Source organism: Zea mays, chromosome 2, assembly GCF_902167145.1.
Source record: "Zea mays cultivar B73 chromosome 2, Zm-B73-REFERENCE-NAM-5.0, whole genome shotgun sequence".
Classification (NCBI taxonomy): Eukaryota; Viridiplantae; Streptophyta; class Magnoliopsida; order Poales; family Poaceae; genus Zea; species Zea mays.
The window spans coordinates 240,414,842-240,559,020 of NC_050097.1; the positions used below are offsets into that span (position 1 = coordinate 240,414,842).

General features: G+C 46.3%; 5 protein-coding genes, 1 non-coding gene and 1 pseudogene across 40 annotated transcripts; 4 read left to right on the top strand and 3 right to left on the bottom strand.

Moving 5' to 3' along the window:
* The first annotated feature begins 15,612 nt into the window (after positions 1–15,612).
* On the top strand, positions 15,613–21,905 carry LOC103648263 (calcium-dependent protein kinase 17). Of its 2 annotated transcripts, XM_008672751.3 has the most exons (9): positions 15,627–16,595; positions 18,327–18,374; positions 18,890–19,033; positions 19,139–19,291; positions 20,120–20,235; positions 20,325–20,492; positions 20,815–21,039; positions 21,120–21,242; positions 21,407–21,905. In XM_008672751.3, the coding sequence occupies exons 1-8, from the start codon at positions 15,776–15,778 to the stop codon at positions 21,237–21,239; spliced, it is 1,794 nt and encodes a 597-aa protein (XP_008670973.1). In that variant the 5' UTR covers positions 15,627–15,775; the 3' UTR covers positions 21,240–21,242; positions 21,407–21,905. The 2 variants fall into 2 exon arrangements, with proteins under 2 accessions (XP_008670974.1, XP_008670973.1); XM_008672752.4 differs by lacking the exon at positions 18,327–18,374 and having other exon boundaries at positions 15,613–16,595.
* A 2,769-nt stretch (positions 21,906–24,674) lies between these two features.
* TRNAC-GCA (transfer RNA cysteine (anticodon GCA)) lies at positions 24,675–24,746 on the bottom strand. Its single transcript has one exon. It is a non-coding gene; the product is annotated as a tRNA-Cys (tRNA).
* Positions 24,747–26,072: 1,326 nt separating this feature from the next.
* On the bottom strand, positions 26,073–37,483 carry LOC100383355 (uncharacterized). Of its 34 annotated transcripts, XM_035964944.1 has the most exons (19): positions 36,820–37,483; positions 35,512–35,982; positions 34,785–35,304; positions 34,593–34,682; positions 34,401–34,499; positions 34,118–34,263; positions 33,233–34,013; positions 32,995–33,078; positions 32,792–32,905; positions 31,395–31,617; positions 31,072–31,314; positions 30,929–30,967; positions 30,490–30,634; positions 30,033–30,158; positions 28,864–29,052; positions 27,788–27,924; positions 27,448–27,660; positions 26,594–26,714; positions 26,073–26,519 (listed from the first exon to the last, which is right to left on the bottom strand). In XM_035964944.1, exons 3-7 carry the CDS (start codon positions 35,199–35,201, stop codon positions 33,926–33,928), a joined length of 840 nt encoding a protein of 279 aa, XP_035820837.1. In that variant the 5' UTR covers positions 35,202–35,304; positions 35,512–35,982; positions 36,820–37,483; the 3' UTR covers positions 26,073–26,519; positions 26,594–26,714; positions 27,448–27,660; positions 27,788–27,924; positions 28,864–29,052; positions 30,033–30,158; positions 30,490–30,634; positions 30,929–30,967; positions 31,072–31,314; positions 31,395–31,617; positions 32,792–32,905; positions 32,995–33,078; positions 33,233–33,925. The 34 variants fall into 34 exon arrangements, with proteins under 34 accessions (XP_035820837.1, XP_020403496.1, XP_035820828.1 ...); XM_020547907.3 differs by lacking the exon at positions 30,929–30,967; XM_035964935.1 differs by having other exon boundaries at positions 30,033–30,634.
* Positions 37,484–37,947: 464 nt separating this feature from the next.
* Positions 37,948–40,355, top strand: LOC100191926 (uncharacterized). The gene is made up of 7 exons (NM_001359564.1): positions 37,948–38,285; positions 38,394–38,440; positions 38,661–38,723; positions 38,821–38,923; positions 39,101–39,453; positions 39,563–39,673; positions 39,811–40,355. Exons 1-7 carry the CDS (start codon positions 38,115–38,117, stop codon positions 40,154–40,156), a joined length of 1,194 nt encoding a protein of 397 aa, NP_001346493.1. The 5' UTR covers positions 37,948–38,114; the 3' UTR covers positions 40,157–40,355.
* A 2,516-nt stretch (positions 40,356–42,871) lies between these two features.
* On the bottom strand, positions 42,872–59,718 carry LOC103649490 (homeobox-leucine zipper protein HOX10-like; annotated as a pseudogene).
* Positions 59,719–67,641: 7,923 nt separating this feature from the next.
* CYP92C6 (Trimethyltridecatetraene synthase) lies at positions 67,642–69,583 on the top strand. The gene has a single exon (NM_001152916.2). It carries the CDS (start codon positions 67,659–67,661, stop codon positions 69,321–69,323), a length of 1,665 nt encoding a protein of 554 aa, NP_001146388.2. The 5' UTR covers positions 67,642–67,658; the 3' UTR covers positions 69,324–69,583.
* A 3,976-nt stretch (positions 69,584–73,559) lies between these two features.
* LOC107161152 (uncharacterized) lies at positions 73,560–75,860 on the top strand. The gene has a single exon (NM_001319219.1). The coding sequence runs from the start codon at positions 73,804–73,806 to the stop codon at positions 75,853–75,855; it is 2,052 nt and encodes a 683-aa protein (NP_001306148.1). The 5' UTR covers positions 73,560–73,803; the 3' UTR covers positions 75,856–75,860.
* Positions 75,861–144,179: the final 68,319 nt, after the last annotated feature.

The window sequence follows — 144,179 nt, forward strand, 5'->3', positions numbered from 1 at the left end:
GGTACAGGATCTCGAAGGCGAAGGGTTCCGGAGACCTGCTCTCCCGATCGCAGATGCACGTCGGCGGTCGAGATGAAGGGAACTGAAGGCGGCTCAGTTGTGAAAAGAGGCGGCTCAGTTTAAAGGAACTGAAGGGAGATGGATGCTGGCTGCCAGGCGCCTTTTATAGGGTCGAGTCCGCGAATAGATAGATATCTGCCCACGAAAATCTCGCGTTCAGTTTAGATTTTATAGCGATCGGTTAGGATTCTGGTCTTAACAGCCAAGCAATCAAAAAATTAAAACGGCAAAAGGGAGCCACGCCCCTGCAAGGCGAGGGGCCGGATTTCGGCGGACTATTCACGCGTATGTCGTGCGCCCGCACGCCCTTCGCCCCACCAGGCCAGGCCAGCAAGCGCGTGCGTGGCTCTCCACACTCTCTCCTCTCATCCATGACTTGGTAAGTGAGTGTGGCCTCCATATTTAAACTAGTTTCACCCCACTTGGACTAGCAATATGGTACTATTGATTCCACCATTTTCTAGCCATACACATATATGGGTTTTTGAGATTTTCGTAGAATTTAATTGAATTTCTCAATTGGACCTAGCCCATAAATCCTAACAGAACAGAATCTTAGGTAGGTTGTACCGTGAGTGTCGGCTTGAAGACCATCGAATTCAACATGAGCATCGTCTTGAAGACCATTAGGGCCAGGTATCCTCGCTCGTCCATGGCAGTGAGGAGTGCCATCAAGCCGCCACTAGAGCATCGAATTCACCTCAGCTAGCGAATCTTTCAAGTCAAATTGTATTTCCAAAAAAACACATTCTTTGGCCACTGCAACCACTGACTACAGCAAGTACGTACTAACTGTATTTCCCTGCTTCTCTTCACCGTGTGAAGTCCAAGTTTGGTAATTTTACTCAAACCGATCGTATATTTAAATTTACTACTACTAATTAAGCAGGTAATCATCGGGCGATAGATATCCTTGGAACCAACGACGAGACTATGTAAGTTCAAATTTACTACTACTATACGTATTATTTGTCGCCAATAAAAGAACGAATGAAAGGTATAGTTGTGCGTTTGTGAACACAGTCTCTTGGCACAGCTTGCTCTCGTCTCGATTCCAGTAGCTAGCTAGCTAGAGAGCAAAGCGCTCTGAGCTAGCTGATGAGCTCCTGTATGACCTGCAAGGTGGCGGGCGAGAAGAGGCGGAAGCTTCCCGGGGAGGGAAGGAAACCGGTGGCGCTCGGCGGTGAAGGCGGCGCCGGCTGCGTGTGGTGGTGGTGATCACGAAGCGGCACCGCCGGGCCCTGCCCCTGCTGCTGGCGCCCGAGCGTGAGCACCAGGGGGTCGCCACCGCTGCCACCCGTCCGCTGCAATGACGGCGCCTGACCGCCGCCGCCCGCCCGGCGGCCGGTGAGCCTCTGCACGAGGGCCTTGAACTCGTCCGGGCGCGCGTGGATGACCTTGGGCGTGTGCTCGTACACGACCACTGGCGGCCCCGCGGTGGCCCGCGGTCCACCGCCGTCGACGACGGCGACGCAGCGTCTCTTGCCCGGCCTGCAGGGCGGCGGCGTGGTGGCCGGCACCGGCAGCGGCCTCGGACCCTGCAGGCTGACGACGACCCCTCCTCTCTTGGCCTTCGCCGCCGCTGCTGACGACATGGTGTGGTGCCGTGTTGCTTGCTGATGGGACTGGGAGCCCTCGATGATATATATTGGGCCGCCATGGCCCATGGCTACACTACACACACCAACCCGTCAAGAAAAGCACGCGCGTTGAATACGCTTTGCCGTCACGAAAAGGTCAGAGACAGAGAGGCGTCCCGATAAAATACCGCCCGTCTGCCCCGGCAAGACGCGACGCCGAAGCTACGTGCTGCTGCCGCCTTCAGTTCAGATGAAGTGAAAGCCGTACGTTGCTGCTGCGTGATGACGAGGGCGCATGGCATGGCACGCCTATGGCTGCTAGCTGCTCCTTCGTCAGATTCGATCGATCCGAAAACAAACGGGATTAATAGTACTATTTGACCCGAGGAGCGAGCGAGGAAGGTCAGCGCCTGTCCGGCCTGTGGATCTCCATCGCCGCCCGCCTGGCCTGGCCTACCGAGGAATGGAGGTCACCGCGGCCGCCCCGACAATTAATGGCGGCGAAGGCACTAAAACATGAATATCAGAATCAACCAACCATGAATATCAGAATTCGTTCTTTCAGCTAGATAGAACACACGCAGAAGAAGCTTAGTTTTCACTTGGTTGTATTTGCTCCAGTAGGTAGTAGGTAGCCAAAATTTGCAAAACTTTCTCTAAGGTTGTCTTCAGTTGACCGTGTAAAATAAGAAATTTACACCGTAGATGATACGATGACACTGTTTTACAGAGTGAAGTTTGAAATAAGGATGAGATAAGGAGTTGCTGGGGTAGCCTAACTAGAGATCGACATCATACATATATATAATAGTGATGAAGTTTTCATGCACCAAAATCAGTGAGGAAGATTTCCCTAACTAGAGACACCATACATGTGTCTATGTCGCTAACCAATTTATCTTCTTTGTGATGTGTTTCAATAGTTCGGTCATGCATGAACGTTGTAGAGTTAATAGTTAGCTGATAGATCTAACTAAAGACATCCAAACAGGATAGCTAATAGTTCAGCTGCACCCTCAACTACCCATTAGTTATTAGTTGATTCAACACAACTAAAGTTAGCTTATAGTTGGCTAACTAATTTCACTAGCAATTTTTAGTCGACTAACTATTAGCTTTAATGCATTCAGACATGACTTAAATCGTTGTTAACTAGTGTGTGCACATTTTATTTTTTTGCTCTAGCATTATGCCATTGACCTTGGAAGCAAAAATCATGTACTGCATCTGCATGGTTGTTCAATGACCTGTTCAAATGTTGAATCAAGTGAAAGGAAAATGTGTCTTTGGGCCATTTCTTAAGTGTTTTGGTGATTAACTACAACACACTTTGAACTAACCATCCTTGTACGAGCATGAGCACATGTTCTAATCAAGCAAGTTGAAGATGCAAAGTCCAAATGAGTTGGATGAGAAGTCCAAAAAGTGCAACCTTGGGTAAATTACAAAAAAACATGAGGTTTAAGTATTTGAATAAGTTGTGTTTACATTATACCATGTTTCTTGCATCTTTGTTTGGCTATTAACTTCTTTGTGCAAGTAAAGTGACTTTGAACTTGAGCATATTGCAGACTATTATGGAATGAAATGATAAAGGTATGATTCTAGCACTTATTCAATTTTTTTGTATGCTAATCATGTTCGTATAAGTGCTAGGTGAAAGGGAATTAGGCTTTCACCTAGTTCCCAAATAATTTTGGTGGTTGAATTGCCCAACGCAAATCTTTGGACTAACTAGTTTGCCCAAGTGTATAGATTATACAGGTGTTAAAAGTTCACATTCAGTCAATAAAAAGACCATGTGTTGGATTCAACAAAGGAGCAATGAGGCAACCGAGGGCACCTCTGGCTGGAGGCACCGGACTGTCCGGTGTGCACCGGACAGTGTCCGGTGCGCCCAGAGGACACCAACTCGTACTCCTCGCCCTCGGGATTTCTTGGAAGCCGGCGCGCTATAATTCACCGGACTGTCCGGTGCTCCAAGGAGGCGCGGTCTTCGGAACTCGTCAGCCTCGGGTTCGCGCGGCAGCCGCTCCGCTAAAATTCACCGGACTGTCCGGTGTGCACCGGACTGTCCGGTGTGACAGTGGAGCAACGGCTCCCTGCGGCGCCAACGGCTCCCTGCGGTGCATTTAATGCGCGCGCAGCGCGCACAGACGTCAGGCACGCCCATACCGGTGCACCGGACATCAAACAGTACCTGTCCGGTGTGCACCGGACACCCAGGCGGGCCCACAAGTCAGAAGCTCCAACGGTCAGAATCCAACGGCAGTGATGACGTGGCAGGGGGCACCGGACTGTCCGGTGTGCACCGGACTGTCCGGTGCGCCATCGAGCAGACAGCCTCCCAACGGCCACATTTGGTGGTTGGGGCTATAAATACCCCAACCACCCCACCATTCATTGTATCCAAGTTTTCCACTTCTCAACTACTACAAGAGCTCTAGCATTCAATTCTAGACACACTAAAGAGATCAAATCCTCTCCAATTCCACACAAAGCCCTAGTGACTAGTGAGAGTGATTTGCCGTGTTCATTTGAGCTCTTGCGCTTGGATTGCTTCTTTTCTTTCTCACTTGTTCTTGTGATCAAAACTCCATTGTAATCAAGGCAAGAGGCACCAATTGTGTGGTGGCCCTTGCGGGGAAGTTTTGTTCCCGGCTTTGATTTGAGAAGAGAAGCTCACTCGGTCCGAGGGACCGTTTGAGAGAGGGAAGGGTTGAAAGAGACCCGGCCTTTGTGGCCTCCTCAACGGGGAGTAGGTTTGAGAGATCCGAACCTCGGTAAAACAAATCCGTGTGTCACACTTCATTATTTGCTCGCGATTTGTTTTGCGCCCTCTCTCGCGGACTCGTTTATATTTCTAACGCTAACCCGGCTTGTAGTTGTGTTTATATTTGTAAATTTCAGTTTCGCCCTATTCACCCCCCCTCTAGGCGACTATCAATTGGTATCAGAGCCCGGTGCTTCATTAGAGCCTAACCGCTCGAAGTGATGTCGGGAGATCACGCCAAGAAGGAGATGGAGACCGGCGAAAAGCCCACTACAAGCCACGGGAGCACTTCATCGGAAGAGTCCCGCACCAAGAGGAAGGAGAAGAAGAAGGACTCCTCCAAACGGAAGGAGAAAAAGGCTTCCTCTTCTCACCACCAAGAGAAGAAGGAAAAATCTTCTTCCCACAAGCCGCATCGGAAAGGCGACAAGCATAAGAGGATGAGGAAGGTGGTCTACTACGAGACCGACACTTCATCAACATCGACCTCCGACTCCGATGCGCCCTCCGTCACTTCTAAGCGCCAAGAGCGCAAGAAGTATAGTAAGATCCCCCTACGCTACCCTCGCATTTCCAAACATACACCTTTACTTTCCGTCCCATTAGGCAAACCACCAACCTTTGATGGTGAAGATTACGCTAGGTGGAGCGATTTAATGTGATTTCATCTAACCTCGCTCCACAAAGGTATATGGGATGTTGTTGAGTTTGGTGTACAGGTACCGTCGATAGGGGATGAAAATTATGATGAGGATGAGGTGGCCCAAATCGAGCACTTCAACTCTCAAGCTACAACAATACTCCTCGCCTCTCTAAGTAAAGAGGAGTATAACAAAGTACAAGGGTTGAAGAGCGCCAAGGAGATTTGGGATTTACTCAAGACCGCGCATGAAGGTGATGAGCTCACCAAGATCACCAAGCGGGAAACGATTGAGGGGGAGCTCGGTCGGTTCCGGCTTCGCAAAGGGGAGGAGCCACAACATATGTACAATCGGCTCAAGACCTTGGTGAACCAAGCGCGCAACCTCGGGAGCGTAAAGTGGGATGACCACGAGGTGGTTAAGGTTATTCTAAGATCACTTATTTTCCTTAACCCTACTCAAGTTCAATTAATCCGTGGTAATCCTAGATATACTAAAATGACCCCCGAGGAAGTTATCGGGAATTTTGTAAGTTTTGAGTGCATGATCGAAGGCTCGAGGAAGATCAACGAGCTTGATGATGCCACCACATCCGAAGCTCAACCCGTTGCATTCAAGGCAACGGAGGAAAAGAAGGAGGAGGCTACACCAAGTCGACAACCAATCGACGCCTCCAAGCTCGACAATGAGGAAATGGCGCTCGTCATCAAGAGCTTCCGCCAAATCCTCAAACAAAGGAGGGGGAAAGACTACAAGTCCCGCTCCAAGAAGGTTTGCTACAAGTGTGGTAAGCCCGGTCATTTTATTGCTAAATGTCCTATATCTAGTGACAGTGACCGAGGTGACGACAAGAAGGGGAGGCGAAAGGAGAAGAAGAGGTATTACAAGAAGAAGGGCGGCAATGCCCATGTTTGTCGCGAGTGGGACTCCGACGAGAGCTCAAGCGACTCCTCCGACGACGAGGACGCCGCCAACATTGCCGTCACCAAGGGACTCCTCTTCCCCAACGTCGGCCACAAGTGTCTCATGGCAAAGGACGGCAAAAAGAAGGTTAAATCTAAATCTTCCACTAAATATGAATCCTCTAGTGATGACAATGCTAGTGATGAGGAAGATAATTTGCGTTCCCTTTTTGCCAACCTTAACATAGCTCAAAAAGAAAAATTAAATGAATTGGTTAGTGCTATTCATGAAAAGGATGACCTTTTGGATTCCCAAGAGGATTGTCTAATTAAAGAAAACAAAAAACATGTTAAGGTTAAAAAGGCTTATGCTCTTGAAATTGAAAAATGTGAAAAGTTATCTAGTGAGCTAAGCACTTGCCGTGAGATGATTGACAACCTTAGGAATGAAAATGCTAGTTTAAATGCTAAGGTTGATTCACATGTTTGTAATGTTTCAATTCTCAATCCTAGAGATAATAATGACGATTTGCTTGCTAGGATTGAAGAATTAAACATTTCTCTTGCTAGCCTTAGATTAGAGAATGAAAATTTGATTGCTAAGGCTAAAGATTTTGATGTTTGCAAAGTTACAATTGCCGATCTTAGAGATAAGAATGATATACTTCGTGCTAAGATTGTGGAACTTAATTCTTGCAAACCATCTACATCTACCATTGAGCATGTCACTATTTGTACTAGATGTAGAGATGTTGATATTAATGCTATTCATGATCATATGACTTTAATTAAACAACAAAATGATCATATAGCAAAACTAGATGCTAAAATTGCCGAGCACAACTTAGAAAATGAGAAATTTAAATTTGCTCGTAGCATGCTTTACAATGGGAGACGCCCGGGCATTAAGGATGGCATTGGCTTCCAAAGGGGAGACAATGTCAAAATTAGTGCCCCTCCTAAGAGATTGTCCAACTTTGTTAAGGGCAAAGCTCCCATGCCTCAGGATAACGAGGGTTACATTTTATACCCGGCCGGCTATCCTGAGAGCAAAATTAGGAAGATTCATTCTAGGAAGTCTCACTCTGGCCCTAATCATGCTTTTATGTATAAGGGTGAGACATCTAGTTCTAGGCAACCAACCCATGCTAAGTTGCCTAAGAAGAAAATTCCTAATGCATCAAATGATCATGCCATTTCATTTAAAACTTTTGATGCATCTTATGTGCTTACTAGCAAATCCGGCAAGGTAGTTGCCAAATTTGTTGGGGGCAAACACAAGGGCTCCAAGACTTGTGTTTGGGTACCCAAAGTTCTTGTTTCTAATGCCAAAGGACCCAAAACAGTTTGGGTACCTAAAGTCAAGAACTAAATTTGTTTTGTAGGTTTATGCATCCGGGGGCTCAAGTTGGATACTCGACAGCGGGTGCACAAACCACATGACCGGGGAGAAAAGGATGTTCTCCTCATATGAGAAAAACAAAGATCCCCAACGAGCCATCACATTCGGGGATGGAAATCAAGGTTTGGTCAAAGGACTTGGTAAAATTGCTATATCTCCTGACCATTCTATTTCCAATGTTTTTCTTGTAGATTCTTTAGATTACAACTTGCTTTCTGTTTCCCAATTATGTCAAATGGGCTACAACTGTCTTTTTACTGATGTAGGTGTCACTGTCTTTAGAAGAAGTGATGATTCAATAGCATTTAAGGGTGTGTTAGAGGGTCAGCTATACCTGGTAGATTTTGATAGAGCTGAACTCGACACTTGCTTAATTGCTAAGACTAACATGGGTTGGCTCTGGCACCGCCGACTAGCCCATGTTGGGATGAAGAATCTTCACAAGCTTCTAAAGGGAGAGCACATTTTAGGATTAACAAATGTTCATTTTGAGAAAGACAGGGTTTGTAGCGCATGCCAGGCGGGAAAGCAAGTTGGAACCCATCATCCACACAAGAACATCATGACGACCGACAGGCCACTGGAGCTACTCCACATGGATCTATTCGGCCCGATTGCTTACATAAGCATCGGCGGGAGTAAGTATTGTCTTGTAATAGTGGATGATTATTCTCGCTTCACTTGGGTATTCTTTTTACAGGAAAAATCTCAAACCCAAGAGACCTTAAAGGGATTCTTGAGACGGGCTCAAAATGAGTTCGGCTTAAGGATCAAGAAGATAAGAAGCGACAACGGGACGGAGTTCAAAAACTCACAAATTGAAGGCTTCCTTGAGGAGGAGGGCATCAAGCATGAGTTCTCTTCTCCCTACACACCTCAACAAAATGGTGTAGTGGAGAGGAAGAATCGAACTCTATTGGACATGGCAAGAACCATGCTTGATGAGTACAAGACACCGGACCGGTTTTGGGCCGAAGCGGTCAACACCGCCTGCTACGCCATCAACCGGTTATATCTTCACCGAATCCTCAAGAAGACATCATATGAACTCCTAACCGGTAAAAAGCCCAACATTTCATACTTTAGAGTTTTTGGTAGCAAATGCTTTATTCTTGTTAAAAGAGGTAGAAAATCTAAATTTGCTCCTAAAACTGTAGAAGGCTTTTTACTAGGATATGACTCAAACACAAGGGCATATAGAGTCTTTAACAAGTCCACTGGACTAGTTGAAGTCTCATGTGACGTTGTGTTTGATGAAACTAACGGCTCTCAAGTAGAGCAAGTTGATCTTGATGAGATAGGTGAAGAACAGGCTCCATGCATAGCGCTAAGGAACATGTCCATTGGGGATGTGTGTCCTAAGGAATCCGAAGAGCCTCCACAGACACAAGATCAACCGTCCTCCTCCACGCTAGCATCTCCACCGACTCAAAATGAGGATGAAGCTCAAGTTGATGAAGTAGAAGATCAAGCAAATGAGCCACCTCAAGATGACGGCAATGATCAAGGGGGAGATGCAATTGATCAAGACAAGGAGGATGAAGAGCAAAGGCCGCCACACCCAAGAGTCCACCAAGCAATACAACGAGATCACCCCGTCGACACCATCCTCGGCGATATTCATAAGGGGGTAACCACTAGATCTTGTGTTGCTCATTTTTGTGAACATTACTCTTTTGTTTCCTCTATTGAGCCACACAGGGTAGAGGAAGCACTTCAAGATTCGGATTGGGTGGTGGCGATGCAAGAGGAGCTCAACAACTTCACTAGAAATGAGGTATGGCATTTAGTTCCACGTCCTAACCAAAATGTTGTAGGAACCAAATGGGTCTTCCGCAACAAGCAAGACGAGCATGGTGTGGTGACAAGGAACAAAGCTCGACTTGTGGCCAAAGGATATTCACAAGTCGAAGGTTTGGATTTCGGTGAAACCTATGCACCCGTAGCTAGGCTTGAGTCAATTCGTATATTATTAGCCTATGCTACTTACCATGGCTTTAAGCTTTATCAAATGGACGTGAAGAGTGCCTTCCTCAATGGACCGATCAAGGAAGAGGTCTATGTTGAGCAACCTCCCGGCTTTGAAGACAGTGAGTATCCCAATCATGTCTATAGGCTCTCTAAGGCGCTTTATGGGCTCAAGCAAGCCCCAAGAGCATGGTATGAATGCCTTAGAGATTTCCTTATTGCTAATGGCTTCAAAGTTGGCAAGGCCGATCCTACACTCTTTACTAAAACTCTTGAAAATGACTTGTTTGTATGCCAAATTTATGTTGATGATATTATATTTGGGTCTACTAACGAGTCTACATGTGAAGAGTTTAGTAGGATCATGACACAGAAATTCGAGATGTCTATGATGGGGGAGTTGAAGTATTTTCTAGGATTTCAAGTGAAGCAACTCCAAGAGGGCACCTTCATCAGCCAAACAAAGTACACTCAAGACATCCTAAGCAAGTTTGGAATGAAGGATGCCAAGCCCATCAAAACACCCATGGGAACAAATGGGCATCTCGACCTCGACACGGGAGGTAAGTCCGTGGATCAAAAGGTATACCGGTCGATGATTGGTTCATTGCTTTATTTATGTGCATCTCGACCGGACATTATGCTTTCCGTTTGCATGTGTGCAAGATTCCAATCCGACCCTAAGGAATCCCACCTTACGGCCGTAAAACGAATCTTGAGATATTTGGCTTACACACCTAAGTTTGGGCTTTGGTACCCTCGGGGATCCACATTTGATTTGATTGGTTATTCGGATGCCGATTGGGCGGGGTGTAAAATTAATAGGAAGAGCACATCGGGGACTTGCCAGTTCTTGGGAAGATCCTTGGTGTCTTGGGCTTCAAAGAAGCAAAATTCGGTCGCTCTTTCCACCGCCGAAGCCGAGTATATTGCCGCAGGACATTGTTGCGCACAATTGCTTTGGATGAGGCAAACCCTGCGGGACTACGGTTACAAATTAACCAAAGTCCCTTTGCTATGTGATAATGAGAGTGCAATCAAAATGGCCGACAATCCCGTCGAGCATAGCCGCACTAAGCACATAGCCATTCGGTATCATTTTCTTAGGGATCACCAACAAAAGGAGGATATCGAGATTTCTTACATTAATACTAAAGATCAATTAGCCGATATCTTTACCAAGCCACTTGATGAACAATCTTTTACCAGACTTAGGCATGAGCTCAATATTCTTGATTCTAGAAATTTCTTTTGCTAGCTTGCACACATAGCTCATTTGAATACCTTTGATCATATCTCTTTTATATGCTATGACTAATGTGTTTTCAAGTCTATTTCAAACCAAGTCATAGGTATATTGAAAGGGAATTGGAGTCTTCGGCGAAGACAAAGGCTTCCACTCCGTAACTCATCCTTCGCCATCACTCCAAGCATCTCTCTATTCTTTGGGGAGAAATGAGAATTCAAAGCAAAAGGACTTCGTCTTTGGTATAATCTTAACTCATTTACTTATGACCAAAGGGGAAGAAATTACTTCGAAGGGCTCTAATGATTCCGTTTTTGGCGATTCATGCCAAAAAGGGGGAGAAATGAGCCCAAAGCAAAAGGACCGCACCACCACCAATTTCAAAAACTTAGTGCTTTCCAAAAAGTATTTATCAATGGGTATCCTATTGTGTTCAAAAGGGGGAGAAAGTAGTATTTCAAAAATGGTATATCAAAACCCTCTTGAACACTAAGAGGTGGATCTCTTTTAGGGGGAGTTTTGTTTAGTCAAAGGAAAAGCATTTGAAACAGGAGGAGAAAAATTTCAAATCTTGAAAATGCTTTGCAAACTTTTATTCATTTACCTTTGACTACTTGCAAAAGATCTTTGAAATGAATTTACAAAATGTTGCAAAAACAAAACATGTGGTGCAAACGTGGTCCAAAATACTAAATAGAAAGAAACATTCCATGCATATCTTTTAAGTAGTTATATTGGCTCAATTCCAAGCAACCTTTACACTTACATTATGCAAACTAGTTCAATTATGCACTTCTATATTTGCTTTGGTTTGTGTTGGCATCAATCACCAAAAAGGGGGAGATTGAAAGGGAATTAGGCTTTCACCTAGTTCCCAAATAATTTTGGTGGTTGAATTGCCCAACGCAAATCTTTGGACTAACTAGTTTGCCCAAGTGTATAGATTATACAGGTGTTAAAAGTTCACATTCAGTCAATAAAAAGACCATGTGTTGGATTCAACAAAAGAGCAATGAGGCAACCGAGGGCACCTCTGGCTGGAGGCACCGGACTGTCCGGTGTGCACCGGACAGTGTCCGGTGCGCCCAGAGGACACCAACTCGTACTCCTCGCCCTCGGGATTTCTTGGAAGCCGGCGCGCTATAATTCACCGGACTGTCCGGTGTGCACCGGACATGTCCGGTGCTCCAAGGAGGCGTGGTCTTCGGAACTCGTCAGCCTCGGGTTCGCGCGGCAGCCGCTCCGCTAAAATTCACCGGACTGTCCGGTGTGCACCGGACTGTCCGGTGTGACAGCGGAGCAACGGCTTCCTGCGGCGCCAACGGCTCCCTGCGGTGCATTTAATGCGCGCGCAGCGCGCGCAGACGTCAGGCACGCCCATACCGGTGCACCGGACATCAAACAGTACCTGTCCGGTGTGCACCGGACACCCAGGCGGGCCCACAAGTCAGAAGCTCCAACGGTCAGAATCCAACGGCAGTGATGACGTGGCAGGGGGCACCGGACTGTCCGGTGTGCACCGGACTGTCCGGTGCGCCATCGAGCAGACAGCCTCCCAACGGCCACATTTGGTGGTTGGGGCTATAAATACCCCAACCACCCCACCATTCATTGTATCCAAGTTTTCCACTTCTCAACTACTACAAGAGCTCTAGCATTCAATTCTAGACACACTAAAGAGATCAAATCCTCTCCAATTCCACACAAAGCCCTAGTGACTAGTGAGAGTGATTTGCCGTGTTCATTTGAGCTCTTGTGCTTGGATTGCTTCTTTTCTTTCTCACTTGTTCTTGTGATCAAAACTCCATTGTAATCAAGGCAAGAGGCACCAATTGTGTGGTGGCCCTTGCGGGGAAGTTTTGTTCCCGGCTTTGATTTGAGAAGAGAAGCTCACTCGGTCCGAGGGACCGTTTGAGAGAGGGAAGGGTTGAAAGAGACCCGGCCTTTGTGGCCTCCTCAACGGGGAGTAGGTTTGAGAGAACCGAACCTCGGTAAAACAAATCCGTGTGTCACACTTCATTATTTGCTCGCGATTTGTTTTGCGCCCTCTCTCGCGGACTCGTTTATATTTCTAACGCTAACCCGGCTTGTAGTTGTGTTTATATTTGTAAATTTCAGTTTCGCCCTATTCACCCCCCTCTAGGCGACTATCACTAGGGAACCTATAAAGTTGAGCCAAAAGAAGACAAAGGATTTTGGCACAAAAGGGAAGAAGGTGGACTGGTCTCGGCAGCACCGGATAGTCAGGTATGCACCGGACAGTCCGACGGTGGTACGACCGAACTGCTCAGCATCGGCCTTGGTTGAGTGTCGTCAGCTAAAATTCACCAGACAGTCCAGGCTGAGCGCCGGACAGTCCGGTGTAATGGGCGACCAACGGCTAGATGGGTCACCGGACAGTCCGGTGCCCACCTGGGATGGAAAGCGGTCAATCAGTGATCTTGTGGCTATTGCACAGGAGCTGTCCGGTGTGCCACCGGATAGTTTGGTGCACCCACGGACAGAGGAAGGCCAGGAGCTTTCAAATGAAGCTTCAACTGCTTCTAGGCCCCTTGGAGCTATAAAAGGGCCCCCTAGGCGCCATGGAGCAACACACCAAGCATTGCTCGAGCACACTACAACTCCGAGACTCCACGACCATGTCGTTTGAAGTGTTTGAGAGATTTGAGAGTGTTTCTGAACTAAAACTCTGTCGTACTTGTTCTTGCGCTCTTTTCTTCGCTTGTGTGCGTGTTATTGCTGCGATTGTGCTCTTGTGTGTGTACTCTACTCCCTCCTCACTCTAAGTTTGATTGTGATCTTTTTGTGTAAGGTTGTGAGAGACTCCAAACTTGCGGAGAATACTAACAAATGGGTTTGATATAAGGAAGATATATGTGGCAAGTTTGATTTTTTGATCACTTGAGAGGGGTTGAGTACAACCCTTGACCAAAGGAGGTCGCCACAGCGTGGAATAGGCATTGGCCGAACCACAGTTTATATCGTCGTGTTTCTTATCTCTTTTCTTTATTGCAATTATTGTCTTCTTGAGTTCTCACATTCACTTGGAATATTGCTCCTAGTTTAAAACTCATCTCAAGAGAGCAATCAAGTGAAGAGTTCTCATCTCCTCTTTATCTCTACTCTCAAACTTGGGTTTATTTACTCTAACCCATATTATAGACCAAGTTTGTGTTGTTTTGAGCAATATTTGTAGGATCGCCTATTCACCTCCTCTAGGTGCTCTCATTGAGTCAGGTCAAGGTTTGGTCATAGATCGTTTAGCACGACATGAGTTGTACCGACACATGTCTAGTGTTGGGTCGGGTTGTCCCGTGCTTTCCTGCTGGGTATGTTGGGTCAGGTTGGATCGAGTTTCTTTGGCTTTGAGTCATGGTTTTTGGGTTGGGTCGGGTGTTGGGTCAAAAATCATGGTATGTGTTCGACATATGGATTGTTGTGGCTCAAAACTTATGATTTGTACCTGCCCGCTCATGTATTGGTCGGGTTGGGTCATACCGGGTTTTAGTATTTTTACTCTTTGTTTCGACATATATGGATCAGAGGTGTAGTCCTAATTCTGATATGTCCACAGACTTGCTCAACGAACAATCTCTATAACATCTCGAGGCCCTTGCTAGTGTAGGGTAGGTCTTATTTTGACGGCCTTTCTTCTGTCCATCATCATCGAGAGGATGTTCTTGCCCATCCCACTCCATGGCTCCACAACATTTATTTCCTTATCCATATCCTCCCCATATCCATATCGATCAAGTATTGATGCTCCTTCTTTGATGATCCTCCTTCTACCACTAAATACCCTTCCAATGATAGTCCTGCTTCATAACCTTTTGTTTATCCATATCCTCCTCCATATCCTCATATGATATCCATATAATCCTCTTTATGAGCCATATGGTGCTCCTCATATGTTCCTTCTCTAGTATGGTGCTTCTCCCATATATTGTGGTTGTGCTCCTTTTTGTCCTACCCTAGTCACAACAACGGCCTAAATCAGTCACAACAATGCAACCTCCAATCAATCCACGTACTCTAGTGGATCGTGGATCCAATGACGACAGGACTAGATTAAGATCGAGGACGAAAGATTTATGAGTCCACATATACTTGTATGTGTTGGACACAATTTTTAATTTGAGCATATTTTTTGAGTTATAGGTGCATGTGTGACTACTACACTATTGATAGGCCGAGGGCAAACAACAACAAGTGATCGACCTTTTCGAGTCAAATAGCGTTTATGTACAACTCCACAACCTCCTCACCACCATACCGCAAAACAACTGAAGGATATGTGGTCCATGAGCAACCGCAAGATCACCCTCTTCAACGACATCTGCAACCGTTTGTTCGTGGCCTGGTCAAGCAGACCAGATGATGCTATGCTACTCAAGCGGCAAATAAGAGCTTCCATGACAGATCCGGTGAAACAGACACATGTGGCATGCTCTTCGTCATTAGGCTAAGTGGTATGCGCGACAGGTGACAACGACTCCACCGATACCTGCAAACAATCTTGTCTCAACATAAAAGGCGAATATAGCTCCACGTCGCCAGATAGTGTCAGACCAACACGCTCTACTGTGATAGGACAAAAGCGCAACACAAAGGTAAGTGACTAGCAATGGATCTGCTATCATAGTGAAGAGAGTGGTGAGCAATCTTACAAGGACGATGAGAAGATAAGTCAATAAAATTTATACAAGCACTTCATAAATTATAAAGTTGCTGGATTGGACCACCACTAATATGGACGATGATATGAAAAGAATCCATAGTTGATAAAAAAAATTGATCAAGAAATTGAAACGAGATGAAGAAAAATACTAAAGAGGTGAAGACAAAAATGACATATCGTTTTTTACTAATTATGTAATTTTAATTTTCTTTATGTTGCATTTTTTTTTTACTTTTTTGAGTTAGGATACATTTTTTTTCTTAATTATATGTTTGATGATTTTTAAAACAATTTGATAGATAAAGACTAACAACTTTTAGTCAGTAGTTGGCGTCACAGCAGGATATACGGGAATCTCGAGTAGAGCACTATCGTTGCAGACAGCTACAGCCGTATGTCCGTGTGACATTCTGCTCAGTCGGCCAATCCTCACCAAATTCTCCATCAAATCCAACCAACCCCTCACCGCCTATGCCGCCGCGGGCCGCCTAGGGTTCCGGCGGCCGCCGCTCCCTCGCCGGCGCGATGGGGAACACCTGCATCGGTCCCAGCGCCCCCTCGGACCGCCACAGCTTCTTCAACACCGTCTCCCTGGCCGTGCTCTGGCGACCCCCGGCCGCCGCTGACCGCGCCGAGCCTTCCCCGACCGCTGAACCCAGCTCATCCACTCCCTGCTCTCCCCCCTCCAGGGCCCCTAACCCTGTCACCATCTCCGACTCCGAGCACCCGCCACACTCCACCTCCACCGCCTTAGGCCCCGCCGCGCCGCCCAATCCTAACGGCAAGCCCAAGCCCAAGCCCAAGGTGAAGCGCGTGCAGAGCGCCGGCCTCCTCGCCGGCTCCGTGCTGAAGCGCGACTCCGAGCGGCTCAAGGACGTCTACACCCTGGGCAAGAAGCTCGGGCAGGGGCAGTTCGGCACCACCTACCAGTGCGTCGAGAAGGCAACCGGGAAGCACTTCGCCTGCAAGTCAATCGCCAAGCGGAAGCTCGTCACCGATGAGGACGTCGAGGACGTGCGCCGCGAGATCCAGATCATGCACCACCTGGCCGGCCACCCCAACGTCGTATCCATCGTGGGAGCCTACGAGGACGCTGTAGCCGTGCACCTCGTCATGGAGCTGTGCGCTGGAGGGGAGCTGTTCGATAGGATCATACAGCGGGGGCACTACTCTGAGAAAGCCGCCGCACAGTTGGCCCGGGTGATCATCGGGGTTGTCGAAGCATGCCATTCACTTGGGGTGATGCACAGAGACCTCAAGCCTGAGAATTTCTTGTTTGTGAACCAAAAGGAGGATGCACCCTTAAAGGCTATTGATTTCGGGCTCTCCATCTTCTTCAAACCAGGTAAAGCCTCCATTTTCATTGTTGTGTTGTAGTGCCTAGTTTGACGGCTAGTTTGCTGTGGTGGTGGTCCCGTGGACTAGTAGCTCATTTGTGCATTCACAGCTTTGAGTTGACACTGCTAGTTCGCTTTGCTAGTATCCTAGTAGTGCACTTGTTCATTGGCAGCTTTGAATTGACACTGCTAGTTTGCTGTTGAATATGTGATACTAGAAAAACTTGTTCAATATGATCGTGGAAGGATTTTCATGCCTTGTAGTAGAATAATCTAATTTCAGGACACAAAACCCTTATGTCACAACAAGTCAACAATTGCGTGTAGCAGGGGTACATATGCATCTTATGATATTGAATAAATCTGGGAGGGAACCTTGTGAGGGATAAGAGCAAAACGAGCTCCATCCCTGTATCAACTTGAAAACGTGATCAAGTTCTTGCAGTTGGAAGCTACAAAGGAATATACAACAAAAGAAAGAAAAGACACACATAGATCGGCATCATGGTCATTTAATCTCTACCTTGCAATCTCCTCAATGGAACTCTCTGCATGTCCAGTGTTTGTTTTCTTAGCTTATGAATCGTTGTCTCCCAGTTGAGTTGAAGTTTGCATTCATTTTCTGCACAACAGGAGCACGGTTATTTTTTATGTTTGATAACTGAACATTTTCTCTTAGTTTGCTTCAAAATGTGCGAATTTGTTCTGTAGAGACCCATGTGAGCGAACTGCAAAGCGTTCCTTACACATTTCTGCTTAATATTGAGTTATTAACTCATGGTATAGCAATCATGTTAAGTTTCAAGAGTTCTATTGTATGTTGAGGTGATTACGTTTGTAGGACTACAAAAACTAGGGTATACAGTTGTAATAAGTGATGATGCCAAGACATGCATTTTCCACCAATGTGTTCCTGAACCTATGAACCTTCAGAGTTCAGATGCGTACACTCAATTCAAACTAGGTGGTGATACTAGGCCTGATCATACCGGTTGAGTCAAACTATTGACTCAGCAACACTAAGCAATTGGAGCTGAGGAAGAAAGCAAGCAGAACTTGCAAGTTAACGGTTAACCAATTCTGAGCAGTGAACAGTTTGGGTTTGCCCCAAACCTTACACACTGTCATTTAACACTATATATAGGTGATACCATGGTTATCGCGGCGCCCTGGCGAGGCGAGTCGCCTCCAGGGCGACTGGACGCCTAGGCGACAGTTAGACGCCCAATCGTTCAGATATGAAGGTCAACTAGTTAGACAACCAACTAGCCATAGAGGAGAGGAGCAGAGCGCGGAGGTGTGGAGTGCAGCGGCGTGGGTGGAGCAGCGTGGTGCGGCTGGACGTCGCCTAGGTGACGTCGTGATAACCATGGGTGATACTGTTTTAAATCTATTGTGTCAATGAATCTGCAACCTAAAAATGATGTTCCAGATCCTGGGTTTCACATTTTGACTGTTAATAAAGGCCTTAAGGCATGTTTGTAACAGATCCTAGCTAGGAATTAGTTTATGCACATTCTCATTCGTTTTAATTTGACGAGATTGAGCACAGTTGGGGACATGCATGTTCTGAGATTCATTCTTAGAGCATCTCGAGTGCTGTTAAAGCAAAGCTGTGGACTGCATAAACTGAACAGTGCACATTGCAGCAGTCTGATAGTGATTTTAGCACTGAAAATCAAACCTTGAAGTTTAAGCTTAGTTCAAATACAAGTTGGTAAAATAATATTTTTTGGCAGCCTTGATCTGTTTTGCTGGGAGAGGCGAAGATCTCCTGGGTCAATCATGTAAGGTCCTGGACAGGCTATTTTGGCTTTTCTCCTCTCTCAACGCAGTGACATGCAAATCTCCTGCTTGTTGGAGAGAAAAAAGAGTAAGAGGATGAGGATAATGGGAGAATTTTTCTTTTTTTCTACCCCCTCCGGCCCTGGTAAACAGTCAGCTTTGGAGGCATCAAGTGAACTACATGACTCCATGTTACTCATTTTTCTCCTCAAAATTGAACACACATTTGTGATGCTCTTAGGGAAGTTGTTTATTCTATGTTTTTGACACCTAGAAGGGTATAATATTGGACTTCATATAAGGAGAAACCATGTGAAATATCAATAAGAGCATATGGCCACTAATCCAAAGGTAGTCTACTAATATTGGACTTCATATAAGGAGAAACCATGTGAAATATCAATATGAGCATATGTCCACTAAATCTCTGTTTTTTTATTGTTTATAGCAACATCTTATAGTCATGTATGTGCCACTGTCTATTCGTGTGGATTCTGTTGACTTGACATGCTTACAGGTGAAATATTTTCTGATGTCGTTGGAAGTCCTTACTATGTTGCCCCTGAGGTTCTGAAAAAACGCTATGGCTGTGAGGTTGATGTGTGGAGTGCCGGTGTAATAATTTATATCTTATTGAGTGGGGTTCCTCCGTTTTGGGCTGGTGAGGATACATTTACCCCTTTGCTCTACTTTTTACCTTGCCTTTTTGCTTCTGACAGTGCTGCACTGTTCTGTTTTCTTCTGGACGATGGTCTGCCTTTTGCAGAATCTGAACAAGGGATATTTAAACAAGTTCTAAAAGGTGGTCTTGATTTTTCATCCGATCCCTGGCCCAGCATTTCGGAGAGTGCAAAGGATTTGGTTAGGAAGATGCTAAATCGTGATCCCAGAAAGAGATTGACTGCACATGATGCTCTATGTAAGTACACATGATTTCGGAAGCACAACTACCACCTATATAAAACATATTGTTGACCATCTAACTCCATGAAGTATCCCACTTTATTAAAAAAACATTCTGTATGTTGGTCACTTGTTTTCAATTGCTGTATGGAATAAAAAACAAGACAACACAAACTTAAAAAGTAGGAACCTTCGTCTTTGAGGTGTTATCTCAAAGACGAAGGTGGAGTGTAATCGGATGAAATACACAAAACATGACGAGGTAAGATATGAGAACTCATCTCATGTGCCTTAGCATGTTATTTCCCTTCTCATATAAGACAAGTTTACAATCATACCTTCGGCTTCTTGATGCAAGATAGCACGAAGGTATTCGGAGGCTGAGCTATACGAAGCTGTAGCACCTGGCTCAAAGGTACTTTATGCGGGGTACTGTTCATCTATTTATCGAGGAGACGAACCGACCTAATACAGGATTACAATTGTGCTCTTCACTGTTTACAAACACCATTAGGGCAGTAGCGTATTTTCTTCATCTTCGGCTGCGCGGGTTCAGACCTTCGTCGCCTTCTCCTTTGGCTTACACCCGAAGCCTCTCTGCTGTCGCCGAAGCTATTGACTCTGGCTTGCGCCTTTCACTTGTGCGTATCTGCGAAGCTTCTTTTGCACACCTTCTAGGCCGAAGATTCGCTTCGTCCATCAGTAGAGATTCCTGAAATATAGTAGTTTGTGCCGAAGTAAATGGTTAAACGAGTGATCTTCGGCATATAAGGCCCCCAACACTGTAGTCCATCTAACTTCATTGTCACAAGTCTTCTCAAATGACACATCTTCATTTTGGCAGGTCATCCTTGGGTTTGTGTAGATGGAGTTGCTCCTGACAAACCTCTGGATTCTGCTGTCTTAACCAGATTGAAACAGTTTTCTGCAATGAATAAACTAAAGAAGATGGCCCTTAGGGTGAGTACTGGAATATGTTATTGCTTGGTTTTATAGAGAGCATATTTACTGTGTTCAGTATTGATGTTCTCATCACTGGGTGTCTGCAGGTCATTGCTGAAAATTTGTCTGAAGATGAAATTGCAGGATTGAAAGAGATGTTCAAAATGCTGGACACTGACAATAGTGGGCAGATCACGTTGGAGGAACTAAAAATTGGTTTGAAGAGAGTTGGTGCTAACTTAAAGGACTCAGAAATTACAACACTAATGGAAGCGGTAATTATTTTAACATGTTTTTGCCCTCCTGTTTTCAGGTTTCTCTAAGATCCTTATGCCCCTTGACCTAAAGGAAACTCTTTCCTGAATTTGAGTTATTGAAATATCGAACTCATATGTAGATGTTTTGAGGTGTGTTAGTGTCATCCACTTTTAGTCTGTAAATATTTTTAAATTTGGACTTGTTTTTATCTAAAATTGTGATAATTGCCCTTCTATGTTCTTGCAAAGTACTCCTTGCTAGGAGATTTTACTGTGCCACTATACATATGTAATAGTTTCAGGCCTTGCTTGAATGAAGATTATGCTCTGCAACTTTCAGGCAGATATTGATAACAGTGGTTCCATCGACTATGGAGAGTTCCTAGCTGCAACTTTACATCTGAACAAAGTCGAGCGAGAAGACAACCTCTTCGCAGCATTCTCATACTTTGATAAAGACGGCAGCGGTTATATTACTCATGATGAGCTACAAAAAGCATGTGAGGAATTCGGTATAGAAGATGCACACCTAGAAGATATCATCCATGACGTTGATCAGGACAATGTAAGTAGATTTGCATCTCATCATGCTGTGTGTTTAAATCTAAAGGCCAAGAGTTGCATCTTACTTGGTTATCAATCCAGGATGGTCGGATCGACTACAACGAGTTTGTAACAATGATGCAGAAGGGAAATAACCCACTAGGGAAAAAGGGGCACTGCCAGATGAGCTTTGGTCTTAGAGAAGCATTGAAGCTTGGCTAAGTGGTAACTGGTGTTTTCCCTTTGCACTTCTTTCCTTTTTGTTCGCTTAGCAATCCAGTATCCACATGAATTCTTGTGTTTCTGGTTCCTGTTCCATGGATTATGCTCTATGGCACGTGCTCAATCCAATATACGCTATATGCTTACTGTTTGGTTGCTTTTCGCAGGCATGATCAATCCTGTGTGAAGTGCCATTCGGCTTCATATGCCAACTTTAGCTGATGAAACTAAGTCCGTGAATTTGGGACGCCGGTACCAAAGGTGGAGCAAGTGCGCGATACGATTAGCTTTGGGATACCAACTAAGCAGTGAGCATGCAGGAACACATTGGTGATCTTTCGTCGTTAACCCCCCATGTACATGGCTTTTTTGAGGTGGGATAGGAATGGCGGTTGTGTTTCCCATGGCCATTCTTTGCACGTTATGAAGCTCAGCTGCAGGATGCTCTTATATAGAGAGAAATGTTAGTCACATCACATCGCGTGTCCATACTGTATAGCGAAACTTAACATGTTGTAATATCGGTCGGACAATGTGTGCGTGTTGTATGTTATCTTTCTTAGATAGAGGCACAGGCTTAGCGTTGTCATATATGTATTGCAAGAATATGCAGGCTGTATATTAACCAAATGATTTTTTTGTGTACATTTCAGTGCATCTAGACCAGCTTAAAGTATTTTATTTCTGTATGATAAATGAAGTGTCTTTAAAAAATAGACAATGTTCACCTGACCACCTAAAGTATTTTTTTAGTTCATTTTACCCCACTAGATAAGTTGGTTCAGTTTACCCTTAACAAAATTTGCCATTTTTTATTTCTTTATGTACATAATAAGTTTTTGGTTCAAATTTTATTGGTTAATAGTTAATAGCATAATTTAGCTTAAACATATTATGGTTTTTATAATTATCTGAATAGGTTAGGGATCAGACAAGTTAATAATTTTAATAATAAAAAACAAATATGAAACAATGATAAAAAATTCTTAATGTTTATAATCACCTCAAAAAAATATAAATTTGTATACGAAGAAAGAAAAAAACAAATCTAAGACACATTGTATGATTGTATCCTCTTCAGTTTATACATAAAGAAATAAAAAATAAATTATGTTAAGGATAAATAGAACCAAGCCGCAAGAAAAGGGTAAAATAAACTAAAAAATACTTTAAATGCTATGTGAAAATTATCCGGGGAGGTGGGGAGTAACTAAAAAGACACACCATCAAGTTGGCTATGACCGACAATTCTTATCGACATACTGCCTGGTAGGGGTGGAAACGAGCTGAGCTCGGCTCGGCTCGGCTCGGCTCGGCTCGCTGCGGCTCGCTCATGTAACGAGCCGAGCTCGGCTCGGCTCGCCCATCTCACGAGCTCGAAAAAGCGGCTCGGCTCGGCTCGCTCCTGGCTCGCGAGCCGGCTCGCCGAGCCAACGAGCCTAGGCATAAAATTAAATCTGCTCTCTAAATTATAATATAAAATCTTAAAAATATTTTAAATAACATATTTTAAATTAGTAAAATAGATATATCACTAATATAATATATAAAATAGATTATTTTTGTATAGTAATCTCAAATAACATAAATTAATTGTCTACTCGGTATTAATATTATATGCTAATTAAGATTTTATGTAACAAATTGTTGTTGGGTCGAGCCACGAGCCAGCTCGCGAGCTGCACCGAGCCGAGCCGAGCTGGCTCGCTCTTTTCACGAGCCAGAAAAACAGGCTCGGCTCGGGCTCGTTCGAAGCGTCGAGCCGGTCCGAGCCGAGCCGAGCTGCTGCGAGCCCGAGCCAGCTCGTCGAGCTCGAGCTTTTTTTCCAGCCCTACTGCCTGGTCACTTGCTACTGACATTTTTCAAAGTCTTCACTGTGAAGCTGATATGTATTCAAGAGACTAGACACAGTGTGAGAAATTTCTCTTCTAAAAATCTAAAGAACTATTTTTTAAAAAAAAAACACATGTTTCATCCTTATGAACTCTTTTTCTCCTTTCTTGTGTCACCTCCTCCGACGAGCGATCTAAAAGATAGGATGTGGAGGATTCAAACCCTACTCATTTGGTATAAAGCGCGCTAGGTTTCTAGCACTATAAATGTATATCTCTACTACCTATTAAGACGGTAAGGGGTAGGCTGCCCCATTCCGTGTTCTGCCATTCTCATTCCGTCCTCACTGCAAAGCTAATTCTACCACGTGTCTTTCTCATTCCCCCTCCCACAAAGCCTATTCTCATTCCCACGTGCATCCCACGTCTAGCTAAAATTAAATTAAAAAAAACAGGCTCCAAGAGGATTCGAACTCGCGACCTCTCAAATAAATGTGTTTGTAGCTACCACTACACCACATGTGTGTTTATGTCTACATCTATTATAGTAAAAATATATAATACATTTCTCCCGAAGCCCACCTACTACCCTTGCACAATGTGTAGTAGTAGATAAGTATCACTGAGATTATTAAATTATATTTTTGGATTGAGGGAGTAGTATTTAAAGAAGAGCCTTGCATGCAATTTCTTTTGTTTGAATAATGTTTTCAACTTAAATACTTTTTTTTGTATGTGTAACATTTATTCTCCGTAATATTTTTCCATGGATCTAACTTATAAATCATTTTTATAAACCAATGCCAAAGATGAATCCATGTTTCTTACTTGGAAACCCCGAACAAACATCACTAGCACGAGGCGCTCGCGTTGGCGTCGCTCACCGACGACGAGAAGAAACTTGGCGACTGCCAGTTCGACCTCTGGAAGCAGTCCTACATCGCGTTGGCGTTGCTACTGACATTTTTCAAAGTCTTCGCTGTGAAGCTGATCTGTATTCAAGAGACTAGACACAGCATGAGAAATTTCTCTTCTAAAAATCTAAAGAACTAATTTTTTCTAAAAAATCACATGTTTAATCCTTATTTAATGCTTATGAACTCCTTTTCTCCTTTCGTGTGTCACCTCCTCCGACGAGCGATCTAAAAATTAGGATGTGGAGGATTCAAATCCTTCTCATTTGGTATAAAGCGCGCTAGGTTTCTAGCACTATAGATAATGTCTTTTTTGTGTTATATGATGAAGAGATATTATAGATGAATATATACTAATAATTTAAAAATAAAAATATAATTTAAACAAGTATATGCAATGTACAGGTTGTACTAACGAGAAGGTGCCAATTATTTATTTTTCCATATTAAAGGTATTGCAAGTGAAAAATATGTTTTTTTAAATAGGGCCCACTATAGATAATGTCTTTTTTGTGTTATATGCTGAAGAGATAATATAGAGGATTATATACTAATATTTAAAATTTAAAAAATAAAAATATAATTTAAACAAGTATATGCAATGTAGGTTGTACTAACGAGAAGGTGCCAATTATTTATTTTCCATATTAAAAAGGTATTAGAAGTCAAAAATATGTTTTTTAAAAAATAGGGCCCAACCGGGTTCGAACCGGTGACCTATTGATCTGCAGTCAATTGCTCTACCACTGAGCTATGGACCCTGAGTTGTACAATTCTGTATTTGAAGTTATGTCAACGGAATTTGTGCACTACAAAAAGTGCTGAAAGCCGTTATGGAAGTGGAACAGTACCACGCAAAAAAGAAACACAATAGATCTAAAGGAAGAATATTGACTTATTGAGTTGATCGGAAGATAAGAAAAGTGAAGCACCAGAAAAGGTGTGGTCAAAAGTAAGCGAAGCTGTCTCGACTCTGGAACAATTGGCCTGTTGAAGAGTGGTTAGCAACGATTTTATTGCTGCCTGGAATATTTATGCCACATATACTGTGTAGATGAGGACTAGCGGAAATGATAATGTTTCCGATCTAAAGTTTACTATTAAAATAAGTTAGATTATATAATCTGATCAGATTATAATTCTAAACAAATATATTATAATCTCAAACCTTTGAGTTAAGAGATGTTTGATTTCTAAGGATTAATTTTTAGTCTCTTCATTTTGTTGTATTTTTTGTCTCTAAATTGGTAAATGCGGAAACTAAAACTATATTTTAGTTTACGTATTTAGCAATTGAGAGACTAAATTTATTAAAATGGAGAGAATAAAAATTAATCCCTAAAAATCAAACACCTACTTAATCTAGTTTAAAGGGATTTTTTAAAGATAATTTATTTAGTCTACAGGAAAGGCAAGAACTAAATGATCCGTACAAGTTACCTCGACCATGATTTTAATCTAGACGCCACGATTTTCTACAGTATACATGTTACCTCGGCCATGTGTTTTTTTTATGTTTCACACCGAGAAATGTGCTAATTGCAACCTTCTTTTTCATGTCTAAAAGCTCGAGTACACATTTTTTTGTATACAGTTCCGTCTACTCCAATTTTGTTTACAGTATATTTGAATTTGTACTATTTATTCCAAGGATTGAGATGCCGTTGCTCAAGCCTAAGTTGAAATGTAGTTGATATGTGTCTTCTAGTGCTATAGAGTAGAAGGATAAAATTGAGAAAAAACATGATTAAGGGTAAAAAAAGAATACCAATAAAACTGAGAGCACCAGCTTAAAAAATCCATAATAATATTAATTTAATTAGTTTTAAAAATATTTTTAAACTAAATAAGAAACAAAATGACTTATATAAATACTAGGTTAGTGCCCGTGCGATGCAACGGGAACATATAATATCATGATAACTTATATATAAATATGTTATATTGTTATGAGAAAAGATTCTGTAATCCATTGGTGATCCTGGCTATACATATAAATTTTGTTATTTTAATCTACTCGTTTCACCACTACATTGCAACCATCAATATCATACAGATATATCGACTCACAAATTATCTGTTAGGTATCTGTGCGTTGCGACGACTCACAAATTATTAATAAAACGCGAGTGCACAACAATTACATGAAAACAAACAATATATCGACAATCGTACACTAATCTATTCTTTTATAGAGATATTGACAATCGTACACTAAGAACCCTAGATTTCACAAATAGAGAGAAGTACCTAAGCACAACTATGGAAGGGGCTAGAAGGGGGCGCCGCCGATAGAAGTGGATCGCCGACGATGGAAAGGGACAAAGAGGATGGAAGGGCAGCAGGGCAGCTCTGGATCCTCATCGGATGCGCATGGATTTTGAGCGAGGATTCGTTCCAACACGAATGGGCCTTCCTTCAAGCACGAATGGGGGCGCTGAGATGGAAGGGCGAGGATGGCGCGGCAGACATGGATCGCGGATGGGGTTCGGACGTCGTTGAAGGCGGGATCAGCTTCATAGCATTCACAAGATCTATCATGAAACAAAATGTTGAGTAATCCATCATCATGAAGTTACAGGTGATAATAAGCTGAGAAGAGTGTTACCAGCATTGGCCCCATGCTTCAACTCGACTTTGAATCTCAAGCTACCATTAGCGCCACTGCACTTGGGCCACTCGATAATGTTCTTGTCATAGGTACCAGCATCATGCCAACCTAATTGAACCTGAACGAAAATATAATATCTAAGCAACCCCGAGGCTGAACCAGATCAAATACTAAGCTACACTAAACCCCTAATGGTTAAAAGATTGATAGAAAATAACAGAAATGAGGAATAAAATTGGAAAAATCTATTAATTACTATCTGATAAGAGTAATAAATATAGGTTACTAAGGCCACAAACGCCAAAAACAATTGAGAACAAATAGCCAAACTACAACTCAGATATTTAGTAGAACAACACTATGTCATCATGCTAAAAAACAACTGAGAACAAATAGCCAAACACTGTCATCAATTGTCATCATGCTTAGTCCATCCTCACCGTTGGGTTCAGCAGTTGTAGTCAGGATATCGATAATAAATGACCAGATTTCTATTTATGTATCTAGGGATCTAGGGAACAAAATTCGCGGGTATTGTCACACCATTTAATTAACAAAACACATGCATATCTGGACAGAAAGGTTGCTAATCTGGAATTATGTATTCTCTCACTGCTCTAGTTAACCTATTGCACAGGTGGCCACACCATTTAATCAACAAAGTACATGCATATCTTGATAGAAAGGTTGCTAATCTAGAATTATGTATTCTCTTCCTGCTCTAGTTCACCTGTTGGTTGTTGTAGCACTGTGGCCTTTCTAGGGACACCTAAACATTCATATTATCAGCTCCAGCAGTCTCATGCCAACACTATGAGCAAAAAATCACAAAGAAAAAATGCATGGTTTACCTCCTGTGTGTCCCTGCTATTTGTGACAGGTTTATTGTCATTGTTCTCAAGAATGATGTGCCGCAGAAGATTGTTCGGTACATCCTTAATTATGTGCCACTTCACAGGGAACTGGCCACTCCACTTATCCTGCTGCCAGTAATCAACACTTCTGTCGAAATCGACAGGTCCAATCATCTCAGCCACGCCACAGAATTGGCCACTTCCATTAACCTATAAAAGATACAATTATTTATAAAAGAATTTAACACAACACAACACGCACGCCCTGTAGCGGATCCAGGATTTACTAAAGCCCAGGGCCGAATTTAATGTGACAAAAGTAAACTCATTACCGTACCTAATACGCCCTGAACGACCTCGCGTGACAAAACATACGAAAGATGCAGAATATAGCAGTTGCCACCTGCATACGAACCTGCCACCTGCATGAGTTGAATGCACCCCATCCTGCATTCCTACTTGAATTTATATAGCCTGTGCCAACGCCATAAAAATACAACACAAAGATGAGTTCTGTTCTATGTATTCAAGGAAATCATAGTTATTTGGGGGACACATGAAACCAAAACCAAATAGAAACAGGTGACTTGAGCCTATTTAGAAAGGCACGAGACATCAGTTAGAAAGACATCTCATAGATGTAGAATTACTACACATGGCATGCAACTCAACTATGATTCATCACGCTGCGGATAATTAGTATGCTTGGAAGCCTCCCCACCTCTGTCCTACGGACGACCGGCAAATGGAAGAAATGGGTTAAAAACAAAACATTGTAATTTTTGTAATAGGTAAGGAAATCACAGTGGGTGGGACGACGGGGCGGCACGATGTGCGGGAGCATGGCGAGCAGAGGGGAAGAGGGTGGGGGATCCGCGGCGCGAACTTGGCAGAACCGTGCACCAAAATCATTTTGGATGCCTACGGTAGGGTCTTAAGGAGTAGTAAAGATGTTGAACATACTTACTACTTCGACCACATATTTCACCTGTGAGATTCAAAAACCAGCCACACTCAACCATGAAAACTTGACTCGTCATAAGGAACTCCTCCCAAGTAAATAACCAATGATGTTTACTTGGCCACCTCATGTAACCTTTTGTTATTCAATTTATATTTCTTCTGTAATTTCCATCCTATACAATCTAGAATGTGAACCATAAAATAAATATATTGGTAATTATATTTATTGCATGCATGCTCGGTGTTTAACCACAGAAAATTCACACAAAAAGAAATTTCAAGGATTTATGAAACAGTGTCGACTGGGTATAATGTATATGGAAATGGAGATATGGAACGGAAATATGAAACAGTGCTAACTGATACTATCTTCAGAGCTGGTGGAAGAAAACTTTTTTCCCTGAGTGTAATTAATTGGCGAGAGAAACTAAGCGTCCTGTTTTGTTTCACCTTCTTGTAGTTGTAGGGCTTGGCAGGAACACTGGGGCACCTTGAACAGATCCTCGTCGTCGTCCTTCTCTGCCGGCGGCACAACGATGAAGAAGTCCCTGCTTGCAAGTATTGGGTGACGGGCATGTCGTCCCGCAGGTTCCAGTCGCCGAACGTCGGGATCCGGCGCCACTTGCAGTCATCTTGCGCCTGTCAGAAAAAAAAAACAAAACAGATCTTACTCCTCTGGTGAAAGCTTGGAAGCCAGTCTTGGAAGCAAGACAGTATGTGCATGTATGACACATACATGCTTGTTTCAAAAGAAAATGAACCTGTTAAGAGCATAGTATGTCTCTCAGATTCACAGTAGATAACTACTCCTATATAAGACGATCATATCATTTCCAACTGTCATGGCTTGTTTCTCTGTTAGCAAGGACATGCTCAAGGCCGGACCTAGGCATGTGCGAGCTGTGCGCTCGCACAGGAGCTCCAAAAATTGAGGGTCCCAAAACTTAGCAGATCTATTCTAGTTTTATGATTTTTTACAACACATATTAATATGTAGCACATATTTTTCTCCCTACCATGCTGCTGCGCTGAAGTGGAACTATTGAGCGCTGCACCAAAAATGAACCTTTATAGGATCTTAACATGTTTGTCCGCGTGAACGAAGTTCTCTAAATTAAAGCTACTAAATTTATATTTGCGTTTTACTATGACACAAAAATGTATTATTTAGACACAATAACACTCGAGAGTGAAGCGTTGGATAAGATCGAATATAAGCATATCGTACAAGATTTTCTTTAAAACCCACCTAAAGAACGATGTTATTCAAATAAAATGGATATGTTTCTTTAGATATTATGTTACAATATAAATTATTGTAACTTGTAGATTGTTATTACTGTTTTTTATTTAATAAAAAATATAGATTACACTGTTTTAGATTTGGCACAGGGCCTCAAATTTCTCAGGCCCGGCCCTGGACATGCTGCATAGTTTAAGTTTTTTGTGCAAAAGGATGCAGATGCCCAGGCCATATATCATGACGAGGCTAACATTCATCTGGAAAAAAGAGAGATAGAAAAAAGATATGTAGAAGCATGTATGTGTATTGCAAAAAGTAACTGTACTGGAATTATAAGAGGAATATATCAGTTGCAAAAAAAGTAAGGTAGGCTTACCTGCTCATCCCCATGCTCCTGTCCCGCTGTGGCATTCCAGCAGGCTGCATGATAACGACGGTGATGGAGAAGCAGAAGATCGACATCTTCCTGGAGTCTGTCTACGCGTAGGCCAAGAGACCCTGGCTGTAAGAACAGGAAGTATATCAGTAATAGCATGTAAGCTTGTTATTTGCTTCATAATACGAAGGGGTGATTTTTATTGATGTGGATCATTTTACACATGTAAATAAGGGACATCATGAAATGGTAGAATGCATCTTACAGATTTGGTAAATGAATGCAATGCAGAAACACATATAAGATTAGTGCATAATCAAAGAATGATTACCTTCAGACAAGTGAAAGCTTTGACAAAGGAAGTATTCAGAATCTGTTATGAGATTCTGAAGCACTAACTGTTTTGAAATTAATTGAACAAACAGATTAAACAAGACAGAAAAATAAATATCAATACCCCAAGCCGCTTGTTATCTGCTCAGCTCAAGTAAAAATTGTGGCAAGATCGATGGCAACTATCTTAATCTTAGAGCTGCTTAATCTTGTCTTGCAAACCCTGGACACATCGAGTTATTTTAAATATTGAACTTTGTTGGCTTTACCTGCAGAGGCAACAATCAGAGTCAAATAATAACTTGTACTACTGTATCATCTACGTTATCAAGCAAGATGATCAAGGCCTATCAATATAACAAATAGAAATGCATAATTGTGCTTCTCAGTATTATTCGTCGTGGACTGTGCACCTTACATTTCTTTGTCTCATATGGTTTATTTTGAGTTTATTTACATAATAGAATGAATAATGTTTATGTTAGCTCATCATAGTTTTGTTACCTCTAAAAATAATTGCAATAGTCTAAAAGGCAAGGCACTAACAAAAACTGCTAACTCACAATTTTAAAGGTTAATATTGGACCATCTACTCCCACCACCTAAGCAAAACAAACATGACATAGCAGAGAATAAGCTTTCAAAACCAGAGGAGACAAGGATATGTAGACACTGGCAAAATTTTCAAATAGTTTGGTTGTAATACCTTTTTGCGAACACTGTAGAACCCACTATACTGAACTGTTGCGCTCAAGAAGGAATCGATCAAACTTCTACATAGGGCGGCAGCTGTGCCAAGGGTATAGCTAGCAGCTGGTTCCAGAATACATCAGGAGCACATTGAGTGGTGAAAAATCTTATCAGCACAAATGCAAGCCCAATCAAGAATCCAGCTGCTGCTACAAGAAGCCCATCTATGGTTACACCACCAATGGTAGCCTTCCGCACTCTGAACAAATCAAAAGGAAATAGTGAAAAATTATATGTTTGCTAATGATTTGTGCAATCATAAAAAAGACTTAACAACACCTTGAATGTTGTGATAATTTGTGGCTTAGCTTTACAAAGAATGTCGAGCTCAGATGACCATGTATCTCCATTATAGCAAGCATAATGTCAGATAACACCATCAATAAGAGCAGTAACAAGAGTTGACTCTTTTGAATCTAAACACCTATCTATCCCTCTGATGACTAATGCTATCAACACAACCGAGATACTTGCAATACCGCTATTTGACAAAACTTGCTTCCTGCCAATAAGAGTGGATTGCACCTGCATTAGAAAGATTCGAAAGGAAACTTTCTGAAATCCAAAATATCTAGCTAAGCAATAATGTCAATATTTTAAGAATTAGAAAGCTCATAAAAACAGGCACAATGGTTGCAACTTATTTACATCCACTGTCATGTGGGAGTGGGACCAAGTCTACCAGCAATGGCTCACGGCATGGCGTCGCGCCTATGAATAAGGCTTGGTATAGGAAAAGTGAATTTAGGTTTAACTTCTTGATTGGTAATCAATTGCAAGTAACATATATTTAATTTCCCTCTTTCTATCTCCATCGTCACCGGTAGACTTGCTCCACAATCAACATGACATCCAGACCAAGAGCTTTTATTTTCAGAAAAATGACTCTAAATCTAAGAAGAATGGGTAAATATGGGTGGAGGATAATCTTACATCAAAACAGAAACTGTTTGTTGTTTATTATTTTCTGTATTCTAGCAACCTATGAATAAAAGTGAGCATAATGTAACAATCAATGGCATAGCTCCTGAACTAAAGAAAGTAGGCATGCTGGCAAAAATATTAACTACATCACTGTATAGAAAGGCATACAAAACATATTTTATTAGACAGTGGGCATGATATCTCCTTAACACAAGAAAGACAGTTGAATTCAAATTGAGGGTCATCATCCTTCCACTTATAAAAAGTTAGCTCATCTAGTAATTTTATGGCTGCACAATGCATATGAAGCCCTTGGTATCTCCTCTGACAAAAAAATATAAAATCACTACTCGATATAGAAAATAATCAAACAAAACTCCCACCAGATACTCTGAGCTCACAAAAAAATTTACTCAAAGATAAATTCTATCCCACCAAATCAACTCATTATTCTACTAAATAACTGGAACTGAAGTCTCTACATAGCTAAAAGTTGTAAGCAATAAAAACTATAGAGAGCTAACAATGTAGACAATAAGTACAAAATTTCAAAAATTCTTCAGTTTGCAGAACCTCCTCATTCATCAACCTATAAAAAATCAAGGAACTTCAGACATAGTTTCCATGTGTTAGAAAATTACCATACCTTCATACCCCAAACTGAAAACAAGTATTCCATATCACTCTTTATAAATTAGGTCTAGTCGTCTAGGCATAGAGATAAAAGCAACAGAAGCAGCGATCTCGCTTACCAATTATGTTGCCCGCCCTCTTTAAACTCGGGATCAAGAGCACGCTTCCTCGCCTCGCCAACCCTCGTCACGCGCAACGACGTGAAGGAGAACACCAGTTGCAGCCCAGCGAACCTGCACGTCCAAAACTCGATATGTCGTCACAATTTTAGGGGCGAGCCCTTCCATCAGAAAGGGAGAATTGAAAAGAGGCTGAAGAAGACCTGCTGCCTATCCCTTGCAGTCAAAGAAGAACTGTTGAAATGCACATTAGTGTCAATGAACCAGAGACCTTTGGTTTTAAATAGCTACAAGAATTCATGTACAATAGTGTTAAATTACTTAAACTGAATTACAGTACAATTCACATGATCCCAAAGCATGAGTTGTGACAAATAGGTCTTATTGCCACATTATCTTTCCATCAAACTGAATGATATGACAACACCAAACACTACTTACCTATAAGCCCTCCCGATGCACTCAGTGCACTGCCCTCCCTTTGCGGGCATTTGAATAAATACCCTATATGCCTCATGAAGAAAAGAACCAGCTAGCACGATGTGACGGAGGCACACGATATATATATATCTGGGCGGCTCATCGTGATAGCATACTCCTTGGCCTATTTCTCATTTTTATATATCAAAGATACTTCCTGCTATACCAAACAAGCAAACAGTGGCTGGGAAAGTGTGCGTGTAAATCAAAGAAAAGAAAGAAACTGATATCTATTGAGGGCTATAAAAGAGCATCGGTTCTCTACTTCTCATACACTACACCCTATTTCTGATATCTATCAAGGGCAACAACACATGGTAGCAAGATGAAATGGATCCTAGTACACAGCTAAAATTGAAATGTTTCATGGGTTGGGTTGGGCCGGGCCTCCTTTCCCCAGTTCAATTAAGTTACAGAAAAATAATCAAATTCTGAATCATTCTACAGAAGAAGAAAAAATCTGGTCGGTGGCGGTACATTAACAAAGCAGAGGGGTTCCACCACACGACTCGCAGAAAGAAATGATCAGTGTACATAAATCCACCTAATCCGGAAAACGAATTCGACGCAGTAATAAATACAGAACTCGTCGCTGGAGCAGACAACAAAAACCGTTGTCGGCAGTTTCTCATTTCCTCCTTGATCTGCCCGAGCTCAAGCAGCTGGTGTTTGGATCCTCGACAGCTTCACCGTAGCCGCCTTCCTCTTCTTCCCAGTCCGGGAAGAAGGTGCCATAAGGTCACTGTACAAACGGAAAGCGAAATGCTGTCAGGTCTGCATGCCATCGATAGAACGTAATGTTAGCCGCCGTTTGGATTCAGCATTTCAGCAAGGAGTCCTGCGAACCTTGCTGTTTTGGCTCTTCGTGTTGATGATGCAACCCTAGAAACCCTCTCCGGTTTCACAGCTCTGCATTGGATGCTGTTGACGGCCGGCCTGGAGCTGGACTCATCGAGCTGCTGAGCCGTTACAATCTGGGTGCTTCGTTTCTTCTGAACATATATGGTATAAGCACAGATCAGCATGAGAACTCCTACTTTGTTTGAATTCGAGTTGGAAATATTCGGCAGCATCAATGAACGGCTGTTGAAACTTGAAAATGCTGGGCAGAGGAAGCTGATGAGCTTACCGTCACTCCTCTGTTTGCATCCTTGAGTACTGCCGTGGAATTATTCTCAGTGAACGGCTGCCTTTTCTCTGGTTTTGCTTCTTTAAGCACTCCTCTTTCCTATAAAGAACGAGCCAGTGAGAGACAAAGCTTTTTTTTTTACTAATAACTAATCCTGCAGCACAATGAGAGTTGGAGGGTGCAGAAACTCACATCAGTCCTTAGCCTGAATGGCCTAGGGTTGGTAGTTTTCTTGAGCTTTCCTGGTTGCTCTTGATGCACTTTGCTCTGCAGTTTAGCCACCTGCATTTGATCCACAACAGCATGTCAGGTTCTTCACATCCTAACTGCAGGTAAAAAGCTCCCCTTCTTTTTTCAGTACCATCAGTTCACCGTCACAGTTACCTTCAGAGCAACATTCTCGTTCAGAGGAACGTTCTCATTGTTCTCCAACTGTCTGTTTTCATTTTCAGAATGTGAATTGTTCAATGCTTCTTCATCACTCGGAGCACTCGACAGATTCTCCTTGTTGTCATTGGAATTGTCAGCTCGTGATGTATCCACCTCGATTCTCAATTCCTGCAGCACCACCTTCCTCTCCTGATCGGAGGCAGCAGTTTCTGCAAGTGAGTTCTCGTCTGCATCAGTGCTGCTGCAACCGTTTCGGTTCTCCCCATCAGGTTCGGCATGGGCACACTTCCGTGAGCGTCCTAAGATTTTCTTCTTGGCATTCGTCTTAGATTCTTGCCCCCGCTTCTCGCTCTTGGCCACCGTGGTCTCCTCGCCTTTCTTGGCAGTCTTCGGATTCTTCAGCTGAGACATGTACCTGCTCGGCACCTTCCGGCACGCCAGCTTCCATCAGAAAGGGAGAATTGAAAAGAGGCTGAAGAAGACCTGCTGCCTATCCCTTGCAGTCAAAGAAGAACTGTTGAAATGCACATTAGTGTCAATGAACCAGAGACCTTTGGTTTTAAATAGCTACAAGAATTCATGTACAATAGTGTTAAATTACTTAAACTGAATTACAGTACAATTCACATGATCCCAAAGCATGAGTTGTGACAAATAGGTCTTATTGCCACATTATCTTTCCATCAAACTGAATGATATGACAACACCAAACACTACTTACCTATGAGCCCTCCCGATGCACTCAGTGCACTGCCCTCCCTTTGCGGGCATTTGAATAAATACCCTATATGCCTCATGAAGAAAAGAACCAGCTAGCACGATGTGACGGAGGCACACGATATATATATCTGGGCGGCTCATCGTGATAGCATACTCCTTGGCCTATTTCTCATTTTTATATATCAAAGATACTTCCTGCTATACCAAACAAGCAAACAGTAGCTGGGAAAGTGTGCGTGTAAATCAAAGAAAAGAAAGAAACTGATATCTATTGAGGGCTATAAAAGAGCATTGGTTCTCTACTTCTCATACACTACACCTTATTTCTGCAATTGTAGCACAGCACCTGCGGTTTGCAAGGCACCAACAAAGCAAGACACGCTGCGCTGCTCTGAAAGTTAGTTGGAATGATGCGTCCTTTTGTTGGCTTCGGAACCCCGACAGTAATAAGAAAGTTGCTTGTGTTGTGGGCCTGCGGCAAATGAAAAACCACAGTGATAAGAATAACATGAATTCGAATTTGGTTGCACGTGCAATGGGAATGAATGCCCATTCAATCATGGGGCTGCCCGTACGTGTTTAGCGCGTTCCAAGGAGTGACGGTGGGAAGGGGAGGGAAAACAGGGAAGCCCATGGACATGGTGTTCGAATCTGCCATGAAGTCCCCGTCGGGCAGTCGGGGGGCATGGCTAAAGAAGCTGACCCCGATGATTATTACCGCTAGATTTCTCTGGTCTACTTTCAGAGATTCTGTGGTGGTTACAGATAACCTAGTCAATAATCACTGATCACTAAAGCTGTGATATTTATTTTAGAAAAGCAGCACCTCCGAGAAACAAAGACACAAAGAGTATTTTATAAGCAGAAGAACTTCTTCTTAAGGAAATACACGTTCTCGGGCATGTTATTAGCGTACCCTAACGGAAGTTGACTCTACAATTTATAATTCCTTTACTGATTTGCAGAATTCAGTACATAATGTGCTCAGAAGCGCACTTAACCACAACACGGCAAGGTTAAACTTCAAATATAATCATGCGTGCGTGTAACTTAATGATTGTTAGACGCAAAATCTATGTTAGATAGTACAAAATAAAAAAACAAAAGGAGATACAGTCAAGCTCCAGAATCCAGATCGGGGCCAATGCTTACGCTGGTCAAACCCAGAAATGACGACCAAATCTGAATAAATAGCCACAGCGCAGACGTGAATGAATCTTACAAAACGAAAACAGATCGAGCAAAGAGAGATCTACTACCTTCCACGCGGAAAGAAATCCATAAGCGAGGAAGAACAGGACGTAGGTACCTGTGACTGCGACCGAGAGCGAGCGAGGAAGAGGAAGCGCACGTCAAATCGAGGGAAGGAGGCAGTCGCCCGCCCCAGGATTGGATTGGTGTGGAGTTGGCCTGGGCTAGAAGTAGAACCCTAATAAATCCCAGCGGCGGCGCAGACGAGATGTAGATATTTCCCTGGTTCGCGCGACAGGCGGGACCCGTTGTCGCCGTCACTCTCCGCTCTCTCCGTGCCCGCTGCCTCCCCGACGGGCGCCTCGCCGCGACGCTGCGCAGGACTCCCATGATCTCCACGTCGCCACGCTCTCGTCGCTCTAGCGTGCTGCCTCGGATCGCAACGCCCGTATCTCCACCATCTCCTCCTCTGGCGGTGTCGACGTGAGAGGTGGGTTCCCTGTCGGTGATGGGGGTTGGGGCGACGTTGGAGATGGGATGGAGAGGAGCTCCTTTGTGGCACAGAGGGCGGGTCTATCGTCGTGAGCCCGTGAGATTTGGGGGGCTGGTGGGTGAAGGGGGAGAGCGGCGTGGGGATCGCAGTTGGAGCAGGGGTTGGCTGTGGGGGCGGCACGAGGTCCATGGACGGGGACGATCCATGGACGGCCGAACGGACGGTCGAGATCACTGGACGGCAGAACGGCAGGCTACCTTTGGAGCCTTAATATGTAGTAAAGATTTTCTAAATGTTTAGAAATCTAGCTTCATGACTTTATAGAGATCGTAATGATATATTCTAACAACTCTACCAAATTTTCTGAAGCTAGATTTGTTCCAAACATTTATCAAGTGTCAAAAGAAATCATAAGCGGACCGAACCGTTCTTTGACCACCGGCTCTTGACGGCTGAGGGCTGACAGTGTCGCCGTTCTCGAGGCCTCCCAGTCCCCTCCTGTCTGGCTGTCTTGGCACCAGCGGGCTAGATGTACCCACCATGTCAGCGTCACGGACCGCGTAAAATACCAGCGGGCCCACCCGTCAGCCGCGGACGGACGAGGCGGGGCCGTTTCCTCGCCTTTTCCCTTGCCGTGGACGCGTGCCGCGGTCGTCGCCGGCCGCGGGAGGAGATCGATTCCACGCGGCGGACTTGGTCTACAGTCTACTAATCTATTCTCTATCTCTAGCAGTGGTACCATTTGGCGGCGATCGCCGTGCTATTGCTTGGGCCTTGGACTGAGTAGGTTTGGAGGTAGCGATACGAGACACTCGCCCCCGATTCCCCTCCCGTTGCCGAAGCCTGTGTTGCAGGGATCGTTCGCGGAAGCGGTTTTTGATCGGAGAGAGAGAAAGAGAGAGCGAGGGAGGGAGGTGGGGATGGACGCGGCGGCAGCGGCGGCGGCGCAGATGGAGAGGCACTCGTCGGCGGCGGCGCAGATGGAGAGGCACTCGTCGGCGGCGGCCTTCGTGGAGGGCGGCGTTCAGGACGGCTGCGATGACACCTGCAGCATCTGCCTCGAGACCTTCTCCGACAGTGACCCCTCCGCGGTACGTGCTCCCGTGATGAGATGAGATGAGATGAGATGAGATGAACCACCACCTCCTTGCGCGTGCGGCTTCTTGAACCTCTTCTTCTTCTTCTTGTTCCATCACCAGGTGACCAGCTGCAAGCACGAGTTCCACCTCCAGTGCATCCTCGAGTGGTGAGGACTCGCTCTGTCTGTCTGACTGTTATTGCTTCCTGCTGTTCCTGTTTCTCCGTGTTTGTTTTCGTTTCCGCGCAGTTGTTCTATCGATCCGTGCTGAATGCGATGCGCGGCAGCTAGTCTGAATCCCTCGCAAGATCTGCTCTGAATCACCCGTTTGCTTGGCTTGATACTACCTCTGACTCTCTGAGCATCGTGATTGTATTGGATCCTACAGGTGCCAGAGGAGCTCCCAGTGCCCCATGTGTTGGCAGGCAATCAGCATGAAGGACCCTACGAGGTACAAGTTCTGTTCTGCCACACCACCGACGACGACGCATGCGTCCGTCGTCCGCTAATATAATAAATCGCATTCCTCACCTTCCTACGTACTGCAGCCAAGAGCTCCTTGAGGCCGTCGAGGAAGAGCGGAACGACGTGCAGGAAAACCACGCGCGCACAACCACCGTTTTCCGTCACCCGCTGCTCGGAGATTTCGAGGTGCTCTGCTGACATAGATCTGATGTTCACATTCAGAGTGGAAGCTTGCTTCCAGTGATGGCATTGGCGTGCCAGTTGCCCAGTTGCCATGCCAGCTGTTTCTATGCATGATCGTGTGCTCGATCAGTTTCTGCACAGATATGATGCCTGATGCCAACACCGTTTCTTCGATTCCAGGTACCGGTGGATGCAGACGACGCCGAGATCGAGGAGCGGATCATGCAGCACCTGGCCGCCGCCGCAGCCATTCGCCGGTCGCACCGCCACGCCAGAAGAGAAGGCCGCCGCAGCAGCAGGGCGGCGGCAGCTCATGGCCATGGCCACCCACAACCACAAACACAAGTCCTGTTCTTTCCGTCTGCTGGCGAGGCCACTCCTGGTGGTTCTGGTTCCCCGTCTCCGCATCCGCGGCAAGAACATGCTGCTTCTTCTGTGGTTTCTCCTCCGCCATTGCCCGCCGTTGCCTCCGCAGAAGGAACGGATGCAGACAGTACTGCCTCGGTTGGTGGCGCTGTCGGGCCAGATGACAGGTATTTCCTGCAGGCGGAAAGAGTATGAGTCTATGTTTTACCTGTTTGCTTGTCATTTACCTGAGATTCATGACTGACTAACACTTTGCTACGCGGTGATCTGGATCAGTGTTTCCAGGAGCCAGTCTTCGCCTGTCAACCACGATGAAGCTGGACCATCTGCTGACGCGCAGTCATTCTCAGACACGATCAAATCTAGGCTGCAGTCAGTCTCTACAAAGTATATATCACTCCCAGTCTCCTACATTTCCACTCCTCCTAAGAACACCAGATGCATGCCCCTGTCTAATTCTAAACCGTCGCTTGACTTACATAGCCATACATTCATTGTTCTCAAATCTCAACGATGGATGGCAGGTACAAGGACTCCATAACGAAGAGCACGCGCGGGTGGAAGGAGAGGTGGTTCGCGCAGAGCAGCGCCATGTCGAATCTTGGCTCGGAGATGAGGAGGGAGGTCGGTGCTGGGATCGCCGCCGTTTCCCGCATGATCGAGAAGCAGCTGGAGACACGGCCGGATGGGAGTGGGACAGCGCCGTCGCCTGCTACCGCTTCGTCTCCAGCTCACGCCCACCCTGGTTCGGATGCAAGTAGTCAGGGTCAGGGAGCTGCTGTTCCCGCTACACCTGCAGCCGCTCTGAATAACGCTACGCCTGCAGCTGCTGCTGCTCTGAATGACGCCTCGTCGTCTTCGACAGCTTGAACGCGCGCCAGGATCATGTTCAGTGAGTTTGCACTAGGTGTGGTTTTCAAGTGCTTTAGATGCTTGCAATGCAATGCGTCGCGTGTATAGTCAGTTTGTCAATTAGCCTCATTGGTAGCCAGTGAAACAGATAGTGGATGCCAAGCTACTGTTCGATCAGTGAATGTTTCAGAATAAAGTTGGATACTTGGATGCGCACAAGAACACCCGAGAGACCACATATGACTGACTTACCTGTAGGTATAAATAGCTAAATGAGCCGTGCTAAATAGATCGGCACTAAGCACGATATAAGCACGATATGACCAGTAGTACTTTGGCACGGCATAAGAACGATTCATATAGGGTCAGTGTCAGCACGACACGGGTCTAGTACTGTACTTGGTTCGCCACCTAACACGATGGGTTGACATGAGTACGACACGATTAAATGATCGACCGTCGAGCCTCGTACGATATAGTCAACTATCATGTTAAGACCGTCTGCAGCAATCTATTCACATTTTACCCAAAAGTTGTTCCCGCTACACCTGCATCATAGTCAGGGAGCTGCTCCCGCTACACCTGCAACTGCTTGACGCCTCGTCTTTCACAGCTTGAACGCTACACCTGCAACACCGTTCGATCAGATCACCATGTGTTTGGTTGCATGTATTTGCTGGTGCTTGCATCGCGGGATGCAATGAGCTGGTGTTTGGTTGTTGTTAACCAGGCTCTACACATGCGATGTGTGTGTTTGGTTACCTGCGTGTACACGTGGAGTCAGGCTCGCACGATACTTAAAGCACCCTGATCCAGGCTCTACAGACGCGAGTAAATTGGTCGTATCTCTAGAGTCAGGCTCTCGTCGGCCTGGCTCATGCAGTCGGGCTACGCGGAGAAGCCAACCAAGCAGGCGGTGAATGTTTCAGAAGAAAGTTTGGACGTGCACAAGCACAACCACATGTACAACCGAGAGACCATGCATGACAGATCGACAGACTTGTCGTCGTCAAGAGTCTCCATCCGGAGGTGTGTGTGTTGAGTGGTAGACAGACGTGGTGGCGCTGAGGTCCACACACGCCGGTCCGTCCTGGACCCTCCTGAACAGCGAAGCAGTTGTTGGAGCCTGGTGTGGTCGTCAAGGCAACGCTCACGCAGCTCTGCTCGGCGGCTAGGACTCGTCATCAGCCATGCGCTAGCGACGACCTAAACGGATCGGAGATGCAGACGTTTGATCTGCTGTCACGAGAGAGAAGAACATCTGGCCAAGAGATGCTGGGCCCCGACGATCCAGAAGGAAGTGAGAACAGTGGTGGACGTAGAATTTCAAAGCTGAAATGTTAAAGAAGTATCTGTTTGTGTTGGTCCATCATCTTTATTTCCACTCATTTTCTGCCTCTTTTTCTATACATTATAAAATAGAGTGGCTTGATCGATCACGACTTTATCTCTCGGGAGCTAATAATAGAGTGGCTTGGCGGAGGTTATGTTGACTAATATGGCTAAGATGCCCTTATGATTTATGACAACACTAATAAGTTTCTAGGGTACAATAGCGACGAATCTATGCATATGAAGGGGTTGGCGTGCTAGAAGAGAGAGGCATATCCTATCCCACCGCCGCTTCTCTTCCTACGTTTGTGTACGCACAAACTGTCGACGTTGTGTGCGTGATGCTACCACATCAGTGTCGCAAGGTGTTTCACCTCTGCACGTGTGGATAACGCGGATACAGTACCGCGGTGTTGATCAACAACAAACGTAAGGATCAACAACAAATGTGAGGGACATGGGGTTAATGTGTTGTTGCTCTTAGTACGCGAGGTCGTCGTACGACTACTTCTACTACTCGGTCATACTCTTCTTTCGCTGTCTGTATCTTATCTTAGTTGAATATGATAGATATGCTAGTGCATAGGGTACCTGTTTATTACGGTGGTAACGAAATTGTTCATGTGTAATTTTTTGATCTAAATGGTTTACATATAAGTGATATGCCTAGTAGACATGATCTACTTTTTCTTTTGCTGTGGCACCAACTAGGAAAAATAAGGTAGTTGTTGGTATAAACGCAACCTATTTGCCCCGATAGCGAAGCACTCAACTTAAGTCAGGGGACTGACTTAAGTCGGCATGGCATTCTCACACATACTAATAGAGGGGTGTCTTCTAAACCTTACAAACGGGACGATGGACCTAAGTCGGGGAATCGGCTCAAGTTGGTGTTACATCACTACACCAAAATAGTAAACTTCCTAGAGCCTAAACCCTAGGAAGTTAGACCTAAACTCTAGGAAGTTAGCTAAACTCTCGGAAGTTAAGCCATCCCGTCGGAAGTTTGGCTCTCGGAAATTTTTTGTCGGAAGTTAGCTTAACTTCCTAGAGCCCTCTAGGAAGTTAGCTAACTTCCTACAGCCAAAAAAGCCTCTCGAAAGTTAGTAGATTCTCGAAAGTTAGTAGCTTCACACCGTCAGCGCCGTCAGCTGACTAACTTCCTACGACTAACTTCCTACGACTGACTGTAGCCCCTAGGAAGTTAGCTGGATAACTTCCTACAGCTTACTGTAGCCCCTAGGAAGTTAGCTGGCTAACTTCCCACGGCTTAATAAGCCTCTAGGAAGTTAATTTGACCAGCATTACAAATGCTGTTTATTTTTATTTTACACCACATTCCACAACATAACAAATATATCAACAGCTATATAGCACAACATATTTTCACATAAAACATCTCACACACAATCACATAACAATATTTAAATCCATAGTCTCATCAATTACATCACAAAAGTCTCATCCATAGTCATAATAAGACATATCTCATCCAGTACTAATAAGAGACAATATCTCATACATAGTCATAATAAAAGTCTCAAGTATCAGAACACATAACATAGAAGCTCACGATCGTCGATGACTATCGTGTTACAGTGACGAGTGATGGTCGATACCTCCACTAGCGAAGAGGGTTTCCACACCTAGATGGTAGCTGTACTGGGCCCCAAAAGAATAGCCATGAGATTACAATAAATAAATAAATAAGAATCAAACCATTTATGTGAGATATCAGAAACAACATGGGAAGAAAATTACAACTTTACTTACTGATAACTCTGGCAAACCCATCTAGCAAGTGTGGCAGCTTCAGGGAAGCCGGAAAGCATCCTTTGCCCAGCATTTAGACCAGATTCGGAGGGAGATATAGCCATTGACACCCTTTGCACAGCAGAAACAACACTACACACATATTGATGGGCCATAGTAGCAACACTGTCCTAAAGGTGCGTCTTATAAGGGAATTGAAAGGCGATTGTCAGCACATATCTCAAATTACATTCATCTAGAGGTGCATCCCCTGAGGCTTGGGGTGCAGCAGAACCCACATCAAGACTAGATGCCAAATCTAGTGTCCTACCAGAGGATACACCATCCTGCATGAGATATAATAGTCAAAAATGCATTCAAGAATATATATTTTAGCAGCAGACAACTAAATTACTAGGTAACAAATCATAGCTAGCTAGAACATAACGCCATATGTTCGTTAAAAATATTACAATCCTCCATACATTAGGCCATGGTGGAAATGTGAGCGTTATTTCAGAAGGGAAAAATAATATCATGCTGAAAAACGAAGCAAACAGAAGTCTTGAATGTATGATAATATGGCTAACAAACAATCATTCTAACATAGTGCAAAGTGTCAGATGAACACTTATACTCTTGATCCAAATTCCAAACCAAGTGACATGTTAGGCTTTGCTAGAAAATCGTGCATATATGGTCGTGCAAAACACTGTTGTGCAATATAGACTGCACTGTTTACAGAGTGAAGTTTAAAATAGGAGATAAGACGAGTAAACTACTGGAGATAGTCCTAAGGATAATCGTAAACATAATAGACAAGGAAATGAAGCGACCGCCCAAGCAACGAAAAAGAAAAGGAAATGTTGTTAGTGATGCTTAACTGTTTTCATATCAAGTGGTATGACATGAAAGCTAGAGGAAATCAATGGAGCATCATCCGGAAAATGCTCATCAATCGGTGCAAACACAAGCTGGAAGGAGGAACCCACAGATTTCTCATATATCCCAGTGCAAAGCTGAAAATTAAAACAAGTGACTGGTTAGCAAATCATGGTCTTGGTACAAATTGCTAAAGATAATCTCTTTTAGAACCTTGATCTATTTCTTTATTCAAGACCCCAATTAGGATCGCTAAACAAACATGTGCCTGTTGTGAAACCAAAATCAGTAGCCAGATCTCATTTCGTGCACAGTAAAAGAGAAAACTTAACTAAATATCAACAAGCCTCATTTCTGAGCTTACAGGACAATTTATATGTCAAAGAGCCTATAAGCGTAACTTTATGAAGCCACTACATCATAAGAGCTACTCCCTCCGTTTCTTTTTATTAGTCGCTGGATAGTGCAAAATTGCACTATCCAGCGACTAATAAAAAGAAACGGAGGGAGTATATAATAACCATTCTGTTAATTAAAAAACATCAGCCTTGCTACCTTTTGGTTCAGTGAGAGGCGATGCAGAATTTCGAATCAAAAGAATAGATGGGGCTCAAATATTTACCTGGAGAAGGTGGATGTCCCTTGAAAGAAGGGCTTCATCATGAGTAAGATGTTGTCCTTCAAGGCGGACAACACGAATAAGTTAAAAATAAGTTCACGTTTACCTAAAAATAAGTTCACGTTCATCATGAAGGCTGGAGATGTTACACAGAAAGTGTCAAAAATAAGTTCACGTTTACCTAAACGGCCTGTAAACTATTATGAAATTAATTACACAAAAAACATATCTCTTGATTATTACTATAACCGTGTGTGGGGGATAGATATCCCCTGGGTCCACTAAAGAAGTAAAAGGCCTCACGAAAGGCCCAAGGGCCCAATAATTCGTAAGGTCATTCTTTCGTGGGCCTAGGGAAGGACAACCAACAAAGAAAAGAAGACGTGAGACTGATTAGTGCAAACCCAGACGGCCCACAACGTCGGGCGAATGAATCGCAACAGAGACCCGACTTTCCCGCGCTGAAGCTCACATGCAACAGAGCCATGCGAGGATAAGTCGGCAAGGGTTACGTAGGGATAAACTCAGGAGGTTCACTATCTTTTAGCTACTTGTTGTTATCATACTCACGTGTACTGCCCCACGGTCGAGTATATAAGACCTAGGGGGCACCCCTTCAGATCGATCGCCCCTGTTCTACTTAGCCACCCACATAAACTCTCTACGTCCTCTATCCGGAGAACCCTCTTGTAACCACGCTCATATACTCACCAGGACGTAGGGTGTTACGCACTTCTAAGCGGCCCGAACCTGCAAATCTTGTCCACTGTCCCTCGTGCGACCAGCACGAACCATTTTGCTACAGTCGTTGATACCGTCCTACTCCTAAAAACACCTTGAGGGGCAACCCCGGGTGTGCGGTCGGACCCAAAACACCGACAGCTGGCGCGCCAGGTAGGGGGTGTGTCGACGATCCAAGCTAGCTCAATGGCCGTCACCTTCCACAGCAAAATCGCCGTGCGTCCCGGATCTGTATTCTGCTTCGGGACAATCTCGTCCGTAGCAGATGAAGAAGGAATTCTACACCGCCTCGCAGATCTGCCGGAATAGAAGTCTCCTCCAACAAACTCCGAAAATGCTGGAAAGACGCTACTTCCGGCTCTTCGGAAAAAGATCGTCTCCGGGGAGGTTGGAGCTAGAAGCTCGCTGACCCGGAAGAGTCCGCTGTCTACTTCCCCGACGAAAGAATGGACACGGGTCGTGAGAAAGAAGGAGACCAGGGAGAGGCAAGTCGTTCTTCCCGTTCCTCCGACCTCAAAGGAGAACGGAAAGAAAGTCGTCGCGGCAGCAATACCGTTCTACCCCGACGTCCTCTTCATCGGGAGAGCAGAGTCGCCCGCCATCTCCGACGATGAACCGACCGCGCCTGGAGAAGAACCGCCTCAGCGAGAATCCCGCCGACGAAGGAACCGACGCAGGAACGTTCGACGACATCACGCAGCTGGAGAAAGGGATCCGGAGCAGCCTGTCTCGCGAGACGAGGTCTCAGAGATAGGAGAAACTCCGGAAGAACGCGTCTTCAGGGAACGAAGGAACTCTCGACGACGTGATCGCCGTCGGACTCAGGAGCAAGCCGAGCAAGATGCAAGGCAACGACGCGAGAATCCGCTCTTCGGGCGCAACTTGAACCCCGACTTCGCTCGAGCTATGAACACGCCGAGCAAAGTCGGAGGCGTTCTAGCTCGGATAGCTGACGGACTTCCTCGGACTCCCGACGCCGAGGGATACCGACGCCTGTTTACTCAGGCGGCCAACCATCTTCTACCGCTCGCTCACCCGCCGAACGATTTGCGACACACCATCAACAGTCGCCGAGACGCGCGAAGCTCCATCAATGCTTCGCGCGAACGGCGGCATGAGAACGAAATTCGCCGTCAGGAGGAGTATGACCGAGATCATGGCTTCCCGACTCAAAGCCAGGCCACCAGGACTGAGTCGGCAACAGCTTCAACTGGCGGTACCGCCCGGGGACGGTCGAGGAACCGCCACCACCACTCCCCTCCCCGGGACAGACGTCATCCCCGATGACAGGAGGACACGTGCGGAGTATCTGCACTTACTCCGCGCCTTAGGGCCATCCAATGGCCTCCCAACTTCAAGGTATCCAATGTCGACAAATATGAACCTAAGCAGGATCCAGGGGGTTGGTTAGCCGTCTACACCACTGCCGCTCGAGCTGCCGGAGCATCCGAAGACGTCATGACCGCGTATCTGCCCATCGTCCTTGGGCAAGATGCGCTGCAGTGGCTGCGACATCTACCCCGACACTGCATCGACGACTGGGGAGACTTCAGTCGACGTTTCATCGCCAACTTCCAGTCCCTCTCCGACAAGCCGGCGCAGCCATGGGACCTCAAATCCATCAAGCGCCGGGGGGATGAGACTCTCCGGTCATACCTTAAAAGGTTCCAGACCATGAGAAACCGCATCCCCGAGGTCACGGAGGCGGCCGTGATCGAGGACTTCTACAGAGGATCCAATGACTCGGTTTTCGTCCGAGCCATACTACAAAAGGCGCCGACTACCTCCGAGGAGCTGTTCCGGGAAGCCGACCTCTACACCGCCGACGAGCGGGCCCAGGATCTCATCGGAGGAGCAAAGCCTGCACCGGCAGCGCCACGACGTGACGCGAACCAGCCGTCCGACAAACGCTGGGAGAAGAGGCCTCGAGAAGAAGTACACGCCGCCGGACCACCCGCCTCTCGCGCCCGAGGAGGACCTCGTGGAGGCGAGCGCACGCTGGACGACATCCTCGACGCCCAGTGCCCGTACCACAAGGACATGCGCCACACCCTTCGAAACTGCCGGGACTTCAAGCACTCCGTCGGGCACGGCCGACCCTTCCAACCTCTACCGCCTCCTCCGCCGAGGGGAGGACCAGATGAACCACGACAGCCCCATCGGCAGGAGGAGGGGGGAGGAGGAGCTTTCCCGCGCGTTGACAGGGAGGTCAACGTCATCTTCGGCGGACATGGGTCGCAGGAGAACAAAAGACAACAAAAGCTCAACGACCGCCAGATACTGGTGGCGACCACCGGTCCTCCCGCCCCGTACCGGTGGTCGGAGCACTCGATCACTTTCACTCGGGAGGATCAGTGGCTCAACTTCGACCATCCAGGCAAATACCCGCTCCTCGTCGATTCGGTGATCCGAGAGAGCCGGGTAAAGAAGGTGCTAGTGGACGGGGGGAGCAGCATCAACGTCACCTTCCCCCGTACACTCCAAGGCTTGGGAGTTCACCTCAAAGAGCTCCACGAGTCGGACACTCCTTTCTTCGGCATCGTGCCGACGGAAGGGGAATACCCGCTGGGCCACATCTACATGCCGGTCACCTTCGGAACTCCGGAGAACTACAGAACCGAGTTCCTGAGGTTCGAGGTGGCGAACTTCGACTGCGGGTACAACGCCATCATCGGGAGGCCGGGACTGGCCAAATTCATGGCCATTCCGCACTATACATACATGATACTGAAGATGCCGGGACCACGAGGAATCATAACTGTGCGTGCCGACTTCCAAGGTGCCGCAGAGTGTTTCCGAGTGGCCATTCAGGCAGCCCTCACCACCAAGCCGTCGGCGGTTCCTTCTACATCGGCGAACTCTAAGCCTGAGGAAGGCCTCACGGTACCGGCGAATGAAACTCAGGCCGCGACCTCTATGCGGCCGACTGAAGAAACCAAAAGAATCAACCTGGGGTTCGCTGACGAGCGCAAGACGGCTGTCATCAGCTCCAGTTTGAACGACAAATAGGAAAGCGCGCTCGTCCAGTTTCTGCAAGATAACCGGGATGTATTCGCGTGGCAACCTGCGGATATGCCGGGAGTCCCAAGAGAACTGGCCGAGCACAAACTGAAAGTCTACCCCCAGGCGAGGCCGATTCGACAAAAGCTACGTCGTTTCACGCCCGACAAGAGAGAAGCCATTCGTGTCGAATTAGCTCGCCTGGTCGCGGCTGGATTTATTAGAGAAGTATTACACCCTGAGTGGTTAGCCAATCCTGTTCTTGTACTCAAAAAGAATAAAGTGGATTGGCGCATGTGCGTCGACTATACCGATCTCAACAAACACTGTCCGAAGGATCCCTTCGGGCTCCCGAGGATAGATCAGGTGGTGGATTCCACCGCTGGATGTTCTGTGTTGTCTTTCTTAGATCGCTATTCCGGGTATCATCAGATTAGTTTGGCAAAAGAAGACGAGGAAAAAAACGGCGTTCATCACTCCGTTTGGTGCCTTCTGTTATACCTCCATGCCGTTCGGCCTCAAAAACGCTGGAGCGACTTATCAGAGAGCCATTCAAACATGCCTAGCCGATCACTGGGGCAAGCGTGTGGAGGCTTACGTTGATGACGTGGTGATCAAAACTGAGAATCCGGAAAACTTCATCGAAGATTTACAGCTGATTTTCAACAGCCTGAGAAGATATAGATGGAAGCTCAATCCTGAAAAATGCGTTTTCGGGGTACCAGCAGGAAAGTTGCTCGGATTTATCGTCAGCCACCGGGGAATTGAGGCTAATCCAGATAAGATTGAAGCTATCATGAAGATGGAAGCTCCTCGGTCACAAAAGAAGGTTCAGCGACTCACAGGATGTATGGCAGCTCTAAGCAGATTTATATCCAGACTGGGGGAGAAAGGCTTGCCGTTTTACAAGCTGCTTAAGAAGGTGGATAAGTTTCAATGGACTTCAGAAGCACAAGAAGCTCTAGATGCACTTAAGAAATTCCTGACAACACCACCAGTACTAAAGCCGCCCCGGCGAGCTACGCCAACTCAACCAGCTGAAGATTTGCTGCTATATATCTCTTGCACGACTCACGTGGTAAGCACTGCGTTGGTAGTCGAACGAGTGGAAGAAGGGCATGCTTATCCGGTACAACATCCTGTCTACTTCATCAGTGAGGTTCTGGGTCCATCGAAGAAAAAGTATCCTCAAGTTCAGAAGCTATTATATGCAGTACTTCTAACTGCCCGCAAGCTACGCCACTACTTTGACGACCACAAAGTCATAGTAGTTACTGGTTTTCCAATAGGGGACATTCTTCACAACAAGGAAGCCATTGGCCGAATAGCCAAGTGGGCTTGCGAGTTGGGATCCCATGATATCGAGTTCCGACCTCGCACAGCCATCAAAACTCAAGCACTGGTTGATTTCGTATCAGAGTGGACAGAACAGCAAGTACCGGATAATCCAGAAACCGCAGAAGTATGGCGAATGTATTTTGATGGCTCGCTGAAACTGCAAGGAGCAGGAGCAGGAATTCTCTTCACTGCACCTGGAGGCGAGCACCTCAAGTATGCTCTCCAGCTGCTATTCCCGGCCTCTAACAACGCAGCCGAGTATGAAGCTTTGATACACGGATTAAACATCGCCGTATCACTGGGCGTCAAAAGATTGATGGTATATGGAGACTCTCTGGTAGTCATTAGCCAGATAAACAAAGAATGGGATTGTTCAAGTGATTCAATGGGAAAATACTGCGCTGCCGTCCGAAAGCTGGAAGATAAGTTCGAGGGTCTGGAATTTCATCATGTGGAAAGGGATCGTAACACAGCAGCTGATACACTATCCAAGCTCGGATCCGGTCGAACTCAGGTCCCACCCGGAGTTTTCGTGCAAGAAATTACACGGCCGAGTATCTCAATAGATCAAACAGAAGAGTGCAACATCGTAGATCAACCCGAGTCAGACTCTGATGACTGGAGGAGGCCGATCATTAAGTACATAAAGAACGAAGAAGAACCAGACGACAAGAACTCGGCAGAGCGCATTGCCAGACAGTCGGCTCACTACACACTCATTGGGGAGATATTATACAGAAGGGGTGCATCAGGTGTTCTCATGAAGTGCATTCTCCCGTCCACTGGGAAGCAACTTCTGGAGGAGGTCCATGCAGGGCAATGTGGAATATATGCAGCCTCCAGAACACTAGTCGGGAAGGTCTTCAGGTCAGGATTCTATTGGCCGACGGCGAAGAACGACGCAGCCGAGTTAGTTCAGAGATGCGAAGCTTGTCAATACCTGTCAAAGCAACAGCACATGCCAGCACAGCAGCTACAGACCATACCAGTAACTTGGCCTTTCGCATGCTGGGGATTGGATATGATTGGACCTTTCAAGAAAGCTCAAGGAGGTTACACCCACGTATTGGTGGCGATTGACAAATTCACTAAATGGATAGAGTTCAAGCCCATTGCTTCTTTAACCTCTGCTAAGGCCGTGGAATTCATACAGGATATAATATTCAGATTCGGGATACCAAACAGCATCATCACTGACTTAGGATCCAACTTCACCAGCTCAGAATTCTTTGACTTCTGCGAGCAAAAAAGCATTCAGATCAAATACGCATCTGTAGCGCATCCAAGAGCCAACGGGCAGGTTGAGCGAGCCAACGGAATGATATTGGAGGCACTCAGGAAAAGGGTCTTCGATAAGAATGAAAAATTCACAGGAAAATGGATAAGAGAACTACCTTATGTCGTTTGGAGCTTGAGAACCCAACCTAGCCGAGCCCTGCATGGAAACACTCCTTTCTTCATGGTCTATGGGTCGGAGGCGGTGCCACCTGCTGACCTCAAGTTTGGGGCGCCAAGATTGATCTTCGAAAGCATAGCGGAAGCTGAGGCCACCAGGCTGGAGGATATTGATGTACTTGAGGAAGAACGACTGAATGCAGTAATCCAATCAGCACGGTACCAGCAGACTCTAAGGCGCTATCACGATAAGGCTGTGCGGCAACGGTTCTTTTCAGTAGGAGACCTCGTCCTCCGCCGAATTCTAACGGGGGAGGGACGGCACAAGCTATCACCCTTATGGGAAGGACCCTTCATAGTAGCAGAGGTCACTCGGCCCGGATCGTATCGCCTCACCCAGACGGATGGCACAGAAGTTGGGAACTCTTGGAACATAGAGCACCTCAGAAAGTTTTACCCCTAGCTGTATTTCAAAACAGCCGGGGCGACCATGTACTCTGTAAAGTGGAAATATGTCATCAATAAAGATAGATTTCAAAGATACTCGGTTCGTTTATGATCGACTTGCATTCTTACTTAACTCGGGGTGACCACTATGCCCTACAAACGGAGCAATCGACTTAAGTCGGCAACGACTTAAGGCGGTGCAACATGCTCACGCTTACTTAACTCGGGGTGACCACTATGCCCTACAAACGGAGCAATCGACTTAAGTCGGCAACGACTTAAGGCGGTGCAACATGCTCACGCTTACTTAACTCAGGGTGACCACTATGCCCTACAAACGGAACAATCGACTTAAGTCGGCAACGACTTAAGGCGGTGCAACATGCTCACGCTTACTTAACTCGGGGTGACCACTATGCCCTACAAACGGAGCAATCGACTTAAGTCGGCAACGACTTAAGGCGGTGCAACATGCTCACGCTTACTTAACTCGGGGTGACCACTATGCCCTACAAACGGAGCAATCGACTTAAGTCGGCAACGACTTAAGGCGGTGCAACATGCTCACGCTTACTTAACTCGGGGTGACCACTATGCCCTACAAACGAAGCAATCGACTTAAGTCGGCAACGACTTAAGGTGGAGCAACATGCTCACGCTTACTTTACCTAGGGGGACCACTATACCCTACTAACGGAGTTATCAGCTAAAAATCATTTACGGCTTAAACCGGTATAGCATACTCGCGCTTATGCAGTTCAGGGGATGATTTCCATATCCCACAAACAAACTTCATAATCATCATGTAGCGTTACCACAAATTCGAAATTCGGATACAATAAGAAAATGACGATCTCATTTGAATGATAAGCCGATAACCTCTAACGAGTACTTGATCATGCTAACTGCGCGCTCAGAGCACGCGAACTGTTTCTTTATTTTCCAATGTCTTTCTCAGGAACGACTGACGAAGAAGGGCGATTTGAGGAGTCAGGGGCAGCATTCACATCGGCTCTTATATCTTCAGGGACAACCACGCCAGGTCTTCTCATCAAGATTCGTCCCGCCCGAATGGCCTTGTCCAGGGCCTTATCGCGCTGAGCTTTGAAAGTGACAGCAGTTTCTTCGGCAACTTTAACAGCCTGCTGGGCAGTTTCTAACTCTTGAGCAATGGATTTCTTAGAAGCTCGGAGTCCCTTGATGATGGTATCCTTTGCTGATAGCAACTGTGTAAGGCGGGTCACTTCGTCCGAGGATTCTTGCAGCTGACGACGCTGATTGTCCAGCTCCTCCATCGTAAAGCGGTGGCTCCTCTCCAAGATGGTCAGCGAGTTGCTGGAATCTTGGTACAATCTGTCAAGGTTGTCGCGAGAAGCAGCAAGGATGCGTTTTTCTTCCTACAAGCAAAAAATCAACTCATTCAGAATCCAAGAGCATGATAAGGCAAAGCACGGGTTCGTAAGCTACCTTCTCAGAGTCAAGCTGAGCATGAAGAGAAGAACTCAGAGCGTTGGCATCATCCAAAGCCACAGATACCTGACTCAACTCGATCTGACTCTGAGAATACTTCTCCTCGAAGTCAGCGCACCGTTGAGCCATTTCAGCTTGATCTTGGGAATGTTTTTCTTCAAGAACTGCAATCTGCCGAGTCATTCCTATCAAGGGGTAATCAAATGAAATGAGGTCAGAAGGTAAAACAATCCACGAGCAAAGGCAAAGAAGAAGAAGGAAAAGAACACCGACCAGCATTTGTTGCCTCCAACTCAGACACACGACGTTGAAGCGACACTGGATTCCAGCATGCAAGAGACGAAGCCACTTCCGGGACAGAAGCACCCTGCAATCTCAGCTGGCTGGCCATCTCATTCACTAAAGCCTGATGAGAAGAACAGATGAGTAGAATGGCAACAGTTCATACAATGTAGGGACCAAGCTACAATACAGCACAATTACCTGGAGGTTGGAGAAGAACGAAGATATTCCCAAATCAGGAGAGATCAGTGGATAATCAGGTGTAAGACCACCACCCGAAGCAGCTTGCAGCAGACCAGCAGGAACGAGCTCAGTACATTCAGCAGAGCCTAACGCCAGACCAGTGGGGATGCTGCCCTCTAAAGCGACCCCCTGATCTGGAGTTTGAGCCACCACCATGCCGCCAGAGTGTGGAGGTGAACCCGCGTGAACGTCCATAGAAGTGCAGGAAGGAGACCCTGCTCGGGCACCCTCGGGGGCTGGGTCACAGTCGGCACTGCCCACCTGAGCCGGATCATCCCCGGGAACACCCTCGGGGGCTGGGCAGTGGCCTACACTCTTCGCCCGAGCTAAGTCACTCCCGACGACATCCTCGGGGGCTGGGCATATATCAGCGCCATTCTTGGGACCCAGGCTCTCTGCCGTGACCACCTCTAAGGTTGACGGGCCTTCAGCTACTTCCATGGGATCAGAACAATCCAGGTCAGCATCCCGACCCTCGAGATCATGCTCTAAGGTCGACGAGGCACGGGATGACCTCAACCCAGCATCTGGCACGGCTGCACAAGTTTCTGTCGCATCAGCATCTGCAGGTTCCAACAACAAGTTCTCAGGGACCATATCCTCTAGAGCTTGATCAAAATTGGCCATGGACAGTTCTTGCAGACCAATAAGGGCAGACAAGGCGGGAGAAGGAACTCCACTACTTCCACCGCTAGCGACGAACTGCCGACTGTTTTTCCGAGTTAATGGAATTTCATTTTCTTCCTCCTCATCCTCCACAGTAACAGCACAAACAGCATCCTCATTGGGGTCAGCAGCACGCGGAGCACACCCATTGGGATCAATGTCAGCAAGGCCAGTTGCAGTCATTTCTTCGGCAGCAGGAGCTAAGGTACTGGCATCCTCGTCAAAGCTGGATACTCGCCGGAGGCGTCTTCTCTTCTTTTTCTGCTCATCAGCAGAAGGCTCGGGCTGACTGGTTCGGCTAGGGCGCCTCGGGCGAGTACTGACAGGCTTTGGGACATCCAAGGTCGCATCAACCTCTGGAAGGGGCACCACTGCCAATGTACCATCAGGAGCAACATCGGATGAATCCTCGGCTAGCAGATCGAGCATATCATTTATGTCAGCATCACTGGGGTTCAGAGGCACTTCGAAATAAACCTGCCGTTCATCATCAGGAATTGCCCCGAGCGAAGCAACCAAAGCACTGACTTCCTCGGCAGAAGGTCGCACTCTAAAACCCAAATTGCTATCAGTCACGGGTGGATTGGACACAAAAAGGGTGAAAGCTTTGGGAGAAGGAAGGTTCCAAGCCGAGTAAGCCACTGGAGCACCAACGTTTGAAACTTTACCCCTGAGGATCAGTTCGAGTCGGCTTACCAAATCAACAGAAGGAATTCTCCTATTGGTAACTCGGGTTGAGTCGGCCAGCCCTCGGTAAAGATATGCCGGATAGGCCCTGTCTTTCAGCGGCTGAATGTTTTTGAAAACGAAATCTGTGACCACAGCTTCGGCAGTCAGACCTCTCTCTTTCAGTAATCCGACTTCAGTAAGCAACACGCCTGCCTCGGCCACTTCTTGATCCGTGGGAGACTCAGTCCAACTCAGAGTACGAACGTCTGGCTGTCTTCCTGAGTGGGGAGGGAGAGAATTTCCATAATTATCAATTATAAACCACTCCAGACGCCAACCTTTAATGCTGTCCTTGAGGGGTATCTCGAGATACTCGGTCTTCCGCCCACGGCGCATCTCCAAACTGGCACCTCCGACCAACTGATGTTGCCCCCCGGCCATCCCAGGACGACAGTGATACAGATATTTCCATAAGCCAAAATGCGGCAGCACGCCGAGATAAGCTTCGCAAAGGTGAACGAAAATAGAGATTTGGAGAATGGAATTAGGGTTCAATTGAGTCAGGTTGATGTGATAAAAATCAAGGATGCCACGGAAAAAAGGAGATATGGGAAGGCCGAGGCCGCGAAGAAGGAAAGGAGTGTAAACTACTGACTCGTGGGTATCTTCGGTTGGGACAGTAGTCCCGTGGCAAGCCCGCCAAGAACAGAGTTCCCGCGGAGGAAGAACCCCGATGGAGACAAGGCGGAGAAGCTCAGTTTCAGAAATTACAGACATGTGGTTACCTGCGAAGGGTAACTGGCTGTTGGGGTCGATTGCGGGGATCACTGCAGCAGACGAGTTCGCAGTTTTTCTCTTGGGCGCCATCTTGCTTCTCACTGGCGAAACAGAGTAGGAGGCGAGTGGCAGAGAAGATTCAGATGCGGAAATGCAAGAACTAGGGCACGGAAAGCAAAGGCGGCTAAAAGCGCGACTCTTAAGGGATATTCTTGAGCCAGATACCCTTTCAAAAAGTGCCCAGTCATCACCCGGCGGTCATCTCCGAAATTCCAGCATTCCACGTGGATATCCGACAGTTATTTCCAAGAGAGCCGACGTGCCACCTCATCACTCGGTTATTTTCCTCAAAATAACTTGTAAAGCTGGCTATCATTCGGCGTTACCTCTAAAACGCCGACCACGTGTTCAATCGCTCGGCATTACTTCTAAAATGCCAATGCCGACCTTCAATCACTCGGCGTTACCTCTAAAGCGCCGACCACGTGTTCAATCGCTCGGCATTACTTCTAAAATGCCGATGCCGACCTTCAATCACTCGGCGTGTCCTCTAACGCGCCGACCGCGTGTTCAATCGCTCGGCATTACTTCTAAAATGCCGATGTCGACCTTCACTCACTCGGCGTTGCCTCTAAAACGCCGACCACGTGTTCAATCGCTCGGCATTACTTCTAAAATGCCGACGCCGACTTTCAATCACTCGGCGTGTCCTCTAACGCGCCGACCACGTGTTCAATCGCTCGGCATTACTTCTAAAAATACCGACGCCGACCTTCAATCACTCGGCGTTGTTTCTAAAACGCCGACCCTGTATTCTGTCGCTCGGCATTACTTCTAAAATGCCGATGCCGACCTTCTATCATTCGGCATTGCCTCTAAAACGCGGATCTTGTGTTCGATTGCTTGGTGTTACTTCTAAAACGCTGATGACAACCTACACATCGCTCGGCGTTGTTTCTACTACATTAAAAGAATCAGTTCAACATTCAGGAAAAGCAACGACAAGTCATCGAAAAGGGGGGATCAACGATAGTTCTTCATTAAAGGGAAGTTAACGAGTTTACAAACCAACTCTTCACGAGTTGGTACTTCCCTACTTCTACTCTACATTATTACTACTACTAAACTACACTAATTACTACTACATTATTCTAACTATACTAAACTATACTAACATCTAAGAAGACCAGTGGCGTCTAGCCACTGGCCCTGCCCCTGCCGCCGCCGCCCTTGGTGCTGCCCTTGCTGCTGCCACCCTTGGTGCTGTCCCTGCTGCCGTCGCCGCCGCCCCTGCCACTACCGCTGCCGTCACCGTCGCCGTCGTCGTCGTCGTCGTCATCGTCGTCGTCGCCTTCACCCTCGTCGCCGCCGTCCGAGTCCTCCTCATCCGAGGAGTACTCCGACTCATCCGAGCCTTCGAGCCCGGAGCGCTCGACGGCCCGGATGTACGTCCAGACCTCCGCGGCTATCCCCTGGGAGTCGTCCGAGTCATCGGACGACGCCGGGGGAGAGACGGGAGCCGGAGACCCCTCGGACTCGGAGGAGAACTCCTCCTCCGAGTATTCCGAGTCACCGAAATCCTCCGATGGAGGAGTCGGCTCGCGCTTGCGCTTGTTGTTCTTGCCCATGGTGGAAACAGACAAAGGAGAGGAAAAGAAGGCAGTAAGGAGCAGCGAAGAGATGTGAAGAAACCAGAGAAGCAAAGGGGTTATTTATAGAAGGGAAAGGCAACCGCTCACTTCTAACCGTGGTCACTGAACAGTCGCAAGGCATTCAATAAGCACTTCCACCCATCTGAAGACACGTCAGACGGCGGACGCCGTTTCATGCAACACTACACCCATTGGGACTCTAGTCAATAGCGCAAAGGATATGATTACACTAGCCGTCCCATCGCATTACTACTCAGAGGCAACCGGCTAAAACACTCAGCGTACCAAGCCGTCCCTTGCCCACACCCATTGGGGGGGACGCCCAGGAATTATCAGTATATTTTTCAAAACGGTCACATCCGTGCAGGGCACGCAGTGAATACCTCAAGACAAAAATGAGATATCAGTAAGGATCAGTGGAAAGCCAAATATAGCTAGCAAAGTACAAGATATGGCCGACAGAAGCGACGTGAAGACTAGACAAAGAACGTCCGTCAAACGTCCAATCAATCGCAGAAGCAAATAAATTGCACTACCTAGCAAGATATGGATGGATTGCAAACTCGGCTGCTAAAGACAAAATATACGCTGACCTCTGCAGCAAAATATTGATGACATAATGCTGACCTCCAAAGCATAATGCAAAGTAGCTTCACAACAGTTTCCACAAGCGAAAGGAAGACCTTCGAATGGATTATCCATAAAAAATCCATTTGAAGGTCGGGGGCTACACCCATTGGGTGCACCTCCGGTGCACCCTATGGAGTATTACTCTAAACCGATATGGCGCCGACTTCTAAGGCGTAGAGCAAGACTGAAAAGACCGATCCTCAACCAAGATGCAGGAGCGCGAATGGAGATAACCTTGGGAAGAAGACCTTCGAGTAGATTATCTTCTAAAATCTACTCAAAGGTCGGGGGCTACACCCATTGGGTGCACCTCCGGTGCACCCAATGAAGTCCAGAGTCTTACAATCCAAAATGCCAACCTCTAAGGCACAAGCACAAAACCAAACTTTGGTCAAACGAGTGATCAGAGCTAGAGAAGACAGCAGGAAGTCATTTTTTGGACCTTGGATCTTTGAGTTGATTACCTCTAAATCAACCCAAAGATTGGGGGCTTGTGGGGGATAGATATCCCCTGGGTCCACTAAAGAAGTAAAAGGCCTCACGAAAGGCCCAAGGGCCCAATAATTCGTAAGGTCATTCTTTCGTGGGCCTAGGGAAGGACAACCAACAAAGAAAAGAAGACGTGAGACTGATTAGTGCAAACCCAGACGGCCCACAACGTCGGGCGAATGAATCGCAACAGAGACCCGACTTTCCCGCGCTGAAGCCCACATGCAACAGAGCCATGCGAGGATAAGTCGGCAAGGGTTACGTAGGGATAAACTCAGGAGGTTCACTATCTTTTAGCTACTTGTTGTTATCATACTCACGTGTACTGCCCCACGGTCGAGTATATAAGACCTAGGGGGCACCCCTTCAGATCGATCGCCCCTGTTCTACTTAGCCACCCACATAAACTCTCTACGTCCTCTATCCGGAGAACCCTCTTGTAACCACGCTCATATACTCACCAGGACGTAGGGTGTTACGCACTTCTAAGCGGCCCGAACCTGCAAATCTTGTCCATTGTCCCTCGTGCGACCAGCACGAACCATTTTGCTACAGTCGTTGATACCGTCCTACTCCTAAAAACACCTTGAGGGGCAACCCCGGGTGTGCGGTCGGACCCAAAACACCGACACCGTGCGATTTAAATTTAAACGTTAAATAAATTTTGTCCCACACATCTGCTACTAGACCAAGTATGATGTTCTTTATTGAAAGGCAAAAACACAATGCGCGGCACGGCAGAGGGAGGGATGATTAGCTTAGCTCGTTGCGACAGGAAGAAAAGGTGACAGAAATCTTGTTGTCGTAGTCGAGCCCAGCTGATATATACGCTCACGTCGTCCACCCCACCCCAACCAGCAACGCCACTAGCGTGAGAACGACTTCGCCTGCATGCCGATCCAGGCATCCAGCTCCAGTCTCCAGCTCCCCAGGCCCCAGCGATAGGCACGTACACAGAGACCGCTTTATTACAGGCTCACATCTCCAACCTTCATGCGTTGCGCGTTCGCGTGCCCACTCCCCCACAGGCCACAGCTAGTGCAGGGCAATCATGCGCCGGGAAATGGCACCTGCGTACTTGTTGGCGGGGGTGTCCGCGGCAGGTGCGGCCGGATGCGGTAGGGGCGGCCAGGGCCGAGGGCGGGGGCGTCCACGGTGGGGGCGTCCGCAGTTGTGGCCGGGCGCGGCAGGGGCATCCGCGGCGGGGCCGGCCGGGGCGGGGCGGGGGCGGCGGGGGCCGAGGGCACGGCGGGGGCGGCCGGGCGCGGCAGGGGCGGCCGCGGCGTGGAGTGAGCGACGGCGGCGGCTAGAAGAGATAGAGAGAGACCGGTTGAGAAAGGTGAGAGAAGAGATAAGGTTGAGGAGAGGTTTAAAATAAAAAACATAACTTCCTAGAGTAAAACTGTAGGAAGTTACGTAATTTCCTAGAGTTTGTACATTTACTCTAGGAAGTTATGTAACTTCCTAGAGCCGGCCGTAGGAAGTTAGATTTTCGTTTGACTGGTCAACAGCTGAAACCTAACTTCCTAGAGGAGGCCGTAGGAAGTTAGCTGGGCAGCTAACTTCCTAGAGCCGGCCGTAGGAAGTTATATTTTCGTTTGACTGGTCAACAGCTGAAACCTAACTTCCTAGAGGAGGTCGTAGGAAGTTAGCTTTTCGTTTGACTAGTAAACAGCTGAAACCTAACTTCCGACAGCTTTTATAAAATACCGTAGGAAGTTATGTTTATTTCCTAGAGCTACCAGTTGCCTCTCGGAAGTTATTTATTTCCTACGGTTTGTTATAAAAGCTGTAGGAAGTTAAAAAACCGTAGGAAGTGTATGATTTTGGTGTAGTGCATGCCCATGCAGTACAAAATTGAGGAGTGCTTTCTAAACCCTATAAACGGAGCGATCGACTTAAGTCATAAACTGACTTAAACCGGTGCAACATGCTCACGCATTAAGACTGAGGGTGATTTCTAAACCCTACTGACATAACAGCTAGCATAGATCACACACAGATTTATGCTAGCCTAGGCTAGCGCGAATACTGAATCCAATCGTCATCGGATACACTCAAACATTTTACAGGCCTCGGACTACCACTTCAGAGCAGTGCAACCACAAGTTGCTCATGTATTCAACTACAAACTCTAGCAGCGTTGCCCTTAGCCACATATGCAGATCTGGAATCACTCGGAGGAACCTCTGCAGCCACTCCAGACACGGATTGCACGTCATTAGCTTCACCAAAGTGCGTTCATCAAAGGTAACTCCGCGAAAAGCATTCCTCCAGGGGACTGTCTACAGCTTCCTCTAGGATACTGCTAAATGGCGTTCCTGGGGCACCGATCACACATCGCAGAGGGGTGCGCCAGGGGGATGCCCTCTCTCCACTTCTCTTCATCATCGCCATGGAGGTTCTTAACAAGCTGTTCTGCAAGGCGGACGATGCCGGGATCCTTAGACCACTTGGTCCGTCAGCTGTCAAATCCAGATGCAGCTTCTATGCAGATGACGTGATTTTATTCATGGAACCAGTCGTGGAAGAAGTCGAAGCCATCAAGAGCCTCCTGCTGCTATTTGGAGATTCCGCTGGCCTGAAGATCAATCTGGCCAAGTGCTTTGTGTCTCCTTTGTCAGGCCGTGAGACAGATCTCGCCGGCGTTGTGTGCTCCTTGGGTTGCAAGATCGTCGAGCTGCCTGTCACTTACTTGGGCCTGCCGTTGCACTCGGGGGCCATCCCCAAGAACAAAGTACAAGGACTCGTGGACAAGGTGGTGGCCAGACTGCCAGCGTGGCGAGGATCGATGATGTCCCGTGGTGGTCGCCTTGTGTGGATTAAATCAGTCATGACGGCGGTGCCGATCTACGCGATGATGGCCAACGGTATTCCAACTTGGGCGCGAGAGGAGATTGAGGCCTGCTGCAGACGCTTCTTGTGGGCGGGCGCGGACGCTTCTGTACGCGGCAAATGCGCCGTGGCCTGGCCCGTGGTCGCACGACCGTATGAGTTCGGCGGCCTTGGAGTATTGGATTTGCGCCTCATGGGCTTGGCTCTTCAGGTTCGCTGGCTTTGGCTTCAACGCAATCCCGCGGACGATGGCCGGGCCTGGACGGAGCTACCTCTGAAGGTCGCTCCAGAAGTCCGGTGCCTGTTCCATGCGTCTACGAACTTTGAGGTCGGCAACGGGCAACAGACGTTGTTCTGGAAGGACAGGTGGATCGTCGGTTCGTCGGTCGAAGACATCGCTCCCGCGCTGATTAGCCTCGTGGCCAAACGGACAAGATCGTCTCAGTCCGTAGCCGTGGCCTTGCAAGGGAATCAATGGATCAGAGAACTGAGGGGAGGATTTTCGGTTCAGGCGATCTCTCAATACCTGAAGCTGTGGGACGCTGTGCGAGAGATCAACCTTTCTCCTTCGACCCCGGACAGGTTGTTGTGGCGTTGGTCGTCTGACGGCCATTTCAGTGTGTGATCGGCGTACCAGCTGCTCCATGAAGGCTCTCTCCACCTACCCGAGATCGCGATCGTGTGGAAGACGTGGGCGCCGTTGAGGGTCAAAATCTTCTTGTGGCTTGCCTGGAGGAGGCGGCTCTGGACCGCAGACAGACGACGGCGTCACGGACTCGATGCGAGAACCACTTGCCACCTCTGCAATACAGCGGAAGAAACTTGCGACCATCTATTGGCCACTTGCAGCTTCTCCCTTCGAGTTTGGGATGGCATTTTGTCGCAATTGGGGCTTCACAGACCGTCGCTAACGGACTGCAATTCAGTCCTTGGTTGGTGGCAAAGAGTGCGGGAGCTGTGGCCACCGGGCGCCAGGAAGGGCGGTGATTCTCTCTTTGCGTTGGTGACTTGGGAAGTTTGGAAAGAGAGAAATGCAAGGTGCTTCCGGAGTGAGGCATCCTTAGTTGACGCCGTAGTTTCTTCCGCTCTTGGTGTTGCTAGCGAGTGGGTGAGAGCGGGCGCGAAAGCCCTTGGTTGTATTCTGAGCGAGTAGTCGGCTCTGTGTTGAGCTGGTTGGCCAGCTCTTGTTTTTGTATTTGTGTTCGTACTCTTCTTCTATTAACAAAAATGCGCAGCTCTCCTGCGTATTCGACAAAAAAAAAGCATTCCTCCTCGTTGCTTCTGGTTGCATGCGAGGATGCTGACTACTTCTACTAAATCTCGTCGTGCTCTTTTCACATCGTGTTGTGTGTTTCGTGGTAACGATATATAATCATCCACTCATATGTTATCTTAGTTAAACGTGGTATATATGCTAGTGGTTAGTGTATCCGTTTTCATGCAGTTTGCTATCCACACCCGCTCACAGCATGTCCCACCGAAACTCTCCCAAAAAAAAATCCCACGCATCTCACATGACAGAAAATGTTCTATTTTTTTTTTCCTGGTGCTGATGAGCCTGTGTGTTTCTTCAGAAGTGTCACCTTCAGTAGGTCCGGCCGTTTGTTCAGTTGTCAACCAAGCTTCCGTGTCAATACATGACGTGCAACCTTTTGTATATTCACAAGGATGTGAGGACCAGGTTGCACAACAACCTACGCACATATGATAGTGCAGCAGGACACGCATACCACGCATGCACTTCGTTCTAGCCTCCATTGATTCTGCAGAATCTGCATGCAGTGCCAAGGGCATGCATGTTTTATTTGCTAGTGTGTACCTTGGAGACCATGCCACTGGTCAGACGGGAGATTTCCGCCCCATTTAAATTATAGTTAGGAAATACATCCATTATTATTAATGTAAAAATTTTCACTTATATATATTGTGGTAGTGTTTCTAGTTCTACCAGGGATCTGTCGAAGGAAAAATGGGTGAGGCGAGGACAAGCTACGGCCTGAATGTGAATGTGGTGGATGCCTCTTGGACGCCGTAGTCGCAGAAAACGACGCACAGGGACGTGGATTCCAGCTCCCGTGAGGAAGCTGGTAGAAGATATCTGCTATTAATTGCCTTCTCTTGATTACAAAGTTCTAATTATATAGGCTTAAGGCTAACCGACTACTCGAAGACTTATCAAACTAAACTACTCCATAATATTAGAAGATAAACTGCACCAACCGACTACTCCACAATACTAGGAGACTTATCTAACTAAACTACTCCATAATATTAGAAGATAAACTGCACCAACCGGCTACTCCACAATACTAGGAGACTTATCTAACTAAACTACTCCATAATATTAGAAGATAAACTGCTAAGACTTATCCAACTAAACTGATTACCTATCTCCTGGTCTCTTGTGCCTATTCTGGTGGGTCTAGTCGCCTTCTCGTAGACCAGGCCGGTCATAACATCTCTCCCTGCCTGCTGAAACAGCTCGTCCTCGAGCTGAAAGTCGGGTTATGCATAGCGGAAGGCATCTAGTGGCTCCTCCATGACCTCGTTCGCAGACTCGAAGTCACCTTGGGGCTTGGAGCATCGCACCCGCCGCTCCACCTCCACCACAACGTCGTCGACGATGCTTCCCCCGTCCAGCTCCAGCAGGAAGCTCCAAATGGCGGCGAGGCCGGGCGCGCGCACGTTGCGCTCCCAGCGCGCGGACAGTGGCGGACGCGTCGAGCCACTGATGGGCTAGCCCCAGGCGTCGGCCATGCACTGGATCTTACGCACATGCGCGGTCGCCCGATTCCCGATTCCCCGTGGGGAATTCCCCTATTAGGGGACGTGTATGAGACTAATTTAGTCCCCGCGGGGATCTAAATGGGGGAAATTTTATCTCCATCGGGTTCGCGGGGGTGGGGACGGGGAACCGTCCCCCGTTCCCGTTCTCCGTGTACCCGCCCCACGAAACTTTTTTATTCAAGTTAGTCAATTTATTTGTTAGATTTATAGTAAAAACTCAATATATGACAGATTATAAAATAGCAAACTAAACTCTAAAGTAGATGTCTCTTGTAATTTTCAATCTTGTTTGTTAAATTTGTATTAATTTGATACAATTAATTTAAATATTGTACTTTTAGTGGGGATAGATTCCCAGCGGGGTTCCACACGGGGATAAATTCCCCGACGGGGATGGGAGAAAAAGCTCCCCCATGAGCGTTCGCGGGGACGAGTACGGGGAATTTTCCTCCCCGCGGGGACGGGGATGGGAACCCATTCCCCGACGGGGAAATCCCCGTTGCCATCCCTAGTCTCGCGTGTGGGCCTTGATGTCGCCGACTGCAGCGCGGAAGCTGGCGCGTCGCGCGAAGGAGGTACCTAGCTTGGGCACGCCGATGGCCCTGCCCATCCCCGCTACGCACGCGGCACGCTCCGCGGCCGTGGTCACAGTGAAGTAATGTCGGAGCTCCTCCACCATGTCGTCGCACACCATGTCGTCCATGCGCCGGTCCAGGTACTCCGCAAGGAGCACGGCGTCAATGTGGACCCAGAGGAGGCAGCACGGGGAGTGGAGCGTGGGGCGGTGGCCCCACCGCGGCACCGGCACAAGGCCCCAAGGCAGTAGTAGGCACCGGTACTGTCGTGGTGATCGACGTTGTTGACGAGTAGATCGGCGGCGAATCGGATCCCAACGCCCATGCCGGAATTTGAGACGGCGATCGCGGAAAGTGCAGTTGGTGGATCGATACGCTCAGCGGCTGGGAGGACGTCGGGGTGGCTGTTAGGGCCGACTGCGACAATGATGATAGAGTCGCTATGGCCTTGGATGGCGAAGGCAGGGACGACGGCGGCTAGGAGCCCAGCATGACGACCTTCATCGTGGCTACGTCAGACTACAACGTCATCATCTGGGCTTGTATGGCTCCCAGACTGTTTGAGAAGTGGAGAAGGGACGCCGCCAGCTGCTCTTTTATCATTGTGGGAAGGTTCATGGAGATACCGGCGGTGGAATTGGCGAGCACGGTGGAGGTGGGCAGCGCGGCGGTAGATGCAAGCGGCAGCGTGCGTGACTGGGAGGTGGGCGGCAGGGTGACAGATTGTGCTAGTGGAGAGGAGCTCATGGTGGTCGGAGGATCGTAGGCCTACGATACTAAATTGGTAGTTTTCTAGTCCTACCAGGGATCTGCTGAAGGGAGTATGGGTGAGGGGAGGACAGACTACAACCTGGAGGTAGTGGCTACCTCTTGGGCGCCGTAGTCGCAAAAAACGGCACACAGGGATGTGGATTCCAGCTCCCGTGAGGAAGCTGGCAGAAGATATCTGCTATTGCTTGCCTTCTCTTGATTACAATGTCCTAATTATATAGGCATATGGCCAACCGACTACACCACAGTACTAGGAGACTTATTCAAGTAAACTACTCCATAATATTAGGAGATAAACGACACCAACCGACTACTACACAATACTAGGAGACTTATCCAACTAAACTACTCCATAATATTAGGAGATAAACTGCTAAGACTTATCTAATTAAACTGATTACTTATCTACTGATCTCCTGTGCCTACTATGGTGGGTCTACTCGCTTTCTGGTAGACTAGGTCGATCATAACATATTGTTACATTAAAATGAACACATTTGTACAATTATTGATCTCTTAACAAGGTAATTATTTATTTTTATCATTAACTAGTATAAAAAACATCGTCACACATAGATTTAACGGGTCCCCGTGAAGAACGAGGATGTGAAATACTTTTTCATCCCCATCCCCGTTTATCCGGCTGGAAATTTTCTCGGTTTACATCCTCGTGAGGAAAGAAACTTCTCCATCACCGTCTTCTAATAGAGAAATTCCCTGCGGGAATCGGAGATCGGGGCCATTGTCATCTCCATTTAAGATTGTTATAGATTGAATTTCCCTTTGGTCAGATGGAACAACATCATTGTCAACTGTGTGCTGCCACATGTTCGATAGTTTTTTCAGCTAAGGGTTGCACAATGAACATGAGAACATCAGAGCCAAAGGAAGTTACAGTTTCACGGACTAAACTAGCTTCTCCTACTTCCCACGTGAACTTCACTTAATCATGTGAACTGTAGATCTCACCATCACGTACTGTACATGCATAGTATCAGTAATTATTAGACTATCTCCAACTACGTCGTCTATATCTCTCTTTTACGGGATTCTTTAAAAGATTTTCAGTCATATATCCCATACATCTCTAACAATATCCTATGTATCTGGTTATCTATACATTAAATATTCATATTAGATATGTATAATGTATTCAGAGCGGCCAAAGTAAGTTACAGTTTCTCGGACCAAACCGGCTTCTCCTACTTCCCATGTGAACTTCACTTAACCATGTGAACTGTAGATCTGACCATCATTGTACATTTGTACATGCGTGTTTGTTGTGACTGGAAGGTCTGTTTCTGATTTGGAGTTTGGTCTATACATTAGCATTAGTAAAAACTCCACATTTAGTTCAAAAACAAATTAGCGGACGACAAATATTCAAAAAACTCGGAGGTAGTATTTACTATCTCCAACCATATCATATATGTCCATACTTTACAGATTTGTCTAAAAAATTGTCTCCTCTGTATCTCATACAACACAACATCCTATATATCTGGTTGACTATACGTAAAATATCCATATTAAATATAATTATTGCTTTAAATTTTCATACATATGTATAATGTATTTGTTATGCCCTTAAATATCTTACACTTCCTCTGTTCTAAATTAGAATTTGTTTGACTTTTTGTGCTATCCTATTCAATTTTTTTTAGAAAAATGTAAAATTCAAAGCCATATTTATATATATTATATGTTAAATAATACGGTAGCAAAAATTAACAATAATTCTAAATTTTTTAAAATAAGACGAGTCGATGATAAAAAAAAGTCAAACGGATTATAAATAGGAATGAAGTTTTTAGTTTTCATTAATCGTTTATCTAAATTATAAAAATGCATATAGCAGAGAAAAGAGGGTCTCTCTTTAAATGAGGGATAGGAGCATATAAAAAAGATAATGTTTTGAAAATATAGAATGTGTATTCCCATACGTGCCCCTAAAATGGCGACAGACCACCATCCGTTTCTAGGCTTCTACATGAACTTCTTCTATTTCTGTACAAGCTGCCAACCGTGAAAGCAGTCTGTTTTTGTAGTGCACCAGTCTGTTTCAGTCGATTTCACGATTGACCAATAAGCAGCATGACCACTGTGTACCTCATATTTCTCTTTATATGCACCACGAAACACCTCCGTTGTACACTACGCCACCACCAATGTCTGCGGCCGTGGCATTGGCGGTCATCTTGGCCGTCTACGTCGTCCTCAGGTATATATCCTCTCCGAGAGGCAGGTCTAAGCCTCTGAACCTTCCACCTGGCCCGCGAGGATGGCCGGTGATCGGAAGCCTCGGCGCACTGGCAGGCGCGCTTCCGCCGCACCGAGCGCTGGCCGCGCTAGCGGCGCGCCACGGCCCGCTCATGCACCTGCGCCTCGGCTCCTACCACGCGGTGGTGGCCTCGTCGGCGGACACCGCCCGGCTTGTCCTCAAGGTCCACGACCTCGCCTTCGCCGACCGGCCGCGCACGGCCGCCGGCGAGGTCGCCTCCTACGGCTACCTCGGCATCGTGCACACCCCGTACGGCGCCTACTGGCGCATGGCGCGCAAGCTCTGCGCCACCGAGCTCTTCTCCGCGCGCCGCGTGGACTCGTTCGAGCGCGTCCGCGCCCAGGAGATGCGCGCGCTCGCGCGCGGCCTGTTCGAGTGCGCCGGCCGCGGCGCCGTCGCGGTCAGGGAGCACGTGGCGGGCGCCACGCTGCGGAACATCCTCCGCATGGCGGTCGGGGAGAAGTGGTCGGGCTGCTACGGTAGCCCCGAGGGCGAGGCGTTCCGGCGCACGCTGGACGAGGCGTTCGCGGTCACCGGCGCGGTCAGCAACGTCGGCGAGTGGGTCCCGTGGCTGGGCTGGCTCGACCTGCAGGGCTGCGTCCGCCGGATGAAGCGCCTCCGCGCGCAGTACGACCGCTTCTTCGAGCAGATCCTCGACGACCACGACCACAAGAAGACGCGGCGGGAGCGAGGCCGACCCGGCGCCGGCGACTCCGCGGCGGACGATGACCTGGTCGACGTGCTGCTGCGGCTGGTCGAGGAGGACGAGGACAGGCCGGAGACGACGGAGGCCAGCAGGCTCACGCGCGACGGCGTGAAAGCGTTCGTCCAGGACATCGTCGCCGGCGGCACGGAGAGCTCGGCGGTCACGATCGAGTGGGCCATGTCGGAGCTCCTCCGCCGGCCGGACGCCTTGCGGGCTGCCACCGCCGAGCTCGACCGCGTGATTGGGCACGGCCGCTGGGTCACAGAGCGCGACCTCCCGGACCTCCCCTACATCGACGCCGTCGTGAAGGAGACGATGCGGCTGCACCCGGTCGGCCCGCTCCTCGTCCCGCACCACGCCCGCGAGCACACGGTGGTGGCCGGCTACGACGTCCCCGCCGGTGCGCGCGTGCTGGTGAACGTGTGGGCCATCGCTCGCGACCCCGCGTCATGGCCTGACGCGCCTGACGCGTTCCGGCCGGAGCGGTTCTTGAACGGCAGCTCCGGCGCCAGCGTCGACGTGCGCGGCGCGCACTTTGAGCTGCTGCCGTTCGGGGCCGGGCGGCGGATGTGCCCCGCGCACGGCCTCGCGATGAAGCTGGTGACCGCTGGCGTGGCGAACCTGGTGCACGGGTTCGCGTGGCGGCTGCCGGACGGTATGGCGCCGGAGGATGTGAGCATGGAGGAGCTATTTGGGCTTTCCACGCGCCGGAAGGTTCCGCTCGTCGCCGTCGCGGAGCCCAGGCTGCCGGCGCACCTCTACACTAATGTCACGCCGCCACAGCAGGTCGCGGGCTCCACGATTGCGAACTTGTCCACCAGGCCGGAGTACAAGCTCGTGTTCTGAATCATTCACCGCCACTAAAAATAAAGCAGGAAAAACTACACTTCCTGCGTGCTAGACGTCCGGGCGGAACACAACAGTGCTTGCTCACGTTCTTCTATTGGTTGTACTAAAAATATGGACTAGCCTGAACTTTCTGAACCTAATTCACCTGTCTGCTTGGTTTCACCATGTTCACCAAACACAATCGATGCAACTATCTGTTGAAAGCACCAGGTGCAGGTTATTCACTTATCAATTGAAACAACTGGTCTTGTGCTAAAACATGGTGCATTTGGTTCTCTAAACAACTAAAACAAAACTAGTTGGTTCAATAAAACACGATGCATATGGTTCTGAGGTTCTCTAATTAACCAATAAAGCGTCTGTCGGTTGTCTCCTCGTTGTTGAAGCTTGCATCTGTAGGTGTGCAAATGACCCTATAAATAAAAGAGGCCAGGCAACAGTACTAATGCCGGGAATCAATACAGCAAGTTGAAAGTTCCAAGTACTCACGCCTAAGGGCATGTACAGTGAAGAGACATCAAAACGGTTCTCCAAGCACAGGAGACAACTAAGAGACTCTATTGTACAATGGAGTGTCTATAAACGTAGTCTATTAATAAATACAGAATTAAATGTATTTGTATAGCATCAGATCGATAGAACAGACGACAAATTCGTACAGTGGAAAGTGAGACGTCTGTTGTTACTTGGTTTACGAGCCAGAGGCGTCTCTTCACGGAGAGACGGCTCTAAGATTTTTTTTGCAAATAAGCCCCTAAAACACCTTAAGAGCCCCCACATTAAACACCACTGTACACGCCCTAATGCAAGTTGGTGGCTCGTTTAGCAACACGACGAGCAATAATATCTTTTTGTAATGTCTTGTAGAACTGCTGAAGATGCTCACACGTTGAACCGATGTTCATTGTCACAATCCTCTCTTCCACTAACATTCTTTTCATTTGTACCTCGCTTTCAATTGCCTCTATATTTTTTTTGCCTCATTTGCAGCCCTTAATTGTTCTGCAGCAGCCTTAATATGATCAATCTGAAGCCTCTCTTATAATTTTACCTTTTTCGAATAAAGCGAAAAGGAGAAGGTGACCCACCGTGCAAATTGGTGTTTTATATAGTAGAGATATAATTATAATCTCCGTTTTATGATGGATGAAGTTAGTAGAATAAATGTTCTCCAAAAATAGTACACCAATCTTATTTTTAATGAGCACATTCATGTGATACCTAGCAATGTTGAGCTACAATTGTTATTCAGGAAGGCTGCAATTTTATTTTTATATAAGTAGTTTATCATTTTTATGTGGCATGAATTAGAACTAAATTTTTTGTGCACCGTTGGGTCAAAAGTGAATGCACGGTCTAACATTTGTGGACATACGGTACTTGACACTACAACATTCTTTGTCGACTGTCCTATACCCTTTTTACATTTGGTAAAACCTTTGCCAAATGTTATACTTGACAAATAACACTTGACAAATATTTTAAAGCAAATGGTTCTTTACCGAGTACTTTTTTTCCGGACACTCGATAAAGACTTTACCAAATGTTAAAAAACACTCGAAAAAAAACACTCAGCAAATTAAGAATCGCAAAAAATCCAAGAACCGTCACTAATCTCTAGTGTTCCATTATTTTGACCTACATTGTTATTATTCACGAAGACTCTTCTTTTTATTTTTACTAGTGAGATGTATGTGCATCGCTACGGTTTCCACGTATCATATGCGTAGACTTTATTTCAAAAAATAAAAAAGTATATGTTTTGTTGGTTAGGTGGATGTAAATGTAAAGCCAACAACTAAGGTTCGAACCTCTACTTATAATTTTACCCTCTTTTTGAATAAAGTGGAAAGGGGAAGGTGACCGACGATAACCGTGGAACCGTGTAAATTGGTGTTGTATATCTTATTTTTAATGAGCACATTCATGTGATACCAAGCAATGTTGAGCTGCAATTGTTATTCAGTAAGGCTTCAATTTTATTTTTATATAAGTAGTCTCATCATTTGTATGTGGCATGAATTACAACAATTTTTTTCTGTGCAACGTTGGGTCAAAAGTGGATGCACAGTCTAACATTTGCGGATATACGGTACTTGATGTGCATTAGCACCTTCATAATGCTTACCAAAAGATTATTCTTAACATAATCCGGACGATCAAAAGCCTGTATTTTGTCCATGCAGAATTTACAAAAATCTCAAGCAATTTAATAAGCACGATACTTGAAGCAGATTTAATGTCACTTGATTATCAAAGGGTCTATGAAGGACTACACAATATGGAGCATGCATGATATGAAGGCCATGTCCTCTAGATATAATTGTTAGGGACTAAAATTAGCTATATAGATTTCAAACAACCACTAGCCTAGGCTAATTATTAGTTGGACCCCAACTAACAATTAATTTATTAGTTGGGTTAGAACAACTAAAATTAGCTAAAATGTGTGCCCCTTATCCTTTTAACGCAGCCCTCAGTCTTCACTCGACACAGGGGTACTATAGAAAACTGGTAGTTCAGTGAATCTATTATCTAGAGGTTCTAAACAACCTCCACTAATAATTAGCTGACCTATTCCGGATGATAATTTGTTAGCTGGCTCTATATTACCTCTAGAGGTTTCAAACATGTCCTGAACATGGGAGGTTCATGAGGATATTGCCAAAAACCTTTGATGATGGGCCCATTTATAGTTCAAGAATATTTTAACTTGATTTTTAAGTTTGAGGTTAAAATAAAATTTATTGTGTAATTTAGTGTATGCATATCTAATAATGTTCAAATTTTAAACTATCACTGAATTATCGAATGGTTTGGTCAAAATAATTTGATCAAATGTATATGTAAATTTTAGCTGGCATACCCTATAGTAAAATTCTGGATACGCCACTATTGGTTACTTGTTTTCAATTGCTATCAATTAAAAATAAGGCAACATAATATTAATTAAACATTAAGAATCTTCGTCATTCGAAGCATTATCTTATTTTGAAGATAATAGTTCTTGGACAAAGGTGATAGTGGGTATGTAATTTCGCCTCCAATCAATCCTTCGTTGAAGGTTGTTCATAAGTGAAAGTTTATAATATGACAAAGGTGTTCATGTTAAAATGGTGAGTAAATGATAAGAGATTAACTCTTCCTTTCTTTTATTTATATATGTTATAAGATCATACTTTGAATAATACAAAAACAAATGAATACATTTGTATCTTCGGCTCCGTGCGAAGGGAAATAGAAGAATACCTTTATGAGAATGAATAACTGAGATTGCACTTTGGACTTTCTCTAATTACTCTCTTCAATGATCACGTGAATAATATATGTTACTGTTCATCTATTTATAGACATGTGACACAGTTCAGACGAAATTACAATTGTGTCCTTGATAACTATAAATTTATTCTAATTTAAACACTAAGGATAAAGTTGTGTTTCTACTCTTGATCTGGTTTATTGCGAGAACATCAGAATCAGTGGCGGAGGCATAGCCCGGCTAGCCCGGGCACTACGGTCCAGTAAATATGGCCCAAAACGTTGCCTGACAGCCATCGTCCGTCTACAGCTCGCGGCACGAAACATGAAGGAGGAAAGGGCGATCGAACACACGAAGTAAAGCAGCCATCCGAACCCTAACACGGTGAGGAGCTTCCCATTTCTGTGGATGATCGGGCAAGACCGAGCATCTGGCGAGTTCGTCAACTCGAGGGTGCTCAGAGACATCCGCAGGCAGCCCCGTTCTTCAGCTGCTTGGGGGCTGAGGCGGGGAACCAGGTGAGAGTCAGATACTTGTATCCATGACTGATCGGACGCTGATCTCTGACTCTGACTATACAAGGCTGGAAATCTTGTAGCGAGATCGTCCTCCCCGTGGCATGCATCATAGCAGAAAGCAGTAGAACTGCCGTCATGAACTGAACAGCTAGCTTGTGATGGATCGGTAGAGGGGCAGCAGAGTGTGGATCGTTTCCCAGTGGTCACCGGACACACTACCATGAAGAGTTGCCATGCACACGTGCTCGCGTATCCAGCGAGCCCAGGCCAGGAGGAGTGCTCTGAAGTGAACAACCTGTGCAGCAAACTAAGAATGAGGCAGTTGTTCTTTGATTTCAAATCCTCGACTCCGTGGCCACCATGCATGTTCTACCATCAACTACTTTTGCTTCGAAGGCAGGAGACATATCGTGTTTAATTTTCGACAATCCGAGTTGTTAGTACGATCTATGAATCGAAGATTGAAATCCACGTTTTTTTTACCGCACCCGTAACTAACCTGGGCCCAGTGCCCAGAGACGCTCAACTATCCCTTTTGGCCGTGGGACCCACAGCCAGCCACCTGACCGAGGATTCCATCCCAAACGACTTTCTGTTTTTCTCTGTTCCCAACGAGGACGAACAACACCTCCCCACTTGCACAGTTGCACTGCTCCAGCCCAGCGCCAGGCGTCACCCTGCGCTGCGCTGCGCGAAGGAGATGCCGGCGGACGGGGGCGCTGTGGCGGGGGCGCCATGCGGGGCGTGCAGGACGCTCCGGTGCAGATGCGTGCCGCGCTGCGTCTTCGCGGCCTACTTCTCGGCGGAGGAGTTCGCCGCCGTGCACGGCGTCTTCGGCGCCAGCAACGTGTCCAAGATGCCCGAGGACATCGGACTCCCCGAGCAGAGGCGGCTCGCCGTGGACACGCTCGTCGAAGAGGCCAGGGCGTGGGCGCGGGACCCCACCTTCGACCGCGTCTCCTACCTCTGCATCCTCCAGGACCAGGAGGTGAACGACAAGTACAGGGAGCAGGTCGACGATGCGCGGGAGGAGTTCGACGCCGAGGTCGCGTCCGAGCCGGTCGACGTTGCTGCCGCAGGGCTGGAGGCGCAGGCGCAGGCGCAGGTCGACGCCGCGCTGCAGCACGAGCAGGACTACAGGCTGCTGGGCGGTTGGGGGGCGACGACGGGCGAGCAGCAGCACCTTGTGACGCAAGACGCCGAGAATGAGCACGGCATCATCCTTGGGCACGGCCACCCGGCCGAGCTATCCCAGGAGATTCTGCAGCTGCAGGAGTTGTTGGATATGGCAGAGCTCTCCAGAAACAGAAAGCAGCAGATCATCCAGAAAACAGAGATGGGGCAGTACTGGGACGCGGCGGCGGGGGGCGCGAGGGAACATGACCTACTGACGATGATGCAGCAGGCCCCGGCCGCTGCGTGGCAGCACCAATACCCCGCCCCGCAGTATGCCGGGATTCGTGGCGGGCCTGGCGGCCACCAGGAGATGCCGCAGCCGATGGAGGAAGCCTGCACGGCGGAGTTTGCTACGGGGATGGGCATCATGTCGCAGCAATTCGCCTCGGCGCAGCCGTACCACGACCACGACCCTGCGGCGGTGCCCCACGCGTCGCCATGGCTCCAGCGTATGCCTGAGGCGCAGCAGCCGGCTGCCGCGTCGCAGGTGGCGAGCGAGCAGGACATGCTGCTGTTGCTGCTACTGCAGCAGCATCAGGTCGCGGCGGCGGGGTTGATGTCCGCGGGCGGCGCTCGTCAGTTGGATAACGTCGCCGCACAATACGATGACACGGAGGTCGCACTGGGGTACGGGTACGGCCATCCGGACATGCACCAGCACCAGCACCAGCAGGTGGCCGCCGCGGGGCAGGTTGCCGGAGTGGATGACGACATGAACCCCCGGGAGATGACGCAGCAGCAGCACGCTCAGCAAGGGCTCGACATCGCCCTTGGAAACGGCCACCTGGACGGCGAAACCGAGGCGATGCTGCAGGAGTTGGCCGCCCTGCTAGAGCAGGCGGGAAAGCAGGAAACGATCAGGAAGCAGCAGGGCGTGGCGACAGGGATGGGGCAGTGGGACGCGGTGACGGGGATCGCGTGGGAGCAGGACGTGACGACGATGACGCACCAGCAGAGCCCGGACGCTGCTGCGTGGCTCCAGGTCCAGGAGATGCTGGAGCAGATGGAGGAAGCGTCGTCCACGCCGGAGTTTGCTGAGATCATAGCGTGGCAAGCCGAGGCGCGGTACGCCCAGGAAGAGCTCGCCATCACCCTTGGTAACGACCACCCGGACTGGTCAACCCAGGATATCCTGCAAGCGCAGGAGTTGTTCGCCATGGCAGAGCTGGCCAGGAAGCAGGAAATGGTCAGGAATCTGGTCGCCGCGGCGGCGCTCGCCAGAGAGCAGGAAATGATCGCGCAGCAGCAGCAGCACCCCGAGGCGCAGTACTCCGGGACAGAGCTCGACATCTCGCTGTGGCAAGGCCCCGGCCACGGCCACCCGTACTGGCATCAGCCGACGATGCAGCAGATGCTGCAGGAGAAGCAGCTGCCGACGGTGCAACAGCTGTTGCAGGAGCAGCAGCTGGCCGACGCGATTGGATTCGGCACGCACCAGGCCAGCACGACTTTGGTGCCGCAGTATGCGAACGGTGAGCACGGGAGCGGCACCGGCGCCGCAATGGCGTTCCAGTCGCCGGGGTCTGACAAGGACGCGCCATTCCCATTCCCATTCCCATTATATGTAGGATTGTAGGCTAGCAACCACACAGACACAGGAAGATAGATGGGCACAAAATGGATTCATCTCCTCCGCCGCCGCCGTTGAGTCAGCTGCATGCCCAAGTGTCGCACTAGCAAAGAACGGATGGCGGCGGCGGCGGCGGCGGCCAGGGCCTGTCCCCAGATTTGGCGGCATACTTGCACTATTAAAACCGTGTCCAGTTATTCTAGTTTCTTCTTTCTTAACCACATTTTTTAGTGATTTGGCTCTGTGGTGAGTGTCTTGCTGCCTTGCAAGTTGCAACATTCTTGTTCGCATCAGTACTCAAACCGATGCTTACTGCCAATCCGGTTCTTAAAAGAAAGTATAAAAAGAAATGTCCACTATTTTTCGATGTTAACTCTTTAACTATATATTAATCTGTGTTCTTTGGCTTGATGAGATTTTGTGATTGAAAGTGCAATTTGTTTAGAAGTGCCTATTATGGCTCATGTAGTATTGGCTAGCTCAATCATGCGACGTGTTTACCTAACTCACAAGTTGAATGGAAATGGGAGAGAACTTAAATCTTGCGTTTAGTATACCGGACTAGGCCCGACTGCGCAGACTTCTCACAAGGTACTACACGACATCACACGCTAAGCCCCAGGCTACGGAAGCCAGGGGTCGGCGTAGCCCGAATAATGACATATGGGACCATCACCGCCTCCACGTCATCCACCACAATAAATACGTGACAGTCAGGCAGCCTCGGGCCCCACTAAGTATGTGTGGCCTCACCCAGAGTAAAACGCTGGTTTTACCCCCTGCCTTACGGCTCCTTTCTAGAAAAGTCACCGTTGGTCGACCCCTGGTCACCACAAGGCAGAGGGGTCGAGAGGGATCAAACTTGGTGACAATCGGACATCTTGCTTAGTCAAACTGTATAGGTTCTGATCCAGCTTATTAGGATCTTGTGTAACCTCTTCTCCTGGCTTGTCAGCACATCTGTTGTGGGCTAACGACTGCCCCTTGCATGTCGGCACTTCTATTAGAAGCCTACGGCTGCCCTTTGTTGTACTCGGTCTATATATGGTTCTTCTGAATGAATGAAATGCAACACTTGAGCCTCAGCTTTCATGGTAATCAGAGCTGGTTGAGATCCTCCTTCACCTCTGCTCGTCTCTCTTCCCACCCACCACTTCCCCATTTCCACTGCGCCTACCATGGCCAGTTCCGGGACTCTTGACTCCTCCCCCACTGGCGCTACACCCACTGCGTCCTTCGTCCATGTTGCTCAATCTGTCAATATTATTAGCCTCGTCAACATTCGGCTCGATATGCTGCTCTCCACGGCGTATCGCCGTTGGCGCCGTCTGTTTTTGGTCGTTCTCGATCGGTTCTGCCTCACCCATCACATTGATGGCTCCCCGGCATTGCCGCTCGACCCCACCTAGCTTCAAGAGGATCTTACTGTCCTCATTTGGCTCCACCTCCACGCCACGCTCGCCGACGACCTCCTCGACATTGTGATGGACGACGACATCACCACTGCTCATGGCGTCTAGAATAAGATCACATGCTTCTTTCTCGGTAACAAGGCAAGTCGTGCAGTCCATTTTGAACAAGAACTCCATAGCCTCATCCAGGGAGAACTCTCTGCTGCAGCTTACTGTCATCGCCTCAAAACTCTCTCCGATGCACTGGCGGACTGTGACCAACCGGTGCAAGATCGTGCTCTTGTGCACCAACTAATCTGTGGGCTCAACCCCAAATACCATGTGCTTCGCCAAATGCTGCCAGCTCTGCCTATGTTCCCAACTTTTATGGAGGCATGGGACCAACTCATCGTCGCCGAACAAACACTGCAGCTATCTGGCCCGTCCCAGACTGCCCCCACCACGCTGCTGAACATCGACGGCACCAACTCCAACAGCAACGGCTCTGCTCCAACCTCCCGTCAGGACAATGATCGCGGCCAGCACAACTCTGGCCGTGGCTACGATGGTCGTGGTCGTGGCTACGGTCGATGGTACAATCAAGGTGGCAACGGTGATAGTCAAGCTGCCCAGGTTCTAGCCTGGGTTTAGCAGATGCCATCTGTTGGGGGCCTTCGTCTTCCGAAGGTTCTCAAAAACATGACTAACAATGTTTCCCAAGTGTAATATATGTTCAGAAACCTTTGGATTCGGGATAAAGCTGTACACAATATGAAAAGCAGGGTCAGGACGAAGGATGAACCAGTTTCGAAGCTATACGCAAGGAAACTTCGGCTCAACAACAGAAAAGGGAACCGACTTAAAGGGAAAAAGGCTATCTAGTCCTCGTTGGATTGTCATTAAGTCAATAGTAAAAAGGGCATGAATGTAATTTTACACAGGCTACGCCCTGTGCCTATAAATAGATGAACAGTACTCTCATACTGGACACGCTGACTTGTACTCGCTTGTGCGTCACGCTGGTACCTTTGCCTTCAATCAAGTCGAAAGTACAAATGTAATTTGATTTCGCTCTTATTCATTCCTGATTATATAAAAAATATATATTATGATGTCATGTAATTATCCATGTTACTATGTTTCATATGCCTCGTCTTTCATTGATTTATGTTGCAATGATGAAGGTACGTCTTTCATAACCTTCGTCCGAAGATCATTATATCCTCAGAGAAATAATGCTTCAAAGGACGAAGAGCATTAAATATTAACCTATTTTTGTGTTGCCTTGTTCTTAAGCCGAAGCATTTGAGAACAAGTCACCAACATTGGCGCCCACCTCCGGTGTACTCACATCCACAACCTTCGGCAAAGCACTGACCTTCGTTATGCCGCCGAAGAAGACAACAGCGCCAGGGGCTGCTGCACTGCAGCCACTAGACACAAACCAGGAGACTCTCTCTCTCTGAGAGGCTCGAAGCCAGAAGAGAAAGGTCACCACTCCAACATTTCAAGAGGAGGAGTTGGACCAAGAGATCAGGGACATGGAAATCATCCATCAACAACTGCAAAGGAAAAAAGAGAAGATGGCTCGACTGGCCGATCTTCAAAGGAAGATCAATGAAGCTACTGAGGAAGTGTGTCATCTTACTCAAGATGACCAAGACCGAAGGCCTCAATACAGGGAGCTTCGTCAAGAGGGCTTATTCAACGAAGATGGATGGTATGATGATTTTAATCATGATACCTTTACTTTTGAAGATGCTTCTCCCTTGGCAGCAGAATTGCAGGCTATCCCATGGCCAGAATCCTACAAGCCACCCCAGCTACCCATGTATGATGGGCACTCGGACCCAAAGCAATTTTTGATGAGCTATGAGGCAACGATATCCTCATACGAAGGCAATGCAACTGTCATGGCAAAGTCCTTCGTCATGGCAGTCCGGAACGTAGCCCAGACATGGTATTCTTCTCTTCGGCCAAGGACAATCACGTCGTGGCAGAAGCTCAAGGATATGCTGGTTACCAGTTTCCAAGGCTTTCAAACGAAGCCAGTCACAGCTCAGGCTTTGTTCCAGTGCACGCAAGACCATGAGGAATACCTTCAGGCATATGTCCGAAGGTTCTTACGGCTGAGGGCACAAGTGCCCACAGTGCCTAATGAAATTGTCATCGAGGCCATGATCAAGGGTCTTCGGCCAGAACCAATGGCTCAATACTTCGCCAGGAAGCCCCCACAAACTTTGGAGAAGCTGCTTCAGAAGATGGATGAGTATATCCGGGCTGACAACGACTTCCGCCAAAGAAGGGAGGAAGCTTACAGATTCTCTGAGATAACCAGGGGCTTTGGAGGAAGAATCCACCCTAGGCATGTCAAATCAATCCACAGCTTCAGTCAGAATGACGACAAAGGAAGCCAGCTTCAGAGGCCACAGTACACCTCACTGAAAGGGAAATGTGCCCTTGGGCCATTTCTAAGTATTTTGGTGATTGAGTGCCAACACAAGTGCCTAAGTGTTAATCTAAGCCAATTGATGGATAAAGTGCAAATCAAGAGTAAAGGTATGTTTCTAAGACTTAGTACATTGTTTTGAAAGCTAATGTATTGTGTCTAAGTGCTGGAAACAGGAAAAATTTCTTTGGAAAGGAGATAGCTTCTTTCAGCCAAAGTCAGCTCAGTCTGGGTGCACCGGACTGTCCGGTGGTGCACCGGACAGTGTCCGGTGCGCCAGGCTGGCGACTGTCAACTGGTCGCTCTCGGGAAGCGATTAACGGCGTACAGCTATAAATCACCGGACTGTCCGGTGGTGCACCGGACTGTCTGGTGAGCCATTCACAGGCGAAGTCGTCGCTCTCGGGAAGCGATTAACGGCGTACGACTATAAATCACCGGACTGTCCGGTGGTGCACCGGACTGTCCGGTGAGCCAATGGTCGGCCGGACCAATGGTTGGTCGCTTAATCCGCGCGCGACGCGTGGCCAAGCCAACGGTCAGAAGGGGGCACCGGACTGTCCGGTGCGCCAACGGCTCTGGATCTCCAACGATCGGCTGCGCCACAGAAGGAAAGAAATTCGCACCGGACAGTGTCCGGTGGTGCACCGGACTGTCCGGTGCGCCAGGCGACAGAAGACAAGAATTGCCTTCCTGGAATGCTCTCAACGGCTCCTAGCTGCCTTGGGGCTATAAAAGGGACCCCTAGGCGCATGGAGGAGAACATCAAGCATTCTCTAAGCATTCCTAAGCACCAAGAATCCAATTTCGCGCATTCGATTCTTTTGTGATAGCAACTAGAGCTCCATTTGAGTAGAGAACTCTTTAAGTTGTGTTGAGAGCTCGTGTTGTGACTTGTGTGCGTGTGTTGCTCTGATTTTGTGTCTTGTGTGCGTTGCTCATCCCATCCTTACTTCCGTGCTTCTTTGTGAACATCTTTGTAAGGGCGAGAGGCTCCAAGTTGTGGAGATTCCTCGCAAGCGGGATATAGTAAAGCGAAAGCAAAACACTGTGGTATTCAAGTAGGTCTTTGGACCACTTGAGAGGGGTTGAGTGCAACCCTCGTCCGTTGGGACGCCACAACGTGGAGTAGGCAAGTGTTGGACTTGGCCGAACCACGGGATAAACCACTGTGCCTTCTATGTGTTGATATCTTTGTGGTTATTGTGTTTTGCTAGAACTCCTCTCTAGCCACTTGGCTTTATTGTGCTAACTCCTAATCAAGTTTTGTGGGATTAAGTTTCAAGTTTTTACAGGATCACCTATTCACCCCCCTCTTGGTGCTCTCAATTGGTATCAGAGCCATTCTCTTCGCGAAGGGACTAATCGCCCGAAGAGATGGATCCTAAGGGCAAGGGGATTGTGATCAATGATAAGGAGAAGGAGTCCTTCGTCAACGAGCCAAAAGATGACAAGCCTACTGACTCAGGCTCGGGCCACAAAAGAAAAGACGGGAAGAAGAAGAAAACAAGGCGCATCAAGGAGATAGTCTACTACGACAGCGACGAATCTTCCTCTTCCCAAAAGGACGACGACAACGACTACGAGAAAAAGAAAACGGTCAATTCGAACTTTTCTTTTGATTACTCTCGTATTCCGCAAAGTACCAATGCACATTTACTCTCCATTCCACTTGGTAAACCTCCTCACTTTGATGGAGAGGACTACAAATTTTGGAGTCACAAAATGCGTAGTCACTTGTTCTCTCTCCATCCAAGCATATGGGAGATAGTAGAGAGTGGAATGAAATTTGATAGTACTGATAGTCCCATGTTCATTAATGAGCAAATTCACAAAAATGCAAAGCTACTACTGTTCTTCTAGCTTCATTGTGCAGGGACGAATACCATAAGGTGAGCGGCTTGGATAACGGCAAGCAGATTTGGGACACCCTCAAGATCTCACATGAGGGGAACGACGTCACCATGCTCACCAAGATGGAGTTGGTGGAGGGCGAACTTGGGAGATTTGCAATGATCAGGGGCGAGGAGCCAACCCAAACGTACAACCAGCTCAAGACCCTCGTCAACAAAATAAGGAGCTATGGAAGCACACGATGGACGGACCACGACGTCGTCCGCCTAATGCTAAGGTCTTTTACTGTCCTCAATCCACATCTTGTGAACAATATTCGTGAGAATCCTAGGTACACCAAGATGTCACCCGAGGAGATACTTGGAAAGTTCGTAAGCGGGCGGATGATGATCAAGGAGGCTAGATACGTTGATGATGCGTTGAATGGCCCAATCCAAGAACCTCAAACGATTGCTCTCAAAGCAACGAGGAGCAAGGAGGCGCTACCTAGCAAGGTGGCGCAAGTTGAGGCGGCCAGGCTTAATGATGAAGAAACGGCCCTCATCATCAAGCGTTTCAAGACGACGCTAAAGGGTCGCAAGGGGCATCCCAACAAGAACAAGACAAAGGGGAAGCGCTCATGCTTCAAGTGCGGTAAGATTGGTCATTTTATCGCTAATTGTCCCGATAATGATAGTGACCAGGAATAAGGGAACAAGAGGGAAAAGAAGAAGACGTACAAGAAGGCTAAGGGCGAGGCACACCTTGGCAAGGAGTGGGACTCGGATTGTTCATCGTCCGACTCCGATAATGAAGGACTCGCCGCCACCGCCTTCAACAAATCGTTCCTCTTCCCCAACGAGCATCACACCTGCCTCATGGCAAGGGAAAAGAAGGTAAGCACTCGTGATACTAGTACTTACGCTTCCTCAAGTGATGAAGAATCTAGCGATGATGAAATAGACTATTCATGTTTATTCAAGGGCCTAGATAGAACTAAGGTTGATAAGATTAATGAATTAATTGATGCCTTGAATGATAAGAATAGGTTATTAGAAAAGCAAGAGGATCTATTGTATGAAGAACATGATAAGTTTGTAGAGGCACAAAAATCCCTTGCTTTAGAAATTAAAAGGAATGAAATGCTCTCTTGTGAATTGTCTACATGCCATGACTCTATTTCTAGCTTAAAGAGTATAAATGATGATTTAAATGCTAAGTTAGAAGTAGCTAATAAATCAACATCTTGTGTAGAACATGTTGCAATTTGCAATAGGTGTACAAATTTTAATGTTGATGCTTGTAGTGAACACCTAGTTTCAATTTCTAAATTGAATGATGAAGTGGCTAGTCTTACTGCCCAACTTAAGACTAGCAAGAGTGAACTTGACAAAATAAAATTTGCAAGGGATGCCTACACGATTGGTAGACACCCCTCAATTAAGGATGGTCTTGGCTTCAAGAGGGAAGTCAAGAACTTAACAAGCCATAAGGCTTCCATCTCCGCCAAGGAGAAAGGGAAGGCCCCTATGGCTAGTAGTACTCAAAAGAACCATGCTTTCATGTATCATGATAGGAGACATTCTAGGAATGCTTATAGAAGTTATGATGCTTTTGATTCCTATGCCATGTTTGCTTCTAGTTCTTCTATTATGCATGATAGAAATTTGGCTAAGAAAAATGCTATGTCTAGAAGAAATGTTGTTCATATTCCTAGAAAAGTAAACAATGAACCTTCTACAATTTTTCATACTTGCAATGCTTCCTTTGCTATTTGTAGAAAGGATAAGAAGGTGATTGCTAGGAAGTTAGGGGCAAGATGCAAGGGAGATAAAACTTGCATTTGGGTCCCTAAGACCATTGTGACTAACCTTGTAGGACCCAACAAGAGTTGGGTACCTAAAACCCAAGCCTAAATTTGCTTGCAGGTTTATGAATCCAGGGGTTCAAGCTGGATTATCGACAGCGGATGCACAAACCACATGACGGGGGAGAAGAAGATGTTCACCTCCTACGTCAAGAACAAAGATTCCCAAGACTCAATCATATTCGGTGACGAGAATCAAGGCAAGGTGAAAGGGTTAGGAAAAATAGCTATTTCATCCGAGCACTCCATTTCCAATGTGTTTTTAGTTGAGTCGCTTGGATATAACTTGTTGTCTGTGAGTCAGCTTTGTAACAAGGGATATAACTGCTTATTCACAAATGTAGATGTGTCTGTCTTTAGAAGAAGTGATGGTTCATTAGCTTTTAAGGGTGTATTAGACGACAAACTCTATTTAGTTGATTTTGCAAAAGAGGAGGCCGGTCTAGATACATGCTTAATTGCTAAGACTAGCATGGGCTGGTTGTGGCATCGCCGTTTAGCTCATGTGGGGATGAAGAACCTGAAAGGGAAATGTGCCCTTGGGCCATTTCTAAGTATTTTGGTGATTGAGTGCCAACACAAGTACTTAAGTATTAAAGTATGCCAAGTGATGGACAAAGTGCAAATCAAAAGTAAAGGTATGTTTCTAGACTTAGTACATTGTTTTATGGACTAATGTATTGTGTCTAAGTGCTGGAAACAGGAGAAATCAAATTGGAAAAGAGATGGCTTTGTTTAGCCAAAGTCTGCTCAGTCTGGGTGCACCGGACTGTCCGGTGGTGCACCGGACAGTGTCCGGTGCGCCAGGCTGGCTCTAGCGAACTTGCTGCTCTCGGGACTTCGCCGGCGGTGTACGGCTATAAATCACCGGACTGTCCGGTGGTGCACCGGACTGTCCGGTGAGTCATTCACAGGCGAACTCTTCGCTCTCGGGAGATGATTAACGGCGTACGACAATAATTCACCGGACTGCCCGGTGGTGCACCGGACTGTCCGGTGAGCCAACGGTCGGCCGCGCGATCCGCGCGGGACACGTGGCCGAGCCAACGGCTAGATAGGGGCACCGGACTGTCCGGTGTGCATCGGACTGTCCGGTGTGCATCGGACTGTCCGGTGCGCCAACGGCTCTACATCTGCAACGGTCGGCTTCGCTAAATAAGGAAAGAAATCCGCACCGGACAGTGTCCGGTGGTGCACCGGACAGTGTCCGGTGGTGCACCGGACTGTCCGGTGCGCCAGGCGACTGAAGGCAAGAATTGCCTTCCTAGAATGCTCTCAACGGCTCCTAGCTGCCTTGGGGCTATAAAAGGGACCCCTAGGCGCATGGAGGAGAACACCAATTATTCTCTAAGCATTCCTAAGCACCAAGACTTCGATTCCACGCATTTGATTCTTTGTGAAAGCAACTAGAGCTCTATTTGAGTTGTGAACTCATCGGGTTGTGTTGTGAGCTCTTGTTGCAACTTGTGTGCGTGTTGTCGCTCTGATTTTGTGTCTTGTGTGCGTTGCTCATCCCTCCCTTACTCCGTGCTTCTTTGAGAACATCAAAGTGTAAGGGCGAGAGACTCCAAGTTGTGGAGATTCCTCGCGAGCGGGATATAGTAAACAAAGCAAAACACTATGGTATTCAAGTGGGTCTTTGGACCGCTTGAGAGGGGTTGATTGCAACCCTCGTCCGTTGGGACGCCACAACGTGGAGTAGGCAAGTTTTGTACTTGGCCGAACCATGGGATAAACTATTGTGTCTATCTGTGTTGATCCTCTTGTGGTTGTTGTGTTTTGCAAGAACTCCTCTCTAGCCACTTGGCCTTAGTTTTTGTGGCTTTAAGTTTAAGTTTTTACAGGATCACCTATTCACCCCCCCTCTAGGTGCTCTCAATTGGTATCAGAGCTGTTCTCTTCAAGAAAGGGACTAACCGCCCGAAGAGATGGATCCTAAGGGCAAGGGGATTGTGATCAATGATAAGGAGAAGGAGTCCTTCGTCAATGAGCCGAAAGATGACAAGCCTACCAACTCGGGCTCGGGCCACAAACGAAAAGATGGGAAGAAGAAGAAGACGAGGCGCATCAAGGAGATAATCTACTACGACAGCGACGAATCTTCCTCTTCCCAAAAGGACAACGACAACGACTACGAGAAAAGGAAGACGGTTAATTCAAACTTCTCTTTCGATTATTCTCGTATTCCACATAGTTCAAATACACATTTGCTTTCCATTCCTCTTGGCAAACCTCCACAGTTTGATGGGGAGGACTACGGATTTTGGAGTCACAAAATGCGTAGTCACTTGTTCTCTCTCCATCCAAGCATATGGGAGATTGTAGAGAGTGGAATGAAATTTGATAGCTCGGATAGTCCCATGTTTATAAATGAACAAATCCATAGAAATGCACAAGCTACTACTGTCCTTTTAGCATCTTTGTGCAGGGAAGAGTACAATAAGGTGAGCGGCTTGGACAATGCCAAGCAGATCTGGGACACCCTCAGGATCTCACATGAGGGGAACGACGTTACCATGCTCACCAAGATGGAGTTGGTGGAGGGCGAGCTTGGGAGATTTGCAATGATAAGAGGAGAGGAGCCAACCCAAACATACAACCGGCTCAAGACCCTCATCAACAAAATAAGGAGCTACGGAAGCACACGTTGAACGGACCACGACGTCGTTCGCCTAATGCTAAGGTCTTTTACTGTCCTTGATCCACATCTTGTGAATAATATTCGTGAAAATCCTAGGTACACCAAGATGTCACCCGAAGAAGTACTTGGGAAGTTTGTAAGTGGGAGAATGATGATCAAGGAGGCGAGATACGTGGACGACGCGTTGAATGGTCCAATCCATGAGCCTCAACCCGTTGCTCTCAAGGCAACGAGTAGCAAGGAGGCGCTACCTAGCAAGGTGGCGCAAGTTGAGGTGGCTGGGCTCAATGATGAAGAGATGGCCCTCATCATCAAGCGCTTCAAGACGGCGCTAAAGGGACACAAGGGGCAGCCTAACAAGAACAAGACGAAAGGGAAGCGCTCATGCTTCAAATGTGGTAAGGTTGGTCATTTTATCGCTAACTGTCCCGATAATGATAGTGACCAGGAACAAGGGAACAAGAGGGAAAAGAAGAAAGTTTACAAGAAGGCTAAGGGCGAGGCACACCTTGGCAAGGAGTGGGACTCGGATTGTTCGTCGTCCGACTCCGACAACGAAGGACTCGCCACCACCGCCTTCAACAAATCGGCCCTCTTCCCCAACGAGCGTCACACATGCCTCATGGCGAAGGAGAAGAAGGTATGTACTCAGAATACTACTTATGCTTCTTCAAGTGAGAATGAGTCTAGTGATGATGATGAAATAGATTATTCATGTTTATTCAAGGGCCTAGATAGAACCAAGGTTGATAAAATTAATGAATTAATTGATGCCTTGAATGATAAGAATAGGTTATTAGAAAAGCAAGAGGATCTTTTGTATGAAGAACATGATAAGTTTGTAGAGGCACAAAAATCCCTTGCTTTAGAAATTAAAAGGAATGAAATGATTTCTAGTGAATTGTCTACATGCCATGACTCTATTTCTAGCTTAAAGAGCATAAATGATGATTTGAATGCTAAGTCAGAAGTAGCAAATAAATCAACATCTTGTGTAGAACATGTTACAATTTGTAATAGGTGTAAAGATTTTGATGTTGATGCTTGTAGTGAACACCTAGTTTCAATTTCTAAATTGAATGATGAATTGGCTAGTCTTAATGCCCAACTTAAGACTAGCAAGAGTGAAATTGATAAAATAAAATTTGCAAGGGATGCCTACACGATTGGTAGACATCCCTCAATTAAGGATGGTCTTGGCTTCAAGAGGGAAGTCAAGAACTTAACAAGCCATAAGGCTTCCATCTCCACCAAGGAGAAAGGAAAGGCCCCTATGGCTAATAGTGCTAAAAAGAACCATGCTTTCATGTATCATGATAGGAGACAATCTAGGAATGTTAATAGAAGTTATGATGCTTTTAATTCTCATGCTATGATTGCTTCTAGTTCTTCCTATATGCATGGTAGAGATATGTCTAGGAGAAATGTCATTCATCATATGCCTAGGAGAAATGTTGCTCATTGTTGGGGGCCTTCGGCTTCCGAAGGTCCTCAAAAACATGATTTAACAATGTTTTCCAAGTGAAATGTGTGAGCAGGTATCTTCGGAATTGGATTACGGGTATATAAGATTATGGTCAAGACGAAGCTTGAGTGGGACGGAAGGCGATTGTGACGAAGGAAAAGATCATTACGAAGCTATGCGCAGATAAGCTTCGGCATGACAGTAGAAAAGGGGAACCGACTTAAAGATGAAAAGCCGAATCAGACCCTGAAGAATTACTGTAGAGTTATTGATAAATATGAAGGGCACTAATGTAATTTTACACGGGCTACGTCTCGTGCCTATAAATAGATGAACAGTACTCCCGTACGGGACAGACGGACTTGGCATTCGCTTTTGGCGTCACACTTGTATTTTCACTCCTTCAAGCCGAAGGTACATTTGTAATCTAATATTGTTTGTACAAATAAGATAAATGGAAATAGATTAATAATAATGTTTACAAAAGATTATATTACTTTCTATATTTTGTATGAATGTTCTTCATGTCTCATCATGGTCATGAAGGCATGTCTTTCATAGCCTTCGTCCTAGATTCATTATATCCGAAGGGAAATAATGACCCAAAGGACGAAGGGCTTTGACATTTAACATTTTATGTTGCCTTGTTCTTGATTCATAGCATTTGAGAACAAGTCCCCAACATTGGCGCCCACCTCCGGTGAACTCACTTTCATTTTTTGAGTCTTGAACACTTTCGGCAAGCATCACCTTCGTCATGCCGCCGAAAAAAGCTTCAGCAACAGGGGCTGGTACTTTACAGCCGCTGGATCCCAATCAAGACGTCCTTTCTCTTAGAGAGGCCCGAAGCCAGAAGAGGAAGGCCGTTAGTCCAACACCTCCGGAAGATGACTTGGATCAGGAGATCCAAAACCTGGAGATCCTTCAGTAACAGGTGCAGCGCAAGAAGGAGAAGATGGCTCGTCTAGCTGACCTTCAGAGACAGATAGACGAAGCTTCTGAAGAGGTTCGTCATCTTGTTCAAGATGATCAGAGCCGAAGGCCTTTACGCAGAGAGCTCCATCAGGAAGGCTTCCACAATGAGGACGACTGGTTTGAAGATTTCCATCATGGAAACTTTGCTTTCGATGATGCTTCTCCTCTCTCAACAGAATTGCAGGCTACACCATGGCCCCAGTCTTATAAGCCACCTCAGCTCCCCATGTACGACGGTCATACAGACCTGAAGCAATTTCTGATGAGCTATGAAGCAACTATATCTTCGTATGGTGGTAATACTGCAGTCATGGCAAAGTCTTTTGTCATGGCCGTCAAGAGTGTCGCTCAGACCTGGTACTCCTCTCTTCGGCCAGGGACAATCACCTCTTGGCAGAAGCTGAAGGATATGTTGATAACTAGCTTCCAAGGATTTCAGACAAAGCCAGTCACCGCTCAGGCTCTCTTCCAGTGTACCCAGGACCATGAAGAATACCTTCAGGCGTATGTCCGAAGGTTTCTGTGCCTGAGGGCACAAGCGCCAACAGTGCCCAATGAAATTGTCATTGAGGCCATGATTAAGGGACTTCGGCCGGGACCCTCAGCACAATACTTTGCTAGGAAGCCACCACAAACTTTGGAGAAGCTACTCCAAAAAATGGACGAGTACATCCGAGCTGATAATGATTTACGCCAGAGAAGGGAGGAGGCATTCAGGTTCTCTGAGATGACCAGGGGCTTCGGAGGAAGATTTCATCCGAGGCATGTCAGGTCAATTCATAACTCCACTCAAGGTGATGATCGAGGGAGCCAGCAGCAAAGGCCACAATACTCTTCATCAGCTTCAGGGCAGCAGCAAATTTCTTTTCGGCCGTCAGCGCCAAGGGGCAGAGGCGCCAGGGGCTTCGGGGGAAGGTTTGGAGATCAGCCAAAAAAATTTACTGCCTATTCTGTGGTGAAGACAAGGGCCATACCACTAGGATGTGCCATGTTACCATCCAGAAGCAGAAGGAGATAGCAGAAGCAGCATCGCAACAAAGTCAGCCGAAGCAGGTCATGCATACTGCTTCGTATCATTCGCCTTATATTCTAGAATATGTAGGCAACCACCCTGCAGCTTCTGTTGCTTCGGCAAGCCAACCCCAAGCATCTTGGCAGCAGCCTCCACCACCACCGCCGATGCAGCGAGGACAGCAGCCAGAAGGGAGTCAGCACAACAACCTTCAGAGAGACTTTAGAGAGGAGTCCGAAGCTCGCACAGTCAATAGCACTGTGCCAGAGTCGAAGCACATTTATTGATAAATATCCTACCTCAACTGCAGTTTTTTCGCATTTTTACATTCAGTATTACCTTTTTGTTAATAAGGAACAATTATGAGAAGTTTAAGTGTCTTTTATCGTTTTTCAATTTCTTGTAACACTTTCGTCTTTTACCATAATAAAAATATGTCCTTTCCATAGGCTTGAGTTGCCGAAGCATACGAGTTTATGGTGGCATGAAGGACCTTTGTATTATCAAAAATTTGTTTTAACGGACACAGTGCAAATTGTTCAAAACAGTGAAAAGTCGTTCCTAAGGGAGCGCAGTGTAAGTTTTCTGAACCTACAGCGAAAAATAAACGCTGATTCCGCTGAAAGTAAAAGGCGAAGAAGCTCCTAAGGGAGGCTTACAGCGAAAAATAAACGCTGATTCCGCTGAAAGTAAAAGGCGAAGAAGCTCCTAAGGGAGGCTTACAGCGAAAAATAAACGCTGATTCCGCTGAAAGTAAAAGGCGAAGAAGCTCCTAAGGGAGGCTTACAGCGAAAAGTCAGCGCTGATATGAAAAGTATATGTGCTCTATTACAGGGACTTATATCTGTGGCACAAATACCATTTTGCATAACATAACATCATCACATCATTTTTGCATAACATAAGCATCATACAACATATTGCATGTGGAACAAGAAGGGGATACAATGTTGATCTTCGGAGAATATTTTGAAAAAGAGAAAATCGTGCTAAGGCACAAGATAAATCGAGACGAAGTGTAGCTTCATTGGAGAGGCAACACAAAACCTTTTTATAACTTTGGAGAATATTTCACGAAGCTTGGATAGTCTTCATCAGAGAAGTATGCAAAATTTTGTGATGTAGAAAAGATTTTCTTCACGAAGCATGAAAAGAAGGGAAGATGTTTTTTCGCCGAAGGCTCAAAAAATGGTATGTATGCAAAATTTCATGCATCGTAAAGAATTAAACTATAAATAGATGATATATTACATTCAAAGTTTCAATGTATTACACATGTTACGTTCCAAATGTTTCTACAATAGCGTTTAATCCTCCTTAAGAACTACTTCCGCAGCTTCGTTCAGTAGCTGGTCGACAACCTTGTCCATAATAGCTTCGACCATTTTTCTAATTTCATCATCCTCCTTCGGGTGGGGGCTCGGAGATGCCTCAGCAGGTTCTGAGTGAAGAGAAGATATGGCTATTACAAACCGCGAACAAAGTCTGGAATTAAAAATTACAGCATAATAAAAACCACTAATTAATACCTATTTGCCCTTCGGGCTCTGTACTCTTCTCGACAGCTTCTGCTACTTTTCTAGCATCGTGGATGCCTTTTTCACTCTTTTGAATAATTTCTTACGCCATTTCTCGGTCGCCGTTGTCCCAGATATCGGTGAAGAATTTTCCGCCGACCATACTTGCTTCGGCTGAGGGGTCTTTAATGTCTTTAGAGGACAAGGTAGCTTCGGACTGCGCTAAGGATTTTACATGCTCGCAACCTTTCCTCTCCAAGACAACAGCAATCCCCCTAGCACCCGAAAAAGCGCAGATGTCACCGCGGCTATTCAGGATTTCCTCGAAGGCCTCTGCTTTGTGACTGATCCATTCCATTGGACCTTCGGGATTGCCTCTTAAGAAATTCTCTTCACTAGAGAATGCGCCAACGTTGGCGAAGCTGGATTTTATCTTCTTAACGCACTCTATGGATTTAACATAGCATTTTCTCTGGGATGCGCGAAGCTCCTTAACACTTATCTCTAAATGATTGGCCCATTGATCACTAAGCTCTCGTTTTGTCTCTTCAAGTATACATTCTTCTTTGGCTCTAGCTAGCTGTTTCTGAAGATCTTTAATTTCGCGCTTTTGAGCTTCGGCCTGGGCCTTTGAGGCAGCTTCGTCCTTTTTTACCTTGTCCACCAATGTAAGCAGAATTTTATCCTTTTCCAGAGCTTCGTTTCTCAGTTTAATAACCTCTGATCGCAGGTTGTTGAAAGCAATTTCATAGCTCTCGTCTTCGGCATTCTTTTGCGCTCTCAACGCGTTGCTTAGTATTAAACCCTATATGTAAAAGAGTTGGTATAAGAATAAAGGAATGGGTTGCAAATCATAAAATTTCCAAACGCGCAGTCCTCGTACCTTCAGGCTATTGTACGCAAGACTATCCGCAAGGTCGTCCTTCGTCATAGCGCATAATCCAGCTTCAAGCTTCGGAAACCCCATACTTCTAGACATCTCCCGACAGACGGATAATTCTTTGTTGTCAGGAAGGCAGTATAGGAAGTCATCTTCGTCTGTCCCATTGAACACTAGTGCCCCCTTCGGGTATTTCAATTCTTTGGCATAGTGATTAGCTTCAAAAACTTCTTCTTCCGATAACTTTTTCCCCGAAGCATGTCGCACGATATAATCGTATATTTTGGAAGATGCTTCGGGGGCAGTTGTATCAATTTCTTCAACCAAAGTTGGCTCTGATATTTTCATTTTTTCGGTTGCCTTTGCAATTTTTGTTTCTTCTGCTTCCAAAGGTATTACCTTGGTTGGTTCTGAAGGCCCGGTTTTAACTCCAGTCTGTTGCTTCGGAGCTTCAGCAACGGATACTTCAGCAAGCGCCTCAGAAGTTTCAGCAGTCTTCTTTGGGGTTGTGCTTGGAAGTTTAATTGTTTCCAAAACATCTAACACATTAACCATTCTTTTTCTTTTTGGGGTCACTGTTGGCCCCTTTTTAATTTTTGCTGCTTCAATTTCTTCTGAAGGACTTAAAATTTCTGATATTTTCACTCCCTCAGATGATGCTTTCGCTTCTTCTGTCTTAGGTTCTTCCATCTTTTCTGTCGCTGGCACTTCGGCCACTTCTTTGACTTCTGGCAGCAGGGTTGGCTCTTTAGCTTCGATGGCCGAAGAGGTCTCACCGACGAACTCAGGCACCGTGGCTGGTTCAATATAGCGTGGCCGATGTGTGAGAACCTTTACCCTTTTTCTCTTCGGCGCTGGCTCGCTAGGAGCAGCTACATCAGTTTCTTTCGCAGAAGTTGTGCCTTTTCTTTTTTGCCCCCGCACTGGATAGCGATAATCGGGGTAGACAAACCCGATTGCATCAAACACTCGGTTGAGTCTTTTCTTTTTTCGGCCTCCGAAGGCCGCTCACAATGCAGTGTCTTCGGCCTTCGAATAAACCCCAAGCAGTTCATCACTTACAGTCTCAATGCTCTTTAACCAATCATCATCTGGTTCAACGAACTTGTCTCCGTACTTGAATGTATACTTCAGCCTGACTAGCCCACCTTCGTCAGTTTCTTTAACAGTTTCTTTCGGCATTTCCCAATTATCTGCAAGAGGCCACACCCTGAAGGCAATGTGTTCTTGTATTAAATCTCTTGTCCCAATAAAAGAGCAGACTACGCCGAAGGCCCTTTGGCATTCTTCAGCTACTTCATCCATTTCTACCTTCGGTTTCCGGAGTCCGAAGCGCTGCCAGATGGGGCACATGATGACATCCTTAATATCTTATCGAACCTTCAAATCATTTTTTACATAGAACCATTCTTTCATCCATTCTCTGGGCCATCTCTTCCGAAAGGTTGGCACGACACAGCTTGATCCAGAGCGGGCACCGAAGTTGTAGCAACCAAAGTTGTTATGATATTGCTCTTTACCCCAGGGCTTTGTTTCGTATAATAATTCATGAATATTGCAAAAGCTTTTCGCACTTGGCTCTAGGCCCTGGCTCTTCACAGCCCAGACGAAGATTCCCATTCTTATTATTGCTTCAGGGGTAAGTTGATGAAGGTACACCTGATATATTTTCAGAACTTCTACCACAAACCTGCTTATAGGGAATCGTAGCCCAGCTTTTAAAAAGCTTCGGAAGATAACGACTTCATTATCTTCGGGAGTCGGCACAGTCCTCTCTCCGTTATCTGCCCTCACGATGGACATATCTCGAAAATATCTCCCCCTCATGTTTTCAAGGTGGCTTTGCCCAATAGTTGATTTTCCGAAGACTGAATGGCTTGGTCGCCAGGGTCGATCTTCGGAATCCTCACCCCCACTGTCTGCATCATAACTATCACTTTCACCAGTATCTTCAGATAAACCTTCCAAAATCTCCCTAGTAATTTTCTCTGTATTTGTTTTTGCTATTGATTCAATAAAGCCCAGATTCTTCTCCTCAGAAAGGCTCAGCTTCATTTCGGCAGCAACCTTCTTATCCTCAGACATCCCTTCGGAATCCCTGCCTCTCGCTTCCGAAGCTTAAAACTAGGGAGGCAACCAAATATTTGTGGGCAGAAAGCTATTTGAATAGGCAAAACAGGTGGCAAGAGAGCGTGCCAAATAAGTTGTGGCGAGCCCCTATTTATACACCCATGATGTCAGAAACTGGAGGGTCCCGCTTGTCAATGACTGTTGCTATTCTAGCAAAGGGAAGGTGTTTTTTTGGACCTTCGGCTTAAGGCCTTCGTCCATATCGCAATATGAATTTATCAGTACAGCAAATTAATATTGCGAGGGGCTACTGTTGGGGGCCTTCGGCTTCCGAAGGTCCTCAAAAACATGATTTAACAATGTTTTCCAAGTGAAATGTGTGAGCAGTTATCTTCGGAATTGGATTATGGGTATATAAGATTATGGTCAAGACGAAGCTTGAGTGGGACGGAAGGCGATTGTGACGAAGGAAAAGATCATTACGAAGCTATGCGCAGATAAGCTTCGGCATGACAGTAGAAAAGGGGAACCAACTTAAAGATGAAAAGTCGAATCAGACCCTGAAGAATTACTGTAGAGTTGTTGATAAATATGAAGGGCACTAATGTAATTTTACACGGGCTGCGTCTCGTGCCTATAAATAGATGAACAGTACTCCCGTACGGGACAGACGGACTTGGCATTCGCTTTTGGCGTCACACTTGTATTTTCACTCCTTCAAGCCGAAGGTACATTTGTAATCTAATATTGTTTGTACAAATAAGATAAATGGAAATAGATTAATAATAATGGTTACAAAAGATTATATTACTTTCTATATTTTGTATGAATGTTCTTCATCTCTCATCATGGTCATGAAGGCATGTCTTTCATAACCTTCGTCCTAGATTCATTATATCTGAAGGGAAATAATGACCCGAAGGACGAAGGGCTTTGACATTTAACATTTTATGTTGCCTTGTTCTTGATTCATAGCATTTGAGAACAAGTCCCCAACACTCATGTTCCTAGGAAGATTAATGAACCTTCTACAATTTATCATGCTTGCAATGCTTCCTTTGCAATTTGTAGAAAGGATAGAAAGGTGATTGCCAGGAAATTAGGGGCAAAATGCAAGGGAGATAAAACTTGCATTTGGGTCCCTAAGGATATTATCACTAACCTTGTAGGACCCAAGAAGAGTTGGGTACCTAAGACCCAAGCCTAAATTTGCCTTGCAAGTTTATGCATCCGGGGGTACAAGCTGGATTATCGACAGCGGATGCACAAACCACATGACAGGGGAAAAGAGGATGTTCTCTTCCTACGTCAAGAACAAGGATCCCCAAGATTCAATAATATTCGGTGATGGGAACCAAGGCAAGGTGAAAGGGTTAGGAAAAATTGCTATTTCATCCGAGCACTCTATTTCTAATGTGTTTTTAGTTGAGTCGCTTGGATATAACTTGTTGTCTGTGAGTCAACTCTGTAATATGGGATATAACTGTTTATTCACAAATGTAGATGTGTCTGTCTTTAGGAGAAGTGATGGTTCATTAGCTTTTAAGGGTGTACTAGACGACAAACTTTATTTAGTTGATTTTGCAAAAGAGGAGGCCGGTCTAGATGCATGCTTAATTGCTAAGACTAGCATGGGCTGGCTGTGGCATCGCCGCTTAGCACATGTGGGGATGAAGAATCTTCACAAGCTTCTAAAGGGAGAACACGTGATAGGTCTAACTAATGTTACTTTCGAAAAAGATAGACCTTGTACAGCTTGTCAAGCAGGAAAACAGGTGGGAAGCTCTCATCATACCAAAAATGTGATGACCACATCAAGACCGTTGGAGATGCTTCACATGGACCTCTTCAGACCCATCGCCTATCTAAGCATAGAAGGAAGTAAGTATGGTCTTGTTATAGTTGATGATTTTTCCCGCTTCACTTGGGTATTCTTTTTGCAGGATAAATCTGAAACCCAAGGGACCCTCAAGCGCTTCCTAAGGAGAGCTCAAAATGAGTTTGAGCTCAAGGTGAAGAAGATAAGGAGCGACAACGGGTCTGAATTCAAGAACCTTCAAGTGGAGGAGTACCTTGAGGAGGAAGGGATCAAGCACGAGTTCGCTGCTCCCTACACACCACAGCAAAATGGTGTGGTAGAGAGGAAGAACAGGATGCTCATCGATATGGCGAGGACAATGCTTGGAGAGTTCAAGACGCCCGAGTGCTTTTGGTCGGAAGCCGTGAACACGGCTTGTCACACCATCAACCGGGTGTATCTTCATCGCCTCCTCAAGAAGACTTCGTATGAGCTTCTAACCGGTAACAAACCCAATGTATCTTACTTTCGTGTATTTGGGAGCAAATGTTACATTCTAGTGAAGAAAGGTAGAAATTCTAAGTTTGCTCCCAAAGCTGTAGAAGGGTTTTTGTTAGGTTATGACTCAAATACAAAGGCGTATAGGGTCTTCAACAAATCATCGGGTTTGGTTGAAGTCTCTAGCGACGTTGTATTTGATGAGACTGATGGCTCTCCAAGAGAGCAAGTTGTTGATCTTGATGATGTAGATGAAGAAGACGTTCCAACGGCCGCAATACGCACCATGGCAATTGGTGATGTGTGACCACAGGAACTCGAGGAGCAAGATCAACCTTCTTCCTCAACAATGGTGCATCCCCCAACTCAAGACGATGAATAGATTCATCAAGAGGAGGCGTGTGATCAAGGGGGAGCACAAGATGATCATGTGATGGATGAAGAAGCACAACCGGCACCTCCAACCCAAGTTCGCGCGACGATTCAAAGGAATCATCCCGTCGACCAAATTTTGGGTGACATTAGCAAGGGAGTAACTACTCCTTCTAGATTAGTTAATTTTTGTGAGCATTACTCTTTTGTCTCTTCTATTGAGCCTTTCAGGGTAGAAGAGGCCTTGCTAGATCCGGACTGGGTATTGGCCATGCAGGAAGAGCTCAACAACTTCAAGCGTAATGAAGTTTGGACACTGGTGCCTCGTCCCAAGCAAAATGTTGTGGGAACCAAGTGGGTGTTCCACAACAAACAGGACGAGCACGGGGTGGTGACGAGGAACAAGGCTCGACTTGTGTCAAAAGGTTATGCCCAAGTCGCAGGTTTGGACTTTGAGGAGACTTTTGCTCCTGTGGCTAGGCTAGAGTCTATTCGTATTTTGCTAGCATATGCCGCTCATCATTCTTTCAGGTTGTTCCAAATGGATGTGAAGAGCGCTTTCCTCAGCGGGCCAATCAAGGAGGAGGTGTACTTGGAGCAACCCCCTGGCTTCGAGGATGAACGGTACCCCGACCACGTGTGTAAGCTCTCTAAGGCGCTCTATGGACTTAAGCAAGCCCCAAGAGCCTGGTATGAATGCCTTAGAGACTTTTTAATTGCTAATGCTTTCAAGGTTGGGAAAGCCGATCCAACGTTATTCACTAAGACTTGTGATGGTGACTTATTTGTGTGCCAAATTTATGTCGATGACATAATATTTGGTTCTACTAATCAAAAGTCTTGTGAAGAGTTCAGCAGGGTGATGACTCAGAAGTTTGAGATGTCGATGATGGGCGAGTTGAACTACTTCCTTGGGTTTCAAGTGAAGCAACTCAAGGACGACACCTTCATCTTCCAAACGAAGTACACGCAAGACTTGCTAAAGCGGTTTGGGATGAAGGACGCCAAGCCCGCAAAGACACCGATGGGAACCGACGGACACACCGACCTCAACAAAGGAGGTAAGTCCGTTGATCAAAAGGCATACCGGTCAATGATAGGGTCTTTACTTTATTTATGTGCTAGTAGACCGGATATTATGCTTAGCGTATGCATGTGTGCTAGATTTCAATATGATCCAAGGGAGTGTCACCTTGTGGCCGTGAAGTGAATCCTTAGATATTTAGTCGCTACGCCTTGCTTCGGGATCTGGTATCCAAAGGGGTCTAACTTTGACTTGATTGGATATTCAGACTCCGACTATGCTGGATGTAAGGTCGATAGAAAGAGTACATCGGGGACATGCCAATTCTTAGGAAGGTCCCTGGTGTCATGGAATTCTAAGAAACAAACTTCTGTTGCCCTATCCACCGCTGAGGTCGAGTATGTTGCCGCAGGACAGTGTTGCACGCAACTACTTTGGATGAGGCAAACCCTCCGGGACTTTGGCTACAATCTGAGCAAAGTCCCACTCCTATGTGACAATGAGAGTGCTATCCGCATAGCGGAAAATCATGTTGAGCACAGCCGCACAAAGCACATTGACATCCAGCATCACTTTTTGAGAGACCACCAGCAAAAGGGAGATATCGAAGTGTTTTATGTTAGCACCGAGAACCAGCTAGTCGATATCTTTACCAAGCCCTTAGATGAGAAGACCTTTGCAGGCTGCGTAGTGAGCTAAATGTCTTAGATTCGCGGAACTTGGATTGATTTATAGCATACATGTGTTTATGCCTTGATCATGTTCCTTATGTATTTTGTTGTTTATTTATGGTGCTCAAGTTGTACAAGCACTCCCCGGACCTCACAAGTCCATTTGCAAGTGATGCACACATTTAGGGGGAGATGTGCTACAACTTGACCCTTTGAGACTAACCGTGTGCTTGAGTTTGCTTGATTTAGTCTCAAAGGAAGTTTGAAAGGGAAAAGGTGGACTTGGACCATGAAAGACTTGCACTGCACTCCGATGATAGGGTAACTTATTCCAAGTTCATATCATGTACTCTTATTGCCTTTGTACTCTTATTTGAAGATTTTGGTGAGGTAATGGGGTTAAAGGGCCAATATTGATTCTGTTTTGGTGCTTGATGCCAAAGGGGGAGAAAATAAGGCCAAAGCAATAATAAATGGATCAGCTACCACTTGAGAAATTTTGAAAATAGTAGAATAGAGCTTTTTGGTTTGTCAAAAAGCTCTTATTGTCTCTCTTGTCAAAAGTTGGCCTCTTGTGGGGAGAATGGTTGATTATGGGAGAAAGGGGGAGTTTTTGAAATCTTTGATCAATTTCTCTTGGAACAACTCTCTTTATATCTCTACAATTGTGTTTGAATTAGAGATAGGAATTTGAGGTTGATTTGCAAAAACAAAACCAAGTGGTGGCAAAGAGTGATCCATATATGCCAAATTTGAATCAAAACAATTTTGAGTTCTCATTTGTATTGATGTTGCACTTCTATTAGTTGCCTTTTGTTGTGTTGGCATAAATCACCAAAAAGGGGGAGATTGAAAGGGAAATGTGCCCTTGGGCCATTTCTAAGTATTTTGGTGATTGAGTGCCAACACAAGTACTTAAGTATTAAAGTATGCCAAGTGATGGACAAATTGCAAATCAAAAGTAAAGGTATGTTTCTAGACTTAGTACATTGTTTTATGGACTAATGTATTGTGTCTAAGTGCTGGAAACAGGAGAAATCAAATTGGAAAAGAGATGGCTTTGTTCAGCCAAAGTCTGCTCAGTTTGGGTGCACCGGACAGTGTCCGGTGCGCCAGGCTGGCTCTAGCGAACTTGCTGCTCTCGGGACTTCGCCGGCGGTGTACGGCTATAAATCACCGGACTGTCCGGTGGTGCACCGGACTGTCCGGTGGTGCACCGGACTGTCCGGTGAGTCATTCACAGGCGAACTCTTCGCTCTCGGGAGATGATTAACGGCGTACGACAATAATTCATTGGACTGTCCGGTGGTGCACCGGACTATCCGGTGAGCCAACGGTCGGTCGGGCCAACGGTCGGCCGCGCGATCCACGCGGGACACGTGGCCGAGCCAACGGCTAGATAGGGGCACCGGACTGTCCGGTGTGCACCGGACAGTGTCCGGTGCGCCAACGGCTCTACATCTGCAACGGTCGGCTTCGCCAAATAAGGAAAGAAATCCGCACCGGACAGTGTCAGGTGGTGCACCGGACTGTCCGGTGTGCCAGGCGACTGAAGGCAAGAATTGCCTTCCTGGAATGCTCTCAACGGCTCCTAGCTGCCTTGGGGCTATAAAAGGGACCCCTAGGCGCATGGAGGAGAACACCAATTATTCTCTAAGCATTCCTAAGCACCAAGACTTCGATTCCGCGCATTTGATTCTTTGTGAGAGTAACTAGAGCTCTATTTGAGTTGTGAACTCGTCGGGTTGTGTTGTGAGCTCTTGTTGCAACTTGTGTGCGTGTTGTCGCTCTGATTTTGTGTCTTGTGTGCGTTGCTCATCCCTCCCTTACTCCGTGCTTCTTTGAGAACATCAAAGTGTAAGGGCGAGAGACTCCAAGTTGTGGAGATTCCTCATGAGCGGGATATAATAAACAAAGCAAAACACCATGGTATTCAAGTGGGTCTTTGGACCGCTTGAGAGGGGTTGATTGCAACCCTCGTCCGTTGGGACACCACAACGTGGAGTAGGCAAGTTTTGTACTTGGCCGAACCACGGGATAAACCACTATGTCTATCTGTGTTGATCCTCTTGTGGTTGTTGTGTTTTGCAAGAACTCCTCTCTAGCCACTTGGTCTTATTGTGCTAACACTTAATCAAGTTTTTGTGGCTTTAAGTTTAAGTTTTTAAAGGATCACCTATTCACCCCCCTCTAGGTGCTCTCAGAACCTTCACAAGCTTCTAAAGGGAGAACACGTGATAGGTCTAACTAATGTAACTTTCGAAAAAGATAGACCTTGTGCAGCTTGTCAAGCAGGTAAACAGGTGGGAAGCTCTCATCATACCAAAAATGTGATGACCACATCAAGACCTTTGGAGTTGCTTCATATGGACCTCTTCGGACCCGTCGCCTATCTAAGCATAGGAGGAAGTAAGTATGATCTTGTTATAGTTGATGATTTTTCCCACTTCACTTGGGTATTCTTTTTGCAGGATAAATCTGAAACCTAAGGGACCCTCAAGCGCTTCCTAAGAAGAGCTCAAAATGAGTTTGAGCTCAAGGTGAAGAAGATAAGGAGCGACAACGGGTCTGAATTCAAGAACCTTCAAGTGGAGGAGTACCTTGAGGAGGAAGGGATCAAGCACGAGTTCTCCGCTCCCTACACACCACAGCAAAATGGTGTGGTAGAGAGGAAGAACAGGACGCTCATCGATATGGCGAGGACGATGCTTGGAGAGTTCAAGACCCCCGAGCGGTTTTGGTCGGAAGCCGTGAACACGGCTTGCCACGCCATCAACCGGGTCTACCTTCACCGTCTCCTCAAGAAGACTTCGTATGAGCTTCTAACCGGTAACAAACCCAATGTGTCTTACTTTCGTGTATTTGGGAGCAAATGTTACATTCTAGTAAAGAGAGGTAGAAATTCTAAGTTTGCTCCCAAAGCTGTGGAAGGGTTTTTGTTAGGTTATGGCTCAAATACAAAGGCGTATAGAGTCTTCAACAAATCATCGGGTTTGGTTGAAGTCTCTAGCGACGTTGTATTTGATGAGACTAATGGCTCTCCAAGAGAGCAAGTTGTTGATCTTGACGATGTAGATGAAGAAGACGTTCCAACGGCCGCAATACGCACCATGGCGATTCGAGATGTGCGGCCACAGGAACAAAAGGAGCAAGATCAACCTTCTTCCTCAACAATGGTGCATCCCCCAACTCAAGACGATGAACAGGTTCATCAAGAAGAGGCATGTGATCAAGGGGGAGCACAAGATGATCATGTGATGGAGGAAGAAGCACAACCAGCACCTCCAACCCAAGTTCGAGCGACGATTCAAAGGAATCATCCCGTCGACCAAATTTTGGGTGACATTAGCAAGGGAGTAACTACTCGTTCTAGATTAGTTAATTTTTGTGAGCATTACTCCTTTGTCTCTTCTATTGAGCCTTTCAGGGTAGAAGAGGCCTTGCTAGATCCGGACTGGGTGTTGGCCATGCAAGAGGAGCTCAATAATTTCAAGAGAAATGAAGTTTGGAAACTGGTGCCTCGTACCAAGAAAAATGTTGTGGGAACCAAGTGGGTGTTTCGCAACAAACAAGACGAGCACGAGGTGGTGACAAGGAACAAGGCTCGACTTGTGGCAAAAGGTTATGCCCAAGTCGCAGGTTTGGACTTTGAGGAGACTTTTGCTCCTGTGGCTAGGCTAGAGTCCATTCGTATTTTGCTAGCATATGCCGCTCACCATTCTTTCAGGTTGTTCCAAATGGATGTGAAGAGCGCCTTCCTCAATGGGCCAATCAAGGAGGAGGTGTACGTGGAGAAACCCCTGGCTTCAAGGATGAACGGTACCCCGACCATGTATGTAAGCTCTCTAAGGCACTCTATGGACTTAAGCAAGCCCCAAGAGCATGGTATGAATGCCTTAGAGACTTTTTAATTGCTAATGCTTTCAAGATTGGGAAAGCCGATCCGACTTTATTCACTAAGACTTGTGATGGTGACTTATTTGTGTGCCAAATTTATGTCGATGACATAATATTTGGTTCTACTAACCAAAAGTCTTGTGAAGAGTTTAGCAGGGTGATGACTCAGAAATTCGAGATGTCGATGATGGGCGAGTTGAACTACTTTCTTGGGTTCCAAGTGAAGCAACTCAAGGACGACACCTTCATCTCCCAAACGAAGTACACACAAGACTTGCTAAAGCGGTTTGGGATGAAGGACACCAAGCCCACAAAGACTTCGATGGGAACTGACGGACACGTCGACCTCAACAAAGGAGGTAAGTCCGTTGATCAAAAAGCATACTGGTCCATGATAGGTTCTTTACTTTATTTATGCGCTAGTAGACCGGATATTATGCTTAGTGTATGCATGTGTGCTAGATTTCAATCCGATCCAAGGGAGTGTCACTTAGTGGCTGTGAAGTGAATTCTTAGATATTTAGTCGCTACACCTTGCTTCGGGATCTGGTATCCAAAGGGGTCTACCTTTGACTTAATTGGATATTCAGACTCCGATTATGCTGGATGTAAGGTCGATAGGAAGAGTACATCAGGGACGTGCCAATTCTTAGGAAGGTCCCTGGTGTCATGGAGCTCTAAGAAACAAACCTCCATTGCCCTATCCACCGTTGAGGCCGAGTATGTTGCCGCAGGACAGTGTTGCGCGCAACTACTTTGGATGAGGCAAACCCTCCGGGACTTTGGCTACAATCTGAGCAAAGTCCCACTCCTATGTGACAATGAGAGTGCTATCCGCATAGCGGATAATCCTGTTGAGCACAGCCGCACAAAGCACATTGACATCCGGCATCACTTTTTAAGAGACCACCAGCAAAAGGGAGATATCGAAGTGTTTTATATTAGCACCGAGAACTAGCTAGCTGATATCTTTACCAAGCCTTTAAATGAGAAGACCTTTTGCAGGCTGCGTAGTGAACTAAATGTCTTAGATTCACGGAACTTGGATTGACTTATAGCATACATGTGTTTATGCCTTTGATCATGTTCCTTATGCATTTTGTTGTTTACTTATGGTGCTCAAGTTGTGCAAACACTCCCCGGACCTTGCAAGTCCTTTTGCAAGTGATGCACATATTTAGGGGGAGATGTGCTACAACTTGACCCTTTGAGACTAACCGTGTGCTTGAGTTTGCTTGATTTAGTCTCAAAGGTGGATTGAAAGGGAAAGGTGGACTTGGATCATGCAAGACTTCCACTGCACTCCGATGAAAGGGTAACTTACTCCAAGTCCATCTCAATAGCCTTATTGCCTTGGTACTCTTATTTGAAGATTTTGGTGAGGCAATGGGGTTTAAGGGCCAAGATTGATCCCGTTTTGGTGCTTGATGCCAAAGGGGGAGAAAATAAGGCCAAAGCAATAAATGGATCAGCTACCACTTGAGAATTTTGAAAATAGTAGAATAGAGCTTTTGGTTTGTCAAAACTCTCTTGTTGTCTCTTTTGTCAAAAGTTGGCTTCTTGTGGGGAGAATAGTTGATTATGGAAAAAAGGGGGAGTTTTTGAAATCTTTGATCAATTTCTCTTGGAACAACTCTCTTTATGTCTCAACAAAGTGTTTGACTTAAAGATAGGAAATTGAGGTTGATTTGCAAAAACAAAACCAAGTGGTGGTAGAGAATGATCCAAATATGCCAAATTTGAATCAAAACAAATTTGTGTTTTCATTTGCATTAATGTTGCACTTCTTTAGTTGCTTTTTGTTGTGTTGGCATAAATCACCAAAAAGGGGGAGATTGAAAGGGAAATGTGCCCTTGGGCCATTTCTAAGTATTTTGGTGATTGAGTGCCAACACAAGTGCCTAAGTGTTAATCTAAGCCAATTGATGGACAAAGTGCAAATCAAGAGTAAAGGTATGTTTCTAAGACTTAGTACATTGTTTTGAAAGCTAATGTATTGTGTCTAAGTGCTGGAAACAGGAAAATTTTCTTTGGAAAGGAGATAGCTTCTTTCAGCCAAAGTCAGCTCAGTCTGGGTGCACCAGACTGTCCGGTGCGCCAGGCTGGCGACTGTCAACTGGTCGCTCTCGGGAAGCGATTAACGGCGTACGGCTATAAATCACCGGACTGTCCGGTGGTGCACCGGACTGTCCGGTGAGCCATTCACAGGCGAAGTCGTCGCTCTCGGGAAGCGATTAACGGCGTACGGCTATAAATCACCGGACTGTCCGGTGGTGCACCGGACTGTCCGGTGAGCCAACGGTCGACCGCTTAATCCACGCGCGACGCGTGGCCAAGCCAACGGTCAGAAGGGGGCACCGGACTGTCCGGTGTGCACCGGACTGTCCGGTGTGCACCGGACAGTGTCCGGTGCGCCAACGACTCTGGATCTCCAACGGTCGGCTGCGCCACAGAAGGAAAGAAATCCGCACCGGACAGTGTCCGGTGGTGCACCGGACTGTCCGGTGCGCCAGGCGACAGAAGGCAAGAATTGCCTTCCTAGAATGCTCTCAACGGCTCCTAGCTGCCTTGGGGCTATAAAAGGGACCCCTAGGCGCATGGAGGAGAACACCAAGCATTCTCTAAGCATTCCTAAGCACCAAGACTCCAATTCTGCGCATTCGATTCTTTTGTGATAGCAACTAGAGCTCCATTTGAGTAGAGAACTCTTTAAGTTGTGTTGAGAGCTCGTGTTGTGACTTGTGTGCGTGTATTGCTCTGATTTTGTGTCTTGTGTGCGTTGCTCATCCCATCCTTACTTTCGTGCTTCTTTGTGAACATCTTTGTAAGGGCGAGAGGCTCCAAGTTGTGGAGATTCCTCGCAAGCGGGATATAGTAAAGCGAAAGCAAAACACCGTGGTATTCAAGTAGGTCTTTGGACCACTTGAGAGGGGTTGAGTGCAACCCTCGTCCGTTGGGACGCCACAACGTGGGGTAGGCAAGTGTTGGACTTGGCCGAACCACGGGATAAACCACTGTGCCATCTCTGTGTTGATATCTTTGTGGTTATTGTGTTTTGCTAGAACTCCTCTCTAGCCACTTGGCTTTATTGTGCTAACTCCTAATCAAGTTTTGTGGGATTAAGTTTCAAGTTTTTACAGGATCACCTATTCACCCCCCCTCTAGGTGCTCTCACTCAATGTCTTCAGGGCAGCAGCAAAGCTCCTTTAGGCCACCAGCTCCAAGGGGCAGAGACGCCAGGGGCTTCGGAGGAAGATATGGGGATCAGCCCAGGAAAATCTATTGCCTATTCTATGGTGAGGGCAAGGGTCATACTACAAGAATGTGCCAAATCACTATCCAGAAGCAAAAGAAGATCGCAGAAGTCGAAGCTCGACAGAATCAGCCGAAGCAGGTCTTACACACTGCTTCGTGCCACTCTCCCTACATACCAGAATATGTGGGCAATCATCCTGCAACCTCTGTTGCTTCGGCTAGCCATTCTCAGGCTTCTTGGCCTCAGCTTCCACCGCCACCACCACTGCAACCTACACATTCCCGAAGCCAGCAGCCAGAAGGGCGCCAGCACTCTCAACAGCAACGTGAATTCAGGGAGGAATCCGAAGCTCGTACAGTCAACAGTATTGTGCCAGAATCAAAGCACATTTATTGAGCAAAATCCTCCCTCTCAAATACTTTTATGTTCTATGTCATTTTGTTTTTTAATAAGGAATAGACAATTTAAATCTAGTTTTAAGTTCTTATAAGAATTTTTGCTTCTACCGAGATGGAATATATCTTCTTCACAGACTTACGAAACCTAAAAATTGTCGAAGCTCAAAAGTCGTTCCTAAGGGAGCGCAGTGTAAGTTTTGCCGAAGCTACAAAAAGTCGTTCCTAAGGGAGCGCAGCGTAAGTTTTACCGAAGCTACAAAAAAGTCGTTCCTAAGGGAGCGCAGTGTAAGTTTTCTGCTCAAAAGTCGTTCTAAAGGGAATGCAGAGCCAGATACCGCCGAAATATAAGGCAAAGAAGTTCAAAAGTCGTTGCTAAGGGGATGCAGAACTTATACCGCCGAAATAGAAGGCGAAAAAGTTCAAAAGACGTTCCTTAGGGGATGCAGAACTTACACCAAAAAATAAACGGTGAAGCCGGAAAATAAATGGCAAAAAGATTCCAGTCATTCCTAAGGGAATGCAGAGATTGTGTGTTCCAGTGTGGGAGTTTGAGTATGTGTCCTCGGCATCATTATCATTTTGCATCATATCATCACATCATTTCGTATAGCATCACATCATACATCATATTGCATCAATGACACAAGAATGGAATACGAAGCTGATTTCAGAAAATATTCTGTTAAATTTACACGAAGTAAGCTTCGAATTACAGCCTCATCAGCCTACACGTAAAAGAGGGATCTCTCTTTGTGAAGCAAGGATATCTTTATTTTTGCGAACCACGGATTTTCTTTCTTTACGAAGCATGAAAAGAAGGGAAGGTGTTTTTTTCGCCGAAGGCTCAAAAATGGTATGTATGAAAGTTTCATGCGTCGTAAAGAAATAAATTACAATAATTTACATATTCAATCCAAAGTTACACACGTCAAATATTACAACTTCGTTACAATAAAAGCACAATGTCTATTTCAGTGTCTCTTGCATTGACCATTTAAAAATGTTTTTGCAATAAGTGCTAGTCTTCTTTCAGGACTTTCTCTGCAATTTCATTCAGCAACTTATTGACGACTTCGTCAATGATAGATTCAGCCATATTAATGACCTCCAGTGCTTCCTTCGTTTCTGGATCGGCCAGGGGATCAAATGGTTCCGGTGGCGGAGATAATTCAGCTGAAGTGGGAAAATTAATTAGTCCGAAGCCATAGAAACAAATGTCGAAGATGAACACCAAAAGATATTACCTATACGTCTTTCACGCTCTGCAGCTTCTTCAGCTTGTCTCGCTTTTATCTGGGCGTCATGGGTGTCTTTTTCACTTTTCTTTATAATTTCGTGAGCCATCTCTCGGTCACCATTCACCCAAACATCATTATAGAATTTTCCGCCCATTAAGGTCGCTTCAGCTGAAGGATCCTTTGTGTCATCTGCGGAGAAGGCAACCTCGGCCTAGGCCATGGTCTTGATGTGATCACATCCCGCCTTCTCCAAGATAGCCGAAATACTCCACGCACCGGAAAACGCACAGACATCCCCGCGATCACTCAAGATTTCTTCAAAGGTCTCAGCCTCCCCACTTATCCATTCAATAACACCTTCGGGGTCGCCTCATATGAAGTTTTCTTCGGTAGAATAGGCACCCACGTTGGTGAAACTGCCTTTTATTTTGTTCACGAACTCCAAGGATTTTTCAAAGCATCTTTCCTTGGATGTGCGAAGTTCTTCAACATTTTTCTCTAAATAATTTCTCCAATATTCGCTGATATCTCGGTTAGCTTCTACGAATGTGCATTTTTCTTTAGCTTCTGCCAGTTGTTTCCGAAGGTCTTCAATTTCAGTCTTTTGGATTTTGGTCTGTGCCTTATAACTAGCTTCGTCTTCTTTCACTTTGTTTACCAATGAAATTAAGATTTTGTCTTTTTCAAGACCTTCGTTTCTTAATTCGATCACCTCTGAGCGAAGGTTGTTCAGAGCCATTGTATAGCCTTCATCTTCAATATCTTTTTGTGCCCTAAGCGCATTGCTAAGAATTAAGCCATGCAAGAGAGAGACAGAATTGAGCACAGCACAAAAAAAATATATTTCATTTTCAAATAGAAAATTAGCTTTTATACCTTTATGCTATTGTATGCTAGGTTGTCAGCAAGTTCGTCCTTCGGTAAAATCGAAAGACCGTCTTCCAGCTTCGAGAATCTGATGCTTTTACCTATCTCCCGGAAAGCGGATATTTCTTTGTTATCCGGGAGACAGTACAAAAAGTCTTCTTCGACACTCCCATTAAACACTAGCCCCCCTTCGGGTATTTCAATTTTTGGGCACAGTGTTGCGCTTCTAACATGTCTTCTTGGGATAGTACCTTTCCCGAAGCATGACGAATAATGTAGTCAATACTTTTATTCGAAGCTTCAAGAGCAGGAGTTTTGATTTTTTTTCAGTTGCAATCCGCCCTATTAATTTTTCCTTGGGGTCAGCAGGCTCCATCTCGGTGGATTCTGAAGGCCCAGTTTCGGTTTTAGCCTGAATTGTTGCAGTTTCGACTTCTGCCTGCTTAGTATCAGCTTTGGGTTGCGCTTTGGTAACTTTGGCAATTTTCCTTGTGGGAGCGGGACTCAAGGTTTTTGTTGTTTCTAACACAACATCTAGCACATTCGCCATCCTTCTCCTCTTAGGAGTTGCGGCGGAACCCTTTTGCACTTTCGGCACTGTTGCCTCTGTTGGAGGACTCAAAATCTCTGGCATTTTTGTTATTTCTTCAATTTTCGACCCTTTAGCCTTATTAGCCTTCGTCTCAACTAGCTCGACTGAAGGTAACTTCGGTATTACAGCCGACTCTTCAGTGCTCTGCGCAGACAGAATAGTTTCTTTTGCTTTGGTAGCTGAGGTGGCCCCTTCGCCAAATTCAGGTATCGCAGCCGGTTCAATGTAACGCGGCCGGTGAGTCAGAACCTTCATATTCTTGCCCTTCGGCTCAGCTGTGATCGCCAAAGTAGCAACTTTTCTCGAAGCAGCAATCTTTCTTTTTACCCCTTGCCCTCACAGCGGATAACAATAGTCAGGGTATACGAAGCCAATAGCATCGAATACCCTGTTCAATCTTTTCTTACTCTGACCCCGAAGGTTGCGAACAAGGCCTTGTCCTCGGTCTTGGAATATGCCCCAAGTAACTCGTCGCTAGTAGTTTCAATGCACTTCAGCCAGTCATCATTTGGTTCATCAAACTTATCCCCAAACCTGAAGGTATACTTCAGCCGAACCAAACCACCTTCGCTAGAGTCAATAATGGTCTCCTCCGGCATTTCCCAGCTTTCCACATGTGGCCATACCCTGAAGGCTATATGTTCTTGAATTAAATACCTTGTGCTAATGAAGGAGCAAACAGTGTTGAAGGCCTTTTGACACGCTTCGGCGACGTCATCAATTTCGACCTTCGACCTTCGAAGGCCGAAGCGAGACCAGATGGGGCGCATGATGATTTCTTTTATGTCTTCTCTCGTCTTCAGATCATTCTTCACATAAAACCACTCTTCCATCCAGGCCCCGGATCATCTCTTCCAAAATGTTGGCACTGGGTGGCTTGCGTTGGGACGAGCAACGAATTCATAACAACCAAAGTTGTTATGGTACTGCTCTTTACCAATGGCCTTCGTCTCATATAAAAGTCCGTGCATGTTGCAGAAGCATTTCGCGCTTGGCTCTAGCCCTTGACTCCTTACTTCCCAGACAAAAAGCCCCATCCTTATTATGGCTTCGGGGGTGATCTGATGGAGGAAGATCTGGTAGGTTTTCAACACTTCAACTACATACTTGCTTAAAGGGAACCGAAGTCCAGCCTTGAAGAAGCTTCGGTAAATTACAACTTCGTTTTCCTCAGGGGCAGGGACGTTGTTGTCTCCGCCAGCCCTCACAATAGACATGTCCCGAAAGTACCTTCCTCTAATGTTCTCAAGATGAGTCTGCTTAATGGTCGATTTTTCGAAGACAGAATGGCTTGGCCGCCAGGGCCGATCTTCAGAATCTTCATCCCCACTTTCCACATCATAGCTATCGCTATCACCAGTATCTTCAGATAAACCTTCCAGTATTTCCTTAGTAATCTTCTCTGTGTTTGTCTTTGCCATCGACTCAACGAATCCAGCAATATAAGGATCCACAGCCTTCTTCTCCTCAAATAGCTTCGTCTCTTCAGTCAACTTCATCTTCACAACAACCTTCTCTTCCTTGGATATTTTTTCCTCAAACATGGTGAAAACGTGACTTTAAACCAAAGCCCAGGAAGCTTGGAAATCAGGCGACAGCTAGTGAGCAACAACTAAAAAGTTTGAGAAAATAACGCAAATAGTGGCAATAGCGTACCAAATGATGTCGCTATGGTTTATATTTATATGCCCAGTGCGTTGCAACTTGGTGGGCCCTGTCTGTCATTGGCTATTTCTATTCTAGCAAAGGGAAGGTGTTTTTTTGGACCTTTGGCTTAAGGCCTTCGTTCATGTCGTAGTCTGAATTCGTTGTTATAACAAATTAATACTGCGAGGGGCTACTGTTGGGGGCCTTCGTCTTCCGAAGGTCATCAAAAACATGACTAACAATGTTTCCTAAGTGTAATATATGTTCAGGAACCTTTGGATTCAGGATAAAGTTGTACACAATATGAAAAGCAGGGTCAGTACGAAGGATGAACCAGTTCTAAAGCTATACGCAAGGAATCTTCGGCTCAACAACAGAAAAGGGAACCGACTTAAAGGGGAAAAGGCTATCTAGTACTCGTTGGATTGTCATTAAGTCAATAGTAAAAAGAGCATGAATGTATTTTTATACAGGCTACGCCTTGTGCCTATAAATAGATGAATAGTAGTCCCATACTGGACACGCTGACTTGTACTCGCTTGTGCGTCACGCTGGTACCTTTGCCTTCAATCAAGCCGAAGGTACAAATGTAATTTGATTTCGCTCTTATTCATTCCTGATTATATAAAAAAAGACATATTATGATGTCATGTAATTATCCATGTTACTATGTTTCATATGCCTCATCTTTCATTGATTTATGTTGCAATGATGAAGGTACGTCCTTCATAACCTTCGTCCGAAGATCATTATATCCTCAGGGAAATAATGCTTCAAAGGACGAAGGGCATTAAATATTAATCTATTTTTGTGTTGCCTTGTTCTTAAGCCGAAGCATTTGAGAACAAGTCACCAACACCACCGTGGGTGGCTGCCTGGCTCTCGTCTGGATCCTCATGGCGCGCTCCGTGGACTGGTGCGTCTGGTCTAGGTCTGGGTCCAAGTATCCAGGGCGCTCGTCCGCCCGCTCAGGCCTTCAACACTGGCTACTTCCAGCCTGCGTCTGGTCCACGTATCCAGGGCGCTCCTCCGCCTGCTCAGGCCTTCAACATCGGCTACTTCCAGCCTACAACACACCTGGCGACACCGGCCCCTCCCTCCTTTGACACATCAGGTCTTCTTCAAGCGTTACAGGCTGACTCTCTCTCACAGCAAAGCAACAACAGTGATTGGTACATGGACACCGGTGCGAGCTCCCACATGACTGGTAATGGAGGTCACTTGCCCGTGTATTTTCCTTCATCTTTGCATAACTCATCAAAGGTTGTTGTTGGTAATGGATCTTATATTCCCATTCATGGCACGGGCACTGCACATCTTGTTACGCCATCTACCACATTTCGTATGGAAAATGTCCTTCATACACCTCACATCATCAAGAATCCGATTTCTGTCTGGAAATTCACAAAAGTTAATTTATGTTCCATTGAATTTGATCCCTCTGTTTTTCTATCAAGGATCTCAACACCAGGAACATGGTCATGAGGGCCTGTAGCTCGGGCGATCTCTACCCCTTCCACTCTGGGAGCACATCACCTCCGGTGGCCTTCACTGTCCTTCCATCAGTCACTTTGTGGCATCGTCGACTTGGGCACCCCGACGATCATAGCCTTAGCAAGATTTTATCTCAATTTTCCGTTCCTATTAGATGCAATAAAACTCATGTCTGTGAGGCGTGTCAATTAGGTCGCCATGTGCGCTTACCCTTTGCACGATCCACCACAATAACCTCCTTCCCTTTTCAACTCATTCACTGTGATTTGTGGACATCCCCTATAGCTAGTTTTACCGGTTTTAAATACTACCTTGTGATCTTGGATGATTTTTCTCATTATGTATGGATGTTTCCCTTGCGTCACAAATCCGATACTACGACCACATTTTCCAATTTTCTTGCGTATGTTTACACACAATTCTTTCTCGGTGTGCAGTCGCTTCAATGTGACAATGGCAAGGAATTTGATAATATTTCTTTACGCACGGTCCTTGCCTCCCGTGGTGTCACTTTGCGATTCTCTTGTCCATACATATCAGCAAAAAAATAGCAAGGCTGAACGATCCCTGCGCACGATCAACGATGTTCTTCGCACACTTCAATTCCAGGCATCCCTCCCTTTTGAATTCTAGGTTGAAGTGCTCAGCACAGCTACCTACCTGATCAATCGTCGTCCATGTCGTTCCCTTGCTTCCTATACCCCCTACCATTGTCTGTTTGGCCAGCCTCCCGACTACTCACACCTTCGAGTATTTGGATGCTTGTGCTATCCCAACACGTCCTCAACCATGCTGCACAAGTTACATCCTCGATCTGCACCATGCCTTTTCCTCGGGTACCCAGCTGAACATAAGGGCTACTATTGCTTAGATCTGCGTACATGCAAGGTTCTCGTGTCTTGACACGTTATTTTTTATGAAACATATTTTCCTTATGCAGCAGTTGTGGCAGGCGCACCTACATCGCCTTATCCGACCGTCTCTTCCTCGGGGTCGCTACCTGGGCCTCCCTGCTCCACGCTTCGCCCACACTGCCATGCAACACCGCCCCACCACCCACACCTCCTGGCTCTCCAAGTCCACCAACTGATTCCAGCGGACCAGCTCTCACGCCCGAGGCCTCTCCCACACAAAGCTCTCCTGATACGATCACCACGCCGACTCCCGCATCTTCGCCTCTACCGCCTGCATTACCTCTAGTCTTTCTTTATGCGTCTCCTGAGCTCCGTTCTACATAGTCCAGCTAGCCTATCCACCCCATGCACACACGTTCTCGTTTTGGAATCCACAAACCTCTCACAAAACTGAATCTCTCTGCTGCTATAGATATCTCACCCATTCCCACATCATATCGCTCTGCACTCAAGGATCCACATTGGCACAACGCTATGCTTGATGAATATAATGCTTTGATGAGGAACAAAACATGGTGTCTTGTTCCACAACCTGCAGGAGTTCATATTGTTAGCGGGAAATGGATTTTTGTCATAAATTGAATGCAGATGGATCTTTGGCTCGGTACAAGGCACGTTGGGTTGTCTGTGGTTTCCGTCAGGAATATGGCGTCAACTATGATGAAACATTTAGTCCAGTGATCAAACCGGCCACAGTACGGACCGTTCTCAGTATTGCTACATCTACTTGCTGGCCTCTGCGGCAGCTAGACGTGAAGAATGCCTTTTTACACGGGGATTTGTCTGAGACAATATATTGTTGCCAGGCAGTTGGGTTCATTGACCCTTCCCATCCAGATCATGTGTGCAGACTTAATAAGTCTCTGTACAGACTTAAACAGGCGCCAATGACCTAGTTTCTCCAGTTTCAAAGTTTCTTGCGCACAATTGGCTTCGTGGCATCCAAAGCAGATTCGTCCCTCTTCATTGTTCATCAAGGTACTCGTGTTGCATACATATTACTATATGTTGATGACATCATTCTCACTGCAAACTCTGATGCCACCCTTACACTCATCATAGTTACTCTCCGTCGTGAGTTCCACATGACTGATCTAGGACCCCTCGCCCAATTTATTGGCATCCATGTCACACATAATCAGTCTGGTCTTTTCCAAGATCAAACTACATATGCTCATGAGCTGCTTGACCGTGCAGGGATGACTAACTGCAACCCTGTCTCGACCCCCATTGACACCAAAGCCAAGCTCTCGGCTTCATCGGGTACTCCACTCGACAATCCCTCCATTTATCGCAGCCTTGCGGGTGCCCTGCAGTACTTAACTCACACTCGTCCAAACATTTCTCATGTCGTACAACAAGCTTGCCTCTTTATGCATTCACCATGATATTCTCACATGTCTCTGCTTAAACGAATTCTTGGTCTTCAACTCACTCGTTCCAGCAGTACAAGCATTATTGCGTACACTGATGCAGATTGGGCAGGATGCCCTGATACTCGACGATCTACATCTGGCTACCGTGTCTTCCTTGGGGATAATCCGATAGCATGGTCTTCCAAACGGCAATCCACAGTGTCAAGGTCCAGTGCTGAGGCTGAATACAGAGGGGTCGCGAATGTTGTTGCGGAAGTCTGTTGGTTGCAACAGTTACTCACTGAACTTCATCATCCAACACTACGGGCATCGGTGGTTTTCTATGACAATGTGAGTGCCATGTATCTATCTAACAATCTGGTGTAACATCAACACGCGAAGCATATAGAGATTGATTTGCACTTCGTTCGTGATCATGTAGCATTGGGTGATATCAAGGTCCTGCATGTTCCATCGTCATTTCAGTATGCTGATATCTTTACTAAGGGTTTGCCGACATTGTTGTTTCAAGATTTTAGGTCCAGTCTGCATGTTTTAGCACGTCCGGACTAGGGGTGTTAGCGCATAATTGCTTAGTCAAACTGTATAGGTTCTGATCTAGCTTATTAGGATCTTGTGTAACCTCTTCTCCTGGCTTGTCGGCACATTTGTTGTGGGCTAACGACTGCCCTTGCATGCAGACACTTTTGTTAGAAGCCTACGACTGCCCTTTGTTGTACTCGGTCTATATATGGTTCTTCTGAATGAATGAAATGCAACAGTTGAGCCTCAGCTTTCAGCGCCGACGAGGACCAGGAGGCCGGAGCCCTACCAAGCTAAGACTTAGCTAGGACGCCACCTTGCAATTTCTAAGCTCCACTTCCACCCCGATAAGAGATCTGGGAGCCTCTCCTCCCTCTCTCGACTGCTTGTAACTCCTACTACGAGTTTGATCATCAATGATGCCGGTAGCGTAAGCCACCGATGATTGGAAGTAGGGATGTTCTGCCCAAATCAGTATAAATCTTGCACCCCCCGGGCACACCCTCTAGAGCCTGGAAAGCACATAATAAATTTACTTGACGGAGCGAGGTACGAAACACCCGACAGTTAACGCGCCAGGTAGGGGCTTGCATGTTCCATGACGAGATCATCCAAGTTCTGGATGGCTAGCAACGTCAGCGGCACGATCTAGACTCCTAGAACGACCATTCACTTCGGGGGTCTGGATTTCGTGATCACCAAAGGAGACATGACGAGGGTCTCGAAAGCCCCGTCTCCCTTAGCAAGCGACAAGAGGCATTATTAGCATGAGTATACAAATAAGCATGGTTCTTTTTATCATGAAAAGAATACGAGCTACTAGACATAGGCGCCTTCCCCTCCTCCTTAATGAAGTTGGGGAATTTTGGCTCTGTGTCCCTTGGATCCCTTACGGAAACCAAGTCCATCCTTAATGGAGGGTTGTTTACCAATGGTGTAGGCATCCCTAGCAAACTTAACCTTATCACATTCATCTTTGCAAATTTTAAGTTGAGCAGGAAGTTTCACAATATCATCATTCAATTTTGAAATAATAGAGACATGATCTTTGAAAGCATCAATATTAAAATCCTTACATTTATTGCAAATAGACACATGCTCCAAAGATGAACTAGCAATACTCAACTTTTCTATTCTAACATTTAAATCAGCATTTAAGCTGAAAGGGAAATAGGGTTTAACTTTTTTACTATAAATAATTTTGGTGGTTGAATGCCCAACACAAATAATTGGACTAACTAGTTTGCTCTAGATTATATATTCTACAGGTGCATAAAGGTTCAACACAAACCAATAAAAAGATCAAGTTAGGGTTCAAAAAGAAAGGAGCAAAAGAAACTGAAGGGTGCCCTGGTCTGGCGCACCGGACTGTCCGGTGTGCCACCGGACAGTGTCCGGTGCACCAGGACCGTACAAGTCCAAACTCTTCACCTTCAGGTTTCTAGGGCAGCGCTCCGCTATAATTCACCGGACTGTCCGGTGTGACAGCGGAGCAACGGCTCTTCGGCGCAATGGTCGACTACACAGTGCCCCTGATAGCGCTACAATTCGCGGCTGAAGTCAGAGCAGAGGTCAGAGGCGCACCGGACAATGAATAGTGACTGTTCGGTGCCACCAGAAGTCAGCGCTCCAACGGTCGACTGCGTCAGAACCCTAACGGTTGGGTGACGTGGCTGGCGCACCGGACTGTCCGGTGCACCCATCGACAACAGCGACCCCCAACAGTTGTTTTGGTGGTTTAGGGGTATAAATACCCCCAACCACCTCCACTCCAACCATCCGATCATTCAACACTCTCCATTCAATACAAGAGCAAAGTGCAACACTCCAAAACACAAATCAAAGCCACCGATCCGATCAAAGTCCCCAATTCAATTCTAGTGCATTAGGACTTGTGAGAGGATCACTTGTGTTTCTTGTTGCTCTTGTTTGCTTGGCTTGGCTTTCTTTTCTTTCTCACTTCTTACTCTCAAGCTTTGTAAGCGAGGCAAGAGACACCAATTGTGTGGTGGTCCTTGCGGGGTCTAAGTGACCCGTGAGATTAAGGAAGAAGCCTTACTTGGTCTAAGTGACCGTTTGAGAGAGGGAAAAGGTTGAAAGAGACCCGGTCTTTGTGACCACCTCAACGGGGACTATGTTCTTTAGAACCAAACCTCGGTAAAACAAATCACCATGCTCATCCGCTTTACTTTCTTGGTTGATTTGTTTTCCCCTCTCTCCCGGACTCGGACTTTATTCTAACGCTAACCCCGACTTGTAGTGTGTTTAAAGTTATAAATTTCAGTTGTTGCCTATCCACCCCCCCTCTAGGCGACTTTCAATTGGTATCAGAGCCCGGTACTTCATTAGAGTCTAACCACTCGAAGTGATGTCGGGAGAATCCGCCAAGAGGGAGATGGAAACGGGCACAAGCCACGGGAAGACTCCATCAAAGGATTCTAGCGCCAAAGGAAGGGAGGAATCACCTCCACGAGTCAAGTTGCATCGGAGTGGCGACAAGAAGAATAAGATGAAGAAAGTGATCTACTATGAGACCGATTCTTCGTTGCCATCCACCTATGGCTCCGACACGGCGTCCATCACTTCTAAGCGCCATAAGCGCAAGAAGTTTAGTAAGATCCTCTTACGCTATCCCCGCATTTCTAAACACACTCCTTTACTTTCCGTTCCATTAGGCAAACCACCATTTTTTGATGGTGAGGATTATTGCATGTGGAGTGATAAAATGAGGCACCACCTAACCTCACTCCACGCTAGCATATGGGATATTGTTGAGTTTGGAGCGCAAGTACCTACCGTAGGGGACGAGGGCTACGGCTCGAACGAGATCGCCCAAATCCGGCACTTCAACTCCCAAGCTACTACTATACTCCTCGCCTCTCTATGTCGAGAGGAGTATAATAAAGTGGAAGGGTTGAAGAGCGCCAAGGAGATTTGGGACGTGCTCAAGACCACGCACGAGGGAGATGAGGTGACCAAGATCACCAAACGGGAGACGATCGAGGGGGAGCTCGGTCATTTTGTCCTCAACCAAAGGGGAGGAGCCACAAGCTATGTACAACCGGCTCAAGACCTTGGTGAATCAAGTGCGCAACCTCGGGAGCACCAAATGGGATGACCATGAAATGGTCAAGGTTATTCTAAGATCACTCGTTTTTGCAATCCTACGCAAGTTCAATTAATACGTGGTGATCCTAGAATAAGCTAATGTCTCTCGAGGAGGTTATAGGGAAGTTTCTGAGCTTTGAATTGATGATCAAAGGCTCCAAACAAATTGTCAACTTGGAGTAAGGCGGCACCTCCACACCCGAGGTGCAACCCGTCGCATTCAAAGCGACGGAAGAGAAGAAAGAAGAGTCTACGTCAAGTAGGCTCCCCATCGACGCTTCCAAGCTCGACAATGAGAAGATGGCGCTTATCATCAAAAGATTTCGCCAAATCCTCAAGCAAAGGAGGGGGAAAGATTACAAACCTCGCTCCAAGAGGGTGTGCTACAAGTGTGGTAAGCCCGGTCATTTTATTGCAAAATGTCATATGTCTAGTGATAGTGACAGGGGCGATGACAAGAGGGGAAAGAAGAAGGAGAAGAAGAGGTACTACAAGAAGAAGGGCGGCGATGCCCACGTTTGTCGGGAATGGGACTCCGATGAGAGCTCCACCGATTCCTCCTCCGACGAGGATGCCGTCAACATCGTCGTCAATAAAGGTCTTCTCTTCCCAACATCGGCCACAAGTGCCTCATGGCAAAGGACGACAAAAGGAAGAAGGTAAAATCTAGAGCCTCCACCAAATATACAACATCTAGTGATGAGGGTAGCTCTAGTGAAGATGAGGATAATTTTCTTACCCTTTTTGCCAATCTTAACATGCAACAAAAGGAAAAACTAAATGAGTTAATAGGAACTATTCATGAGAAGGATGAACTCTTGGATAGCCAAGAGGAATTTCTTATTAAGGAAAACAAGAAGCATATTAAGGTGAAAAATGCTTATGCTCAGGAGATAGAAAATGTGAAAATTTGACTAAGAGCTCAACATTTGCCATGACACTATTTCTAACCTTAGAACTGAGAATGCTAGTTTAAATGCTAAGGTTGAGAAATTAAATGCTTGTAATGATTCAATTACCAATCTTATAAATGAAAATGCTAGTTTAATGGCTAAGATTGAAAAATTGAATGAATCTATTTCTAGCCTTAGGACTGAAAATGCTAGCTTAACTTCCAAGGCTAAAGATTTGAATGTTTACAATGATTCTATCTCCTATCTTAGAGATGAAAATGCCATGCTAAAATCTAAGATAGATAAATTAAATGTTTGCAAATCCTCTATATCTATTGTTGATCATGTCACTATTTGTACTAGATGTAGAGATATTAATGTTGATGCTATTCATAATCACCTTGCTTTAATTAAACAACAAAATGATCATATAGCTCAATTAACTACTAAAATCAATGAGCATGAAATGAAAAATTAAAAATTTAAATTTGCTAGAAGCATGCTCAATAGTGGGAGACGCGCGCCCTACCATTAAGGATGACATTGGTTTCCAACAGGGAAGCAATGTCAAGCTTAATGCCCCTAAAAGATTGTCTAATTTTGTTAAGGGCAAGGCTCCCATGGTTCAGGATAACGAGGGCTATATTGTATATCCTACTGGTTATACCGAACACAAAATTAGGAGAATTCATGCTAAGAAGTCTCATTATGTTTCTCACCATGCATTTATGTATAAGAATGAGGCATCTAGCTCTAGGCATTCTACACATGTTAAAATGACTAAAAATAAAACTCCTACTGCATCAAATAAACCTAATATCTCATTTAAAACTTTTGATGCTTCATATGTTTTAACTAACAAACCAGGCAAAGTAGTTGCCAAATATGTTAGGGGCGGACACAAGGGCTCCAAGGCTTGTGTTTGGGTACCCAAGGTGCTTGTTTCTAATGTAAAAAGACCCAAGACCGTTTGGGTACCTAAGAACAAGGCCTAAATTGTTTTGCAGGTTTATGCATCCGGAGGCTCAAGTTGGATAATAGACAACAGATGCACAAACCACATGACAGAGGAGAAAAGGATGTTCTCCTTGAAAGGGAATTAGGCTTACACCTATTTCCTAATTGATTTTGGTGGTTGAATTACCCAACACAAATAATTGGACTAACTAGCTTGCTCTAGTCTATAAGTTTTACAGGTGCCAAAGGTTCATAATAGGCCAATAAAAATACCAAGAAAAGGGTTCAAACAATAGAGCAAAGGATAACCCGAAAGACATCCTGGTCTGGCGCACCGGACAGTGTCCGGTGCACTAGGGCTCTCGAGGCTGAACTCTTCACCTTCGGGAAATTCAGAGGGTGCTCCGCTATAATTCACCGGGCTGTCCGGTGTGCCAGTGGAGCAACGGCTTCTTCCGCGCCAACGGTCACCTGCAGAGGCATTTAATGCGCGCTAGAGCGCGCAGAAGTCAGGCACGCGCGAAAAGGCGCACCGGACAGTCTACAGGACCTGTCCGGTGCGCCACTGGACAGCCCAGAGGCCCCACAAGTTAGAACTCCAACGGTCGAACCCCAATGGTCTGCTGACGTGGCTGGCGCACCGGACAGTGTCCGGTGGCGCACCGGACTGTCCGGTGCGCCATGCGACAGCACACTTCCAACAACCATTTTTGGTGGTTGGGGCTATAAATACCCCAACCACCCCACATTCAATTGCATCCAAGTTTCTACACTTCTACACCTTACAAGAGCTATAACATTCAATACAAGACACACCAAAGAGATCAAATCCTCTCCCAACTCCACACAAGCTTTAGTGATTAGAGAGAGTGATTTGTTGTGTTAATTTGAGCTCTTGCGCTTGGATTGCTTCTTTTCTTTTTCATTCTTTCTCATTCTTTCTTGACATTCATTCACTTGTAACCGAGGCAAGAGACACCAATTGTGTGGTGGTCCTTGCGGGGACTTTGTGTCCCGTGTGATTGAGAAGAGAAGCTCACTCGGTCTAAGTGACCGTTTGAGAGAGGGAAAGGGTTGAAAGAGACCCGGTCTTTGTGACCACCTCAACGGGGAGTAGGTTTGCAAGAACTGAACCTCGGTAAAACAAATCATTGTGTCTCACTCCTTATTTGCTTGCGATTTGTTTTTCACCCTCTCTCTCGGACTCGATTACATTTCTAACGCTAACTCAGCTTGTAGTTGTGATTAACTATGTAAATTTCAGTTTCACCCTATTCACCCCCCTCTCTAGGCGACTTTCAATTGGTATCAGAGCCCGGTGCTTCATTAGAGCTTAACCGCTCGAAGTGATGTCGGGAGATCACGCCAAGAAGGAGATGATGACCGGCGATAAGCCCGCTACAAGCCATGGGAAGGCTCCATCCGGGGAGTCCGCCAACAAAGTGAAGGGATCCTCTTCACACAACAAGTCGGGTCGGAGCCATGACAAGAAGAAGAAGATGAGGAAGGTGGTCTACTATGAGACTGACTCCTCGTCGCCATCCACCTCCGGCTCCGACACGCCATCCGTAACTTTTAAGCGCCATGAGCGCAAGAAGTTTAGTAAGATTCCCCTACGCTACCCTCGCATTTCCAAACGTACTCCATTGCTTTCCGTCCCATTAGGCAAACCACATGTGTTTGATGGTGAAGATTATAATATGTGGAGTGATAAAATGAGGCATCATCTAACCTCACTCCACACAAGTATTTGGGATGTTGTTGAAATTGGAGTGCAGGTACCATCATTGGGGGATGAAGACTATGATTCGGACGAGGTCGCCCAAATCCGGCACTTTAACTCCCAAGCCACCACTATACTCCTCACCTCTCTAAGTCGAGAGGAGTATAACAAGGTGCAAGGATTAAAGAGCGCCAAGGAAACTTGGGACGTACTCAAAACCGCACACGAAGGAGATGAGGTGACTAAAATCACCAAGCGGGAGACGATCGAGGGAGAGCTCGGTCGGTTCCGACTCAACCAAGGCGAGGACTGTAACACCCTGATTTTCGCCGCTAAGTAAAATCTTGTTTTATTTCGCAATCATCCTGATATATTAACTTTTACACGCATGATGTTAGTAAACAAGTGACTAGGCAAACTATTTACAAGTATTTCACCTCCTTTCTCGCTAGCTATAAATTAATCCATCTCAAGTACTAACGTCAACACTCTACTCCAATGCAACTTTTGCACAAGGATCCCACCTTCGTAACATTGCACTTGCTAGCAAACTATCTCCTCTTCCCAGGAGCAACACATGCCTTGACACAGTGATTCCAGAAGATAAGCTAGCTATCTGTTCCTTGCCTCGGAAGCCTCTCGAGCAAGCCGTACCTCAATAACTCACAGTCAACTGGTAGTAGCACCTACTCACCATTACTGACACCCCGACGATAAGGACACACATCCATGGCAAGAAGCTTCCGTGTGGGAACTGTAAGGTTGTCTCCGGCCCACTCGACGTTCATGTGAACCAGTAGGCTGCACCAACCTCCATCGCCATAACTCGACCTTGTTCTAGAAGTCAGTTGCCGAGGCAAGCAGCCTCACTGCTAATCTTGAGATGATTCTTCGTGCAGTCCGGCTAGCCCACGTGCTTCCTTGCTCAAGTAAAACAAGTTGTCTTCTACCTCCCCCAACCAGAACCAATACACGCACACGCCATGATGCTGGTCTGGGAGTTGAGACCATGTTGTCGAGCTGAGAAGACCTGAAACGACGCAACAAGCAGTGAAAGCAGTAGCCCGGCAAGCCCCTGCACGCTCAGCCGAATCGAAGACCAGCCACTCACCTCAATCACCACCGAAGTCGTGCCCAGCTCCGTGCAAGTTGCCGACCAGCCTCGGGAAGACACCGCCACACTGTGCCGGGTCGTCGCGCACAGTCGTCTGCTGAGATTTTTCTCAGGCGAATCGCCTTTCCCCGTCTATAAAGCGAGCCCGACGCCGCACCGTGATGCCTGGCACCTCCTCAACTCGCTGTCGTGCACCACAACCCGAGCTGAGCCCGTCTTTTTCTCCCTAGCCGAAGAACCAGCTACCTTCGATCTCCCCAACGAAGACTGTGACCGTCGATTCGAGTGGCAGGTGAGCACCTCCTCAACGCAAATCGCCTCCCTTCAGACTCGATTGAGCCCTTCTTCTACCTTTCAAGAGCCATCCACGAGCTCCAGTCAACCATGGCCATGGCGCCGAGCAGCAGCCTCCCTACCATGGCCATGGCGCCGAGCAGCAGCCTCCCTGTGCTTCTCCCGAAATCTTCCACTCCAGAGAGATGCGCTATGGTCTGAGGGTCATTTTCCCCCACTCCCTGCCCTCTCCATCGCCCTCTCCAGAAACTGATTTGAGCCTTGAGCTCAGCCATGGTAGCTGCCAGGGAAAGGTCATGAGCTCTTTGTGTCTGTGTTCCTAACAGGGACCACCTCCGGTGATTAAAGAAATAAATCCCAAGTTCCCTCACGTCAAGACCCACTACCAAGCCACCCCATGCCAAAACGTCAGCAGCCCATGTGACCCAATCTGGCATCAGTTACTAATTATTTTCGTAATTAATTTATTCACTGAACTTGTAAAATCAATAACTTACACATAGTAACTCCGCTTAACCCGATTCTTTTTCCCAAATTCATCTAAAATCAAACTCTATTTAATACAGCTATATTTGTGTAATGTATTGATATGTGTCTGCTCGTATGATTATTTGTGTACAATAAAATAGAATCGATTCCAGAGAACCCGGAGGAGCCGAGAGAACAGGAAGACGCCACCGCCGACGCATACCTGAGCGAAGGCAAGTCTCATCGACCTCTTACTTTGATCATGATTGCTCCTAAGTGAGGTTAAATTTAAAACTTGCTAGACACAGGAATTGCATGAGACGACACACCGAGAGACTGAGAGAAACCTTTGATTGAAGCCATGTTACATATTGATGATTTGTCATATTGCATATTATCTTGATAATTGATGAAACTGGAATGAGACTGAGACCAGGGCAGTGTGGAATGCGTTGGTGCATGCGCTACCGTGGTGGTAGACATGCGGTCGAGCTCTGTCGTGGTGACATCTCGGGTTGGATGGTTTTGGGTGGTTACTGCCCTGGTGATGAACCGTGAACCAAGTATTGTGGTGCCATCTCACCTAACCTTTTTCTAGTGCGACCACACGTGCTTGGATGGGGAAGCCTTAGCCTAATCCCACTGGCCAGCCTAGTAGTCGTGCCGAGGTGGATAAGATTTGGGGTGACCTGTGTGGTCATGACCCGAGGGTTTGTGGGCGGCTAGGCGAGGTTGTGCCACGACTGGGTGTCGGCTAATGTCGAATGATCCGTTCCCGAACGGTGACGTGCGTGTGGGTAAAGCGTACACCTCTGCAGAGTTTATATAATTCCATTCGAATGGTATAGACGGGTTACGGTGTGGACACCACCAGTGAATGAGCCACCTGGTTACATGAGACAACTGATGATGATGATAAGGACATTGGTTTACCTTCAGTAATGCATTTGTTAACTGCATTGTTGTCGTTTGATCATTGCATGATAAACTGTAACTCCCTCCCTGTAAGGGCGAGGTGGGACTTGCTGAGTACTTTTGTACTCACCCCTTGTTGACTTGATGCAGAGGATCCAGATTTCGTGCCCGAGGACTGCGAGTAGTGTTCGTGCCCTACACCTGAGCTAGAAGTGGTATCGTTGCCCTAGAAGCCACCATGGCCGACGAGGAGATTACCCTAGCTTTTATATGTTGTACTATCACGTTTCTGGTCTATATTGTAATATTAATCGAACGTTCTTAGTAAAGCTATGTATGACCATGGTACCACTGTTGTAATGTATTTTCGCCAGAGACTGTTTTCCTGGTGCTTAATACATGTTTAGCTCGGTCGGTTAGACCTGGGCGCTTCAAGTGGTATCAGAGGCATGCTTGGCTGTAGGACACGAACCGGTAGCCAAAGTTGACCGTAGGAGCCCTAGGATGGTCTATCCTTGATAACCCATTACTCCTTGATAAACTGTATCCTTGTTATGCTAACTTTATCCTTATTAGTCAGATGGCGGATGACTGGACAACCACCTACTGCATCAATGAAGATGGATTCCCCAAGGTGCTTTATGCTGCCACCTTGCGACTGGGTATTCCGGAATGCCCAGAGTATGTCGGTCGCGAGTTCATGGAGCATGGCACCGAGAGCTGTGAAGTCACCGTGCATATTGACGCCAGTGACAAGTTCTTGGAGATGCAACCCTGGAGTGTCACTGCCACTGGAGCCCGTATGTCTGACACCATCCAGCTTGCAGCTCGCAAAGCGTTGCGGTACCTTTGCCATATGTTTGAATGGCACCTGGGTTCCACTCCCATGAAGTACTTTCCTCCGCTGGATCGTAACCGTCCTGCTTGGGCGGCAAGGATCCGCAACCTGGATAACAACGCAGGAACTGAGAAGGACCCCACAATTGTCGCTATGTCTGGCTATTTGCTTAGCCTTGACGATTTGTGCGACCAACTGCATCAGCGTGTGAGAGACCTCATCCAGCGCGCCGAGAAAGCGGAGTCCCATTGGCGTAGGGCTAAGCTGGCCTTAGCTCAGGCAGAAGCCCGAGCAGCGGAAGCTGAAAGCCGCTTTGCTGCAGCTGAAGAGAACCTTAGGGAGCAGGCAGACCGCCATAGTCAGCTCCTTAGGGGTGTCTACCTTGTGGACCGTGCCAAGCGCAAGGAACACCATCCCAGGATTGGTACTGAGCCGCATATCCTAGAGGGAATTCCATTGTACTCCTTGTCCCAACCACGCAGGAGAATTGGCGAATCGGTACCACCCACACCTTCCGTGTCACCCCATGAGGCTAAAGACAAAGACCCCGAAGACCGTGCCGTAGGAACCAGTAGTCAAGTCGTTTCGGCCGACTCTTAAAAGTCGAGCCACGTTATTGTAATCCGTTGTACCATGTATCCCTGTTCGTTCGAATAAATGCTTGTATGGTGCTTGAATGAATTGCTTGTGTGCATTGTGTGGTATTATATATTATAAAAATATACCCCAGTAGGCTACTAGGAGAATCGCCTAATCTTGTCTTTTTCGCATAGAGCGAAGATGTCTCGTCGTTCGAGCCGAGTCCATGGACTCAATGCTCTCGAAGATGGGGAAGAGGTCAACCAGGGAAACCTAGGCGCTCAGAACGCAGCCGTCGAAGCACCAGCAATTGGACACCTACCGCCACTGCCTCCCCGTGCCCCAGCACCCATTGATCTGGCAGCCATGTTGCAGCAGCAGAACCAACTCCTTCAAGCCCTTGTCACAACCCTCACAGCTCAAGCTCAAGGAAACCTTGGCAACAATAGACCTGCAGTGCATCACAATGGCAATGGGAGCAAGATTGCAGATTTCAACCGCATGCAGCCACCCAAGTTTGGAGGATCAGACAATCCAATTGAGGCAGATGATTGGCTGCGTGAAATAGAGATGAAGCTTGAAGTAGTTCATGCGGATGACAGAGACAAGGTCTTGCTTGCAGTGCAGCAATTAAGGGGACCAGCCCTTGCTTGGTGGCACAGCTATCGAGAGATCAATGGGAATGCCAATGAGATGGTATGGGCTGAATTTGTCAGGATCTTTAGAGAGCAGCACATCCCCAGCAGTGTGATGAAGCTGAAGAAGGATGAGTTCAGGAAGCTTCGCCAGGGTGGCATGACCGTAACTGAGTATCTGCATAAGTTCACGGAGTTGTCACGTTATGCACCTGAGGACATCAATGACGACGATAAGAAGCAAGAAGCTTTTCTTGGGGGTCTTAACCCAGAAATCAGAACCCTGGTTGAAGTCACCACCCATAGTGACTTTAATAACATGGTTAACAGGGTTATCACCACTGAGAGGAATAGGAAGGCAGAACTCAGTGAGCGCAAACGTCGGTTTGAGATCAAGAAGCCCCAACAGGCAGAAAAGTTTCAGAAGACTCAGTTTCCACCCCACCCAGGACAGAGGAGCCAGGGTGCCTTCTCATTTAAGGCGCACCCCGGTTCTTTTCAGAAGCCATCTCAGTCAGCTCCAGTTATGAAGACCCAGAGTAACTTCCGCACCCAACAGTCTGGTGGAAGTCAGTTGACCAATGTGAGGACTTGTTTCCACTGCCGTGAAGCCGGACACTACAAGGCCAATTGTCCTTACCTCAGCCAGCCCGCTCCTTCTGTCTTCTCCAACTCTGTTCAAGGACCAAAGCAGCAGACTGGAGCCAACCGTGCAGCGTCAGCTAAGAGTCAGCAGCAGTCCTTTGGCAAGGCAAAGGTGAATCATGTGTATGCTGAAGAAGCGGAGGATGCACCAGGAGTGATTCTCGGTGAGTTCCTGGTCCAATCAACTCTAGCCTCAGTGCTTTTTGATTCCGGAGCATCACATTCCTTCATATCCTCACACTTTGTGGAAAAGCATGATATACCTACTATAGCCCTTAAGAGGCCATTATTGACCCATTCTCCTGGGGGTCATATTCCTTGTCACATAGGTGTCATAGAAATCCCCATAAACCTGAGTGGGGTAGTATTCCTCGCTAACCTAGTGGTCCTTGCTTCCAAAGGAATAGATGTCATACTTGGTATGGATTGGCTCACCAAGCACCGAGGAACCATAGCTTGTGCCGAGAAAGCAGTGACAATCACCAACCACCAAGGGATAACAGTCACCTGCCTAATCAAACCTAGCCTTCCCGACTCCATGGTAAACCACATCCAAGCCGAATCTCCTGAAGATGTGCCAGTAGTCCAAGAGTTTGCAGATGTGTTCCCAGATGAATTACCTGGCATGCCTCCAGAAAGAGATGTAGAGTTCACCATTGACCTAGTTCTTGGAACTAAGCCCATAGCAAAGAATGCATATCGGTTAGCAGCCCCAGAGCTTGCTGAGTTGAAGAAGCAGCTTGAAGAACTTCAACAAAAGGGATTCATCAGACCTGCGGCTTCACCCTGGGGAGCCCCAGTGCTCTTCGTGAAAAAGAAGGATGGAAGTATGAGACTTTGTGTGGACTACCGAGACCTGAATGCAGTCACCATCAAGAACAAGTACCCTCTACCCCGGATTGATGATCTGTTTGATCAGCTGAAGGGAGCCAAGTTCTTCTCCAAGATTGATCTCAGGTCAGGTTATCATCAGCTCAGAGTTTGTCAAGAAGACATCCCGAAGACAGCTTTTAGAACCTGTTATGGTCAGTATGAGTTCACAGTGGTGCCTTTTGGACTAACTAATGCTCCTGCCTTTTTCATGACCCTCATGAATAAGGTGTTTATGGAAGAGTTGGATCAGTTTGTCGTCATCTTCATTGACGACATACTGGTCTACTCTAAGAGCGTCGAGGAGCATGAACAACACCTCAGAGTTGTGTTGGGGAAGCTTAGGAAGCACCAGTTGTACGCCAAGTTCAGCAAGTGTGAGTTCTGGTTGCAGAAAGTCAGTTTTCTAGGTCATGTCTTAACAGCTGAAGGTGTTGAAGTGGATCCCGAAAAGGTCAAAGCCGTGTCAGAGTGGAAGCAACCAACCTCAGCCTTGGAGATTAGGAGTTTCTTGGGATTAGCCGGCTATTACCGAAGATTCATCGAGGGATTCTCTAAGGTAGCCAGGCCTATGACCGAGTTACTCCGAAAGGACAAGAAGTTTGTGTGGTCAGAAGCTTGTGAAAGAAGTTTTCAAGAGCTGAAGAGAAGACTAACTTCTGCCCCAGTGCTAGTCTTGCCAGATAATCAGAAGAGTTTTATCATATACTGTGACGCATCAAGACAAGGTTTGGGTTGTGTCCTCATGCAAGAAGGAAGAGTTGTAGCCTATGCTTCAAGGCAGTTAAGGACACATGAGCAGAACTACCCCACCCATGACTTGGAGTTAGCGGCAGTCGTGCATGCGCTCAAGATTTGGAGACATTATCTGATCGGGAACAAGTGTGAAATTTACACGGATCACAAGAGCCTTAAGTACATTTTTACTCAGTCAGACCTCAACCTTAGGCAAAGAAGATGGTTGGAACTGATCAAGGACTACGATCTGGAGATTCACTACCATCTAGGAAAGGCTAATGTGGTGGCTGATGCGCTCAGTCGTAAGGCGTATTGTCATCATTTAGTGACCCAAGCCCCAGAGCTAAGTGAGGAAATGAGGAAGTTGAACCTAAGGGTTGTACGCCACTCTTGCAACTACAACCTTAATATTCGACCCGTCCTGGATGACCAGATCAAAGAAGCCCAGATGGAAGATAGAAGATTGGCAGAGCTTAAGAATCGCAGCAGTGAAGGCAAAGCCCCAGAATTTAGAGTAGATAAAGATGGAGTTATGTGGTTCAAGAAGAGGTTATGTGTGCCTAAGCAAGGTCATTTCCGAAAGACCATTCTAGATGAAGCACATAACTCAATTTATTCTATTCACCCAGGCACCACCAAGATGTACTTGGATCTCAAGGAGAAGTATTGGTGGATTGGTATAAAGGGTGATATCGCTCGCTTCGTTGCCCAGTGTGATGTATGCAAAAGGGTCAAAGCGGAGCACCAGAAGCCCAGTGGATTACTTCAGCCCTTGCCAATTCCCGTGTGGAAGTGGGATGAAGTTAGTATGGATTTCATCACCGGTCTACCAAGAACTAAGAATGGTCATGACTCAATTTGGGTGATTGTTGACAGACTCACTAAAGTGGCACACTTCATCCCAGTACATACCACCTATGGAGGTGATAAATATGCCAAGTTATACATTGATCGCATCGTGAAGTTGCATGGAGTCCCCAAGAGGATTGTGTTAGATCGAGGCACCCAATTCACTTCTAGGTTCTGGGAGAAGTTACATGAAGCCATTGGCACCAAGTTGGATTTCAGTTCAGCCTATCATCCTCAGACAGATGGCCAGACTGAAAGAGTTAATCAGATCCTTGAAGACATGCTAAGAGCCTGTGTTCTTACTTATGGTAAAGATTGGGAAGAAAGTTTGCCTTATGCAGAATTCTCGTATAACAACAGCTACCAGTCAAGCCTGAAGATGTCGCCGTTTGAAGCCCTCTACGGAAGGAAGTGTCGCACACCTCTGATGTGGTCTGAAGTTGGTGACCGAACTGTTGAAGGCCCAGACTTTATTAAGAAGGCAGAAGACAAGGTAGCAGAGATCAGAGATAATCTAAAGGTAGCTCAATCACGCCAAAAAAGTTATGCTGATAAGAGAAGGCGTGCCCTCAGCTTTGAAGTTGGAGACTATGTGTACCTTAAAGTTTCCCCAATTCGTGGCACACGCAGATTCCAGGTGCGTGGGAAGTTGGCCCCACGTTACATTGGACCTTTTCCGATAATCAAGAAAGTGGGAGTCGTAGCCTACAAGCTTCAATTGCCAGCAGACATGTCAGATGTGCATGATGTGTTCCACGTGTCCCAACTCAGGAAATGTCTGCGAATGCCAGAAGAACAAGTGACCCCAGAGATGATCGATCTGCAAGATGATCTTAGATATCAGGAGGTGCCAGTGAAGATTTTGGATACTCAGACTAGAAGGACCCGCAACTCAGAAGTCAGAATCTGTCGAGTTCAGTGGAGCAGGCATTCTGAAGCAGAAGCAACGTGGGAGAGAGAAGACGCATTACGAGCCGAGTTCCCTAATCTCTTTAGTAATTAGCCGAATCTCGAGGACGAGATTTGACCTAAGTGGGGTAGGTTTGTAACACCCTGATTTTCGCCGCTAAGTAAAATCTTGTTTTATTTCGCAATCATCCTGATATATTAACTTTTACACGCATGATGTTAGTAAACAAGTGACTAGGCAAACTATTTACAAGTATTTCACCTCCTTTCTCGCTAGCTATAAATTAATCCATCTCAAGTACTAACGTCAACACTCTACTCCAATGCAACTTTTGCACAAGGATCCCACCTTCGTAACATTGCACTTGCTAGCAAACTATCTCCTCTTCCCAGGAGCAACACACGCCTTGACACAGTGATTCCAGAAGATAAGCTAGCTATCTGTTCCTTGCCTCGGAAGCCTCTCGAGCAAGCCGTACCTCAATAACTCACAGTCAACTGGTAGTAGCACCTACTCACCATTACTGACACCCCGACGATAAGGACACACATCCATGGCAAGAAGCTTCCGTGTGGGAACTGTAAGGTTGTCTCCGGCCCACTCGACGTTCATGTGAACCAGTAGGCTGCACCAACCTCCATCGCCATAACTCGACCTTGTTCTAGAAGTCAGTTGCCGAGGCAAGCAGCCTCACTGCTAATCTTGAGATGATTCTTCGTGCAGTCCGGCTAGCCCACATGCTTCCTTGCTCAAGTAAAACAAGTTGTCTTCTACCTCCCCCGACCAGAACCAATACACGCACACGCCATGATGCTGGTCTGGGAGTTGAGACCATGTTGTCGAGCTGAGAAGACCTGAAACGACGCAACAAGCAGTGAAAGCAGTAGCCCGGCAAGCCCCTGCGCGCTCAGCCGAATCGAAGACCAGCCACTCACCTCAATCACCACCGAAGTCGTGCCCAGCTCCGTGCAAGTTGCCGACCAGCCTCGGGAAGACACCGCCACACTGTGTCGGGTCGTCGCGCACAGTCGTCTGCTGAGATTTTTCTCAGGCGAACCGCCTTTCCCCGTCTATAAAGCGAGCCCGACGCCGCACCGTGATGCCTGGCACCTCCTCAACTCGCTGTCGTGCACCACAACCCGAGCTGAGCCCGTCTTCTTCTCCCTAGCCGAAGAACCAGCTACCTTCGATCTCCCCAACGAAGACCGTGACCGTCGATTCGAGTGGCAGGTGAGCACCTCCTCAACGCAAATCGCCTCCCTTCAGACTCGATTGAGCCCTTCTTCTACCTTTCAAGAGCCATCCACGAGCTCCAGTCAACCATGGCCATGGCGCCGAGCAGCAGCCTCCCTACCATGGCCATGGCGCCGAGCAGCAGCCTCCCTGTGCTTCTCCCGAAATCTTCCACTCCAGAGAGATGCGCTATGGTCTGAGGGTCATTTTCCCCCACTCCCTGCCCTCTCCATCGCCCTCTCCAGAAACTGATTTGAGCCTTGAGCTCAGCCATGGTAGCTGCCAGGGAAAGGTCGTGAGCTCTTTGTGTCTGTGTTCCTAACAGGGACCACCTCCGGTGATTAAAGAAATAAATCCCAAGTTCCCTCACGTCAAGACCCACTACCAAGCCACCCCATGCCAAAACGTCAGCAGCCCATGTGACCCAATCTGGCATCAGTCGTAATTAATTTATTCACTGAACTTGTAAAATCAATAACTTACACATAGTAACTCCGCTTAACCCGATTCTTTTTCCCAAATTCATCTAAAATCAAACTCTATTTAATACAGCTATATTTGTGTAATGTATTGATATGTGTCTGCTCGTATGATTATTTGTGTACAATAAAATAGAATCGATTCCATAGGAGAACCCGGAGGAGCCGAGAGAACAGGAAGACGCCGCCGCCGACGCATACCTGAGCGAAGGCAAGTCTCATCGACCTCTTACTTTGATCATGATTGCTCCTAAGTGAGGTTAAATTTAAAACTTGCTAGACACAGGAATTGCATGAGACGACACACCGAGAGACTGAGAGAAACCTTTGATTGAAGCCATGTTACATATTGATGATTTGTCATATTGCATATTATCTTGATAATTGATGAAACTGGAATGAGACTGAGACCAGGGCAGTGTGGAATGCGTTGGTGCATGCGCTACCGTGGTGGTAGACATGCGGTCGAGCTCTGTCGTGGTGACATCTCGGGTTGGATGGTTTTGGGTGGTTACTGCCCTGGTGATGAACCGTGAACCAAGTATTGTGGTGCCATCTCACCTAACCTTTTCTAGTGCGACCACACGTGCTTGGATGGGGAAGCCTTAGCCTAATCCCACTGGCCAGCCTGGTAGTCGTGCCGAGGTGGATAAGATTTGGGGTGACCTGTGTGGTCATGACCCGGGGGTTTGTGGGTGGCTAGGCGAGGTTGTGCCACGGCTGGGTGTCGGCTAATGTCGAATGATCCGTTCCCGAACGGTGACGTGCGTGTGGGTAAAGCGTACACCTCTGCAGAGTTTATATAATTCCGTTCGAATGGTATAGACGGGTTACGGTGTGGACACCACCAGTGAATGAGCCACCTGGTTACATGAGACAACTGATGATGATGATAAGGACATTGGTTTACCTTCAGTAATGCATTTGTTAACTGCATTGTTGTCGTTTGATCATTGCATGATAAACTGTAACTCCCTCCCTGTAAGGGCGAGGTGGGACTTGCTGAGTACTTTTGTACTCACCCCTTGTTGACTTGATGCAGAGGATCCAGATTTCGTGCCCGAGGACTGCGAGTAGTGTTCGTGCCCTACACCTGAGCTAGAAGTGGTATCGTTGCCCTAGAAGCCACCATGACCGACGAGGAGATTACCCTAGCTTTTATATGTTGTACTATCGCGTTTCTGGTCTATATTGTAATATTAATCAAACGTTCTTAGTAAAGCTATGTATGACCATGGTACCACTGTTGTAATGTATTTTCGCCAGAGACTGTTTTCCTGGTGCTTAATACATGTTTAGCTCGGTCGGTTAGACCTGGGCGCTTCAAGGACCCTCAAGCCATGTACAACCGCTTGAAGACCTTGGTGAACCAAGTGTGCAACCTCGGGAGCACCAAATGGGATGACCATGAAATGGTCAAGGTTATTCTAAGATCCCTCGTATTTCTTAATCCTACGCAAGTTCAATTAATTCAAGGAAATCCTAGATATACACTAATGTCTCCCGAGGAAGTGATAGGAAATTTTGTGAGCTTTGAGTTGATGATCAAAGGCTCAAAGAAAATCATCGAGCTAGATGGCCCCTCCACGTCCGAGGCACAACCGGTCGCATTCAAGGCAACGGAGGAGAAGAAGGAAGAGTCTACACCAAGTAGGCTCCCCATCGACACCTCAAAGCTCGACAATGAGGAGATGGCTTTAATCATCAAAAGCTTTCGACAAATCCTCAAGCAAAGGAGGGGGAAGGACTACAAACCCCGCTCCAAGAAGGTTTGCTACAAGTGTGGTAAGCCCGGTCACTTTATTGCCAAATGTCTTATTTCTAGTGACAGTGACAGGGGCGACGACAAGAAGGGCAAGAGAAGGGAAAAGAAAAGGTACCACAAGAAGAGGGGTGGCGATGCCCATGTGTGTCGCGAGTGGGACTCCGACGAGAGCTCCACCGACTCCTCCTCCGACGAGGACGCCGCCAACATCGCTGTCAACAAGGGACTTCTCTTCCCCAACGTCGGCCACAAGTGCCTCATGGCAAAGGAGGGCAAAAGAAAGAAGGTCAAATCTAAATCCTCCACTAAATATGCATCCTCTAGTGATGAAGATAATTCTAGTAATGAGGAGGATAATTTTCTTACTCTTTTTGCCAACCTTAACATGGAACAAAAAGAAAAATTAAATGAATTGATTAGCGCCATTCATGATAAGGATGAACTCTTGGATAGCCAAGAGGACTTCCTAATTAAGAAAAATAAAAAACATGTTAAGGTTAAGAATGCTTATGCTCTAGAAAGAGAAAAATGTGAAAAATTGTCTAGTGAGCTAAGCACTTGTCATGATGTTATTGCCAACCTCAGAAATGAAAATACTAAATTAGTTGCTAAGGTTGATTCAAATGTTTGTGATGATTCATATGTCAATCTTAGAAATAATCATGATATTTCTATTGCTAAGATTGAAAAATTGAATGTCTCTCTTGCTAGCCTCAGAATTGAAAATGAAAAATTAATCGCTAAGGCTAAAGAATTAGATGTTTGCAATGCTTCTATTTCCAATCTTAGAAGTGAAAATGATATTTTACATGCTAAGATTGTTGAACTAAAAACTTGCAAACCCTCTACATCTACCGTTGAGCATGTGTCTATTTGTACTAGATGTAGAGATGTTGATATTGATGCTATTCAGGATCATATGACTTTAATTAAACAACAAAATGATCATATAGCAAAATTAGATGCTAAAATTGCCGAGCACGAACTTGAAAATGAAAAATTTAAATTTGCTCGTAGTATGCTTTATAGTGGGAGACGCCCTAGCATCAAGGATGGCATTGGCTTCCAAAAGGGAGACAATGTCAAACTTAATGCCCCTCCTAAAAAATTATCTAACTTTGTTAAGGGCAAGGCTCCCATGCCTCAGGATAACGAGGGGTACATTTTGTACCCTGCCGGTTATCCCGAGCATAAAATTAGGAGAATTCATTCTAGGAAGTCTCACTCTGGCCCTAATCATGCTTTTATATATAAGGGTGAGACATCTAGCTCTAGGCAATCAACTCGTGCTAAATTGCCTAAGAAGAAAACTTCTAGTGCATCAAATGAACCTAGCATCTCATTTAAGACTTTTGATGCATCTTATGTTTTGACTAACAAATCTGACAAAATAGTTGCCAAATATGTTGGGGACAAACACAAGGGAGCAAAGACTTGTGTTTGGGTACCCAAAGTTCTTATATCTAATGTCAAAGGACCCAAAATTGTTTGGGTACCTAAAGTCAAGAACTAAACTTGTTTTGTAGGTTTATGCATCCGGGGGCTCAAGTTGGATCATCGATAGCGGGTGCACAAACCACATGACTGGGGAGAAAAGGATGTTCTCCTCCTACGATAAAAATCAAGATCCCCAATGAGCTATCACATTCGGGGATGGAAACCAAGGTTTGGTCAAAGGTTTGGGTAAAATAGCTATATCTCCTGGCCATTCCATTTCCAATGTTTTTCTTGTTGATTCATTAGATTATAATTTGCTTTCCGTTTCTCAATTATGCAAAATGGGCTACAACTGTCTATTTACTGATGTAGGTGTCACTGTCTTTAGAAGAAGTGATGATTCAGTAGCATTTAAGGGAGTGTTAGAGGGTCAGCTATACTTAGTGATTTCAATAGAGCTGAACTCGACACTTGCTTAATTGCTAAGACTAACATGGGCTGGCTCTGGCATCGCCGACTAGCACATGTTGGGATAAAGAATCTTCACAAGCTTCTAAAGGGGGAACACATTTTAGGACTAACCAATGTTCATTTTGAGAAAGACAGGATTTGTAGCGCATGCCAAGCCAGGAAGCAAGTTGGCGTTCATCATCCACATAAGAACATCTTGACAACTGACAGGTCACTTGAGCTCCTACACATGGACCTATTCGGCCCGATCGCTTACATAAGCATCGGCGGGAGTAAGTACTGTCTTGTTATTGTGGATGACTATTCTCGCTTCACTTGGGTGTTCTTTTTGCAGGAAAAATCTCAAACCCAAGAGACCTTAAAGGGATTCTTGAGACAGGCTCAAAATGAGTTCGGCTTGAGGATCAAGAAAATAAGAAGCGATAATGGGACGGAGTTCAAGAATTCACAAATTGAAGGCTTCCTTGAGGAGGAGGGCATCAAGCATGAGTTCTCTTCTCCCTACACGCCACAACAAAATGGCGTAGTAGAGAGGAAGAATAGAACCCTATTGGACATGGCAAGGACCATGCTTGATGAGTACAAGACTTCGGATCGGTTTTGGGCCGAGGCGGTCAACACCGCTTGCTACGCCATCAACCGGTTGTATCTACACCAAATCCTCAAGAAGACATCATACGAACTCCTAACCGGTAAAAAGCCCAATGTTTCATATTTTAGAGTCTTTGGTAGTAAATGTTTTATTCTTGTTAAAAGAGGTAGAAAGTCCAAATTTGCTCCTAAGGCTGTAGAAGGCTTTTTTACTAGGATATGATTCAAACACAAGGGCATATAGAGTCTTTAACAAGTCCACTGGACTAGTTGAAGTCTCTTGTGACATTGTGTTTGATGAGACTAACGGCTCTCAAGTAGAGCAAGTTGATCTTGATGAATTAGATGATGAAGAGGCTCCGTGCGTCGCGCTTAGGAACATGTCCATTGGGGATGTGTGTCCTAAGGAAATCGAAGAGCCCATTCAAGCACAAGATCAACCATCCTCCTCCATGCAAGCATCTCCACCAACTCAAGATGAGAATGAGGCTCAAGATGATGAACAAGAAGATCAAGAAGATGAGCCACCTCAAGACAACGGCTATGATCAAGGGGGAGATGCTAATGATCAAGACAAGGAGGATGAGCAAGTTCCAAGGCCGCCACACCCAAGAGTCCACCAAGCAATCCAACGAGATCACCCCGTCGACACCATCCTCGACGACATTCATAAGGGGGTAACCACTAGATCTCATGTTGCACATTTTTGTGAGCATTACTCTTTTGTTTCCTCTATTGAGCCCCACAGGGTAGAGGAAGCACTACAAGATTCGGATTGGGTGGTAGCAATGCAAGAGGAGCTCAACAATTTCACTAGGAATGAGGTATGGCATTTAGTTCCACGTCCTAACCAAAATGTTGTAGGAACCAAGTGGGTGTTCCGCAACAAGCAAGACGAGCATGGTGTGGTGACAAGGAACAAAGCCCGACTTGTGGCCAAGGGATATTCACAAGTCGAAGGTTTGGATTTCGGTGAAACCTATGCACCCGTAGCTAGGCTAGAATCAATTCGCATTTTACTTGCCTATGCTACTTACCATGGCTTTAAGCTTTACCAAATGGACGTGAAAAGTGCCTTCCTCAACGGACCAATCAAGGAAGAGGTCTATGTTGAGCAACCTCCCGACTTTGAAGATAGTGAGTACCCTAATCACGTATATAAGCTCTCTAAGGCGCTTTATGGGCTTAAGCAAGCCCCAAGAGCATGGTATGAATGCCTAAGAGATTTTGAAAGAGAATTAAGCTTACACCTATTTCCTAATTAATTTTGGTGGTTGAATTGCCCAACACAAATAATTGGACTAACTAGTTTACTCTAGTCTATAAGTTATACAGGTGCCAAAGGTTCACACTTAGCCAATAAAAAGACCAAGAAATGGGTTCAACAAAAAGAGCAAGGGACAACCGAAGGTTGCCCTGGTCTGGCGCACCGGACTGTCCGGTGCACCACCGGACAGTGTCCGATGCACTAGGGGACTCCAAGCCAAACTTCGCACCTTCGGGAATTTTTAGAGGCGCTTCGCTATAATTCACCGGACATGTCCGGTGCTCAAGAGGAGAGCGACTCTGAACTCTCCAGCTTCGGATTTCCGCTCCGCTATAATTCACCGGACATGTTCGGTGCACACCGGACTGTCCGGTGAGCCAGCGGAGCAACGACTACTTCGCGCCAACGGTCGACTGCAACGCATTAAATGCGCGCCAGCGCGCGCAGAGGAGCAGAGCACGCGCGGGTGGCACACCGGACAGTCTACAGGACTTGTCCGGTGCACCACCGGACAGCCAGGCGGGCCCACAAGTCAGAGCTCCAACGGTCGGAACCCAACGGCCTGGTGACGTGGCTGGCGCACCGGACAGTGTCCGGTGGCACACCAGACTGTTCGGTGCGCCATGCGACAGCAGCCTCCACCAAACGGCTAGTTTGGTGGTTGGGGTTATAAATACCCCCAACCACCCCACATTCAAGTCATCCAAGTTTTCACACTTCCAATTACTTACAAGAGCTAGGCATTCAATACAAGACACACCCAAGTGATCAAATCCTCTCCCAATTCCACAAAAGCTTTAGTGTTAAGTGAGAGTGATTTGTTGTGTTCTTTTGAGCTCTTGCGCTTGGATTGCTTTTCTTTCTCATTCCTTCTTGAGATCAAACTCACTTGTAATTGGGGCAAGAGACACCAATCGTGTTGTGATCCTTGTGGGAACTTTGTGTTCCAAGTGATTGAGAAGAAAAGCTCACTCTGTCCGAGGGACCGTTTGAGAGAGGGAAAGGGTTGAAAGAGACCCGGTCTTTGTGACCACCTCAACGGGGAGTAGGTTTGTGAGAACCGAACCTCGGTAAAACAAATCCGCGCGTCACACTCTTTATCTGCTTGCGATTTGTTTTGCACCCTCTCTCTCGGACTCATTATTATTTCTAACGCTAACCCGGCTTGTAGTTGTGATTAACTTTGTAAATTTCAGTTTCGCTCTATTCACCACCCCTCTAGGCGACTTTCAATTGGTATCAAAGCCCGGTGCTTCATTAGAGCCTAACCGCTCGAAGTGATGTCGGGAGATCACGCCAAGAGGGAGATGGAGACCGGCGACAAGCCCATCGGCGACAAGCCCGCTACAAGCCACGAGAAAGCTTCATCGGAAGAGTCCCACAACAAAAAGAAAGGGAAGGAGAAGAAAGCCTCTTCCCACAAGTCGCATCGGAGTGGCGACAAGAAAAAGAAGATGAGGAAGGTGGTTTACTACGAGACCGATACTTCATCACCTTCCACCTCCGGCTCCGACGCGCCCTCCGTAACTTCTAAGCGCCATGAGCGCAAGAAGTTTAGTAAGATCCCCCTACGCTACCCTAAATATACACCTTTACTTTCCGTCCCATTAGGCAAACCACCAACCTTTGATGGTGAAGATTATGCTAGGTGGAGTGATTTAATGCGATTTCACCTAACCTCACTCCACAAAAGTATATGGGATGTTGTTGAGTTTGGTGTACAGGTACCCTCCGTAGGGGATGAGGATTATGATGAGGACGAGGTGGCTCAAATCGAGCACTTCAACTCCCAAGCCACAACAATACTCCTCGCCTCTCTAAGTAGAGAGGAGTACAACAAGGTGCAAGGATTAAAGAGCGCCAAGGAAGTTTGGGATGTGCTCGAAACCGCGCACGAGGGAGATGAGCTAACCAAGATCACCAAGCGGGAGACGATCGAGGGGGAGCTCGGTCTCTTTCGACTTCGCAAAGGGGAAGAGCCACAAGACATGTACAACCGGCTCAAAACCTTGGTGAACCAAGTGCGCAACCTCGGGAGCAAAAAGTGGGATGACCACGAGATGGTTAAGGTTATTCTTAGATCACTTATTTTCCTTAACCCTACTCAAGTTCAATTAATTCGTGGTAATCCTAGATATACACTAATGACTCCCGAGGAAGTAATCGGGAATTTTGTGAGCTTTGAGTAGGGCTCAAAGAAAATCAATGAGCTAGATGATCCCTCCACATCCGAAGCACAACCAGTTGCATTCAAGGCAACGGAGGAGAAGAAGGAGGAGTCTACATCAAGTAGACAACCAATCGACGCCTCAAAGCTCGTCAATGAGGAAATGACGCTCGTCATCAAGAGCTTCCGCCAAATCCTCAAACAAAGGAGGGGGAAAGACTACAAACCCCGCTCCAAGAAAGTGTGCTACAAATGTGGTAAGCCCGGTCATTTTATTGCAAAATGTCCTCTATCTAGTGACAGTGACAGGGGCGACGACAAGAAGGGGAGAAGAAAGGAGAAGAAGAGGTACTACAAGAAAAAAGGCGGCGATGCCCATGTTTGTCGCGAGTGGGACTCCGACGAAAGCTCTAGCGACTCCTCCGACGACGAGGACGTCGCCAACATCGCCGTCACCAAGGGACTTCTCTTCCCCAACGTCGGCCACAAGTGCCTCATGGCAAAGGACGGCAAGAAGAAGAAGGTTAAATCCAAATCCTCCACTAGATATGAGTCTTCTAGCGATGATAATGCTAGTGACGAGGAAGATAATTTGCGTACTCTTTTTGCCAACTTAAACATGCAACAAAAAGAAAAATTAAATGAATTGATTAGTGCTATCCATGAGAAGGATGATCTCTTGGACTCCCAAGAGGACTTCCTTATTAAAGAAAACAAGAAGCATGTTAAAGTTAAAAATGCTTACGCTCTAGAAGTAGAAAAATGTGAAAAACTATCTAGTGAGCTAAGCACTTGCCATGAGACTATAGACAACCTTAGAAATGAAAATGCTAATTTGTTAGCTAAGGTTGATTTAAATGTTTGTGATGTTTCAATTCCCAATCTTAGAAATGATAATGATAATTTGCTTGCTAAGATTGAAGAATTAAACATTACTCTTGCTAGCCTTAGAAATGAAAATGAAAAATTGCTTGCTAAGGCTAAAGATTTTGATGTTTGCAATGCTACTATTTCCGACCTTAGAAGTAAAAATGATATATTGCATGCTAAAGTTGTAGAATTAAAATCTTGCAAACCATCTACATCTACCGTTGAGCACACTTCTATTTGTACTAGATGTAGAGATGTTGATGTTAATGCTATTCATGATCACATGGCTTTAATTAAACAACAAAATGATCATATAGCAAAATTAGATGCTAAAATTGCCGAGCATGAACTTGAAAATGAAAATTTTAAATTTGCTCGTAGTATGCTTTATAGTGGGAGACGCCCTGGCATCAAGGATGGCATTGGCTTCCAAAAGGGGGACAATGTCAAACTTAATGTCCCACCTAAGAAATTGTCCAACTTTGTTAAGGGCAAGGCTCCCATGCCTCAGGATAACGAGGGTTACATTTTATACCCTGTCGGTTATCCTGAGAGCAAAATTAGGAGAATTCACTCTAGGAAGTCTCACTCTGGCCCTAACCATGCATTTATATATAAGGGTGAGACATCTAGTTCTAGGAAACCAACCCGTGCTAAGTTGCCTAAAAAGAAAACTCCTAGTGCATCAAATGATCATGATATTTCATTTAAAACATTTGATGCATCCTATGTCTTAACTAACAAATCCGGCAAGGTAGTTGCCAAGTATGTTGGGGGCAAGCACAAGGGGTCAAAGACTTGTGTTTGGGTACCCAAAGTTCTTGTGTCTAATGCCAAAGGACCCAAAACCATTTGGGTACCTAAAGTCAAGAACTAAAATTGTCTTGTAGGTTTATGCATCCGGGGGCTCAAGTTGGATCATCGATAGCGGGTGCACAAACCACATGACTGGGGAGAAGAAAATGTTCTCCTCCTATGAGAAAAACCAAGATCCCCAACGAGCTATCACATTCGGGGATGGAAATCAAGGTTTGGTCAAAGGATTGGGTAAAATTGCTATATCTCCTGACCATTCTATTTCCAATGTTTTTCTTGTAGATTCATTAGATTACAATTTGCTTTATGTATCTCAATTGTGTCAAATGGGCTACAACTGTCTTTTTACTGATGTAGGTGTCACTGTCTTTAGAAGAAGTGATGATTCAATAGCATTTAAGGGTGTGTTAGAGGGTCAGCTATACCTAGTAGATTTTGATAGAGCTGAACTCGACACATGCTTAATTGCTAAGACTAACATGGGTTGGCTCTGGCACCGCCGACTAGCCCATGTTGGGATGAAGAATCTTCATAAGCTTCTAAAGGGAGAACACATTTTAGGATTAACAAATGTTCATTTTGAGAAAGACAGGATTTGTAGCGCATGCCAAGCAGGGAAGCAAGTTGGTGCTCATCATCCACACAAGAACATCATGATGACTGACAGACCACTAGAGCTCCTACACATGGATCTATTCGGCCCGATAGCTTATATAAGCATCGGCGGGAGTAAGTACTGTCTAGTTATTGTGGATGATTATTCTCGCTTCACTTGGGTATTCTTTTTACAGGAAAAATCTCATACCCAAGAAACCTTAAAAGGATTCTTGAGACGGGCTCAAAATGAGTTCAGCTTAAGGATCAAGAAAATTAGAAGCGACAACGGGACGGAGTTCAAGAACTCTCAAATTGAAGGCTTCCTTGAGGAGGAGGGCATCAAGCATGAGTTCTCTTCTCCCTACATGCCAAAACAAAATGGTCTAGTGGAGAGGAAGAATCGAACTCTATTGGATATGGCAAGAACCATGCTTGATGAGTACAAGACTTCGGATCGGTTTTGGGCCGAGGCGGTCAACACCGCTTGCTACGCCATCAACCGATTATATCTACACTGAATCCTCAAGAAGACATCATACGAACTCCTAACCGGTAAAAAGCCAAATATTTCATATTTTAGAGTCTTTGGTAGCAAATGTTTTATTCTTGTTAAAAGAGGTAGAAAATCTAAATTTGCTCCTAAGACTGTAGAAGGCTTTTTACTAGGATATGATTCAAACACAAGGGCATATAGAGTCTTTAACAAGTCCTCCGGACTAGTTGAAGTTTCTTGTGACGTTGTGTTTGATGAGACTAACGGCTCTCAAGTAGAGCAAGTTGATCTTGATGAGATAGGTGATGAAGAGGCTCCGTGCATCGCGCTAAGGAACATGTCCATTGGGGATGTGTGTCCTAAGGAATCCGAAGAGCCTCCAAATGCACAAGATCAACCATCCTCCTCCATGCAAGCATCTCCACCGACTCAAAATGAGGATGAGGCTCAAGTTGATGAAGGAGAAGATCAAGTAAATGAGCCACCTCAAGATGACGGCAATGATCAAGGGGGAGATGCAAATGATCAAGACAAGGAGGATGAAGAACCAAGACCGCCACACCCAAGAGTCCACCAAGCAATCCAACGAGATCACCCCGTCGACACCATCCTCGGCGACTTTCATAAAGGGGTAACTACTAGATCTCGTGTTGCACATTTTTGTGAGCATTACTCTTTTGTTTCCTCTATTGAGCCACACAGGGTAGAGGAAGCACTACAAAATTCGGATTGGGTGGTGGCGATGCAAGAGGAGCTCAACAACTTCACTAGGAACGAGGTATGGCATTTAGTTCCACATCCTAACCAAAATGTTGTAGGAACCAAATGGGTGTTCCGCAACAAGCAAGACGAACATGGTGTGGTGACAAGGAATAAAGCTCGACTTGTGGCCAAAGGATACTCTCCAGTCGAAGGTTTGGATTTCGGTGAAACCTATGCACCCGTAGCTAGGCTTGAGTCAATTCGTATATTATTGGCCTATGTTACTTACCATGGCTTCAAGCTTTATCAAATGGACGTGAAGAGTGTCTTCCTCAATGGACCAATCAAGGAAGAGGTCTATGTTGAGCAACCTCCCGGCTTTGAAGATAGTGAGTACCCTAACCATGTTTATAAACTCTCTAAGACGCTTTATGGGCTCAAACAAGCCCCAAGAGCATGGTATGAATGCCTTAGAGATTTTCTTATCACTAATGGATTCAAAGTCGGAAAGGCCGATCCTACACTCTTTACCAAAACACTTGAAAATGATTTGTTTGTATGCCAAATTTATGTTGATGACATTATATTTGGGTCTACTAACGAATCTACATGTGAAGAGTTTAGTAGGATCATGACACAGAAATTCAAATTGTCTATGATGGGGGAGTTGAAGTACTTCTTAGGATTTCAAGTGAAGCAACTCCAAGAGGGCACCTTCCTAAGCCAAACAAAGTATACTCAAGACATTCTAAACAAGTTTGGGATGAAGGATGCCAAGCCATCAAGACACCCATGGGAACCAATGGGCATCTCGACCTTGACACGGAAGGTAAGTCCGTGGATCAAAAGGTATACAGGTTGATGATAGGCTCTCTACTATATTTATGTGCATCTTGATCGGATATTATGCTTTCCGTATGCATGTGTGCAAGATTCCAAGCTGACCCTAAGGAAGCTCACCTTACGACCGTAAAACGAATCTTGAGATATTTGGCTTATACTCCTAAGTTTGGGCTTTGGTATCCTAGGGGATCCACATTTGATTTGATTGGTTATTCCGATGCCGATTGGGCAGGGTGTAAGATTAATAGAAAGAGCACATCGGGGACTTGTCAGTTCTTGGGAAGATCCTTGGTGTCTTGGGCTTCAAAGAAGCAAAATTTCGTAGCTCTTTCTACCGCCGAAGCCGAGTACATTGCCGCAGGCCATTGTTGCGCGCAACTACTCTGGATGAGGCAAACC

Coding starts and splice junctions, on each gene's coding strand:
- LOC103648263 (XM_008672751.3), top strand. CDS start 15,776: ATGGGGAACACCTGCATCGGTCCCAGCGCCCCCTCGGACCGCCACAGC. Junction 18,375..18,889: donor AGATCTCCTGGGTCAATCAT/GTAAGGTCCTGG, acceptor ACATGCTTACAG/GTGAAATATTTTCTGATGTC. Junction 19,292..20,119: donor GACTGCACATGATGCTCTAT/GTAAGTACACAT, acceptor TCATTTTGGCAG/GTCATCCTTGGGTTTGTGTA.
- LOC100383355 (XM_035964947.1), bottom strand. CDS start 35,201: ATGTCTCAGCTGAAGAATCCGAAGACTGCCAAGAAAGGCGAGGAGACC. Junction 34,500..34,592: donor CATTCAGGCTAAGGACTGAT/GTGAGTTTCTGC, acceptor CGTTCTTTATAG/GAAAGAGGAGTGCTTAAAGA. Junction 34,264..34,400: donor ATGCAAACAGAGGAGTGACG/GTAAGCTCATCA, acceptor ATATATGTTCAG/AAGAAACGAAGCACCCAGAT.
- LOC100191926 (NM_001359564.1), top strand. CDS start 38,115: ATGGACGCGGCGGCAGCGGCGGCGGCGCAGATGGAGAGGCACTCGTCG. Junction 38,441..38,660: donor CTCCAGTGCATCCTCGAGTG/GTGAGGACTCGC, acceptor TGGATCCTACAG/GTGCCAGAGGAGCTCCCAGT. Junction 38,924..39,100: donor CGCTGCTCGGAGATTTCGAG/GTGCTCTGCTGA, acceptor CTTCGATTCCAG/GTACCGGTGGATGCAGACGA.
- CYP92C6 (NM_001152916.2), top strand. CDS start 67,659: ATGTCTGCGGCCGTGGCATTGGCGGTCATCTTGGCCGTCTACGTCGTC.
- LOC107161152 (NM_001319219.1), top strand. CDS start 73,804: ATGCCGGCGGACGGGGGCGCTGTGGCGGGGGCGCCATGCGGGGCGTGC.